At 46.1% G+C, this 128,648-nt stretch overlaps 2 protein-coding genes across 3 annotated transcripts; one reads left to right on the forward strand and one right to left on the reverse strand.

The window, feature by feature from the left end:
* The first annotated feature begins 541 nt into the window (after nt 1-541).
* On the forward strand, nt 542-82,278 carry ARHGAP31 (Rho GTPase activating protein 31). The gene is made up of 12 exons (XM_075905776.1): nt 542-1,091; nt 56,943-57,045; nt 57,508-57,652; nt 61,700-61,782; nt 62,484-62,591; nt 64,914-65,059; nt 67,527-67,725; nt 69,895-70,019; nt 71,919-71,978; nt 72,685-73,299; nt 73,734-74,026; nt 75,079-82,278. The coding sequence occupies exons 1-12, from the start codon at nt 992-994 to the stop codon at nt 77,602-77,604; spliced, it is 4,503 nt and encodes a 1,500-aa protein (XP_075761891.1). The 5' UTR covers nt 542-991; the 3' UTR covers nt 77,605-82,278.
* Nucleotides 82,279-95,496: 13,218 nt separating this feature from the next.
* On the reverse strand, nt 95,497-110,353 carry UPK1B (uroplakin 1B). Of its 2 annotated transcripts, none has more exons than XM_006112242.4 (8): nt 110,219-110,353; nt 103,072-103,159; nt 102,232-102,432; nt 100,388-100,462; nt 98,651-98,773; nt 98,097-98,276; nt 96,679-96,762; nt 95,497-95,636 (listed from the first exon to the last, which is right to left on the reverse strand). In XM_006112242.4, exons 2-8 carry the CDS (start codon nt 103,138-103,140, stop codon nt 95,586-95,588), a joined length of 783 nt encoding a protein of 260 aa, XP_006112304.1. In that variant the 5' UTR covers nt 103,141-103,159; nt 110,219-110,353; the 3' UTR covers nt 95,497-95,585. The 2 variants fall into 2 exon arrangements, with proteins under 2 accessions (XP_006112304.1, XP_014433270.1); XM_014577784.2 differs by having other exon boundaries at nt 103,072-103,160; nt 110,225-110,279.
* Nucleotides 110,354-128,648: the final 18,295 nt, after the last annotated feature.

Raw genomic sequence — 128,648 nt, forward strand, 5'->3', positions numbered from 1 at the left:
CCCACACCCCTACTAGTTCCAGCACCTACGCTCAACTTCTCCTGGCGACAGAGGCTGTGTCTATGTACCACGCAGCCCCGCTGGGGAGACCTGTTTCTTGCTTTTAACTCCCTTCGCTGGGAAGCCCCAAGGCAGCCGGTCCCGCCATGGGACTCCACTTAGGAGCCCACCAGCATCTGTTTCTGCCTTCTGGGAGGGGACTGGCTTTGGGTGGCTGCGGGATCCCTTCCCCCTGCTCCTTCCCCTTTGCGTTGGCGTCTCCGGGGCAGCAAAGCAGCCCGTGCGGCCGGGGAGAAGCGTGCCAGCGGGCAGAGGGCTGGGGCGTGCGGAATGAGTGGCCGGAGCCGGGCACGGATGGAAGCCATTTCTGCTCTCTCCTCCCCCGGGCCTCTCCTGGTGGTGGCCGCTCTCAGGCCCGGCCCGTTATCTGTCAGGACCCCCCCCCCTCCCCCTCAGCCTCTAGAGCCTCTCTCCCCGCCCCGCACCCCCCTCCCCGGCGCTGCCAAGCCCCTCTCCGCCCCCTCCCCGCCTCACTTCCTTCCCCGTCCAGCCTTTCCTGGGCTGGAGCGGCCCCGCAGCGGCGGCGCGGGGGGGAAGGAGGCAGCCGGAGCCAGGACAGGAAGCGGGCTCCTGACTCCGCCGAGGCTGGCAGGAGACGCGGGCTCGGCCTCTGCCCGGGGCGCGGTCGCTCTGCCCGGCTAGCGGGGCGCGGAGGGACCCGGCGGGTTTGAGTCGCACCGGGACCCCCCCCCCCCCCTGCACCCCGCGCGGCTGCCAGCTCCGCCGCGGGCACCGCTCCAGCAGCGAGCGCCCGGCTGATGCGCGCCCTGCCGGGGCCGGGCTATGCGCGCCGCGCCCGCCTGCCTGCTGCCGGGCAGCCCCTGAGCGGCCGCCGGCTGCGCGCCCCCATGTCCCGGCCCGGGAGCGGGGCCCGGGCGGCGGAGTGAGGGGGGCAGCGCGGGGCCGCGGCGGGCTCTGGCGGGGCTAACTCATGAAGAACAAGGGCGCCAAGCAGAAGCTGAAGAGGAAGGGAGCCGCCGGCGCCTTCGGCTGCGACCTGACGGAGCACCTGGAGAGCTCGGGCCAGGATGGTAATCGCCGCTTCAGGGGGCGCGGTGGGGTGGCACGTGGGATCCCGGGCAAGGGCGGCGGCTGCCGTACTCACTGGGGCAGGGTGGGGCGAGGCTGGGTGTGGCGCGGGGAGAAGGGCCGCGGGGCTGCGTCTCACTCCGAAGTGCCACTCAAGTCCATGGAGGGGGGTGAGGGGGGCGTCCTCTGCGCCAGACCCGAGCTCCGCCACTCTAGGCTTGGCGCTGTACAGCCCCGGGGCTTGCCCCTCCGCTCTGAACGCATGACAGTGGCTTGGGATCCGGTGCCTGGCTGCCTGAGCCCCGCACCCCTTTCCTTACAAATTCAACAGGCTGTAGAGGGCACGCCGCCCCCACAGGACGGGGGCCCTGTAAAGAGAAACCGGGAATGCCTCATCTGCCCCTCCCTATGTCCAATACGGTTCCCATCTCCTTCTTCTGAGGCTGTGCTGGGTAAGGGCAGAGGGGATGGGGGAGGGACGAGAGTAAGACTTTTGGGGGGCAGAGGGGACAGCTGAGATATTTCCATGTCCTCCTCTCTACTCTCTCTACCCTCCTCCCTACTCTCCTGCTTTCAGAGCATAATAGGATGGGTCAGACTGGGGGTGGCTGCAGTAAGGTCAGAGGGCGTTGGTTTTGAAATGACTAGTTTGGGATGAGGAAAAGAGCCAGTTTCTTGAAAGAGGGAGGGAATGAGGAGAGAAGCAGCTGAGACCTCAAAAGACAGAGCCTTTGCTTGCATAGTAGAGGAGGGAAAGAATAAATACATGTCCTACCCAGCTCCCCCATCTAAGTTAACATAATGTTCCAGTTACTGAGTTACTTTACCCAGATTTGGTCTACTCTAAGTGACAGAGCTCTTGCAGCAACATCCATGGAGGGTGGGGTGGGCAATTAGCTGTGTGATGATGAGTATGATTAATGATGCGCAGTAGGGAACAAGCCTGCCTTGGCAAAAAGATAGACTGGAGTATGTAGTAAGTCTTTTCCATCACACAGGAAAGAGAGAGAGAGAGAGAGTGTGTGTGTGTGTGTGTGTTACACATGTTCATCTCTCTAGTTACTGCAAAAGACAGTGTACAGTGCAAATCAACAGTAATATTAAGTACTTACAATATCTTCCATGTATATAGTTCCTTTATTTGCAATGATCCAAACACCAAACAAATGTCACGCATTTTAAACATAACACTTTGCCAACATAACACAGTGGTACATGAATTCCCTTTGCCGTTAATTCCACTCATTACCACAGCAGCCACCTCTGGTGAGGAGCTGTTTATAGCAGTTCATAGCAACACTGCACAACTGTTTAGGACAGGAAAGAACAAACATATCCAGTGGAAATTGCTGAGGCAATTTAGAGGAAAAGAACAGCATTTCCATTTGAAATTAGGTCAGGAAAGCAGGACTAAAAAGTAAGCATTTATAATATAGGGTTGTTTTTTTTTAGAACAGAGAGTGGTTAGGACTTTGTCTTTTGTGTCATTTGTAGGATGGTTCACAATTCAACCTTACATGGTCTGTATTAAGAAGCAATGTGGGATAATATGATATTCCTTTCTCTTATATAATGCTGTGTTATTTGCTGAATAGCATGTCACAATGCCCAGTGCTGTATGATCTAGAAATGAAAGACGCAATTGTTATATATTCATTTAGAAGGATATGAGTTAGATCATAGGGTAGAAGTTAAATTAGAGGGTTAAGGGAGGATGGAAGAGAAGTGGGAGCATTCATTCATTATAGGATCAATGCTCATGAAATAAAATCTGTCAGAGTGACTGTGAAGGCAGCGAGGGGCCAAATGTCACTGATGGGTTTATAAGCCTGCCGTTCTCCCATAATTGAAATTATGAGATGAAATTTGAAGGGCTGCTATAGTATGGAAGATAATTGTCAGTAAGACAGTTTAGCTATCCAAAAATGACCTGGCCGCAGGAACCAGCCAGTCTCTTTGCAGGCAGGAGCTTTGTGGGGGTAGCAGAAGATAACTTTCTGTCCTGTGCAGACAGGTTCCTAGAGGGTGTGAATAAGCTTTTTGGAGGAATGATATTGGCTATATTTGGTATCTATTCAGAAGCAATATGGGGCTGAAGTTCTGCTTCAGAGCAGCTGGTAGTCATGACACAGGAAGAGAGCACTTTGGTATCCAGAAAAGATTTTCTCCTGTGGAACTTTGGGAAAGCAGATTTTTAAATGCACTCAGAAGGATTAATTGGAACACCAAGAAAGGGTGTAAAAGGGACTGGGGCCAATTCAAACTGGTTCGCCTTCACACACAGAGTGGCTTTATCCCAACTTGCAAAGCTGCCTTGTGCAGAGATTCCACAAGCTCTCATAAACCAGTGAGTGTTAGACTAGCTCTGTGCTTGGGGGAGAGATCTCTAAGGAACATCTGGATGCTACTTGATGTAGATCTGGCAGTTCTTTATGGTTTTCTTCACTCAGGGTCAGTACATTGTCATTAACTCAGCGTGTTGTTCCGGGGTGTTGTACTCATGAGTTTAAGGCCAAACAGGACCATTGTGATCATGTGGTCTGATCTCCTGCACGTTGCAGGCCATGGAATCTTAATCACCCCATAATAGACCCATATCCTTTGGCTGAATTACTGAAGTCTTCAAATCATGGGGTGCTTCTTTTCACAGGAGATATAAAATGGAGCTCCTGAACGCTTGTAGTCAATTCATTTAAGAGCCAGTGGTGCTTTTTGTAGGGGCTTCAGTCCTGATGTCCTTGCCAAATTCCAGCAGAGAGAATTATATTCTGGTGAAGAATTTTCTCCTGTAGTTTTTTGTATCCTTAACTGTTAAATAGCTACAACATTCCACTCTAGAAATGACTGTATTTTACTAGTGGACAAAAAGATGCTTCTGTATTCTTTACCTACTGTACCTAAGACTTAATTAACAAATGTTTGTAAACTGCTTTATGATCTTAGGATGAAAGTTGGTGTAGAAGTACAAAGTGTTGTTATTAAATAGGGGCAGAGTCAAAACACATTAACATGTACAATGGATGAACCAGCGCATTGATAGTGGGATACAAAGCATTTCTCTCCTAGGATGAATCTTCTAGTTCAGCCTGGGTCAGCAGAGGCTGAAAATTGTTGCTTGTTATTGATGGCTGGTTAGTGACTTGTGTGAAATTTATTTGCTGGGTCTCAGTCTGGTTCCTGTCTTCACCACAGCTGATCCTCATAGATTTCCTAGAGTGTGGGGAGTTTGAACTTCCCTTTTACCCTTAGAGGGATTCCCTCTAGAGCAAAAATGAAGCATGTGGATTGACTGGAGGGTGGCAGAAGGGATTCTCTCTTTTGTGGGAGTGTAACACAGTGAGACTCACTGCCATGGTGCCTCCTACTGGCCACTTGGGAAGTAGCTCATTTCAGCCCTGGAGCACCCCCTTTCAGGCAGCATCTTACCTACTGTTACCTTTTTTCTTCTCCACCACTTGGCATAAGGATCCACGCCCCTCCCAGACCATGGGACCCTCCCCTCTGAGAATTGCCCTCCCACAGTGCCCTCACATTTTGGGGTCCTCCTCCTTAAGGAAACCCAACCCCCTACACCCACCTTGCTCACTAACCCTTCCGCCAGTCTTCATCTAGCCTCTACCTTGGGGCAAACTGCAGTCTGAAATGGCCACTGATCATTGGCAAGGGTGTGGACCTGCTGCTTTCTGCTGCCCTAGCTGTCTCCTTGCAGCCCTAGTAGCCTCATGCCTTATCTCAGGCTCTGCATCCTGGGAGCTTGCCTGGCCAGAGCTTCCCCAGCCCTCCCTTAAGTCAGGGAGCCTCTAGCTTCCCTAGCAGCTTCGTCTCTCCTGCTCCACAGCTAGAGCGAGAACTAGTTTATGCTTCTTCCCCTCCTCTAGCCCTTATTTATATTGCCCTCAGCTGGGCCCTAATTGGCTAATGTCTGCCACAGCTGCTTGCTCCACAGCCACAGCCTTCTCCCAGAGCTGTTTTAACCTAAAGGGCCAGTGTGGGGCAGATGCCCTGTCACAGGGGCTACGTCTACATTGGCAAGATTTTGCGCAAATACTTTTAACACAAGAATTTTTGCATTAAGGTATTTGCGCAAGAGAGCGTCTACACTGGCATGTTCTTTTGCGCAAGAGATGTGCTTTTGCGCAAAAGCATCCGTACCAGTGTAGATGTTCTCTTGCACAAGAAAGCTCCGATGGCCATTTTAGCCATTGGGCTTTCTTGCGCAAGAAATTAATGTTGCCTGTCTACACTGGCCTCTTGCGCAAGAACAGTTGCGCAAGAGGGCTTATTCCTGAGCGGGAGCATCATAGTTCTTGCGCAAGAAGCACTGATTTCATACATTAGAACGTCAGTGTTCTTGCTCAAGAACTTCCTGCCAGTGTAGACAGGCAACATGTTTTTGTGCAAAAGCGAGTGCTTTTGCACAAAATCATGCCAATGTAGACACAGCCAGGGAATAAACCAGTACTGCCAATCCCAGGCACTCAATAATCATGAGTCAGGCTCCCCAAAATCATGAGATTTGTTTAAAATGTCAAACTTTTTTTTCTTTGCCTTTTGGTTTTGAGCCTTTGCTCACATTGTCCCTCTTTTCTCAGCAACTGGGAGAACCAGAACACTCTCTCAACCCCCTACCCCCAAAAACCCCACCAGAAGAACTTTAGATAATCCTGAAAAACTTAAAAAACAATGAATAGTCTAGTAACACCTTAAAGGCTAACAAAACATGTAGGCTGTGTCTAGACTGCATCCCTTTTCCGTAAAAGGGATGCAAATTAGACCTATCGCAATTGCAAATGAAGCGGGGATTTAAATCCCCCCTGCTTCATTAGCATAAAAATGGCTGCCGCTTTTTTCCGGCTCGGAGCTTTGCCGGAAAAAAGCGCCAGTCTAGACGCGGATCTTTCGGAAAATAAAGCCTTTTCTGAAGGGATAAGGGATCTTTCAGAAAAGGCTTTATTTTCTAAAAGTTCTGCGTCTAGACTGGCGCTTTTTTCCGGCAAAGCTCCGAGCCGGAAAAAAGTGGCAGCCTTTTTTATGCTAATGAAGCAGGGGGGATTTAATTCCCTGTTTCATTTGCAATTGCGATAGGTCTAATTTGCATCCCTTTTACGGAAAAGGGATGCAGTCTAGACACAGCCGTAGAGGGTATCATGAGTATTTAGATAACCCTCTTGTTCCTAGACTGGAGGAGCAGCTTTGTGTCCCTGCATGTCCCATTTGCAGCAGAGTTAATTCTACTACTGCTGTACCCTTCTGTGGTCTGTGGCACATCTGTTTCCTGCATGATGCTGTCTGATTGGGATGCATTGACCTCAGATTTTTCCCTTACTGCTCCCCACTCACTCCCTGCAGAATCACTGATAGCACCCAGAGGTTTTAAAATGCCTTTGTTTGACTCTAGTTATTGGTTTTGTTCTATGGCTGAAAAAGTGTGTCTGATTCATTAATAGCCTTTGAAACAAATGACTCCTTTGTGCTCAGGAGCTGAGGCTCCTTTTTTCCATGAGCAGAGGGGCTCTGATGTGGCTGTGAAGTGGGGCCTACTAGCAGTACCCTCAGGAGAGGAAAAAGGGTTAGTGTTCTGTGACTGCTGCCAACGTAACATTCTGCTTACCCTCCTGCAAGCCCTTTGGAATAGTATTCTGGTGAGAACTGAACTGCAGGCAGACAACTGTGGAGTTTAATGGTGGATGTACTGGGTCTGGGTCAGGGTGGAGAGGGCCTGCGCCAGTCAGAGCAGGGTTGGAGGAGGGCAGTCCCTGTGCCCTAGGACACTATGACATGATGCTCTTTATATCTCAGCCACAAAGCTCCTCCACTTCACTGTGGCACAGCCCCCAAGTGGGACATGCTCACATTGTTACTCTCTTAGCTTTCTCTTAGGCCTGAGGGAGGGGGGTATTTAGTGGGTTCATCCAGCCATCTATACATACCAAGGCCAAATCCAGAAAGCCATACTCACATTGGCTAAGGCACAAATTTCCACAGAGTTCCCTGGGAATTTTGTCTGAGTGAGGACTTCTGGATTTGCTTGTTAATTAATAGAAAAACTTGGTAGTAAGTCTGAGGTCTAGGGTTGCCTGCTGTCTGGTATTGGCCTGGACAGTCAGGTATTTGCGGCCTCTGTCTGGAAACCCCTCCCCCCCCCCGAAAATACTGGACATGTAAAATCATGATTTTGGATCACAATGTTTTTTAAATAAAAAGGAGTTCAAAATAGTGTTCATGAAAGAGGTTAATGATTGGTAAAAAGAAGTAACAGGTTTGGTTCCCTCCCCCTTTTTTTCTCAACAACTTTGGTCCCCTGCCCCCCTTTTTTGTGTGAAAGTATCTGGCAACCCTACTAGGGTTCCAAGATTGTTTGCATTCAAACCTCACTGCTAATGTCTCATCAGGTAGACACAACCAGTCTTATGCCTCAGCCATGATGGTAAGATTCAACAACAGGGGCAGCTTGTCTAGAAACTAGAACATGTTAGTGCCTACCTGACCCCAGCAGATCAAAAGACAGTGCTCCTGTACTCCAGTGGAGCCCAGTGAATTTTGCATATGAGAAGAGAAACCAGGCACAATGCTCCGACTCTCGCTGGGCTGGATTAAGAAAGACATAGGCATTTTTATGTGCCTAGTGCCCAGCTGCCAGAGTCAGGTGACTATATCAGAGTCACAGATTCCATTTTATATCAAGTAAATCGCTAGCCATCATAGTTACATAGAAAAGCCTGCAAATGTGATCCAAGCGAGAGCACTGTGGCAATATCTTCCACTCTGAACCTGCAGACAGTCTCAAACACCCAGTAGCAGACCCATATGCAGCAATTTCTGTCGGGGGGGGGGGGGGGAAGGGGTGTATGTGTGTGCTTTTCTGTAAATATGGACCACAATATTTTTTAAATAAAAAGGAGTTCCAAATACTGTGCATGAGAGAGGTTAATGAAAAATTTGAGTGGAAACAGTGATTAGTAAAATGGTTTTGTTATAACATACTAAAAAGTTATATAGTAATAAAGGTTTTATATAAATTACCTTCTAGGATCTTGCTGTAATATCGTATGTGAAAAACAATATTCCAAAATATTCTAGTCTTCGTCTTCAGAGTTTTTCAGTTAAGACTATATACAGGCTAGTAGTAGTGAAATAGATTTTAGGTAACAGCAACCTTTTCTTGACAGTAAGTTCACAGCAGTGTCTAAGACATGTTCATAGTTAGTTTCCATCTTTAAGGAGAGTTTGAAGCTCCGGTCTTCTAGGTAATTTCCAGGCAAAGATATCCACCACTTCATCCAAGTCCACTTTGGCTGCATAGTGAGTGTGTGTGTGTATGGAATTATAATAATTTCAGAAGAATGGGGGAGGGAAGCTCAGGCAGTGCAATGCTCTAGCCTTCCCCTGGCCACTCATCCTTACTTGGGGGGAGCTGGGGGGGGGGGCAGTACATTTGCACCCTTTGCACCGCCTCCTGCGTATGAGCCTGAGAAGGGATTCAGAGAGCACACACAGCTATGGTTTTGTCTTAATGACCTTAAAACAACACTTGAGGACAGGACTCCTCATTCTATGGTGTGGGAAAGTTTGGCTGGAGCGAGAAGCAGAAAAAGACCTTAAATGTGTATGTATTGATGTCCTTACAGATAAAGCTCAAGATGTGATATGATTTGGTGTCTGCTGCAGGACCACTAAATCACACTAGAAAACAGGATGAATACTTACTTATTTATAATGTGTTGGGAGAAAAAACCCTGCATGATCATGAGGGACTTCAGTTTGAGTGATATCTGCTGGAGGCTACATGTTGCCGGGTCTGTGAAACACCCTTGGAATTTTTAAACTTTATAGATAACAATTTCCAAATTCAAAAAGTGTTACAACCTACATGGGAGAATATTATAGTAGATCTTGTCCTAACAGATAGAGGAGCTGATCACACAACTAAGACTTAATGGCCTTGATCGCATTATTAATGTGCAAGCAGAATAAAGTCCAGACCAATACTATATATACTTGGTGCTTTAATAGGGCCAGTTTCACAAAGCTTAAAAAAACAACACCACATCACATCAGTGGGGAGGAAGAATTTAAACAGAAAAGTATGAATGATAATTGAGAATCATTTAAGGGGACTTTACTAGATGCTCAAAAAGGCACAGTCCTATAATTGAGGAAGAAGGCTGTGCTGGTTAAAAAAACTGAATTGATTTAGAGGGGAAATGAAGGATATATAAAATATTTAAAAAATTATGTATCACAGATGGAAGAAAGAAAAAGTTACTAGTAATAAATATTCATCAGAAGTTAAGAACTGTACACAACTGATAAGGGCAGCAAAGGGATACAAGGAGAAATCTATGACCAACAGAGTTAATGACAATCAGAAGGAGTTTTGAAAAATAATAGGAACAAAAAGAATTCTTATAATATTTCTTCATTAGTTGATCGAAATGGTAGAATTATCACAGTACCACTTCCTACTTCCTCACCCTGCCAACACCCATTCTTCATATCCATCACTCTGCCCTTTCTAATACTCACTTCCTCAGTATGGATCTCCTTTCCAGTCTCCCAGTACACATCACCTGCTCTCCCAGTACCCTTTATTCCTATTCCTATTATTCATTCCTCATTGCTTTCCTCAGTCTCTGTTATACAATCCTAAAAATCTCTCCACAATGCCTATCATTAATTTACCAATATAAATCCCTCTCCGATAACAGTGTCTCCAGTACCCATCCTGCAGTATCCACCATACTTCCCTTCTCAGTCTCCATCATCTCCCATACCTTCTCTGCCAAAACTAATAAAACCCTTCTAACTTTCCTCCCTCAGCACCTATCTCTTCACACTCACCACTCCTAGGGTACGTCTACACTGCAGGGTTACTTTGGGTTACTACCTGTGTAGATGCGCCAGATTTCAAAATATTTTCAAAATAAGATATACAATTTGAATAGAGCAAATTGCATATCTTATTTCGCGTTTAGGGTGCTGTGTAGACACACCCTATAGAAGAAGCATTAGGATGACTGCATTAAGTGAGCATTGAAACAGGACTCATGTAGTGTTGGGGCTCTAATAAAAATACTGCCATTTTGGACCATAGCTCTTCCAAAGCATTGCAATAGCACTGCTGTGAATTTTAATGTTTCAAAGAATCATAGTAGGATACGTCAGGGTTTTTTTAAGGAGGCAAAGTAATAGCAATTAAATACTAAATACAACGTACAAAAGAATGAAAACACAGAGCCTTATCCAGTTACTGACTCCTGATGCTGGCACAGTTATCTTGTCACCAGATCAGCCATCATGACCATGTGCTACGGAAACTGAGTTTTGTGCGATTTATTTTACAGTCACACTATTGCCCTTGGTCTGATGAGCAGGGAGACCTACCTTGCAGGTAGCATGTGATTTTCTCTAAGGAGATGGCTCCAGTTGGAGCCAAGTTTGAAATCTGCTGTGCAGATGTGAAGCTGGTTTCTGGCCTTGCAGTCTCATGCTTAAGCATGCATACACATAAGCTTCCCAAGCATATGTTTATACATGTGTGTGTGCTGTGTTATCATGCATGGATATGTGTGTTTGCATGCATGCATTTGTGTATCCATACACCTGTGTATGTGTGGTATGAGTTCATGCATTGACTTATGTGTGCAAATGTATATGTATACTCCTGTGAGTGTTTCAGTACACGGGGGAGTGGGGTGGCGTGGTGGGGGAGGGGGGGGTCTGTGGGTGTGGGTATATACAGTAAACACACAGGTCTGTCTGTGCAAGCTAGTTTGTGTTTTGATATTCATAAAGATGTGTTTGTATGCATTTATCTTTTTTGTCTTTTTAAACATGTTTGTCTGCAAATGAGTATGTGCTTGCCTTAATGCATGCACTCACAGACCTATAATAGTGTGCAAGAATGTATGCACAAGTCCTCACTTTTATGAAAAGTGCCGAATAGTCATTAATGCCCATGCAGAAAATATAAGCAGGCACTTCTTAGAGTCTCATTGGAAAGACCCAATGCACATCTGCTGCAGAAGGATGAAAGACTTAGATTCACCCTGCTGTGATTTGAATGTGTAGTGTCAAGGATTTCAACCCTGAAGTTTTGACTTTTAAACTCTTTAGCTGGATACCAGCTGGAGAACATATTCAAATGCATGTCTTCAATATATTAAAGCAAAGAAATTCACTATATTATGTAGAACTTGTCGCAGGCTGTTAACTTGTGGTGTATATAGGTGTATGTGTGGTATCTCCTGAGAGCTGTATATCCATGGTCTTGTTGTGGGCAGAGATTACAGGCTGTGAGAAACCGGGTCAGTTGCAAGGCGCTTTGATTTGACTGTTCGAGGAATGAATTAGTAAATTAAACCCCTCCCTGTGAGTGTGAGTCCACCAAGGGCAAATCGGGGAACATTTTTTGAAAGACAATCACTGTACAGGGAATCAAAGGCTAAATGTATGAACTACAGGACGTGCTCATGTATGGAGGAAGAAGAGGGATGGGATTAATCATTAGAGCATGTGGGTCTGCATTGGTGAAGGGGGTGCTTCAGTGGAACCCTACATCGATGTGTGCAGCTGCACACACTATTCATTCTGAATTTGTAATAACCCCAAGATTGCTTTCTCTACACCTCCTTTAATTAGCAATGCATCCTATTGTGGGTCCCAGACATTAGCTTTTGAAGCAGCCCAGTGGAAGCAACAAGAAGGCAATTCTGAACTTTAGAGTTGGAAACAATGGAAGCAAGAAGCCATTAATTTGCTGTAGTTATTTTGCTTTCTTCCTTGTTTTGGATGTTGTTTACATTACTCCCTCAGTCGTTTGTTGGTTTCTGGGAGTTGGGTTTTCAGATCGCTGTAGCTTGGTGGAAAAGCAGTTGAATGTGTTGCAAGCACAGCTCTCCCTGCTTTATATCTACATTTCCCTGACTAACTCCTGAGTGAATCATATGTTCTGGGTCCAGGCTGCATCCTGTTTTACATTTACCTCATCAACCACTGCATGAGACACACATGTTGTTTGCATGCCTCGCTCTGCCTTGATTCTGCATTTCTCTTGCAAACAGCATGAATCACATGTTCTGGCTGCATAATCTGGCTGCATATATTTTACAGAAGACACATTCAGAATCAGAAAGCATTTTCTCTTTATTGGTAACTGCACATTTTATCTAGACTTGATTGCAAACTGCAGGGGGCTGTAGTATATAGGATTTCACAGCTCTAAAAGGTACAGGGAGATACAGGTTGTACCTCCCTTAACCGGGACTCTCTGGTCCAGCAACATTCGTGGTCCGGCAGGGACCACGGATGTTCCTGGACCACAGAGCCCAGGAAAAGGGAGGTCTGATGGTGGGGCAGGAGTGTGTTAGGGGGCACCGGCAACCCAGTGTGTGTGGGGGGGAGATGGGGGGGAAACTGGTGACAGAGTAGGGAATTCTGGTCCCAGCAGCGGCCAGGGAGCTCTGTTCCTTGCCATGGAGCTCTGGCCCTGACTTTCCTCCCCAGCCTGGCTGTGCATCTCCAGCCCCGGTTGTGGAGCTGTGGAGCTCTGGCCATGGCGCTGCGCCCCAGCTGCAGCGGGGTCGGCAACATCTAGAGAGCTGGGAATGGAGGGAATGGGGCAGCAGCGGGGGCAGGTTGGAGCCCTAACCTTGGGCCGGCACAGGCTAGGAGGGGAGGAACATTCCCTGGTCCAGCAAACCCCCTCATTTGGGACCAGTCAGGTCCAGAGGGTGCTGGACCAGCAAGACCCAACCTGTATCATTCTCACTGGGTGAGACGCTAGCATTATGTGAAGGCAACAGCTGAAGTAAAAATACTTCAGAGTTCTTACCCAGATTTGAGTTTTCCCAGGAGTATGTAGTTTTGGTTCAGGCCCAGCTTTATACTAGAGCTGTCATGATTCAGACACAATACCAGAAAGGTTAATCCGTAACTAGAGCTTAGTATATATTCTGCAGGTCTATAGCCACCATATTTGCTGCAGAGTAATGGATAACTTTTGGCTAATGAGTGGGCTTCATCGGTGGTCCTCCATTCCACTGGACCACAAGATTGTCATAACTAAGATTGGCTCCAGAATACAGTACTTTTGCTAACTGTGCTTATGTAACCACCACCAGGCAGATTTGAACCTGGGATCTCTGAAGTGGGGTATAGGAGCTTCTACCCTCTGAACTAAAAACCAGCTGGCTCCTAGGCCCTGCTGTAGCGGTCTCGTGGTCTTAACTGTTGCTGTGGTCTAGGTGCCACTTGCATTGCTCAGTAACCACACTAGGGCTATGTCTACACTGGGCCACTTATTCCGGAAAATCAGCCGCTTTTCCGGAATAAGCTGCGAGCAGTCTACACTGGCCCTTGAATTTCCGGAAAAGCAACGATGCTCTACTGTACAAAATCAGCCGCTATTCCGGAAAAACTATTCTGCTCCCGCTCGGGCATAAGTCCTTATTCCGGAACACTGTTCCGGAAAAGGGCCAGTGTAAACAGCCCAGTAGTCTTTTCCGGAAAAAAGCCCCGATCGCGAAAATGGCGATCGGGGCTCTTTTCCGGAAAAGCGCGTCTACATTGGCAACGGACGCTTTTCCGGAAAAGCAGCTTGCCAATGTAGACGCTCCTTTTCCGGAAAAACTTAAAACGGAATAGTATTCCATTGTAAGCAGTTCCAGAAATTCATGCCAGTGTAGACGTAGCCATGGGCTGTGTCTACACTGGGCCACTTTATTCCGGAAAATCAGCCGCTTTTCCGGAATAAGCTGCGAGCTGTCTACACTGGCCCTTGAATTTCCGGAAAAGCAACGACGCTCTACAAAATCAGCCGATATTCCGGAAAAACTATTCTGCTCCCGCTCGGGCATAAGTCCTTATTCCGGAACACTGTTCCAGAAAAGGGCCAGTGTAGACAGCCCAGTAGTCTTTTCCGGAAAAAAGCCCCGATTGCGAAAATGGCGATCGGGGCTCTTTTCCGGAAAAGCGCGTCTACATTGGCCACAGATGCTTTTCCGGAAAAAGGGCTTTTCCGGAAAAGCAGCCTGCCAATGTAAACGCTCCTTTTCCGGAAAAACTGAAAACGAATTGGATTCCGTTTTAAGCAGTTCCGGAAATTCATGCCAGTGTGTAGACAGCCCAGGTGTGCGGGTTAGACTTACGTACCTAGAATTTGCGGGGTAAGCCAATTTAAATTTGATTGGATTCAAAGAAAGTGCTTGGCTCTCAGTCAATGTTTTATGTAATCAGCACACACCTCACTTCAAATAGCCTTGTTTTAGGTGCGTGCCACTTCAGTAACACCTGTAGCAAAAAAATTATGTGGAAAGAAACCAGCAAAATCTGGCAGCCCTGCTCATGGGCAGTAGTAAAGACAATGTCTCGTGGATTGCAGGTTGCCCATCACTGGTATGCGTGGTGCCACAGATTTCTGCTTTGGTATTTCAGTTCTCATTAAAAAATATTTTTGTCCTCTTAATCTTAGGCTCGTAAAACTGGAAGAGACCTCGAGAGGTTGTCTAGTCTAGTGCCCTGCACTCATGGCAGAATTAAGTGATATCTAGACCATCCTTGATAGATGTCTATCCAAACTGCTCTTAAATATCTCCAGTGATAGAGATTCCACAACCTCCCTAGGCAATTTATGTAGGTGTTTAACCACCGTGAGTGAGAGGAAGTGTTTTCCTAGTGTCCAATCTAAACCTCCCTTGCTGAAATTTAAGCTCATTGCTTCTTACTCTATCCTCTGAAGTTAAGGAGAACAAATATTCTCCTGCCTCCTTGTAACAACCTTTTATTTACATGAAAATTGTTTTCATGTCCCCCGTCAGGCTTCTTTTCTCAGACTAATTATGAATTAACCCTTGAAATTGTGAACTGAGGGTCACTGATGCCGGGGTGTCTATCTGAGTCAGCAGCCATCTTGAAACAAAACCTTTAACAGTGTGCTTGATTCATCTTATTTGGGGGTGTTGACTCTGAAACCTAAAGATGATAACATACATATAAACATTGCTAATTGGTTGAATGCTGATCACTGGGGAGACACATCCAGCTGGCATGTTTATCCTACAATTCTAGACAGATTCCCAGGCCTTCCTAGTGGCAAAAGCGCCAGTCCTGCTGCCAAAACCTTCAGCCTCTTCCTTGACAACTTCACATTATCAACACAGAAATCTAGGTCAGCTAACTACTGATATGGACAGAGGACACTGTAGCATAAATTCAAAGTAGTGCAAAATAACACAAAGGTTACTGTACTGATTGCAGAAGAGAGTTGAGTACCCATGTCTCGATAATAGTAATTGTGATTGTGTGTGTGTAAAGCATATTTGGAGAAAATACCCTTGCTTTTAGTAAGAGTCCAATCTCTTTTTCTCTCCTTACCACTAACAGCTAATGTTGTGTGCCTCAGCATCATAGCACAATCTCCAAACAGTGCCCAAATTCAGGCACATGTATAGGCAGGGAAGAGACACTGACAGAAGCAGCTCAGTGTATTAGTATTACTAAGTGTACATGGGGTTCATTTACAACAGGAATTGTCTCATAAGTTTACTCAAGACTTTGAGTCTGTAACTATACAAAAAAGCAGAGGAATTTGGTCTTTGGTTAATGACAGCTTTAGAGTCCTATGTGTGCTGGCTTATAGAAGGGATGTAATAGTATAGTTGATAAACCGATTAACTGATAAACAAAAGCTTATCGGTTAATGCTTTAAATTGTATGCATTCCCTCCTCTCTTTGCCAGTACATTTTTTAGCAGGCTGGCCAGCAGCCCAGCTCCGTCCTGGCTTGCACTGGGTCCTGGACCTCCCCCAACTGTGGCTATGCATTTAAAGTGTATTAGGAGCCAGGCGGGCAGGCAGCCCGACTCAGTTCCGGCTTGTGCTGGGTCCGGGAGCTCAGACCCCTTCCCAGAATAGTCGACTAACCGATAACAATTCATGTGGTTAATCGACTATAAAGTTAAATGATATTTAACATCCCTAGCTCATAGTGAGTCCTGCAGTCCCACTGCTGCCAAGCACGAACAACAGACAGATGGGTGCTTCATTAACATACAGACATGTGACCTATTACAAAATCCGTGCAGAATCTTTATCTTAAATAAAAACATACTATTACATTCTAAGTAGCAATGTCTGGTGCCTCCCCCTGATGATTCTTGGTCTGCACCACGCCCTGCCGTAAAGTGATTCCATATGCACCAGCACCTGATATGAGGCTCATGCCTGGACTCTTTCACTGAGGCTTTGTTATATGCCCCTCTCTGGAGTGGGGGAACAGGCAGCAGGAGGATGGGGCATGCATGTCCTGCTGCCAGATTCTCAGCTGCCCGCTGCTGCTCTTGGAATTCTGCTTGAGCAGCTGAGCAGGGTTGCAGCCATTCTTCTTTTGCTCCTGTTACTTCCATGTTTAGAGCTTGACTGACTTCTCAGACACTGCTATCCCATGTGCTTCCAAGCCTAGAAGCAGCACAAAGGCTTATCATTTGGACCAGCAGGCTATGTTTGTTTCTACTAAACAGAAGAACTAAACAAAGAGAAAAGTTAAAACAACCCTAAATCTTAGGCCCTATTTTACATTCTCCCAATTATAGTTGTGTTGAGACATGGCTTGTGATACCTCTCACTGGTATTGTGTCCCGTGTCCCTGAAACTGGATAAAAAACCTGGATAGTCCCAAATGGACAGAGGACAGTCATATTGTAACTGGGTCCCTTGACATGTTTCTAAATTTAATAAAGGCAGGCTTTGAGACAAAAACGTCACTCAAACTCTCAGGGCATGTCTAGACTAAGTTTTGATTTCGAAAGAGGATTCCACGGGAATTTGTATATCTTCTTCCAATCGCATTTTCAAAAGAGGATCTTTAGAAAGTGAAAGTAGTCTGGACACATTTTTTTTGGGAAAAAAAAAAACTTTTTCGAAAAACTGCATAAATCTCCGTTTTTTTTAGGAGGAGCGGTTTTTTTGAAAAAGTTTTTTCTGAAAAAAACGCGTTCAGACTACTTTCACTTTGAAAAGATCCTCTTTCGAAAATGCGATCGGAAGAAGATATGCAAATTCCCACAGAATTTGCATATCCTCTTTCGAAAAATCTTTGTAGTTTAGACATAGCCTCAGATACAATCCTTTTTAAAAAATACCACAGCGATTACTTCAAACAATGCAGTATCTGTCTGTACTGTATATTGCTTGGAATTTATATGGTAGTACTTTTTTTTTAATAAGGTCATATTCAAATCCTAAGCTGAAATTCAGATCAGAATTGAGTAAATAGTCTTGTCTTTATACCATAGTAATAGAAATGTAGCCGTGTTAGTCTGGTGTAGCTGAAGCAAAATGCAGGACTATGTAGCACTTTAAAGACTAACAAGATGGTTTATTAGATGATGAGCTTTCGTGGGCCAGACCCACTTCCTCAGATCAAATAGTGGAAGAAAATAGTCACAGCCATATATACCAAAGGATACAATTAAAAAAAATGAACACATATGAAAAGGACAAATCACATTTCAGAACAGAAGGGGGATGCGGGGGGGGGGGGGGGAAAGGAAGGTAAGTGTCTGTGAGTTAATGATATTAGAGATATCAGCTCTAATATCATTAACTCACAGACACTTACCTTCTTCCCCCCCCCCCCCCCCCCCCACATCCCCCTTCTGTTCTGAAATGTGATTTGTCCTTTTCATATGTGTTCATTTTTTTTAATTGTATCCTTTGGTATATATGGCTGTGACTATTTTCTTCCACTATTTGATCTGAGGAAGTGGGTCTGGCCCACGAAAGCTCATCATCTAATAAACCATCTTGTTAGTCTTTAAAGTGCTACATAGACTTGTCTTTATACCATAATTAGAAGATATACCCGGTATTGCTCTGGTCCTTAACTCAATTTTTGTATTTTAGAAAATAAAAGGAAAATGTACATGCTTCATTTAAATCATTGCTCTGGGGTGGGGCTGAAGGTGAGGGTTCAGTATGTGGGGCTAGGATAGGTCCAGGTTGTCTGCCCCTTGTGTTCATCAGCCAAAGTGAGAAATGCAGCAAACTGTACTCTTTCCCCTCTCTCCCTGCCGAAGGGGAACAGCCAGTAATATTCCCGTATGAATCTGGGGGAAGAGGAGGAGCTTCCCCCCCAAAGGGGCCTGAGGGGTAGTAGACTCGGGGCTGGGGCAGTCCTGGATGTGGAAGGTGGCCCCAGTCAGCCCCTTTCACCTGCCTGATGATTCTATCTCCTTTCTGTATGGTTTTATGAGAAGCAATCCCATTCCAGGCGCATCCTGTTTTTCCTGGCACAACCAAGCCCTTACGTTGCTTTAAGTTATGATAAGAGGAAACTGAATACTAGGGATGTAAAATCCCATGTAAAATGTTAACTGGTTAAACGTTGCATTTAACCAGTTAATTGGGATGCTACAGGCGGGCCAGGCTGGAGTGACCCGCCATCTGTAGTGCAGCAGGTCTAGGGTTGCCAAGTGTCCGGTTTTAAACCAGAGAGTCCGGAATTTGAGCTTTCTGTCTGGGAAATAAATTGTGAAAATACCAGACACATAAATGTCCGGTATTTTCTAATTAAGTAAGTTTTGTTATTATGAGTATCACTACATAGTTGTGGACTATCTGGCTGGTAGATGCACTCGCACTGCATGTGCGTGTCTACCAGCCAGGCAGTATGCAACTGAGCAGTGGGGGGGGGGGGGGGCGGCACTGGGTCGGGCGGGATGGAATCCCTGAGGCCAGACTCACTCATGATTTGCCTGGATCATGCGCAGGACGGGCAGCACCCTGGGATCTTCATGGGCCCGGGCCAGCCCTGCTCCCCGCCGGCTGATTCTCTCCCCCCAACCCCCTCCCAGCCAGCCCCCTCCCCGCTGGCTGGTTCTCCCCCGGCCAGCCCCACTCCCCGCAGCCCCGTCTCGGCCAGCCCTGCGTCCTGCCGACTGATTCTCTCCCCCCTGATCTCCCCCGGCCAGCCCCACTACCCCTGACCCTCTCCCGGCCAGCCCTGCTTCCCACCGGCCGGTTCTCCCCCTCCACCCCCAATCTCCCCCGGCCATCCCTGCTCAGCTCCGAGTGCCTCCCAGCCAGCCCTGCTCCCCTCCCGGCCGGTCCCCCCTCAATCCTCCCCCCCCATCTGAGATCAAGTGTGTCCTGTATTTTATTTGAAGCCATCTGGTAACCCTAAGCAGGTCCCAGCCGGGCTGGATGTGATGCTTACTGTGTACTCGATTAACTGATTAACCCTTTGCATCCCTACTGTCTACTAGGAATGTAAAATCCCATTTAGTCAGTTCACTGGTTAACAGTTCTAAACACGGCACTGCAGGAGGGCCACTCTAGCCCAGCTAGGATGAAGTGACCCACCCAGCCTGGAGTGTCCTCTCTCTCTCCGCTGCTGCAGGCAGGCTCCATTGGGCTGGAGCAGCCTCCATGGCGGGTGGAGAACTGCTCTAGTGCCCGCTGGCTAATTGTACCTGGTTAGTTAGAATAATCCGGTAAGTTTACCAGTTAACTATTCACATCCCTATTGTATGCCAGAACTCTTAGGCTGCGTCTAGACTGGCAAGTTTTTCCGCAAAAGCACCTGCTTTTGCGGAAAAACTTGCCAGCTGTCTACATTGGCCGCTTGAATTTCCGCAAGAACACTGACGATCTCATGTAAGATTGTCAGTGTTCTTGCGGAAATGCTATGCTGCTCCCGTTCAGGCAAAAGCCCTCTTGTGCAAATGCTTTTGTGCAAGAGGGCCAATGTAGACGACACGGTATTGTTTTGCTCAAAAAAGCCCCGATTGCGAAAATGGCGATCGGGGCTTTCTTGCGCAAAACTGCGTCTAGATTGGCACGGACGCTTTTCCGCAAAAAGTGCTTTTGCGGAAAAGCGTCCGTGCCAATCTAGACGCTCTTTTCCGCAAATGCTTTTAACGGAAAACTTTTCCGTTAAAAGCATTTGCGGAAAATCATGCCAGTCTAGACGTAGCCTTAGTGTTTAGAGTTCTTGAACAAACAAACAAACACGCAAACAGACGGACAAACTGTGTCAAATATATAGTATATGGGCTAAATCAAAACCGCTGATTTGAGCACCCCTAAAGCCTACTCTGTGGATGTTTGGACATCTGGATCTGAATTTTGAAGTTTGAGTCTATCTGTATTCAGAACAATAATATTTCCCATGTGCTGTCTCTGGCAGTGTGTGCTGTTAAATATCTTCTTGTTGGCTTGCACGGAGAGAGGCTGGCAGAGCAAGTGTGTAAAACAAGATGCGGAGACTCACAGAGTCTCATGTGAGGCTTGTGTTAGATTCCTTTTTGAATGTCTTCATCATTGGGGTTGCTTATATTAATGATGGTTAAACCTCAGAAGCTTCAGAGGTTTAATCAGGGAGGATGATCCTTCGTTCTGGATGGTGATCCAAACCTCTTGGGTCTGCATTGTATTTGAATGAAATGAACAAGCAATCAGCAGGATCAAATTGGTTTATTTGGACAAGCCAAAACCCAAACAACAGCTTTGCACCATATTACTCTTTTTTCCTGCGGTCACTTTTCCAGCCTATTTTCCTCTAGAGTACTCTCAACTGGGTACTTACCATCTTACTCCTGTGTTCAGTTTTAGCTATACCTTTCTTCCTTCCTGTTCCGGCTAGAGAGCAAATTAAAACAGGCTCTTTTATGAGATTTCTTGTATCTTCTGTTTCTGACCAGCCCAAAAATATAGAGCAACACCCTCCTATAATTTAGTACTTTACCTTTCAATCCCAGCTAGAATCCAGAAATACAACAGGGCAGAGGAATGAAAGAAAGAAAACATAAACCAAATGATTTGGAATCCCAGGAAAAGTTTAGGGTTTGGTTTGTTGCAAAGGTTTGGGATTGTGGAAAAGGGACAAAGGGTTCTTATTTTATCTTCACTGGTTCACTCACCCATGTGTCTAGTTGCTTCTGTTTCCATTTCAATAACTTTATTGACACAACAGGGTTACACACATGTTGCCAAAGTCAATATGTTAAGTGTCTGTGCCTAGGGCAGGCTTAACTGTAGTAACGGGAAAGCTGTGTTTGAAATATGATGTCTGTTATTGTTCCTTTCTGACTTGGTGATGGCAGCCTGCCAGGTATTGTGACTTTGAGCTTTGCAGTGCATAGGCAAGAGAGGTCTGAGTGGGGATGAAGTTTAGCTGAGCGGGCTCCTAGTGATGTGGATGTGGGGTCATGGTTCAGACTTGCAGGGATAGAAGTGAGCAGGAAAGCTCTGATCCAGGAAACTTAGTAGAATTGTTGGGCTAACACTTCATACTGGAACAGCGAGGAAAGGTTTCCAGTGGAGACCCAATTCCTGGGGTTGTTAATTAACTGGCTTCAAAGGGAGAGAAGGAAGCATCTAATCAGCCCAGAAAAGGGTGAGGCATTCCAATTAGCCCTCAATTGTATCCTTGTTAAATACTCATCTGTCATTCTGCCTTAACAATGAAGATAATTAACTGGGTGTAGAAGTTTAAAAATGGCAGACATAATTTAAACGTAGAGCCTTAAACTGTGCTTGCAACACTTTCATATACAGGACCTGGGATTGGAGTCTTTCAAGGAAATCTGTTGCAGGAAGTTGTTGATTCAGTAGTAGAGTGATGACAGCCTTGCTTCTCAGTCAACATAGTGAATACACCAGCATGGTGTGAGAAGATGCTGCCCTTTTTAAATAAAGGGCCACCTGACTGCCTAAGCTCCATACAAAATGTTGGGTGTCCCTCCCAGAATAGACAAGTTTGTGGTAATTATCTGGTAAAGTCAGATTATCATTTGCATATGTACTTTCTGCATCCCTCAATTCCCTTTCTACAAACAATTTCAGTTACCTGTAGCTGTTGTGTTGCTGCTTTACCCTGTTAAATAGCTACCACATCCCAGCCTAGAAGTGAGTGGGGTGGGTCCTATTGAGGTAGTTTGTAAACCATTTTGGGATTGAAGGCATTCTCAAGCCCAAAATGTTTAAAAGACCAGTGTGGTCCTGAAACCTTGCTCCAGAGATCCCAGTACTTTGAAGCTCGTGGCCAGCTCTGCAAATGATAGTGATTCCCTGCCTCTGATTTTCATGTGTCTTTTATTATAGAGATTAAATCTCTGTAAAGTGGTGGAATAATCTAGCAGAAGAAAATATAGTGGCAGTTAGTAAGGTCTCTTCCGTAAAGGAAGAAAATGAAGTGAGCATCGATGGAGCAGTTTTCTCTTTTGCCTCTGTTTGAGATTCAGTGCGGAATGATAAGGTAATGCTTACCAGTTCCAGTTAATTGGTGAGGGTTGGAGCAGCTCCCTGTCCACCATGGAAACATTACATTAAACAGGTTAACCAATTAAACGGGATTTTACATCCCTAGCATCCAGCCTCCCCAAAGGCATCCTATCCCCATGTCCTTTCTGGGTTTTAACCCTTCTACTAAACACCTGCACCAGAGATGGGGAAAATTAAAGTTAACCCCTTGTTCTCAGGAGTTCTATCCTCATCCAGAGCTTCATTTTAGTACATAAAAGGGGATGTCATTTACTCACAACCCAGGGGTGACAAACAGTGCCCTGCATGGTGCTTTAAGAAAGTAACTTTTGCTGCTTTGTACCTCAGTTTCCCCATCTGTTAAATGAGTCTGTTGATAATACAGACCTTTTTTCCCCTGTAGAAAGGGGCTTATGGAGTTTGTGAAGCTTAATTTGTACCTGTTCATTAAGCACATTGAAACCCATGGGGGAGGATGCTGGAGAAGGCAAGTGTTTATTTATATCATACAGCAAACCCCAGAAATTAAGTGGTAAGTGCAGCAGCACGTACTGCTGGAGGATTCTAGGCTGCTTTGGGCCTTACTTGGTGTCATGATCATGAGGGTTAGCCATCAGCCGGGGGACTAAGAAGTTAACTATACCTAACTCAGGTAGAGTTAGCCAATGGGAATGTAGGTAGGAATTTCAGACTAGGACAAAGGAATTTTGGGGTTTCTCTCCTTTGTCTCTGGGCAGTTCCTCTCCAGCTACTGAAGGAGACAGACATGTCTCTCTCTCCAAGACACCATTCTTCACTTTCTGTAAGTAGGGTAAAGTTTAGATAAATCCGTTAGGTTTTATGGTTTGGGAAATGGGATCTGATGTCTGTGCACATTTAAAAAATGTTTTGGCTTTCCTTTGTAATTAAGTTCTAGGCCCATGGTGGAGTTTCTCCATGAGTATATTATTTTGTTACTTTTCCATCTAGTCTTGGTGCTTGCAACAGGAATATTAATAAAAGTTCTTTCTCTTTTATTTTTATTAACCTGGTATTGGTTAATTTTTGTGTGCTGTTTGTACTTTAGGGGTGAAATTTCCCGAGTGATCTCTCCCCTGATTTTTGTACCAATACTTGGGTGGTGGCAGTGGAGATTTTATCCCCAAAATCTAGGTGGTTAAGATTTGGGGGGAAGTTTTACACCAAAGCCTGGTAGATATGGTTTTGGGGTACTTTTGCTGGCCCCCACTCCTACATTTATCGCGCCAGAGTGGGGAAGGAGCCATGACACTTGGGAGCTCAGAACCATTGCTTTCACGTGGGAACAAGGCTGCAGAAGAATCCCTCATCCAAACCCTAGGAAGAAGGCTCTGTGTTATGTGTTGGGTTCACATATTAAACATTTAAGAATGGGGCTCCTTCTCTTCCCTTTCTTTCCCCCTGTTGTCATTAAGCATCCTGGTTACACATAAACCTTCCATTTATTATCTGGGAAGGGAAAGGGTCAGGGCTATCTTTGATTGACTGACTCCCTCCTTCATCTGACAGTTAGCATGTTAATTAACTCATCGGTACAAGACAAGCTTGCAGCCCTATAAAGCCCTACAGAGCTGTGATTCAGTAACCGAACAATGTCCAATTATCCCAGCTCTGGGAGTGAGAGGCAGGCTGCTGGCACGTGGATGTCAGAGCCCCAGCCAGATGGCTCCTTGAACTCACTTGGCTAGGGCCAGTAACATCGCTCCGGGAATTTGAGACGTGTCAGCAGTTTCAGCCGAGCACTTTTCTGAGCTACCAGAAACATAGTTGTCTGAAATATTAGGAATGACTTTGCTCCCACCACCAACCCATTGAGGAATGCACAGAATGGAAGAAGCAGCTGATGACTTGAATGCTCAGAGGCATAAAAAATCATATGTGAAACAAGTCTTCGGAGTCTCAAGTTTTTTTTTCTGTGTGTAGTTTAAAATCTTGGTGCAGACACAGTACAATAATAACACTTTAGCTTCCTGTAGGACCTTTTCATCAGAAAATGCTTCTTTGTTGGATCAATCTGTTGGTCAGAAGAAGTATAGTCCTATGAATAGGACATAGCACTAGGGTTCAGGATTCTACTCCAGAGTTGCTGTTGACTTACTGTGTGACTTTGAGCAAGTCACTTCTGTGCTCTGTGCTTCAGTCTCCCAGTTTAAAAATGGGCGTAATGATACTGACCCATCTTTGCAAAGATCTATGGGTGAAAATGCTCTGTACGTGCTCATTATTATTGTTACACAGTTTGAAGGATCTTGGATCCCTTGAATTACTTCACCCATAACTTGACTTTGACGTAAAGTCATGGACATTTAAAAGTTGTCTTCTGAGAGTGCATCAGCTTCCTTAACTCTGGAAGCATGCTGTATGGTGCAATGATCTGAAACTGGTCAGATTTCATAGTATTTTATAGAAAAAGGGATAATCGATTTGCCATGCAGCAGATCATCAAAATATAAGGAAGTTTGACTGAGTGTGGGCTAAACACCCTTTTCCTGCAGCAGTCCTCCGTATATCACAACTTGTGATTTCTCCTACATAATTAACATCTGAGAGACAATGGCACAACAATCTCTACTTGCAGAACAAGGCATTTGGGAATCTATTTAGATAAAAGACACATAAGTAAAGGAAACAGGGCCCAGAAAAACAAGGCTTTGGCTGGAATGTTGAGAACCTCAGTGTTCTAGGCTACTTGGAAATTTTCTTTTGTTCTTTGTGCTCTCTTCTTTCTTCTCCTCCCTCCTTTCTTGTTCCTTGGAGTGTTCCTCTTCATTCTCAGCAGCTATTCAATTTTTTTCCCTCCTAACCACTGGGCAGATAGGATCTTAATCAGGGAGAAATGTAGTAGCATCACTGGAGATGGTGTAACAATGGGGCTTTAATCAGGATGCTTGCAGCAGACACTATTAGCCAGGGAGATTTCAGAATTCAGAACACAGAACAGTTGCTTCTTTCACAGACTGCTGTGGAATGAGCACAGATCTGCTGCACCCGAGGCGTTTTCATGAAACAGCAGTCTCTCTGAAATAGAACTCTGCTGGGAACACATTGCCTGTAGTGACCTCAGGTACTAGCATGCCCATGTGAGAGCTTCTTTATTTGAGGCTTGTGCTGGGTTGCCCTCCTCATGCTGGCTGTGAATAGCCCTGTCCTGGAAAGTGTTTAGGAAAGTAGGCAACCCATTTCTTAAAGAAAAACTGCAGTGGGTAATAAAATAGTTTCCAATCCCCTGATCCAATGCAGCCGACTCACTACTGATTATCTCCTTTTATTTATCTCCTATAGTAAAAACTTTGTTTGTCTGTGTGTGTGTGTGTGTGTCCATTTGTTCAAGAACTCCTCCTAAACGGTAAGAGCTAGGACCACCACATTTGATATGCAGCTTCCCCTTATCATAACTTAAAGGAAGGTTGGGGTTTGGTTGTACCAGGAAAACTGGAGGTGCTTGGAATGGGATTGTTTCTCATAAAATGGAAAGGGGAGATCTGGTAGGAGGGACAGTTATACTGTAGAATGACCACAGGTGGCATCAAGGAGCAGAGATGGGGACCAGGACAGCTATAACCTTATTGGGCCAGCATTGGTCAGAGGTGGATAAAGGGACAGCTATTTATTATATATTTCAGAGTGTTTGTTTGTTTGTGTGTCTGTCTGTCGGTCCCCTGGTTGGGGGACATGCACCCCTCCCCTTGCTGTGCCACTGCAGCTTCTGTGGCCATGGAGAGGCACTTCTCATCTGGCTTTACAGTGTTGCGGTGAGAGAGGACTGGAGTTGCCCTCTCTCCCCAAGGCATCCTGCATACCAAACCCCTCATCCCCAGGCCCACCCCAGAATAATGATTTATAAATGACAAAACACAAAACTGCATTAAGCAACGCCAGGTAAATCTTCTACTTTTATATACAGTAAACCCTCGCCACATGTGGTGGATGTGTTCCTGGCTCCACCACAAATGGCAAAATCTGTTAATACTGGGGGTGGTGGCTCCCAAGCTCACTGCAGTGGCCGGGAACCATAGGGAACTCACTGCAGGGGCCGGGAGCCACAGGGAACTCACTGCAGTGAATTCCCCATGGCTCCTGGCCCCTGCAGTAAGTGTGGGAAGGGAGGGCTCTGACCACTGTTGCCATCTGGCAACAGGGCCCCTGACGCTGCATCTCCCTCCAGGTCAGAAAATGGGGTGTAATGGGGGGACGGGGACGGGAGAGACAATTCCACAAATTGCCAAGTTCTCCTGTATAAAAGCCATCTAACAATGACGTAACAAATCAGGAAGTAGTCGTGTGGTCAGCCTGATCACATGAATCATGCTGGGGAGATAAGAGCAAAGAAAGACAGACATTAGCAGGAGATTCCAAGACTGTCTTTTTGGTTGTTTTTTTCCTCCTTTGTTTAGTGTGCACATCCATATAGTGCTAATATTTCTTAACTACAAGGAACTGTGGGAATCTCCTGCTGTTCCCTGACTCTCTGAATGCAGCCCTAAACCTTCCTGTCTTGGTACATCCTATAAGTCTGTGTTTCCGGATGGATTTGGCAAACTCCCGGGAAGATACACATGCCCAATTCATCTCAAAGGAGACTGAAACATTTTCAAATATTTTTAAATACAGCTTTGTAATTTCCTTGTTTAACTTTCTGAGGGACTGCATTTTTCTGAAGTCTGTCCTCTAAGGCAATAATGAAAATCAGTGCTGCTTTCCTTCACAGAGATGACCAGATGTCTCGTTTTTATAGGAACAGCCTTGATATTTGGAACTTTGTCTTAAAAAGTTGCCTGTTACCCCCTAGCTTCATCCCGATTTTCCACATTTGCTGTCCAGTCACCCTGCCTTCACAGGATTTTGCTGTTTGTGTTTCTAAGTTTCAGCATAGGTGCAGAGAGATTTGTGGGTGACTTACTCAGAGTATTAAGGCCATAGTAGTACTGTTCCCTGAATTCTTGTTTTCCAAACCTCCATTTTAAAGCCACCTATATAAAGATTCCCATCAGGAGTGCCCATGGTATGGTGTGAAAGGTCGCATAAGCACTATCAGGGTAAATGAAACTTCCGTAATGAAGTCTGAAAGTAGGAGGAACCTGCCTGAACTTAGGTTTTGTTATGAACTAAAACTGGGGCTTTGTTTGCAAACCTTTTGGCCAAATCTAGAGCATTTTTGAGGGAAACTTTGGTGACATTTATGAGTGGTAACCAGGTGAAACTTGGGAATCTTTGCTGTGTTTTGCTGTCAGTTATTGGGTTTGTGAAGAAAAACTGGAAATGAAAAGTTCTTGCAAAGGAGGAAAAACTGGAAATAAAAGAACTTAAAAAACAACAGTGGTCCTGTAGCACCTTAGAGACTAATAAAAATATATAAATAGTATCCATGAGCTTTTGTCAACACAACCCATTTCTTCAGATGACTTGGAAATAAAAGGGTTCTGTAACTTAAAACCACTATGTCTCACCTAGTCATGGTTGCTGCCTGAAGGTATTTGTCTTGTGAAACAGTGTAATCATACTATCACAGCTTGTCATTGCATCGTGATACTGCAGCAACTGGATCACCACTTTATGACACCTCATCATACACTATATTGTAACATTTGGGTCCCTGTGGTATCATGCTGACATGGTGCATTGCAGCTGTTTCAGGATGTGAATATTTGACATCCTCTTCTTGCTGTATGATTTCTTGAAACTGGAAATAGATCCAGAACTGTTTAAATGTTCTGTAAGCCAGGCTCCGAGGGTACCGAGGTCAGACCAGTGATATTGGGGCTGGCGTGCTAAATGTCAGAAAAGCTGGTGAATCTGTGCACCCTCTCTCTTTAATATAAAAGATACGGGTCCAATAATAATCCGGAGGCAAACAAGAATGATGATCAAAGGGATGGAATGCAAGCCATATGAGCATAGGCTGAAGGAAATGGGTATGTTTAGCTTGGAAGAGAGGAGATTAAAGGGGGATGTGATAGTGGTCTTCAAATACTTGAAAGGCTGCCATAAAAAAAGATGGAGAAAAATTGTTCTCTTGCCACAGAGAGCAGGAACAAGAGGCAACGGGTTCAAACCACAGCATACCAGATTCAGATTAAATCTCAGGAAAAACTTCCTATCTGTAAAAACAGTAGGACAATGGAACAGACTGCGTTGGGAGGTTATAGAAGCTCCTTCACTGGAAGTTTTCAAAAGGAGGTTGGCTAGCCGTCTCTTTTAGATAGTTTTAGACATAACAAATCCTGCATCTTGGCAGGGGGTTAGACTAATGACCCTTGCGGTCCCTTCTAACCCTATGGCTCTATGAATTCAACGGTTCCCAACTTTTTCCAAATGGGGACCCATTTTGATAATTCAGGTGACCCAAGGCAATTCAAAACGAAATATAGACAGCTTCCCATCCTAGAAAACTGCTTGGGCTGAATCTCTCTGGGAACCCAGCACAGAACTCATTGCTGTTTACCAGACTAAGACGAGGAGTGAGTAAGGTTGCTCAGTGGGGCCTGTCTGATTCCAGGGTCTGTTCTTTTAAAATGGTTCTGAAGAGAATTGACCCAGAGAAGCAAATTCTGGATCTGAATATCTGCAATGCTCAGAGTGCCCCGGGCTAATGTTATCAACTGACTCTATCTCTTGTTCAGACCCCTGTGCTCTCTCTGCTGTTGGGGTGGTGGTGGTGGGAGCATTACCTGCCACAAGCGCAGGTTGTATACATGTAGCAGATGCAAACATTTACAGGCTTAAATGTCACCTGCTAAGGACATAATGGATGTTCTTTGGATTTTATGATTAGCTGTTGTGTACCACCAGACAGCGCTGGCTCACTGATGTGATTTATAAAGTAGATTCAGGTCACTGGCAGGCGAGAGAGATTCATAAATTCCTCAGATTTCCTCAGGAATTTTATGATCTTTTAAAGATTTCCCTTGATTCTGATTCCAGTTTTACCTGATATGGGATGTTTTTGCACTGGTTTCACCACTCTGACATAGTAACTGGCTGGGGCTTGCCAACACCTAGCCTGTGTGGCTGCTCTGGGCATCCTGATGCACTGTATCCCAATCTATCCTGAGCCTACAATGAATTACCCAGTCCCTCATCTCACTGACTTAGTGCCTGATCCTTCATTCCTTGCACACTCAAAACTTCTCCCAAAATCGATAGGACATTTGGTTGTGGACGGAATATAGGAACTGATATTTGCTTTCAAGCCCAGTCTGAAGTACCTGTTGGGAAAAGACCTCTTCAGTAGGTTACTGTACTGGGCTCTGCAAAGTTTTTGGCTGTCCTATCAGCACTACGTATCACAGTGATACCTGGCTCCTTTCCATAAAGGAGAGCATGCAATGGGAGTTAGAACTGGTCTTGCTGTCAGCATCTGAGTGTTCTCACAAGCTGCCTTTTATCACTGAGTTACTCCATATACATAGATTGCTCGACATAGGGTGTCATTCTTATTTCAGTTACACTGGCATAAGTCTGGGTTGCCTTCTCCGTTGTCCCATGTGGAATTACTCTGGATTGATACTGGCATGCTCTTTTTCATGTGCAAAAATCAACCTGAACTTAAAAGTTTCGGTGACTTTTCATGTAGTCTAAGTGAAACAACAAGAAAGACCAAAAATAGTCTCCAAGGCTGTGTCCAGACTCCATGCCTCCGTCGACGGAGGCATGTAGATTAGCCAGCTCGGAAGAGGGAAATGAAGCCGCGATTAAAATAATCGCGGCTTCATTTAAATTTAAATGGCTGCCCCGATCTGCCGATCAGCTGTTTGTCGGCAGATCGGGAGAGTCTGGACGCGATGCCCCGACAAAGAAGCCTTTCTTCATCGACACAGGTAAACCTGGTTTCACGAGGCTTACCTGTGTCGATGAAGAAAGGCTTCTTTGTCGGGGCATCGCGTCCAGACTCTCCCGATCTGCCGACAAACAGCTGATCGGCAGATCGGGGCAGCCATTTAAATTTAAATGAAGCCGCGATTATTTTAATCGCGGCTTCATTTCCCTCTTCCGAGCTGGCTAATCTACATGCCTCCGTCGACGGAGGCATGGAGTCTGGACACAGCCCAAGAGAGAGCAAAGTAACAGGCTGCTTCTGAACGGAATGCAGATTTTTTTCTCAGTTACTGTCATTGTGAGCCAGGAGTAACTCCAGTGAAGTCCATTGTGTAAGTGGGAGGATAATTAGATCTAACATGCATTTGTCACTGCCAGGCTATCATATCAGAACTATATCCAGAGTTAAAGGCAACACAAATTGCAGTTTGTGCAGAACTTGTGAGTCAGTGCACCTGCTTAGCCGAACAAACTGCTGAGAACACATCACACCTACCCTCTGCACCTTTCATTGCTGGATGCAACTTAGGACCCTGGTCTTAAACATCTTCAGCACCCTCCATGAGTTGGGATATGGTTCTGTCAAAGCTGGAGTTGACAAAGTCTGAGATGTGCATGTTGATGAATGCAAAGTAATGCAAACATTATCCCAGCTATACATATAAAATGATGGGGTCTAAGTTATCACCATGCAAGATAGAGTTCTTGGAATCTCTGTAGATAGTTCTTTTGAAAACATCCACTCATCTTGAGTACTGTGTGAAGATGTAGTTACCTCATCTCAAAAAAGATGTATTAGATTTGGAGAAGATTCATAAAAGGATAACAAAAATAATTCAGGATATGGAATGGTTTCCGTATGAGCAGAGATTAGTAAGGCTGGGACTTTTCACCTTGGAAGAGAGACAACTAAGGAAGGGATAAGATAGATGTCTATAAAATCATGACTGGTGTGAAAAAACGAAATAAGGAAAAGTTATTTGTTCCTTCCAATAACACAAGAATTAAGGATCACCAAATGAAATTAATAGACTGTAGGTTTAAAAGAAATAAAAGGAAGTATTTCTGCACACAACGTTATGCAAATGAAGCATGGGAAATTCAAATTCCGTCTTCATTTGCAATTTCGATATGTCTAATTTACCTCCTCTTTTGAAAGAGGGATATAGTTTAGACGTACTCCCACAGAGTACCTGGCCAGACTGAAACACGTTGGCTGCGTCTACATTGGCAGCTTCTTGCGCAAGAACTGTTTTGCGGAAGAGTTCTTCCGCAAAAACTCTTCCACAAGAGTGCGTCTACACTGGCATGTGCTTTTGTGCAAGAGATGTGCTTTTGTGCAAGAGTGTCTGTGGCAGTGTGGACGCTCTCTTGTGCAAGAAAGCTCTGATGGCCATTTTAGCCATAGGGGTTTCTTGTGCAAGAAATTCATGTTGCCTGTCTACACTGGCCTCTTGCGCAAGAGCTCTTGCACGAGAGAGCTTATTCCTCATGGGGAGAGGAATAACTCTTCCGGAAGAAGCCCTGTTTTCCGACCCTAGACTGTAAATTTACTCGCGCAAGAATGCGCGTGCAGTGTAGACACCCGGCAAGTTTTTGCGCAAGAACAGCCGTTCTTGTGCAAGACGCCGCCAGTGTAGACCTAGCCCTTGGGTTTAAAATCCCAAGTCACTGCTCAGGGAGCACATTTTCCATTCCTAATCAAACACACATTTTCTGAACACCAACACCTTTGAGGGCCAGAATCAGAGCCTTGTGGGCTCCAAGTAGCTCTGGGCCACAGGTTGGACCCCTCCTCCTTGCACTACCAGACAGATTAAAACTGTTAAACAAGCACCCGGGCAAGGTGGTGGTAGAGCAGCAGAGAGAAGCTCAGGCTGCCCCATGGCTGTGCACCAGCCTAAGGGTGGGCTGAAACAGCGATGAATGATGCAAGGAAACAAGTGGTCTGTTCTCTTTTCTCTCCACAGAAGCATGCTAGGTAGAGAGGGGGGCAAGGGTTAAGAAAACGGGCAGTCTAGCCACCCATCCCAGTGTTCTAGAAGAGTCTGAATTCCGGTGTGGTTTCCTGTGCTCCAAGCAGCACAATCAGCTGGTGGTTCAAAACAAACAGTATGTGTGTCCTTTTCTACCCAGGGCAGCTGGAAGCGGTTGTGTCTGTGTAGATTTCATGGCACTGTTGTTGCTTCTCGCCGCTGCCTTGGTGAGAGGAACAACCCTGTGCTAAAGCAACTATCCCCATGGTTTGCTGAACACCAGCCCCGACACAGCATGCAGTGTGGGAGATATTCAGACCACCCAGATGATGGCATCAGCAAAACCATCATGTTTGCTGACATTTCAAGGGAACAGAGAACTGAACAAAGGCTAGGTTGTCGTCAACCCAATTTTGAGTTCCAGTCAAAAAAGGTGGGTCTGAACCAAGCCCCCACTTCTGACCACCCTTAATTTTTGGGGTGTTTTAAATGTGGATTCAGGCAAAACAAATTGAAGCTTGGGGACTATCTCTATAGTTCAGCTTTGCCAAGGTAAGATGTAGGGGGGCGGGCAGGCGGGAGGGAGGGGGGGAAGAAACCAAGTGTCCTGAGAAAAGAAGAGGAAATGGAAAAGAAAAAGTGGTGGAAGAGATCAGATGTGAGAGAGAAATGGGCATGGCATTCTTGGTGAATGCCTGGGAACCAACATGACTGGCATTTTAAGCAGACAGAAAGTTTTTTCTCTTCCAGTGAGAACATAGCTCCCACCTTCTTTAGCCTTTCCTGAGAAAATGAGAAATGTAGCTTCTCCCTTTGTTTAATTTCTTGTCTTTATGTAGTATTTAGTCATGGCGGAACCAGTCTGGAAAAAATAAGGACTAGCGGAGGGAATAAGCAATACAGTTTTTGAATCCCATTCTGAGGGGGGCGTTCCGGCCTGGGGTTTTGGTTCCAGTCCATCTCTCATAAGAACCAGCCTAGAACTTTTCCCCCAAGCTTGAACCTGCTCACCCTGGCCAAAACCTTTCAGGAGGTTCCAGTGTATTTATTAATTTAAATGTCAGATGGTGCCTAAATTTCAGACGGCAATGGAAATCTGGGATGAGAAAGGTATTTTCACCTTGGAACTACAGGATATTTCACAGAATAGCCTGTCCTGTGGGATTTCCAGTCTGATATCTAGACCTAGTATTTCTAGTAAGTTTATGTAAATGGCTGGGTACTTCACCTACCCCTCTGCTCATTGTTACCGGGCTCACATGGAAGATGGCTGAGCTTGTGGTAGAGTCAGGGAGTGAAAGCTACAAGATTTAGGTTCTAGTCCCAGCAGCTCTGTCTCTGCCTCGCTGTGACCTTGGACAAAGTCCCTTTCCCTTTCTATGGCTACATCTACACAGCTTCCCTCTTCTGCAAAAGGCTGTGCAAAAGAAGCGCAGATTAGCATATTGCTGTGCTTCATTTGCATAATTAATTAGGAGCTGTTTTTGCACAGGAGGTTTTTCTTCCTCATTTTTTCAGGAAGAACGGCTCTTGCTCAAGAGGGGGCTTTTGCGCAAAAAGGCGCTGTGTAGATGGTGCCTTTTTGCGCAAAAACCTCTAGTGCAAAAACGGCTCCTAATTAATTATGCAAACGAAGCACGGCAATATGCTAAACCGTGCTTCATTTGCATAGGCTTTTGCGGAAGAGGGAAGCTGTGTAGACATAGCCAAAGAGATGAAGATGATAATTTCCCTCCCTACAGAGGCTTTGTGAGACTTAATTCATTGCTGTTGTCAAGAGGTTTGAGTCCTCAGGTGGAAGTGAAATATCCCTGCATCAATCTCACTCCATAAGGGTATGTCTACACTACAGCACTAATTCGAACTAACTTAATTCAAATTAGTTAATTCGAACTAAGCTAATTCGAACTAGTGCATCTAGACCTAAAAACTAGTTCGAATTAGCATTTTGCTAATTCGAACTAGCATGTCCACATTGAATGGACCCTGAACTGAGGTTAAGGCTGGCCGGAAGCACTGCCGGCAGAGCATCAGATTAGGACTTAGAGCGTGGAGCTGCTGTCTCAGGCTAGCCGAGGGCTGTGCTTAAAGGGACCTGACTCCCACCCCGGACAGACAGTTCTCAGGGGTTCCCCGCTCGCTTGTCTAACTCGATGGAGGACAGCAAAGCAGTCCTGGCTTGGAGTGCCCTGAGTGCTCACACTTGGCACATCACAGCACTCGGCCATCAGCCTGGCTGCACTTGCCGCAGGCTGCCATTCGGGGGGGGGGAGGCCAATCGGGGGGCTGCAGGAGAGTTTTCACCCCGAGGAGCCCACAGAGCCACCCCAGTCCTCCCCACTGGGGGCTCGTACCCCATTCCTCTCTCACCTCCTTCCACTTACCCCTCCCTAGCCCCCCTTCCTGATGTACAAAATAAAGGACATTAGTGTTCAAAAATAGAAACTCTCCTTATTTAACAAAACGGGGGGAAAGGGGAGGCTAACCTCTGGGGAGACTGGGAAAAGGAGGTGGGAGAGGGGAAGAGAGAGGGTGGGAGAGGGGAGCGCAACTAAAATGATCAGGGGTTTGGAACAGGTCCCATATGAAGAGAGGCTAAAGAGACTGGGACTTTTCAGCTTAGAAAAGAGGAGACTGAGGGGGGATATGATAGAGATCTATAAAAGCATGAGTGGTGTAGAGAGGGTGCATAAAGAAAAGTTCTTCATTAGTTCTCATAATAGAAGGACTAGAGGACACCAAAGGAAATGAATGGGTAGCAGGCTTCAACTAATAAAAGAAAGTTCTTCTTCACAAAGCAAATAGTCAACCTGTGGAACTCCTTGCTGCAGGAGGCTGTGAAGGCTAGAACTAGAACAGAGTTTGAAGAGAATTTAGATACATTCATGGAGACTGGGTCCATGGAGTGGTAATAGCCAGGGGGTAGAAATGGTGTCCCTGGCCTCTGTTTGTGGAAGGCTGGAGATGGATGGCACGAGACTGATGGCTTGGTCATTGTTTCGGTCCATACCCTCCAGGGTCCCTAGTCTTGGCCGCTGTCGGCAGACAGGCTACTGGGCTAGATGGACCTTTGGTCTGACCCAGTATGGCCATTCTAAGCTCAGGGCTCAGGGTCGGGGGTCTCACTGGACCACCCTGATTTTCATACAAACCTGCTCCTGGGTGGCCAGGCTGGCAGCTATCCTGCCCTAGATGGCCACTTTCCTGTGCCTAGTGCGGAGGTCGTGGATGAGGTCCACGATGTCCGCACTAGACCAGGTGGACGCCAGCCTCTTGCGGACCTGGGCAGGCTCCCGGGAGCCGCCAGCCTGGTCCCAGGAAGAGGCGGAGGGCTGGGTGGCAGCGGGTGGCTGGCTCGAGCCGTGCCAGGTGCAGGGTCTGCTGGCTGGGTGCTGGCAGGCTTGCACCTGGCATGGGCACCGTAGCCAGCCCGTGCCCCTTTAAGGGCTCCGGGGCCGGGAGGGAGGCAGAAGAGTTTCCCTGGTGGTGCCCAGAGTGGCCACCAGGGCAAGCTGGGAAGGGCTAGCCTCCCACTAGTTCGAATTAAGTGGCTACACAGCCCTTAATTCGAACTACTTAATTCGAACTAGGCGTTAGTCCTCGTAGAATGAGGTTTACCTAGTTCGAATTAAGCGCACCGCTAGTTCGAATTAAGTTCGAACTAGCGGTTTGCCTGTGTAGCGCCTATCAAAGTTAATTCAAACTAACGGCTGTTAGTTTGAATTAACTTTGTAGTGTAGACATACCCTAAGAGTCTACAGGTTGAACCTCTCTCGTCTGGGACTCCCTCCTCCGGCAACATCCGTGGTCTGGCAGGACCACAGATGTGGCTAGACCAGAGAGCCCTGCCCACAGAGGCTGAAAGCAGCTAGGAGTGGAGCTGGTTTGGTTGGCGGCAGCCTGCAGGGACAGTGACCTGTGGGTAGAGAGCCCCGGGAGCAGCTGCTGCTCCATGCGGGGTTGGGGTCAGGGAGCAGAGCACTGCGAGCGGGCCAGGGTCAGCAGACCTAGGCAGGTGGGCTGGAGGAGGTCAGGTTTCTGGGTTCTTCTGGAGCAGCTGCCAAGAGGGGAGCCCCATGAGAGCCCAGATACCTCACCTCCCTGGGCCGGCAAATTCTCTTGTTCGGGACCACTCCGGTCCTGAGGGTGTCAGACAAGGGAGGTTTCAAACTGTACACTAAAATGCAGCTCCCACCGATATAACTCGCCCACTAGACCGACTTAATAACCTGCATGACAGGGCATAGGACTTAAGTTGATGTAGTTAGGTTGACACAGTTTCAGTGTAGACACTGCATTGTTTATGTCAGCTGTTGTTGCTTTTCAAAAGCCATCCCACTGTGCAACACACTTGCAGTTAAATTGGTGCAAGTGTTCCCACTGAGGATGTGCTCTGCTGATACAGCGAGTAAAACCAATTCCATTATTGCGGTGGCTGTATGTTAATATCATTTAAGTTCAGTTTAATTTTGTAGTGTAGATTTGCTCTGAGTGAATTTTAGTTGTCTAGACTCCCACCCATGCAGAACATTGCTGCCTCTCTTCTCTCATGTGCAAAGAGAAGTACATTATCCCCACACTGTGTCACCTCCACACTAACTTCCTACTTAGAGATGGTTGAAACTCAGAATTTCATCCCTAATTGAACCAAAAAGTGGAAATAGCATATTAATTTTTTCTGAAATTTCATTTTGTAGGACATTTATTGTTTTGATTTTTATAATAAATGAAGTTCTTTAGCATTTTCAAAATGTTTCAATATTTTTTTATTCAATATTTCAACAAAACTCATACCTTCCCATGAAGCATCCTAATTTAGTTGAATCAGCATTTCTCTCTCTCTCTAATTTTTTCTGAGGGAGGACAGAATGATGTCATCACATCACTCTGTCTGCCGCCTCCTTTGCCATCAGCCTCCTGTCTGCCCTCTGCCCTCCCTGCCTCCTCCCTTCCTCCTCTCCTCTCCAATCCTCCCCCCCCCCCAGTGCTGCAGGTTGGGAACTGCATGCTCTCCCACCTCTCAGGGGGACTGGGAGCTGGGCACCCTCTTCCCTTCCCCCCTCCCTGGGGGACAGGGTGTCACAAGGCCACCCCCCTCGGGGGGAGGCAGGAGCCACGTGCTCTTCCCTCCTTGCAAGGGGGGGGGCCGAAAGCTGCGCATCCTTCCTTCACCCACCCTGGGGGGCTGGGAGCTACGCAACGTCCCCCCTCATGGGGGGGCCTGGGAGCCATGTGCTCTCTCTCCTCCTCCCACCCTGTGGGCAGCGGGAGCCATGTGCCCTCCCCGGGCTGGGAGCTGCACAGTCTTCCCCCTCACTGGGTGGAGCTGGGAGCCACGCAGAGCGGCATGGACTCCCTCCCTCCCCAGTGCACTGGGGGGTGAGAGCTGTGAGCCCTCCCTCCTCCCCGCACCCCCAGCCCCTCACTCACCACCCTGCTGAGACCCTGTACTCCCAGCCCCCTCACTCACCCCTTCCACCGAGACCCTGCACCTCCAGCCTGCTTCTGACCCTTCCTCCCGGCCAGACAGCTACCCCCAGAGAGGCGGGTTGGCGAACATAACTAGCAGGGGAATTTTATAAGTCTTAATAAAATTGCTTTCAGAAAATTTTCAATTAACTCTGCATCCCGTGTAGTTCAGGATCCAGTTCAAAATCAAGATGAGTTTGGCTGTAGTGGAGTACTTGCTCTGTATGTGTTCATTTATTATCATTTCATAACAATTTCTCCAGATGGACGTGCCAGATCTTTTGTCTGAAAACTTCATCTGGTAATAGATATTAGAAACAGAAAAGACCCAAAGGATTATTTTGTCTGTCTCCCAGAGGCTAGTATTGGGCTGTTTCCTACAGTATTCTTCAACCAGATTTTAAATGTGTCAAGTGAGGGCATTCCTGCCACTTTCCTGAAGTGGACTGTTCCACAGCATAACACTCAGTCTTACTGTTAGGACGTTTTCCCAATTGTTCAGCCTAAAATTCCCACTAATAATTTCATCTGATATCTGCTGGTTACACCCCCTTGATGAGCCTAAACAATCCCTCTTTGTTCTTGTTCTTTGTTCTTGGTGTTGTTCTTGTCCAGATGTTCATCATATGGCAGTTTCCCATTTATCATAATTTGGTCCAGCTATGCCCATTTACGATCCGTGTTTTATACTTCCTTCATAAGCCAGTTGCTGTAGATCATTTGAGTTTGTGTTCTCTCTCCCTCTATGTGGTATCCTGTTTGCTTTTTACTTGCAACTACAGTCAAACACGAAGCTGAAGGATTCAAGGATTTTTCCATTAATAATCCCCACACCCTTTTCCTGGTCAGTGCAAACTTTAAGAGGGACTAAAGTAATTCATTCACAGACAGTTCCTGAAAGAGAGAGAGGGTGCAAAAGGAAAATTCTGTGATTTCTGTAGAGCAGAGAGTTCATTATTTAAAGGGTGACTTGGATTGTGCAGGATTGGGCCTTGTGATATCGGATCTATTTGTCTGGCAAATGAGTTTCTACTTGTCAGTGCTGCAAACTTCACTTGGGCCCTGTACCCTATTCCTGATGCAAGACTGCAGCTGGGCTTTTTCTACCCCTGATGCCCTCGACAGTGATAAAGATTTTGCAGTTGTACATTGGCTGGTAATTCTGATGATGATGCATGAATTGGAATAGAATCCAATTAGTTCACATGCGACTGTTTTGGCTCTGCGGGGTAGACAGGGATGAAACTTGGGGGAGCCAAATCTACTCTCATTTATATTTGTGTAAATCTGGAATAATTTGGACTCCTTAGATCAGTTTGCTAAAAGTGCACTGTGGGGCTCTTACTGCATTGTAGTAGTGTCCCACATGGTGCGTAACTGGATAACTGGCTGGTGTGCTGTAGCCACACCCTGGCTTGCCATCCACTTACTTACTGTATATTGTAGCTATTGCCATCGCTTCAGTGGGAAATCTGGGAGTCTAATCAGTCTTTGATGTTCTCCATCATAAATTATTTCTCTGATAAATACTGGCATCACTGAGATATAATTGTATTCTTTCTCTCCCTTCCCCCCAATCTCTTGTTACTGATAAGGGCGCTAGATAAATCTGAACAAAACGCATAAATGCAAGAAAAAAACACTTTCGGCAGCCTCCTCATTATTTGTATCCCCCCCCCCCTTTTTTTTAGCTCCTCTCTAGGAAAATGGCTCCTACCAGCTCTTATGGAAAAGGTTACATATGCTAACAGGAAGTCCATTTGCTTTAGGAGGAAGCGGGGCCTGACATCAACAGGAAGCCCTGTACAGCATAGCTACTGCTGCTTCCAAGTGTGAGAGGCCTCAAAAACAATGTCGGCCTGTAGTTTAGGACTAGCCAGCAGGAAATGAATGCACTCTGCTGTGTGTGGTAGAGAGGAAATGATAAGCGCTACCTGCTTTTACTTGGAGCAGAGATAGAGAATCCAGTAGGAAAAAAATTTTTTTTTTTCACTTTAGTTTTGAGCTTGTCATTTGTCAAATGGAAAACAAAATAAAGAACAAAATATGGAATATGCTAGATATCCATTGGGGAATATGGAAGTCAGGGACTACAATTGAGATGGGGCTATATTTATTACTGCAATAACAGTTGGGTGCTGGCTTCTTCCCAGTGCTAGCATTAAAGATACCCATCCACTTGACCTCACATTCATATTCATTGAGAGACTGAAGGAGTAGAAGAACTTCATTTTCCCAGTGTTGTGAAAAAAGGGTCAGTAGGGAGGTGGGGTAAAAGGAAGAGGTACAGAGAAAGCCCCTCCCCATATGGAGCAGAGGGAACCATGGGATAGAAAGAGGACTGAGAGATCTAGATACCACTGCTGTACAGTCCCCCCCACCCCTGCAAACGAGGAAAAGAAACTCTGGCTCGTAAGAGAAATACTGATTGGAATGCCTCCTGTACAGGTTTCTTTTAGCAGATGAGGAAATAGGCTTATTCTGCAGTGTTTTACTCACCTCTCTTCCAGTTCAGAGGGGCTGCCCCTTTACGGCTGACTGAGGGGGTGACCTCACTTGAGCCTCTTTATATTTTTGCCCCTTCTCCCAACTTCAGCTTCCTGCTCTGATAGCAATTTTGCTCTTCCACCCAACAGTAGCAGATGTCCAGGACCTTAGGTCAGCTTTCCGGTGGAGGAGAAATCAGTGATATGGAGTATGGGTATATTTTAAGTGTACATTGCTTTATCCATACATGTACACTAGGGATGTAAAATCCCATTTAATTAGTTAACCGGCTAAACGTTAAGTTTAACCAGTTAACTGATTAAATGGGGGCAAGCAGGATGGAGCAGCAGACTTGCAGGAGGAGTGGAGGGAGAGCGGAAATAACGGGAGGTGTCTGCCAGCTCCCAGACCACGAGCCAGTGCGGGCTGGGAGCCGGCAGCCTCCCCTGGCTGCTGCAGACAGAGGGCTGCTCCCGAGTAATGGTTAACTGTTACCTGGTAAGCATCACCCATTAAGGGGTGATGCTTACTGGGTAACCAATCACCCGTTCACATCTCTAATATACACCAGTCTTGGAACAGAGGTGGTCACAAACAGCACACAGGCAATCTGTTCTTCCAGGAAGTTCAGCTCAACACCAATGCCTGGTTCCCAGGTAGCAGCTCTGCTCTAAGAATTGATGCTAATAGCAGTCCAAGAGAGGATGCAAACTCTCCTGTTCCTTCCCTACTTTCAGAACATTGCATAACAAAAGCACTGACACTAGAGAGTATGTTTCCCCAAGATAGAATATTTGCTCATACATTAATTGAAAGACCTTGAAATACTATGTGTTACAACAACACTTAGGATACTTCTAGACTACAGGCTTTTGTCGACAGAGCGCGTCTAGACTACAGCCAGTTCTATCGACAAAGCAAGCTGCTTGTTGATATGACAGTATAAACACAAAGCACAGGGTAGATGCAATACCTCCTTCTGTCGACAGAACTCTGTCGAAAAAAGGCGTTAGTCCTTGTAGAATGAGGTTTACCGCCATTGACAAAACTGCCAAGTTTTGTCGACATTATGTCAACAGAACTCAGCAGCAGTGTAGATGCAGGTATAGTTTTGTTGACAAAAGTCCACTTCTGTCGACAAAACCCTGTAGTCTAGACACACCGTTAGTGTTACCTGCCATAATAATATGTTTCTATACTTTTAAAAACGGATCCATGTTTTGCCTGGTCTGATCTCTCTTTTACACTGATGTAATTTAATGTTCCAGCCTGAGAGTCCTCTGGTTGCTTGCTTGAGCCAGCTAGGAACATGGTGCACAGTGAGGCTCATGTATTCTCCCCTTACAAAAGGAGGCAATGAACATGCTTGGAGGTTCTGCTGCAGCAGAGACTGCCGGCAGCATTTCTGCACAGTGCTAACTGCAAAGGCAGTCGTGCCTTCCTGTCTGTCACCTCTGACCCTTGCAGAGTGCTGTGGAAAATAACTGTCTATTTGAGCATGTGCCCAATATTGATCTGACAAGGATACGCGATGCAACACAATAGTATTTGCTGCTGACTTTGAAAGAGACATTGGGTGCACAGCATGCATCCATGTATTGGAGCTACAACAATTAGGAGTCTTATGAAACACACCAGTCTCCCACTTCTGTCCTTATTAAATGGAGAAGAAAATGAAAGGGACCCCTGAGATCAGAGATGGCGCACTTGAGGAGACTGCAGCCCTGTTTAAAAAATAAGTCTGAGGGCTAGTCTACATTACTGTGTTGCATGGGTACAGTGGTGCCACAGTAGCACTTTCTCATCATCGGTATAATTGCTTCACCTCCGCGAGATGCAGCAGCGGTGTCAGCAGGAGAGTATCTCGCGTCAACATAGCGAAGTGTGGACAGCACATTACGTTGATGTAACTTGCGTTGCTCAGGGAGATGGCTTTTTCACGCCCTTGAGTGACATAAAAGCGGTAGTTGAGTCAAGCCCCGACATCATCATGTGTCCATGAGCTAAAGACTGTGTTTGTAGACTAGCTCACTGAGTGACGCTTGAGGTCAGTTATGAAATTATCTGAAGATATTTGTTCTGCCTTCATTGGCAGTGTTTTCTTCATGCTTCCTAGAGACAAAAACCATGTCCTCACGTGTGCAGATTCCTGCTCAAGATTAAACACCCTGAAAATAGAAACAACTGTGCATGGTTTAGACTGATGTCCTTCTGTGCAGGTGATCTGAATGCTTGTGACTGGTCCCATCTTTCAACCCTTACAGCTATGCAGCTCCCATTGGGTGTGTCTACCCTTGGAAAATGATGTGTTGTTCACCATATGTGACAGCCACATACCCCTGTGCTCTTGTTCCCTATCTACTGAGCTTGAAAATACTGTGGTTGCTAAATTACTTGTTCCACTTGCACTTCCACAGTGTAGAGTTCCTGGCTCTACAAGGGCTTCCACCACTGATCTGGCTGGCATCTGCTTTCATAGGTTTTCTCCCAGAGATCAAGCAAACGTTGTTTCACTAACAATAGAAGTCTATAACACTGTGATATAACATTAGTGGGTATAATCAAGGCTTACTCTAGCCCCTCATTCTACCAGGGAAGCATGGGCTTTCTGGTTCAAATGGCTTCGCTCTCATACATCAGTAGGTAAATTGTTTTCAGCCTCATTTAAGTGGAGCTGGAGCTGGAAGGAACTTGTGGCCGACCCCCATTGTCAGCAGTAACTCTGACTCCCCTCTCTCCCTCGCACTTTGGGTTGTCAGTGAGAAAACGAGTGTAAATTCTTTCCTCAGTTAAATTTGATGGCGTTGTACACTCACCTTGGACAGTTATGAATGACAAAGTGTGAGGGAGCAGAGAGTTGGCACCAGTGGGTTGTTTTCTTAGTGTACAAAGGGCTGCTGAAGTCAGCGGTAATTGTGCACGTGTGGGGTCTCCTGGGCCAAGCCTGACATGAACAATTCTTGCAAGGGTCATTCTTAAACCTAAATATATGCCTTGGTGAGTAAGCAACGATGGAACTGATTTTAACATGTTTTAAGTTTCATTATTTATTATTTCTAAGTTGATTGCACATATTTTGTTTTACCAGTTTGACATCTTGAACCTTTATTTCCCTTTTTCCCAGGCTGCTTGCTGTTTGCATTCACTTTTCAGTTCTCATTTGCAGCCCTGTCAGGAGGCTAAGTTTGAGCTCTTCAGTACAGTCTTTCCATGATGCATAATGCTTCTTAACAATTTCTGTAGCTGTTTGCCCTAAATCCTGGACTATCTTTAAACTAGTCTGTTTGGCGTAACATCTGGAAATTGCTGTGCCCACTCTTTATCACTGGCCCAGGGAAAAGCCTGCATGAAAGTGTCAGTCTGCATCATCCCTTCTGCATCAGCCCATCAGTGTGACCAAGGGCAACAAATGCATTAAACAGATACCCTGACCTTCAGCCCAATGGGTGCAGGCAAACAGGTCCCTTGCCCAGATGGAAGCAGGGATGCCAGGTCTGATTCTCCACCATCTTGCACCATGCTGTGATTTACATCTGTATTAAGTGGGTGTAAAATTCTTCCAAATGTTCCCATGCCCACTTAGTGCAGATACAAATAATGATGCAAGGTGCCAGGTGGTGGGGAATCAGGCCTGCCACTTCCACGATTCAGCTTTCTGATTTCCAGGCTACACATTTGTTGGACTACAGTACTAGGAAAAAAATTGTAGGCAATAGATTTCCTTGCTGGCGCAAGGGAGTAGCTGCCTTCTTGAGAGATCAAATGATTTTTCATTGGAGATGGGCCTAAGCTGAAAAGTTCAGATCTAAATCCAGTTCTAACCTGTTGTTACGTACCTGGAGGGGATCCAGCATGCTCCCTCCAAGATGCTGGGCCAATTTTAGTCCGGGCTTGTTATATCATCATTATTCAGATCTAAGGTTTCAGGTTAGGTTCATCCCTATCTTTCCACCCCTTCACAGTGTTGCTCAATCAGTTAGGGCTGTGTTTCTCTGTGGGTCCCAACCCCTTGGGGGATTGCAGCAACTTAGAGGGGTGTCGCAGTATCACAAAGTTTGAGAACCCCTGGGTTAGGGACATTGTGCAGGCTTTTCACTGCTCACTGAAGCACCAATCATTGGCCACTACAAGAATCAGCATACTTACTAAATGTATTTGATTGTTAGTTAGATCTAGTCTAGCAAATCCTGTTTTTCAATAGCATCTTATTTTCAGGCCTCATGTTAACTCCCTTAGGAGTGTACTGAACACGAGATGGGTACCGCAGCAAGGAGCAAAATCCTGGTCTTTTGGAAGTTCAATGAGTTTTGCCTTTGCCTTCGATGGAACACAAGTTCAGCCCATTGTATTCAATGGGAGTTTGGCGCATTGTATTCAGTGCTAGCTTGGAGTCAAAGGGCTAGCACCACCCTCCTCTGCAGGAGCAGAGAGTACTCAGTGATTTACAAGATGAGTCTTTTTCTGCATATGTATTTGCAAGGCAAAATGATAACACAGGGCTGCACAATAGGCCCTAGGGTAGACTGCAGCAACAGTTCCCACAAAGGAAAAAAATAAAATGCATTGGTTGTTCAATGATTTAGTTACTCTGGCTCCTGCCTAGACAGGATCAGAGCAATGCCAGCGATTCATCTTTTTAACTGACTTGATGGCAGCCAAGGGGGAAGAGGGAAGGAGGGCTCCAATGAGATGATTCATTTTAAAACCTATTTGATGCTGTTTAGTTGTCTCTTACTATTTAAACACAGGTGCGTGGGGGTTCCGGCAGCACAGCCGTCACAGCCAAAATCAACAGTGGACTCTGATGGCAAGGCAGTTTATTTTTTTTCTTTTTCTGTACAGTGAATCTACTGCTGGGGGAAAGGTGCTGCAATGACAGCTTTGGAGACTGAAGCTCTGTTCACTCCTATAGCTGTCTGCAGGGCACACTTTCCCCCATGCTGCTCCCCACCAGTGTGCCTTACCCCTGAGCAGAAGGGATTTCTCTGAGGGTTAGAGGAAAGTTCAGGCTCCTGGTCCATTCAGTCTGAGGCGTCCAGCAAGGGAGCCATTCAGTGGCAGTATAATGAGATTTGGGAGGGGAAGGAAGAGAAATTCAGGTTGTTTGGAACAGCCACAAATTGCAATTAAGAAGCTGGCTGCAAGTTGGAACATTAACAGCTGAGTTTAATCAGAGGGGAAAGCTTCCATGGAATCCATATTTCAGAACTTCAGGTGGAAAACAGAGAGGGTCAGTGGGACATTGTCATTGCAGACTCATTGACACCCTAGTGCAACGTGAATGCACAATGCTACCAGGCTGACATGGTAGTCTGCAGAGGTGTAAATGACCACTCTCGAGGCAGGGCACTGGAGGATCAGTCTTGTCTACCCTACAGAACAGTGGTCAGTATAACTGTGCCAGCAGAGCCCCCTAGTGTAGATGCCGAATAAGCCAACAGTAAGAATCCTGTTGGCATAACTACACCAGCTCTCTGAACGTTAGCAATGCTGACAAACACTCTCTTCTGTCAGCATAGCAGTGTCAGTGCTGAAGGTTTTGCTGGCATAGCTGTGTTGATGAGGGGATGTTGACACAAAAAACTTGTAACACTTTAGCTGTACACTTAGTTCATGTGGTACAACCCCCCTCATGTGAATGATGTTATACTAGTATAAACGTGCTCAGGCTGGTATCACTGTCGGTGCAGGGCAAGGGGAAGATGCTTAGCTGGTGTCTCACATCCACAGAAGGTCTTTGAATGGTACAAAGGGAGTGAAGAATCAGACTACTTCCAGAAATAGTTCTACTAGTACAAAAGCTGTCTGTAGAAAAAGCCTTGGATTCTGTTCTCTGCTGAGCCACCTGTTGGCTGGGTGAGCCTTAGAGGGTCACTTGTACTCTGGATCTCAGATTCCCTAACCATGAATCAGGGATAATGAATGATCCCACCATTGCCACAGGCTTTGAAATCCTGAGGTGAAAGCACTTCTATAAATTCAAAGCATCGACTGTATTTATGCATTGATATTGCACATAGAATATTTCAATGTGCCAGCAGGACCATGAATGTCGCTTGCTCAGAGAGCCCCAGCCTCAGAGAGGTTGCCAGCAGCTTACAGCTCAGCTGCCAGCTGGGGACACGGAGCCCCTGCCAGCTGGGGCCAGAGAAGCCCTTGTGGCTGGGGACATGGAGCCCGTGCCGGCTGGGAGCGCAGAGCTGCTTCTGGCTGGGGCAGGGAGACCTACTGGTCAGGGGTAAGGTAGCCCCACAGGCTGGAGAGGGTGGCAGCTGGGAACGGAGCCCCACCAGTGGCCGGGGGCAGCACACTGGTCAGGCTAGTGGCCAGGAGGGGAGCCCAGGAGAGCCCAAGGCCTAACTTCCCTTGGTCCAGCAAACTCCCTCCTTTGGGACCATCCAGGTCCCGAGAGCACCAGACGAGGGGGACCAACCTGTGTGCTAATGCAGTATTAAGATTGGAGTGTTAAAGGCACAAAAGTAAGGAAATGCAAAAATAAATATTCCAGCAGTCACATTACCTCACTTGTATTGCTGTATGTAATAATGGCTGTACTTTTCTGTGATATGTGGGCTGAGTAATATGTTACCGTTTAAGTGGTAAAATGTGTCCCTGAGCTGTGAAATGTATAAAATAATGAGTGGAATGGAGGTGAATCAGGTGCTCTTTACCCTCTCTTCTGATCTAAGAACAAACAGGTATAAAATTAAATTGAGAAACAAGCAAAACCTGACAAAGGGAATAATTAATTTTCATGTTGAGTATATAGCATGTGGAACTCTCTGTCATAAGAGATCAATGAAGCCAAGAGCTTAGAAGAATTAGACACGAATAATATGAGCAGCTATAGTTACGTTATCTAGGATTAAACAATTTAGAAGGGATATGGAGCCTTTTTAAAATAAAATAATTGGTCAAAATCAAAATATAACATTTTGAATAACCTAAACTGATTTTTTTTTCCAGATTTTTAGTTGACAAAATTTGAAATCTCATTTTTTGTGTTTGTTTTTGGATGGGGATATTCTATATCTAGAAATATTCATGGGATGGGAAAACCATTTCTCTCCCTACTTTAGTCAGGAGCCTAATGGGAGTTGGGAAACTGCAACCATGCATGGCCTTCATCAGAGGAATATTGATCAGGATGAAAGGAGATGTGACTGCTGTCTGATCAGTGCAACTTGGATGGGAATGGGACATAACACATGTTCATGGAATGAGGCTATGATAAAAGTCACATGGTTCCATACCATAGGGCCCCATCGTTGGCATTCAGCAAGAATGGTGTTAATCACTGCGACTGGCATTTTGTTTTATTTTTGTCTATGGGGAAGAGAAGCATCATTTTCTCTGTGTGTTATGTTTATAACTCAATTTCTCTTCTGACTGATGCCTGGTTCCACACTCTTCTTCTCCATCTGGTTTCTATTGTAGTTTCAGTTGAGGACAGTTTGACTGTCTGGCAGAACAAGCGGGGGTTTGTGTGACACCAGCTGCCTCTTCCAACTTCCAAGCCTCCAGCATCTTTTTAATTATAGAAACTCATGAGAATTGGGACATCTACCCCTCTCCTCTCTGTCTGTCTCTCTGTCATGCACACATGACAAACACACGTATTACCACAAAGTTCCGCTCCAAATCGGAACTTCATCAGAACTCCAGAATGTTCAGATTTCAAGATTTCTGGTTGGCCCATTATAGAATCCTGTTGTAAAGTTCACATTTGAACTTACCCCCAAGTTCTGGGATGATTAGACCCATAGTTTGGGTTCTTCTGACTCATCTCTGAAAAAAAAACCCAAACAGCCAAACCAGAATTAAATGATCCCAGAGTGGTACAGAATGGGGGCCAGTTGCCCAAGACCATTCTCCCTTCCCCTCCTTCTAATGCCCTAGTAAATCAGCTCTATAGATCAGTGTTTCTCAAGCTTTTTTTGGTTATAAAGTACCCCTTTTTCAAAAAAAAATTATAAGTACCCCCAATACCTACAGTTTTCAGACACACACATTTTTTTCTACCATTGCAACACATTTGTTTAAACAACTTAATCGTAGCCGGGCGGGCGATGAAATTTTTGGGTATAAAAAGTACAAAAATAATAAAGCGCTGGAAAACTTAAAACAAAAATTCAGTTTTCTCCAAATTTCAGTTGTGTTGACGTACCTCACAGACTTCTCTCGAGTACCCCTAAGGGTACTCCTACCACTGGTTGAGAAACACTGCTATAGATCAGCCCTGCTGAGGGATTTCAATGCTGCAGGTTCTCCTTAAACAGAACATTTATTGTGCTCCACTTTCACACAAGTGCTGCATTTAGGGGTTTGCTTTGCAGGAAATTGATGCAGTCCTTTCACCCCCTGGAACCTGAGGTCAAGTCTAATTTCTGGCTGCAAGTGAAATGAGTCCCATGTGGAATTTTTTGACATCACAAAACCACCACACAATTTGGCACAACTGGGTGTTTCTATTCAAAAGAATCCAAGGATTGGAAGAAAATCGTGGTGCATGATGTTTGAGGGGCACTGGTAGAGCTGTGTGGGGAGCCCAGTACTGGAATAGCAGCGGCTCTGTTTGTATGTTACACTATGTTAGGTTATTTTTATCAACCCCTCAGTTTCTTGAATGTTACATTCACACAAATGTCTAAGCTAAAAAAAAGTATAGAAAAGGTTTGCTGCTGACCTTTATTCCCTTAGGTCCCTCTTGTTGCTTGCCTGTGGATCGGGCTCATCTCCCTCAGTAGGTGTGTAAGAGCTTCTCTCCTCTGCCTGAAGCCTCTTGCCCCAATTTATTCCATACAAATCCCATGCCCAGCAGATGGAAAGAGCTTTTTTTAACAAGTTATTTTTTTCCCTTGGGGTCAAATTAGTCATCTGAAAATGACTCTTGAATGTATGTAATTTTTTTCTAATATCTGTTTATCCTTCACATTGTCTGTCTAAGGTGCTTGAAGGCATAGACCATATTACTGAGCTGCCTAGATGCTAGTATAGGTTGGACCTCCCTGGTCCAGCACCCTAGGGACCAATCGGTTCCAGATGAGGAAATTTGCTGAATCAGGGGAGGTCCGACCCCACTGCCACTGGGCTCCAGCCCTACTGCTGCAGGGTTTGGGGTAAGACTCCGGCCTTGCTATACCAGCTGACGAGAGAGCCAGCTACTGCTGGCCCCATTTCCACCCTGCCTGGCCAGGGTTCTCTGGGGATGGGGTTTGCCGGCTGCCTGCTGCAGTGCCACTTGACCGGGGCTCCCGAGGGATGGGGCATGTCGGTCCTGCTGCTGCTTTGCCCTGTCAGGGCTCCTCGCCACTGGACTCCCGGTCAGCTGGCACTCCTGGACCACTGATGCTGCTGGACCAGAGAGTCCTGGATTTCGGAAGTTCAACCTGTAACTGGATTCTTGTGAGGGTTTTTAATATTCTTTACAGTTTACTCAATTAATTTGTGTCTCATTAGTTTTTCCTTTTCCTTCTGGCAAACACTAGTTCTGGACTAGTTTTTGGATTTCCAAAAAGCATTTGATAGTGTTGACTGAGAGTCACTGTGACAGACAGTATAAATGTATTGAGTCCCCCCAAAATAATTCATATTATTTGTATCAGAATACTCATTATGCAATAAAGATAAACTAGGACCCCACAGACTAATTTAATGTTAACATTGGTGTCAGTCCCTGATGATTTTACGTGACAGACTTGTCAGCGTGGAAATTGGCATTGCATGGATAGATGGCGAGCTTTGAGACTTTGACTTTGCAGATTACATCTGTCCTATAAATAATTTAGTTCAAGATGTGCAGTGAAAGACAGATGGTATTGCAAATTTTGCCAAGCAAATAGATCTTATTATCAGTAAATCAAAGAGAGAAATTATGAAAACTGATTTACTTTCTGATGATATTCTCTACTTGGAAGGTAAAAACTTGAAAAGCTTCAGTGAATGTACTTATCTGGATAGCATCATACCGATGATTGCATGTTTGATATGAAGTCCAGAATCGGTAAAGCAGGTGCTATATCTGAAAATCTTAACTACATGGAACTCTAATGGCACATTTCAAAAATGTAGCTTTATGGAATTCTGATGCGATTAGCAAAAACACCAGACTCAGGATCTTTTAAAGCAATGTCCTAAGTGTCTTTCTGTATGGAGGAGAGTGCTAGAAAAATAGTCCATCTGCCCAATGCAAACGAAACCTCTGTCAGTGTAGGTGCCTGCACAGAATGCTCAAAGTAAAATGGATGGATAAAATAGGTAAAGAGGAGGTCCTAGAATGGGCACAACTACCTACTACAATACAAAAAAAAAAAAAAAAGATGGACATATTCAGGACATCTTTTAAGAATGTCTGATAATTGAAATAAACATTTTTGGGCAACCGCATAGCAAGACATGAAGAGGCAAGTACAAAGACAATTTCCATAATGCAATAATGGATGAAGTGGCATTATTACACCCGAATATAAGAGATCTCAAAAAATAAGCCCAAGATAGGTGCTCCCTTATGCACCTTACTGGTATGGGTAGAGCCCTGCATTGATACAAAATTTTGTATCTGCATCCACAAAAAGAAGCCAAGTATATCCACATTCATGTCCACGGATGCGGATAACTGTGGATATAAAGTGGCTATCTGCAGATTTGCAGGGTTCTAGATACAGAATTTGTATCCACAGCTACTTCTGTGTTTGCAAAAATGAGCTGCAGATGCGGATACCCGCAGATATCTGCAAATTTGCAGGGCACTAGGTATAGGAAGGAGGAGGAGGATGAAATAGTGATTCACCCATCCTCCCACCAAAATAAACTTGAAATTAACATGGATCTGCCTATCTTTTAGTATTATTTCTGTTTTATATGAGAGTTGCTCCTCAAGGCCTCAACCAAGATTGAAGCCTCTTTAAACTAGTTCTTCAGGATGGAGTTTTGCGGCCAAGGGGCTGGTGCTGAGACTTCTGTTTCTTGCTGCCATGCATCTTGCCTATTTTGTAGATAGTTTCAAGGTTTCTAAGGAACACAACTATTTATGGCAGGTGAAGGCCATGGAGACACAGGCTCTTGAGGTTCTTAAAAATTAGCACAAGGTCCTTGAGTTTGATCAAGTATTGAAAAGTGAGCCAACACGGGATACATTCTTCTCTCTGTTACCCTGGTGTGCAATTCCTTTGAATCCCTAGAGAGGAGAATTACTCGGTTTGGATCATGGGATTTTCAGAATAATTGCTGGCAGATGTATGAGATCTATGCATTACTGGGGTTCTTTGCATCAGTGTGGAAGCAAGCAGAGAGTAATGGGGATGTGCAAGGAGGGCCTTCCTAAGCAAAGGCATGGGAGACTAAGGGTGCATCTACACTGCACCCTAAACTCGAAATAAGATATGCAATTTGCACTATGCAAATTGCGTATCTTATTTAGATTTTATTTTGAAATTTGGCGCGTCTACATGGCACCAAATTTTGAAATAAAGCGCTATTTCGAGCCATGTCTTAACCCTCATGCAACAAGGTTTACAGGGATGACGACATAGCGTGTCCGTTATTTCAAAAAATATTTTGAAATAACAGGCACATTTGTTAGATATGGGTAAATATTTTGGGATACCGCCGAAATTCCCCAAGTAGCTGCACAATGTAGATGTACCCTAAATGACAGGAATTTCCAAAATGACTACAGTGGATGCCACGACGAGTCACCATTAGGGCATCATCAATGTAATTACCCAGGGTAATTCTATAGGGAGGTCCTCCCAGCTAGGTGCTACCGTGGCAATTCTGACACAGCCTAAACCTCCTGATTCGCAGGCTATGCTGCAAAACCTTTTTGTACTGTGGCTTTTGAGAAGGGGGTAGCTTAGAGAGACAGTAACTAGGCCAAGGAGAGATGGGATTTGTGAAACGTGACAGAGGATGGAGAGATGAACGGTCACACTGTCTTATTAGTTTAATTTGCACAAATTATTCATTTGCTACTGAAATGATGGGTGCTATTTTTAAACTGCCAAATGAACACTTATGAAAGGAGATACCCATGAGCCCTCAGTACATGTACAGCTTGGGATGCTTCTATTCCAGCATGCTCACAACCTTCCATAACACGCAACATTTGGGTTGAAACGTTTCATGCCTGGTGCCTTCCTCAAAGGTGAATTAGATTATGAGGAGGAGAAGTAGGGTATGTCTACACTATAGAGTTTAATCGAAAGAACAGAGGGGTTTTTCCAACATTGGTAATCCTCATTCTATGAGGAAGAAACCTTTTTCCAAAAGAGCTCTTTCAGAAAAAGGCGTGTGAGGATGGGGAAGAGGAAGATCTTTCGAAAGAAGCTTAAAGAGGGAAAAGCACAATTGCCCTGGAGGCAACTCTGTCCATAGTATTCACAGCTGAAATGTGAGATAGCGTCCATTCAGTGTGGATATTATCTTTTGAAAAAGCAGATCTGCTTTTTCGATGTGCTTTGGCAGTGTGAACGCTCTCTTTTGGAAGAAATTTTTTCGGAAGATCTCTTCCGGAAAAGCTTCTTCTGAAAGAAGCCTGAAGTCTAGACATAGTCGTAGAGTTTCAGGGAAATTCTTTTCTTCCCCCATTTTTGAGTTAGGAAAAATTGAATAAAATTAATCATTCCCCATTACAAAATGGTCAAACAAGAAATCTAATCACATTAGGCCAGATCCCAAGGACAGGCTCTCTTGTGCCTAGTGCAGTCCAGAGATGTCGGTAGCCACCGGGGTTGCTGCTAGTCACCTTAGGGACTGTCTGATCCTCAGACCGCTGGTCACGAAGAACAACTTAGAACAGCCTTAAGGGGCCATTCCTGCAGCTGGGGATTGCTGGAGTGCCATAGTGTCTGGCCACACTTCCTTTCTGTTGGCCCCAGCTTTTACAATAACAGAGGTGGGGTCAATAACAGAGGTGGAATAAAGATGGCTTGATACCATTCAAAGATTCTTTTCTGCTGAGTCAAACCTCAAAGAGCCATTTAGCCAGGAGTATAGAATCATAGACACATAGGAGCTAGAAGGGACCTCCAGAGGCCATCAAGTCCAGCCCCTTGCGCTGAGGCAAGACCAAATAAACCTAGACCATCCTTGACAGATGTTTGTGCAATCTGTTCTTAGAAACCTCTGATGACAGGGATTCTTCAGCTTCTTTTGGAAGCCTGTAACAGTGGTTAAATATCCTTACAGTTAGACGCTTTTCCTAATGCTTAACCTAAATCTCCCTTGCTGCTGATTAAGCCTATTGCTTCTCGTCCTACCATCAGTGGTCATGGAGAAGAATTGCTCACTGCCCTCCGTATAACAGCCCTTTAAACTCTTACTGGGCCCTCCCTCATCTTCCTTTTCTCAAGAGTAAGTTTAAAAAAACAAGCAAACACCTTTTCCTCAGATATATCACGTTTTCTAAACCTTGTATAATTTTTGTTGCTTTCCTTTGGATTTACTCCGATTTGGGCACATCTTTCCTAAAGTGTAGCGCCCAGAATTTGAGCCAGTACCCCAGGTTGATGCCTTGCCAATGCCAAGTAGAAAGGGGACAATTACCTCCTTTGTCTTATGTAATAAACTCCTGTTAGTGCACCCCAGAATTATATTCACTATTTTAGCAACTGCCTGCCTCACATTGTTGACTCATATTCAATTTGTGATCCTCTATAACCTCCCCAGTCCGTTTCAGCAGTACTACTGCCTGAGCAGTTATTTCCTGTTTTGTAGCTGTGCATTTGATTTTTTTCCCTTCCTCAGTGTAGTAATTTGCATTTGTCTTTATTGACTTTCATCTTGTTGATTTCAGACCAGTTCTCCATTTTGTCATGATGGTTTTGAATTCTAATCCTTCCCTCCAAAGTGCTTGTAATTCTGCTTAGTGTGGTGAACACAGTGAATGTTATAAGCATACTTTCCAATCCATTATGCAAGTCATAATGAAACTATTGAATAGTTTTGGATCTAGGATAGACATCTGCAGCACTTCAGTAGATATTGTCTCCTCAATTTGACAGTGAACCATTGATAGCTATTCTTTAAGTATGGTCTTTTAAACAGTTTTGCATCCACTACAGTTCACATTTTCCTAGTTTACTTATGGAAATGTCATTTGGGACTGTATCAAAAGCCTTATTCAAATCAAGATATTTCACACCACTGCTTCCACCCATCTAGTAGGATAATCCTGTTAAAGAAGGAAGTTAGGTTGGTTTGCCATTGATTTGTTCTTGACAAATCCTTGTTGACTATTACTTATAACACAATTGTCCTCTAGAGTTTAATAATTTCTTGTAATATATGGATTCTGCTCACAGGTCCATAATTCCCCGGGTCTTCTTTTTTCCTCTTTTTAAATACAGGTACTATTTATTTACTACTTTTTAAATACAGGCCCTTCTCTAATCTTGTGGTACCATACCTGTTCTTCATGAGTTCTCAGAGATAATTGCTAATGATTGTGAGATTTTTCAGCTGGTTTCTTAAGTACCTTGTGATGCATTTTATCAGGCCTTGCTGACTTGAATTACATCTACATTATTTAAATATTCTTTAACCTATTCTTTTCCTATTTTGGTTGCATTCCTTCCTGCTTGATGTTAATATTAAATGTGTTGACTATCCGCTCATCATTAACCTTTTTAGTCAAAACTGAAGTAAAAGAAACTTTCTATACCTCAGCTTCCTGAGATCATAATTTATTAACTCTTATTACCCATTAAATAGAGGACCTACATTTTCCTTCATCTTTTTCTTGCTCCTAATATACTTAAAGAATCACTTCTCATTGTCTTTTATATCCCTTGTTATGCATAACTTTCATTTTGTGCCTTAGCTTTTCTTAGGTTCTCACTACATGCTTGAGCTAGTCTTTTGCATTTGTCCATATTTCCATTTCCTGTAGGATTCAGTTTTGATTTTCAGATCATTAAAGAGCTTGTGAGGGAGCCCCACTGGATTCCTGCTATTTTTCCTATCTTTCCTTTGCATAGGGATAGTTTGCTGTTGACTTTAATACTGACTCTTTGAGAAACTATCAGCTGTCCTTGAACTCTGTTTTCCCTCATATTTTTCCCACCTGGTACATTACTACCAGTTCCCTGAATCTGTTAAGCCTCCTTTTCTGAAGTCCATTCTCCTTATTCTCCCTCCTTCCATTCCTTACAATCATGGGAGGTTGGTATAGGTAGGGCTGGGGGAATCTATCATTGAATCTATCATTTCATAGTCACTGTCACCAAAATTGCTTTCCATTGTCTGTTATTTCAAAATAACAGAATGGCTGTATAGACGCTCGCATTTTTATTTCAAAATAACGCTAGTTATCTCGAAATAACGGTGCAATGTAGATGCACCCTTAGTGAAGTGCAAAGATGTCCACTCCTCTTGTGGCCTCTCAACACATTCTCCTTGCCTGACCTGAGGGGGATCCTACTGCTGCTGCCGCTGGGAGAGTGGGCACGAGGGGACATGTAAGAGTCATGTTACATTAAGTAGCAAAATTGTCCAGGGGAAATAAACCCCCCCAAACCTCTCCCTTAATGTCTAGGATAAGAAAAAGGTGCAGGTAGGTTGGGGTAGGAAGTGGATCCACGAACTCCTTCACATCCCTCTGCAACGGCCTTTGTGGTGCTGTGCTCCTTGGCACGAAAGAGGTGCAGACTCCTGGGAAGGCTCTTGCATGCCTTTTGCACTGGGCAGGGGAACTGCACCAGTTGTGTTATAGTCAGATCCTCCTTGGGCTGCTGGACCCAAATGTTAAAATCTATGCTGGTGTGACCTTACTGCTGCATATTATAACCACTGAACCCAGGAAAGGCTCAGCCAGCTGCCTCGCCTCACGGCATGGGTGTCTGGTTAAATGTATAGCTTCACCTATGGTGGTTTGTCCTACAAACAAAGTGTACAGGCTGCACAAGATGGCTGAGTGAATGCCTCTTTGAGGAACCTTAACGTCTGCATTTCCTGTCTTGTGATTATAACTGATGCAGTATTAAGGCTGCACAATGTAGTGATTTGCATTTAAATAGGAAAGGACTCTGCCTGCTGAGTGCACTGGGGACTGCAGGGATGGATCTGAACGGAAGGATGACTGGCTCCTACGACTTATGTAAAGGGAGGAAGCAGAACCCCTCAGATTCAACACACACTTGAACTCTAGATCTGGATATGACCTGTGTAGGAACTTTTATAAGAGCCACATCCTTAGCTGGTATAAACTGGTGGGGTTCTTTTGAAGCTCATATTTCCATCTAATCTCATCTCTCAGGGTATTTATAAGATGTAGTCACTGGGCACTAGGCTGGCTCACACACAAGAGTAGATGCTTCTCTGATTTTTATCCAAACTAATCAGACCAGCCAGCACAACACAGCTAGGCTGGAGATCTCATGAGAACGGCCTGCTAGGGGGATTCCTGGTATTTTATGTTCTCAGTTGGGAAGGAATCACTTTCCCTTCTGCAAAAAGCCTTTTTTTTTTTTTTGCATTTCAAGCTATGGTTAGAGCAGCTTTTGTGGTTATAAACTTAAAAAACAAGAAATGGTCTGGTAGCACTCTATGGACTAATGAAACATGTAGATGGTATCATGAGCTTTCGTGAGCACAAGCCACTTCTTGTCATAGCAGATCCTGGCTGCTGTACAACCATTGCATGACCTGCTGTCTAGCTCTGTATATCAATTTGTGGTCACTTCAAGGATCTTATTTTGCTGTTCTTCATCTCCCCCTTTCCTGGTCCCTGCGGAGAGGCAGTGCCACCACTTAATGGGACCATCTCCCATTGTGAAAGATCATTACTCTGCCTTGACACTGCTGACCTCATCTTCCTTTCCTTTATTAGTCCCTTACGTGCTGAGGAGCTGTGCTGAGTTCATTGAGACTCATGGCATTGTGGATGGAATCTACCGGCTTTCTGGAGTGACATCCAACATACAGAAGTTGAGGTAAGAGCACGGCAAAGTGAGATCTAGGGCATTGCTCAGAACCATTGTGTGGGACTAGTTCGGGAAGCTCATGTTGAATCTAGTCTTTCAGTGGTGTTGTGAGGGCAGCAGGGCCCAGCTTCGGTGCAAAGGAGACCAGTTTTAGGGACAACCGTAGTTCCTGAGGCTGGTAAAGACCAAAGACTAACTTGTATCCCCCAAAAAAGCATTAATGGAGTACTTTGGGGCAGCCCAGGGGTATCCAACCTCAGTTGCTGTATGTCATTTGTAGGATCTGTGAGTGGTTCTGTGTGTAGCCTCAGGAGACAATCTGGGCCAGGACTCAGACAAAGGAGGCAGATCTCTGCTTTACAGCCCATCACATATTTCTCTTTCCACTCTACCTGTGACAGACATCTAGGCATGGACTGTTTCCAGCTCTGGTTCTTCTAGGCCGCCACATCTCTTTCTGTGTTGTTTCAGGCAGGAGTTTGGCTCCGATCAATGCCCAGACCTGACAAGGGAAGTTTACCTCCAGGACATTCACTGTGTGGGGTCACTCTGCAAGCTGTACTTCAGGGAGCTGCCAAACCCCCTCCTCACTTATGAGCTCTACAAGAAATTCACGGTGAGTCTTTTGTTCACAGCCAGGCATGTGGATGTCTTTTGATAAAGATGTTTGGTTATGTTTTAGTCTCACTTTAATGTCTGGGGTTTGTGTGTGTGGGTTTGGAGACAGATCATCCTTCAGTGCTCGCATACAGTCCACTCTGTTTTATTTTGTCTGTTGCTGTCTTGCTTTTTTCACTTTGTTTCTTTCTATCCCTTCCCTGTTTCCCTCAGTCTCTTTCGACACATCTAAAGTTGAAATAAGCTACGCAACTTCAGTTACGTCTATTGCGCTGCCTAAGTGTAAATAGCTTAATTCGGCTTTTGGCGCTGCCTTTACAGCAGGAAGTCCGAGGTAGAGCACTCTTCTTCCGACTTCCCTTACTTCTTGTAAAATGAGGGTTACAGAAGTCAGAGTAAGACATCCTCCAGCTCGCCATTATTTCAACATTATGTCAAAATAACTGCTTGTAGTGGAGATGCGGACTGCTATTAGGTTGAATGTAGGGTGAGTGCAGTTGTGCCTAGACAGCAGGGTGCAGGTGTGGGGTAAGGATGCTTGCTAATCCCCTCTCCCTGTTTGCTTCACTCAGCATTGTGTCTAAGAAGGGATAGGCAGAGCTTTGAGTGACCACAGTGATTCAGACATTAGTTTCTCAAGATAGGCAAATTCTTCATGACCAGAGAGGATTAGCTTCTTACTCTCAGTGGTATCAAGTTTATATGCTCAGTGACCCAGCCATAGCATTGCTAAATGTTTAGCTTTGTAGTATGGCACTCCCTTCTCTTCTAGCCTTCAGCATTTTATAAACAAGTGGTGGATGATTGTTCTGAGTTGGTGACTTTGGTTGACTCTTTTTAACACTAATGTAAATGGAATGATTGCTCCATCAAACTAATTCAGCAACAGAAGGCCATACACCTTCTTCCACCCCCAGATTTACTCCACTTGCTAGACAGAGAGTAGGACGAATTGGGTACCAGCTGAGCATGCTCACTGTAGTCAGTGTCCTTGATTATGAAACTCCCTGTTTCCTTCCAAAATGTCTCCTCCCATTCACCAGGTGATAAGTGAAACAATCAGCAATTAATGCTACATTTGAAAACAATACATTAAGTAAAAGTAATTGGTGTTTCCTGGTATTCTGTATCCTCTGTTGCTTGACATTCTGAGTCTGTAATTCCACACTTTGAAGACAGTCCCTGGTTTTGTAAGCTATGCAGTGGTTTTCTAGCTCAGTTGGCTCAGAAGTATGGCTTTTGGGTCTGAGTCAGTCATAACTTCTTATGAGTCATCTTTTTCTTGCTTAGTGTTTCAGCTTCGTTTCCTAAAATCTAGAAATGTATGAGCCAAAATCTGCACTGGTTTACAGACATGCAATCCTGTTGAAGCCTAATGTTTCAGATTTACACCCAAATATTTAGCTACTTCTCCTGATCCATCTTTGATCAGAACAAAAATCCTGGAAACCTCTCACCAAAAGTGTAGGATTTATTGTACTTCTTGTCTATGAAATGATGGAGACAGGCAGTACTTCTACTGGTGGGCTGAAACGAAAAATAATCAGCAGAGATAGGATTAAATTGTAAGATTCAGGTCAGGAGCGGAACTTGCAAGCATTTTTAGCTCAGTCCATAGCAGAGAAGGGGTTAGGCACGAAGCTCAGATGTGGGTTTCCTTAGTACCTCTCTAGTCCAGCACTCTCTGACAACATCCATGGTCCAGCATACTTTAAGTTTGTTTCTAGCCACCAATCCTGGCTCTCAGTGTTCTATGGTGTTATTTAGCTCGGTTTTACCCCTAAATGTCTTCTAAGAGTCCAGTAAGCAGTGGAAGTGTTGGTAATGCTTCAAGACAATATTGACCTCTTGTGATCTGGCAAATTCTCTGGTTTGGCACCGGTCAGGTCCTGCGGGTGCTAGACTAAAGAGTTTCAACCTGTACTGAGAAATATCAGAGCTGGTTTTTTTACCTGGGATTATCTCTTGAGCTGAGGCTTGTGGACATAAAAGATAAGTGGGGGGAATGCTAACTTCTTTGAACCGTAGGAAAGGCTCAGTGTCTGTTTTGAATTAAGGTTAAGGTCAGCTCGTATTTAATCCAAATAAGACGTCCGTCACTCTCTCCATCAGATGTTTTGATGTTGGAAGGAGGCTGGTGGTAAATGGAGACCTGGCTTCTATCTATGTTCATTATTGCTACAAAGCCCTCTCCTCGATCATTGCCTGATTAATGGTATTTCAGTTGGACAGCCCATATGTATCAAGTCAGTGATGTTGAAGGACTGGTATTGCTGATCCTGGTTACCGTCTCAGTGGTGAGAGCATTGGTAACAATGGCAAAGTTATTGACAGATGACGTCAAAACGTTTTGCTGATGATTCTGTTGCCTGGTGTGGTAATTGAGATGTTGGTGGTGTATATGCACTTGTGGTCGTGGGCTGACAACAAGGATCAAGACACAGAATTCAAAGTTCAGTTCCCAAAGTTGGGGGCTGCTGGAGTCCTGGCATGCAGTTCATGCCCATTTCTGGCAGGAAAATTGATAACAGTAATGTACATATGGTTCTGTACAAAGGATGGCTTGTAATGAAAAGAATAGTGACAAGAATAGTGGCAGCAGAATAAATAATGGGAATGCAGTGGTAACAGTGAAAGTGTTTCTGCGGCTGTGATTGGTGGTTTCAGATTATTAATATTTAAGCCATGGATAGGTTAGGAATGGATTCATCTCAGTTGTAGCTTTGCTGTCATTCTTGTGTAGGCAAAGTTCCAATTGGCAGGAGTGGTGACCGGGTGGGGTCTTTGAATTCCTGTCATCCTCCAGCAGTAGGAGTGTGGGCAGGTGGATCCTTGAAGGCTTCATGTTATTCGCAAGTTCCTGGTGGCCTGTCCTTTCCTGTTGCAATGCTGAAAGGGAGTTGCTGACAGAAGAGATGAACTCCCAGGGATGCAGATAGAAGGCTCCTGTATCCCTCTGAGCTCCTATGCTGCAGAGAACCGCCAGGCTAGTGGTGGCAGGGAGGTGCAAAGCCTTACGTTTTTCTCTACTCCACTCTAATAGCTAAGGTAGATGTTTGTTACTCAGCTGGTGTAATTGTATTATAGGGATTTATCATCTTTGTAGCTAATCTAAAACCCCACATCACCATAGGAGCTGCTGTATTTATATACAGCAGATAACGATGCTTGTTTTTATTTATAAATTCCTTTCCCTTTCATCTCCATAAATCCCAAGTTGTTTTAATTTCACAGAGTTTAAAAAGAGCCCATTTATTTATTTTTCTTGGCCTTTTTAAAATAAGTTTAAATATTTTTCATTTATTATTTATAATTTCCCCTTCTTTTCCTTTCATTTCTTTCATTCCCCTCCCCGCTTCTTTCTCCACCGTATTCAATATTTTTTCTTTCTATTTTTCTCAAAATCATTGTTGGGGGAAATCAGTTTTCAAAAATGAGTGGGGGAGGGGGAGGAAAAAGAAGAAAAGGAAATAAATCTCTCAATTGATGATCTTAAAGTGTTTAATGAAGTAAGACCCAGACTTTTAGCCCTGAATGCAAGGAGACTAGGTGAGATGGGTAAGTATGGCTGTCTCGAGGTGAAGTGACTTGCCTAAGGTCTCACAGAAAGTCAGTGGCGGAACTTCCTACTCCTAGCTCTGTAATATAATGAGACTGTGCTCCTTCTGACACCTGCCAGGCCTCTGTGCATGTCGGTCTCTCTCTCTCCCTCCCTCTAAATCAGTGGTCCCCAACCTTTTGGGGCTGCTGGGGGGGCGGGGCTGCTCAACCTCTGCGTGTCTGGGGGCGGGGCCGCTCACACGCCGTGCACCCAGGGCCGGCTCTACGCATGTGCCGCGCGCCCAGGGCAGGGGCCACCCATGCACCGTGTGCCGGGGCGAGGCCGGCACCCCGCTTGTTCCGCGTGCTGGGGCGGGGCCGGCCCAGATCATGCGGCGGGCGCACATAAACTCCCCGGCGGGCGCCATGGTGCCCACGGGCACCATGTTGGGGACCACTGCTCTAAATCCATCACCAAAATGGATTATTTTTTCTCTTTCCACAGGAGGCAGTATCTCGCTGCCCGGAAGAGGAGCAATTGTCCCAAATTCAAAATGTCATCCAGGAGCTTCCGCCATCACATTACAGGTAAGAATGCAACCTTTGAGGCTGTGGGGTTGCATGTGGGGGTGGCTTTAAGCTGCAAGAAATAGTCCCTGAAATAGTTTCAGCTTTGGGGAGAGGCTGAGAGGTGGGTTATTCATTGCCACCAAATTCAAGAGGCTCAATTCATCTGCCCTTTAAATAGAACGTAACACATCCTGGCTTTACATGTCGGAGAGATCAACCAGCCCTTTCCAGCTTCGTTCAACCTGGCTGTCCCTCACCACCACCATATGATGCTTAGCCCGTTGTGCAGTGCTGTCCAAGTGGTGGGGAGAAGGCAATTAAGCACATGCACTTAAGCATACAGTGTGATTCACAGCCATCATATGCATAGCAGCCCCCTGCTTCCTACTGTCCATTCTCCTCAAATTCCCACGAAGCCACCCCCAATAACAACGTCCATAGTGTTCTGCACTGCTGCTCATAAACCTTGACATCCCAAATTGCTGCTCTGGCTTTCAAGCGTGGTGTCCATCTTGCCAGTCTCATATATACAGATGATATAGACTGAAAGAGAGACTGAAACCAGCACCAAAAACCTCTTGAGCTAAAGGAGAATTCCATTAGCAGGTCTTACATGGTGGCAGACTGATGTAATCTCTTGGGGCTAGCAGCTAATGGGAGACTTGATCATGTGTACAGGAGCTGAAGGCTGTTTCTTTATCCAAACCAAATGTTTGCAGGACACTGGAATACCTGATCAGGCATCTGACTCACCTGGCCTCCTTCAGCAACATGACCAACATGCACACAAGGAACCTGGCCCTAGTGTGGGCACCCAATCTCCTCAGGTACATAAGGACATCTTTTCACATTATTCTTAGGGCAGCAGTGCTGAGCTGCTGCTGGAGCACTGATAGTCCTGAGGGAATGCTGTGCCGCTATGTAATGCAGAATTTTGCAGAAATTAATGTGTGTGCAGAATTTCCTTTCTCCCGCCGAAATGGTCTGCAGTGCTACTGTCCACTGCTACAGGCAGAGGATGAGGGAGGGAGAGGGTTCCTGGCAGCTGCAGAATGCCCTGATGGAAGGGGAGGGCAGCATGCAGGAAATATCATGCAAGCCGAGGACCAAGCATCCCTGGGCTCTGGGAAGGGTGGGCTAGGGGAGCCCCACAGCTGGGCTCTGAAAGGGTGGGGTTCAGGTGTATTGAATGGGGGAAACAGCTGGGCTCTGGGGGAAGAGTTGTGGATGTCTGGTCTCCCTGGATGAGTTTGGGGGTGGGAGAAGAGGCAGAGAAACAGGAACTGGTTTGCCATAGGGTTTTTTTAAACTTTCTAATCCTGGGGGGATATGTATGTGTGTTTGTATTGTTATAGACCTATTTGTTGACAGGTATTTTGAAATAGAATTATTTTGGAAATTTAACTGGCATGATTATGTAGTGCTCTTTTGACAAAAAAAAATTGCAGAATTTTAAACTGTTGTATGCAGAATATTTAATTTTTTTTTGTCACAGAATGCCCTCAACATTAATGTGAGTGTGAAACTGGCCAAACAATAAACAGAGACTGGCCAGGCATAGACTAATCCCTCTGGGAAAAATGTAAAGAAATAAATAGCATATATGATAGTGCAAAGTAAATATGATTTTAAAATTCTCCAACTTGAATAACCTGAGATTTTACTAATAATATTCAGGGAAGGAAATCTATGGATTTCTAAAAAAGGGGGGGGGGGCTTTTTAACAGTGTCCCTTTAAAAATGCGGAGTTTCCTCATCATTATGGGATTGAAGCAACTGTTTTCAAAATATTAGTAGTTAAGTTTGATGGGACTGAGCAATGAGTGACTAGGAGAGATGGTGGTGCATGTTCTAGATCACCGGTTCTCAAACTTTTTGGGCTCTGGAGCCCTTTATATGCATAAAAATTTATGCGGAGCCCCAGCGGTCCACTGATTGTATGTGTTGTACCTATCAATGTCTCCAGATTGTCAGCCTTGCAGGAGCCCCTGGAGATGTCTCGCGGAGCCCTGAGGCTCCGCGGAGCACAGTTTGAGAAACACTGGTCTAGAGCTAGAAAACTTGAGTCCAAACCAAATCTGTTTTGGATCTGAAGGTCTTGCTAGTGGACATTAGCTAGTCTCACAAGATATTTGTAATTTACTGTGCCTGAAGATCTCTGCTGAGAGCCAGTCCTGTTATTGGATCAAACATTGAAACTATTGAACACTGCAAAGTGGACATTTACAGCTCAGACTTTTCCATTCCAGATTCCATCCTTCTTGTCAAATTACCTGAAGTCTCTTTCCTTTGTAATGCAAGCCCTAGGGGGAGGACAAGAAAGAAGCAGGAGGTGCAATCTGCAGTCTCCATACATTATTATCCCTTTGGCAACGCCCCAAACTGTTATCTAACAAACTACTTGTTAACTTTACAAAGGATCCATTGCCCAGAGATAATTTCTTCAGTAACACTTTGGCATGTCAAGATAAGGAAAGTTTCTCTGCTGAGAGACTGAGAATGCAAGAGTGCTGGGGGGAGTGAAGGCAGGGTCCTGGACATAGAGGCAGACATAAAAAATAGCAGGAAAAAGAAAACACCGGAGACATGAAATTCGGATCTGCTCTTGGTTTAGATGGGGTTCAGTTCTCATGGTTGGGCCTTAGATCCATCTTACAGGGATAAGTTCAAACCACAAAGATTGTAGCTCAATCCAGAGTCTGAGAAGATGCTGGTCCCAGTGTTCTGATATAGTGTCTAAAAGGAATAGAGAGAGAGGACAGACAGAGGGCAAGAAACGGACAATAGAAGGCAGGCAGAATGGTGGAAATAGAAGAAAAGATTTTGAGAAATAAAACTAGTGAAAATAAAAAGGAGAGTGAGGAAATGGAGAAAGCAATTCTGAAGGAAAAAGGAGAGGTGGGAGAGGACATGGGGAAAGAACAAAGAATTGAAAGGTAAAGAGAAATAAAAGATAGGAAGAGGGAAAAGAGCAAGATTCGGAACAACAGTGGGTAAAAAATTCCTGTTCCAGGGCATTCTTGCTGTACTAGGGAAAGGTTCCATCCATGGCTCACTGGAGAATGTCAAAGCAATTGTCTCCCACACATGCTGTATCTTGGGATACAGGCTTTTATTGTATTTATGGCTGCTCCCCCGCTGTGGTACAGGTCCAAGGAAATCGAGGCAGTCGGCTGCAATGGAGATGCAGCTTTCCTAGAGGTGCGAGTCCAGCAGTTGGTAATTGAGTTTATCTTGAACCATGTGGATCAGATCTTCAACAACAACATCTCGACCAGTTCCATGGAGAATGATGGTAATTGCCTCCCCTCCGCGCATGCTAACCCTAGCCACATCTCCTCCCACCAACACTTCAACCCTTCCTTTCTCATGGACACCCTCACATCTTCTCACAAGGACTTCAACCACACCTAACACTTCTTACCAACACCTCAAATCCTTCTCCTCCACATCCCCGATCTTTCCCTCCAAAACATAAACCCACCTTCATTCTTCTCACCAGTGCCCCTCCCTACACTAATCCCGACACCTCTCATCAACACCCTTCTCACCAGCATGACATTTCTCCCAGTCTCAATGCTGACCTTTCCCATAGCTACCCTCAGTATCCCTCCAACTTAACTCTTCTCTCCAGTGCCTAGGACCCTAAACCTTCCCCTTCTCATTGCAATGTCAGCAGTGGCGTAGTGAGGGTGTTACGTGCCTGGGGGCGGGGCAAAGGGAAAACTGCACCGAACTACATAGTGGGGGCAGCAGCGGCTCCTGAGCCAGAGGCAGTGGGCTCCTGGGCAGGCCTTTGAAGTGCCCGCTCCTGCCGCCTGGCCCTGCCTCATCAGCTTGTCTGCAGGGAGCAAGTGGCCTGGAAGCTAAATTGGTGCCCCCCTCGCTATGCCACTGAATGTCAGGCCTTCTTCAATTATAGCTCTTTGCACCCTTGTCCCCATCTCTATCACCAGCCTTCTCCTCCCTCTCCTTGTTATGTCTAATCCTAGCTTTTCCTGTCATCCAAAGTCATGGCCAAAACTACCGTTTGTGCTTGGCATGACATTCAGATCACACATCTCCAAGGGTTTGTTGCTTATAGGCAATGGCATTATTTCATAAACTGAGAATTTGTCCTGGACTTCAGCAGAGAGAGAAAGTACTGCCCTTGTTACCCAGAGGGGGGCTTGTAGAAAAAATGCTTTTAATGCGGGATCTTGATTCTGATTAGTCTAATGTAACCTCAAAAATAGGCAGCCTTATATTTTTCTAATTCCTTTTTCTTTTTAGTTGCACTTTAGTGGAATTTTAGCCCTTAAGAAAGGGAGGAGGGAACTTGCCATGTTGCGTAAGACACAGCGTGGGCAGTGGCTGTACAACCTCCTCATGCCCAGCTCTGCTGTCCCCTACCAACCCTGACTTGTAATGTCCCCTGTAAGTCTGCTGCTGAAAACCACCTGCTCAGAGTTGCAGGTCAGGGCTGCAGACACCCTGCTCTTCCAGTGCTAACACAATGCCTGTGGCCTTCTCTTCTCCCACGGAAGAGATTCGGAGCCGGCAGAGTGAAGAATCCTGCCCTAGGATTATTTCACGGTGGCACAAATGTTGGAGCAGCGACTTGCCACCATAAAAAGTTTGGTGCTGTGTTGCAGAGCCTTTGCTCTCCAGGTCACCCATTCAGATCTGGCATGTTTTGTTAGTGACTGAACATTGTTGACTTCTAACAGCTGTGTGGAGTCCTGTGAGGGATATATCCATTGTCTTAGTCCAATTCTTAGTGGGGAAGTTCCCATTTCACTCAACTACCAGCGCTGGCACTGGTCAATCAATCTTGTTTAGGCCACAAATTCACTAGACTGCAGAGGCTGAGCACCCCTCCCACTCCGAGAGGAGGTTGGCCCATGGGCGAGGCAGTGTGTGGGAAGCTGGTCTTGCTACTGCTTGGCTACGTCTACACTGGCCCCTTCTTCGGAAAGGGCGTGCTAATTTTGAAAGTGGGAATAGGGAAATCCGCGGGGGATTTAAATATCCCCCGTGGGATTTAAATAAACATGGCCGCCACTTTTTTTCCGGCTTGGGGAAAAGCCGGAAAAAAGCGTCTAGACTGGCCCGATCCTCCGGAATAAAGCCCTATTCCGGAGGATCTCTTATTTCTATGTGAAAGTAGGAATCTAGACGCTTTTTTCCGGCTTTTCCCCAAGCCGGAAAAAAAGCGGCGGCCATGTTTATTTAAATCCCGCGGGGGATATTTAAATCCCCCGCGGATTTCCCTATTCCCACTTTCAAAATTAGCACGCCCCTTCCGAAGAAGGGGCCAGTGTAGACGTAGCCCTTGTGTAAACTGAGTCCTTCACACTCCATGGCTGTCCTTCTGCCCTCACTAGAATTCATTTGGAAGGAAAAAATAATGTCACTGTTCAATCTCCCCCTCCTTCCAAGCAATCAGGGAGAAAGACTACAGAGTAGAGGGGAGGACCAGCTGCAGATTTGGCATCTGGGTTTGAACTTCCCCAAAGTTCAGAGGAATTGGGAATCAGGTGTTTTGAAGGAACACATCTTTCATACTGAGAGGCTTCAGCAACAGCCAGCGCAACCCAGAGTGTGGCTAGCGAGCAGGGCCTTGCTGAGAGGCACTGCAGTCTGATGGAGAGGACCCACTGGACAAGTGCATCCCTGTGCAAGTGCTTTTCCCCCTGCAGGAAGTGACCCTGTGGAGAAAATACACAAGAACTTTTCTTAGGTGCCCCCTTCAGGGCTGGAATTTTTTTTTTCCTTTTCAGAGACAGTGCCCATTGTGAAGAGTCTGACCCTGCCCTCTACCTCTCTGCCTATGAAACTGGTGAGCCTGGAAGAAGCTCAGGCACGGAGTCTGTCAGCCTGCCATCCTGCCCGTAAGGAGAGACGAGAGAACAGCCTGCCTGAAATTGTCCCAGTCACTGGATCCTTCTTCCACACTGTCGTCGACCTACCCGACAGCAAGTATGTGCCCAGGGAAAGTTGAAATACAAACCGAGGAAAACCTGTTTCTCCACAATCATGGGTTGGGTGGATCTGTCCCACTTTGACCCCCCCTCCCCAAGCCTCCTGTCCTGATGGAAGGAGAACATGTCGTGCCTTTAGTGATGCCCAATGGCTGTGTGCAGCATTGGCTGAGGCAAAGCTAGGGAGAGCAGTGCCTTCGGCTGCTCCATGGCATGCTCAGTCCCCTTGGGCCTGCATCGTGGCTGCAGGAGAGCACAGGGGGGATGGGGAGTGATGATGCTTCCCGGTGAGCGGTGTGGGAAGGCGGGGGATGAGTGCGGAACATAATCTGTGGGTGGAGCACTGGGACCTGCCCCTGCAGCTGGAGTGGCTTCACAGGTGTTGGCAGTGACCAGCTGTGTCCCACTGTAGTCGTTTGAAATGTTCTGTGACCGACAGACAGAATGTTCCCCCTTGGCCTCCCCCACTCCCCTCACAGCGGGAGCCTCTTCGCCACCTATCGATGAACGTACCACCACCATCAGGGTTACTGTACTGCCCTCTCCAAGGAGAAGGGAGCAGTCTTTCCTTGCAAGCATCGAAAGTGTGACCATACAAATTCCCTCACGCTCCAGGTTCTCATGAAGAACTTCCTGTCTGTCAGGGTGGTGAAACACTGAAATAAATGGCCTAGGGAGGTCGTTGGATCTCCATCACTGGAGATATTTCAGAGCAGCTGTTAGCGATGGTCTAAATGGAGCTCAGTCCTGCTGTGAAGGCAGGAGACTGGACTCGATGACCTCTTGAAGTTCCTTCCAGCCCTAGTCTTCTATGATTCTATGCTTCCACCCTTCCTCTACCCTGAGTCACACGGGCCCACGCTGGAAGGCAGCTGTCTTGGCTTCTATCCGCCCAACCTGGTTGAAAAACATCTGTTGTATGAGCTCCACCTACTGGTGGCTTGCCTGAACAGCAGCGTGGCCATCTGACTAGTCCAGCATAATTGACTATGTTCTTTCGTGCAAAGAGCCGAGCTGCTAGGGCAAATAAGACTCCTGTTGTATTAATAAGAGTACATCGACACGGCATGCTACTTATTGCGGTGTGTAGAGTACACATCCTGCATGTCTCGTGAGCATGGGCATAACTAGCAGTGTAGATGCTGAGAAAAGGAATCACTCCAAAGGGGGGAGAGATAGCAGGGGAGTGCTGGAGCCTTTCTCCATGATCTCTTCCCTGACAGAGCCTTTCATAGACATGTAGCTACACACCACAGTGTGGACACAGCCTGCCTTTCACTGCATCGTGTATCTGCATGTACCCTTTGCTCCAATCCTGCCAGTAGTGTAGGAGTACCCTAAAAGATGTGTATAAGTGGGTACAGGTTTTGAGAGGAAGTGTGAAATCAGCTGACCTTGCTATAATTGGCAGGTAGATATAGATAGAGAGCATTATTAATCTAATCTAAGTAGAATATGAACATTGGAGATTTGCTAATCTAGTGACCCATAAGGAACCTTAGCAGTTCATATAGTCACAGCAGAGGACTACCCGCCACAGAGAAGAGGTACAGAGGCAGCCCACTCCCCAAATAGGATACCTCACACATACCCCTAGTGTGACCCCTATCCTCGCCTTATCAAGGGAATGGACCACAACAGAGGGGGCTCTGTTCCTCTAACATCCTCTTCCCGGTAGCATACTGATAGTCAAGAAGGGTTGTTGAGGGTGAGATGCAGGGAGCCTGTGTCCAGCAACAGGAGGTGCAAAGAAGTTTCTTGCACCCAAGGAGGTGGGAGTGTTGGAAGGAGAAGACCAGGCTGATGCTTTATAAACAGAGTGAGTAAGGCAAGGAGACGAAGACAAAGATCCACACGATAACACATACAAAGGAGAATATGCATGAGATATGGTGCTTCTGACATTTTACACTGAGCTTTTCAAAGGGGCCAAGGGAATGAGTGCCCAGCTTCCATTGAAAGTCACAGATTTGTGGGCCTAACTCCCCAGGGACCCTTTAAAAACCTCTGCCATAAGGTTTTTATAATGTTTGCCTTGCAAAACCCAAAATTAAAAAGAGAGCAGAAGCCGAGGGGAGTGGGGAAGACAAGGGTTTCTGTGACACACCAGGACTAGTGTTCAGCCCTGGGTACTTGGCACTAATCTCATCTGCATTTTCTCTTCCAGGAGAAAATTGTCCAGCAAATCCAAGAAATGGAAGTCAATATTTAACCTGGGCCGGTCTGGATCAGATTCAAAGTCAAAACTGAGTCGAAATGGGAGTGTGTTTGTGAGAGGGCAGAAACTCTCTGGTAAGAGCCAGCTTGTCAGTTAATTTCCTCTCTCCACCAGTAATCGCTCCTATCCGATGTGGCAGCGATACAATATATAACCTGGTGATGTCCGTGCTGCAAGAATTCAGATTTGGGGTGCAAGTCAGATAAGGCGTCTAGAGTCAAATAGGTGGCCAGATTATAGTTAGTCACATCATAGGCCTTTCATTTGAGTATGGCAATGCCAGGCAATGAGAGCCAGGGACCATCAACCCAGAACATTCCGTTGTGATGCTGGGGTGAATACACCTCGTTGCCTAGCACCCTAATCTGGGTCTAGGAGGTACTTGGTACAAAGTCCCAGTTCTACAAAGCTTTTTAGTCTCAGGAGCCTAAATACCATGGAAGATTTGGGCCTTAAGTGTTGTATTGGATGGCTTGGATCCATGTAACACCCTGGAGTGGATTTAGGGGGGAGCTGCACTCCTGAAAGTATTATCCCTCATAACTTGGCCATGTGCCATTAGCTAACACGCTCCATGTGATACTGAGATAAAGGCTGTTCTGTGTCTACAGGGCATTAAAGAACCAAAGTGTCTTTGTAGAAACTGGTATCATGAGTTCCCATGTTTGTTGTCTCTTGGTATTTTGATAAGATCACATTTGCAGAGTTTACAGGAAAAAAGATGTTTTTCTTAATGACCAGCATTAGGAAACTCTAGATTCTCCTGCACTGAAATGTAATCATTATTGTGCTTCCTAGGAACATAGCCAGTATTGCCAAGCCCAGGGGTTAAGCCCCATCCCTCCGCTCCCCTCCCCCCCACTCCTGCACCAAAATAAGGAACTTGGTTTAAAAATAAGGACATTAAAACATTTGAGGTTCTTTTTATTAGCTGACCATTGTTGGAGCCTTAAGGGTTCATTTGTTCAAGCTTTCTGTGCTATCATCATGGCGAGAAACATGTTTTTTCTTTCTTTCTTTTTTAAGACGGGATTGAGTCTCACATAATATCATGAATCTAGGAGGTGGGGCATTACGAAAAAATCTTAGTAACAAAAGTGTCAATAAACTTACTCGAGTTGCCAACATTGCATACCATTTCTATGGCTGGCACTGTATAAGAATTAGAAATTTAGATCAAAATTCTGAAACCAAACCCCCTTGAAGTTTGGGAGAGTTCGGATTCTGTTCCAAACTTCAAGGCTGTGGCTCATCTCTGACAACATACTTGCACTCCTGCAGTCACACCCATCCTGAGTGATTTGCATATGCAGTCCCAGGTCAAATAGGAAGCCTATGACAACTCTTAGAATAGCTCACTATTTCAAGCACAAGACCATCCAACCTTTCTGATAAGGAATACTTTCAACATGCTACCATCCCAAACCAGTCAAGGACCTGATCTGCAATGTTCATTTCAAGGCCTGGCCTCTCCCAAAATATAAGGGTGTTGTTGGAGCCTGGGGCTCTTTCTAGGCCCAGCTTTATGCTAAACAGTGCACTGAGATCAGGCTGCTTCCTGTTAAAAAGGAGACACTAGGGGTGCATTAACATTGCACCATAGCTTGAAATAAGATATGCAGTTTGAGCTACACAAATTGCGTATCTTATTTCGATGTCATTTCGAAATAGCTTATTTCAAAATTTGGCACTGTCTACACAGCACTTATTTTGAAATAAAGCGTATTCTGACACGTCCCTTACATCTCGTGGAATGAGGTTTACAGGGATATCGGAATAGTGAGCCCGTTATATTTCGAAATAACGGGTGCGCTCAAAAGATGCGGAATAGACGTAGCCTAAATGTCTTTTCACTGCCTTAACCCACCCTCTGGTCATTCTGTTGGCTTTAATTATGCTGTGTTCTCCAGTTAGGTTGTAAATTGACAAGTCCCAGGAGCTGACGTAGGTTTCTAAACTTAATTTTTCCACAGAAAAAGCAACTATTCGACCTGCTAAAAGCATGGACTCACTGTGCTCCGTGCCTGTAGAAGGTGAGACCCCGACAGCCTATACCTAGGGCTGCCAAGCTATGGGACAGGCCTGTGAAGTCTTAGCTCTCACATGTGTGTGCATATGTGCTGCCAGGCTCTTTTGTTTCTATGCATGCTCACTCACCTATGTGTGTGTTTACTTTTCTCTGAGTATTGCATGCTCTTGTGTGCTTCCATTGGATGTTTCGACATGGCCATGCATTACCATAACTGTGTGCATGCTCTCTGCCCCATCTCTGTGCCTCTATGTTGGCATATACCTCTGGGCGTACTTGTATGAACAATCTGTTACCAGTACAATGGGCTTCATTCAGTTCTGCATTATTCCAGTGGGAATGAGGTCCCTATTTGTGCCTGGAAAGAGGATGAGGCGGTGCCTGGCACCTGCAATCACTTAGCAAGGCCCAGATGTGGCTGATTGACAAAGGCACACTGGGATGCTTGGGACCAGTGAGAATCCTGGACAGTTCCCAATGGAGGGGATTCTGTCTAGCTCTAGCTACCTGTGAGAGCTGCCCTCTATGGGTAAAGTGGAGTCCCTGTGGGAGAGGTCTGAGGGGTGTTCCGTAGGCCCTGTCCCTGGCTTGTATTGGAGATACTGATGGTCTGGGGGTGTTCAGTGGGGCCCACCCTGTCTCCACACATGGAGGAAGGCTCTCTGATGTCATTGCTCCCTTTGTTAATTCTGTTTGTCCCCTCTCCGCAGGGGAGGATGAGACAGGCCGGTTCAAACGCACTGTCGCCGCTGGCGGGTTTTTCATCCCAGTGATGAAAACGCAGACGGGAGGCGCAAGCAGCTCTGGCGACCTCAGCAAGAAGAGTGATTGGGAGTGTGAGGGGCTCCCAGCGGGGGCGGAGGGCGGCTCCGAGCTCAGTGGGGACAAAGCTGCCCCCAGGGCCGCCCAAGCGAGACCGCCCCCTGAACAATTGAAGGTGTTTCGGGCCACGGAGGACCCCGAGAGCGAGCAGACCTCCCCAAAGACATGCCGCATGTTCTACACCTCCGACACTGCTGCCAAATCAGGCTTCCCCAGCAGCCTCTTCCCTTTAGAAGCCTCTCCTCGGCACCAGCGCAAAGCCCTGAACATCTCGGAGCCCTTCGCCGTCTCCGTGCCCCTTCGGGTGTCTGCAGTCATCAGCACCAACAGCACCCCGTGCCGCATGCCTGCCAAGGACAAGCCTGCCCTCTCCAGCCTGGAGGAATCATCCGCTCTGGGGCCGGACAGCACCACTCCCATAGCACTGGAAGGGGATGGCCAGCCCAGGCCTGAACAGACCACAGACTGGGAGGAGAAGCAGCCTAGGGCCGAGGCTGCAGCAGGTAAAACTAGTAGAGGTGGGCAGTGCCTAATCCCAGCAATGAGCTTGCAGGGCTGTGGGGTGGCCCCTGGTAGCGGCCCAGGTCCAGGGTGGCCATTTCATCCAGTGCAGTCAGCAAAGCCATGGGGAGATGATGGGCTCCCAGTGGACCACGTGGGACAAGGAGACGCTCAGTGGCCTCCAGTGCGTGGGCATTCAGGGGACAAGTGCGGGGTGGATTGTTCCACAGGGGTAGGGGAATGGGGGACTCAAGTTGTAGGAACTTCCTGACAGCAGTGCCCAGTCCATGCTGGCGGGGACTCTAAGCAGTGTACTGAAGAAACCTGGTTTTTATCCATTAGAATGGGTTGAACCTAACCTGGGTCTTTTATCTCCGTGCGCTGCATCCCCTGTCTTGCGAGAGGGTTATGTTGCTGATCGAAGTTTCTAATCCAGGTTCTACTACTGAAGAACTGATGGCAGCTAAGAAGCCTGAAGTCTTGGAAACTCCAAAGGCAGCAATGGAAAACCAGGAAGTATTAGGCGTTGGCAGCAGCACCAGTGGCAGGCATGCCCCGGCGCAGAACCCTGACTTAAAACAGACACCGGTATGCCCGGCAGGCCTGCATTCAGCAGGGAAGATCAAGCAAGGCCAGCTCATGATGCAGGAAAACCCCACAGAGGGAGACAGCCAGCAGCAGGAGACACCAAGGGTTAAAGGAGAGGAGGCCTTGTTTCTGAGAGAGCTGGTAAGGAGGAGGTTTGAGGGAAGGAATAGCTATTGCCTCAAAGGTTCCAAGGGAGATGGAAGTATCCTCCTCTTGCTAGGGACTGCTATTGGGGCCTGGGAAGCGCTGCATGTGAGTCAACATTTGAGCAATCTCATGCTGTGAACTTCATATGTAATATTGGCTAAGAAGAGCTTGGGTTGGCCAGGTGTTGATTGACCTTCTCTATTCTGTATGCAGCTGTCATGTCCTCTCTTACCCGCTGCTTAACTATACCCTCCTGTTGATACTTTCTCACTCCATCTGGAAGCCTCTCCATATGACTAATCCTTTTGCCCCTCCTCCCCCTACTTCTGCCATATCCTATATCAGACCTGTGATTTTCCCAGTCTGATTTTTTTTATTCCATTCCTGCTTATCTGAACACTTGTGGGGTCACTGCTGCACACCGAGTGGAGTTTTCCACTGAGTCACTCAGTGATCCCAGATCTTTCATCAGAGTGGTTACAGATGAGCGGCACTCGGCAACATGCATGAGTAGTTCCAATTATTCCTTCCAGTGTGCATCTGGCATTTCTTTATCTCACGGGGCAGGGTGGGAGGCAGTCTGAGGAATTGTAGATGTTGTTTCTCAGCTAGTTCACTTTTGGGCCCTTGCCACCAGACCTGAGTCCCAGCCCTCTCCCCGCCCTCCCCATGAGCTCCTCTGTAAACCTATTTGCATAGAAGCATAAGCAAGGGAGCCAGTGTGGCCTCGTGGACAGAGAGCACTGGACTGGAACTCAGGAATTTAGAGTCTCTGTCAATGATCTTCATTGCCCGGTGCCTCACGTTTTTCCTACTCCCCATTTACAGATCCACTCTGAGATCCACTGATGAAAATGCTGTATAGGAGCAAGGTGTTGTTTTATTTAACCAGATTTCTGGTGGCACAGGTATGTGTGCCAGCGTTCCAGCTAGCCTGATACTATTCCCAGAGGGCACTTGCAGGCAGCATTGTGGGCAGAATGCAGATGGGCACATGGAGACTGGAATGCTTGCTGTCAGGTTATGACATTTCTGGTGTTTTTCAGGCTGAAGATGATGCTGCCAGTGCCCTGCTGGAACCGCTGTGGCCGGAGATTCAACAGGAGCTCAGAATTATCGAATCTGAAGAGGAACTTTCATTCCTGCCTGCAGAAGTCCCCAAGACAAGCCCTTCTCAGCAAAGAGTGCACTCAGCCCTCACTCCTGAATCCTTTGCTTCATCCCAAACAGACGGCATCTCTTCTGGTGATGTGCTTGCCATGACAGTGGCCAAACAGGAAACTCCAGCCAGAACCCCCCAGGTCACATCTCAGTTGCCTTTATTTGATGCCACTTCCAAAGAAATAGCAAAGGAGCCAGGTGGTCTCCAGGGTCATAAACCTGAAGTGGCAGCACAGTGTGGCTGTGCTCCTCACACACCCGAACTGGATACTGCCCTGCCTGGGACAGCTTCTCCAAAGAACCATCTCGTGGCGCAGGATATCAGCAGTGATCTTCTGCCTCCTCACCAAGACCAGAAGCTTTCTGATGAGCAGAAGCTCATTGAGAATCCTTTAAAAGAAAATGTCTCAGATACCAGAGAACACAAGGAAGAAGGCAACACTGCCCTATTTCCCAGGGAAAAGGATGGCGTTGCTGGAGGCCAGGATGGAGTCCGGATCCAGCAGGGGAAGCCTGACGGAATGACTGCAGGAGATGGCCAGATCTCATCCCACAGGGCAAGTGGAGCTGGAGCTCAGCAGCCCAAGGAGGGCAGCAGGGCTAAGAGAGCCCAGGACTCTTTCGACCATGAAGAGGAGGAGGCAGGGGCAGATAACGTCCAGGGCTTTGAGCTGGTCGAGCCCTGGGAGGATCACCAGTGGATCACCAGTCCGCTCCATTCCCCCACCTTCAAGAGCCTCCAGGAAAAGGCAATGCAGGACTTTCAGTCACCGAGCTACAGCGTGGAGAGGGGCTTTTCCGCTAGGCCACGGTTCAGTCGCAGCTTTTCTCTGGATAGCAAAGACTTGATGCTGAGTGTGTGGAGTATCCAACCGCCTTTCACGAGCGCAGCTGAAGAGCGCCCATGTAGTGGCCCCAGCTCGGGGACCAGGGAGCTTTTAGAAACGCAGCCAATCTCACCACTCAGGCCAAGCCACCTTGAGCAAGTGGAGACCGGTCTGAGTCCTCGAGAGGCGTCTTTAGAGCTAGAGGCCTCAAGTGATGCCCTCAGCAGCAAGACAGAGCCTGCAGCAGGGAGGCTGCTAGCCAGCTGTGAGGAACTGTGCACTGCCCCTCTTTCAGAGCCAGGGGAGAAGGAGGTGGGTGGCAGCAAAAAAAACCCTCAGGACTTGATGCCTGAGCTGCCTTTTCCACACTGTAATACCCCAGATGGATTCTTGCAGGCAAAGAAACTAGATGAAGATCCATCCAGGCCTCAGGGCGCTCCCCCCACAGGAGCTGCCCTCACCCAAGGGCTGCATTCTGCCAACGAGTCGCAGCTGAGTAACAACAAAAACGAAGACGTGCCCTGGAAAGTGAGAACTAGGCCATCATCTCTCAACTTGGAGTCGCTCCTGCCCACCCCTGATTTCTTCATGTTTGAGACCCTGGGTGTGCCCACCTCGCCTGGAAACCCCCTGTGTGTGCAGAAAGAAGTGAAGAGCAGCGATTCTGTCCCGTCACTGCCTTCTGCCTACCCTGACAGGAACAAAGGCAACCCCTGGGGTTCGCACTTCGATCCCCGGGAGCTAGACCTGGATTACATGGCAGTGGCCCATGCTGCCACTGGGCGTCGTAACTCTGCCCCTGTGAGTGTGTCGGCAGTGAGGACCTCTTTCATGGTTAAGTTGTGCCAAGCCAGAGCTGTGCCAGTGATACCTCCCAAGATTCAGTACACACAGGTCCCACAGCCGCTACAGACTCAGAACACGGATCGTGACATCCCTGCATTGCTGGGGAAGAAGGAAACAGAAGCCCACTCAGCCAGCAGGCAGCCCCACCGAGCAGCTTGGGAACAGCTGGAACCCCCAAAGAGCCCTCAGGTAGAGAAAAAAGCCAAGGAGGAGAAAGAAAACAGTGACCCAGCGCAAATGGGTGCAACATCTTCTAGGCAGGGCAACCTTACCCCCCTGCCAGATCTCTCCCTCTCCAGTTGTAATTCCACCCAGGAGGCACCTGTGCTGCGCCGAAAGCGCACTTCAGAGGGTGAGACCGCAGGAGACAGCCCCCAGTCCTCAAAAATGGAGAGGCCATCAGGGATTTCCAAGCCTTCCTACAGATCCAGACCAGGAAGGCCTCAGAGCCTTATCCTCTTCAGCCCACCCTTCCCCATCATGGACCATCCATCTTCCTCAACAGACTCCAGGGTGCTGTTATCACCCATAAGAAGCCCCTCTCAGATCAACTCTCCAAACACCATTTGTGGCGAGCTGTCAGGGAACCTGCAGATAACGCCTGAGGGGGTCACTCTGCGGAACAAAATGACCATCCCCAAAAATGGCCAGAGACTGGAGACCTCCACCAGCTGCTTTTACCAGCCCCAGAGGAGGTCAGTGATTCTGGATGGGAGAAGTGGGAGGCAGATAGAATAACCCCTGCAAGCTCATCTCACCCCTCTTCCCTGGTGGATGAGACAGCAGTGCGTGCCTTCCTTGAGACCAACTGTGCTATTGTTGTTGTTATGATTATAAATATTCTATGCAAGAAGGACACACATCCTTTATTTCTTCCTCCAGAGCATTTTGTTACTGATGTTCTTACTCTCTTTGTCTCCCTTTCTCCTTTTCTTGCAACCCCATGTTCTTGTTTGGAAAAAATCCCAAATAAGTTTGTTTTCTGCCGCCTTGTTTTCTAACGTGAAAGACTCACCCTTTAACTGAAAAAACAGTGATGGTCCTGGGTATGGTGAACGGGAAGGAGGTAAGATCAAATAGGTACATTTTTCACCCACCCTCAGGTGATGATGCAGGACTAACTGTCCAGCCATCCTGCTTTACTGCTTTGGGTAGCATCAGCAAACTGCAGAGGTGAGTGGTGATAGCTGAACATGGGAAGGTAAAGCTCACCTGTAAAGATCACACAGTTTGTTATCCTAAAGAGATTCCAATGGCAAACACTGCCTACACTGCCTACAGCTGTTCTCTTGTAACACAGACCTGCTGCCCCTGAATGTGCAATGGCTGGAATGAAGGTGCCCGAATAAGATAGGTCCAGTTTTCCTTTCAGCTTCGTGATTCCCATTTGCCGGGCTGTTCTGCATCAGACCCCCCTCCTTTATTTGATGGGCAACATTTGGTTGGGGGTTGGCTTGCACCTGCCACACTGGTTGCAGTGTGGTAGAGGCCATCCAGGCTTATTTGAGTGAAAGGGAGGTTCTGGCCAAACAAAGGACGAGATTATCAGTCTTCACCATCACCGAGGGCTTACTTACCTGTTCACAGCATTCCTCAGTCATTCTCCTCACCCGCAATTGCACAATAGGATCCCAGCAGCTAGACAAGTTCACTAGAACCCTCTGATCAGCCCACCTTTGGTCAATGCCCCCTCTCCTCCTGATTTTCGTGTTCCCAGCCAATGGCTCCTTGCTACTTTTTCACTTCGTGTTCCTGAAATTTCACTAAAAGCCTGTCTGACTTTCACCTCCCCAGCCGTTGGAGCCTTTCAAACTGATTAGTGGGAATGTGGTAGAGAGGATGATTTGTTGTTGCACAGAATGAAGGAGCAATATACATGATATCCCAGGAGGGAATTCAGTTGAAATTAACCTGTCTTGAGAGGTTGTTGTCACTACTGTCCATAGGTAGTCACACAGGGGCAGCTGCCAGAGGAACTGGATTATGGCTTCTGCTACAAAGTCTTTGACTTAAGGTTAATTGCAGGCTCATCTGTCAGCTGCTGCTGTGCAACCAGAGGCATGTGCATGACAATGTACTATTCTCGGTGTCTCAGCACTTAGAATATCACTAGTGACCTTGCTCTAGAAAGGGATACCAATATTGATACAGTCCTAGTAATGATGTCTGTGAGGGCTATTCTTACCAGTCCTAGAACTCATACTCCCTCTGCTAGCTAGCATGGGCTAGGAAGAGTAACTGAGCAGATGGAAGGGCAGAGCTGTGGCTCCCATGGCCCTGACTATCAGGAGATGCTCCCATCCGGAGCTGTGAATTCACTCACATGTGTTAGTTGTCTGTATTTAGATCTTTGTTTGAAGGCACCTTTATTTTCAGTGCCTCAGGTGAAGTGGCCACTGGTCTACAAATCCAGCCAATAGAGCTGTTCGGTCTGGGTGGAGAGTAAACGTCCGTGTCGTTGGCCTGGTTGTGACAAGAGATGTGGAGGCATCAAGAACTTAGGGATGATTCCCCATCCCCTGGCATCCAATGTTGTTATTTACTCTTGTGCAAAGCGAAGACAAATGACCAAATCAGAATGCTCTGCCCTTTGACATCATCTTACCTTTTGGCTCTGGCTTTGCCCGGACATAAAAGCCCCCACAGGGAGCAAGGGGGTGGAGAATCAAATCCATAAAGTCCAATGGGATAGTAGTCTGGAAAGAGCTTAGAATCCTCACCCAGTTTCAGGCTTTCCCATGGACTTCATCGGTGGTTTTACTTGAGTAAGCTCTGCAGGAGCTGGGCCTAAACATGCAGCCCCACAGCAGCGATCACTTCCTGCTCCCTGCCTGTGCAAAACCCTCCACAGTCCCCCACTAAACTAAGGGCATAGCTAGTTCTCCAGCTTTTGTTTAATGCCATGCAGTATGGGGCTGCTTTTATATATATGCAAGTATCCTTGGGTAGCTCCTCTTGGGTGGAGGCTTTAACCATTGCTGCAGAGTTAAATGGTGGAAATGATGCACCCAGGTTTGCACCTGCCTTATGCCAGGTATGCTCCCTCTAGGTAATATTCCCCTGGTTTGTTATGAGAAAGTCATGTGAGACGATATCAAAAGCTTTACTAATGTCTACCACATCACCCTTAACCACAAGCCTTTTTACGCTGTCAAATAAAGCTATGAGGTTGATTTGACACAATCTCTTCTTGACGAATCTACCTATCACCTTACCTGGCCCCTACCTATCACCTTATTATCTTGTAGGTGTTTGCAAATTGATTGCTTAGTTATGTGCTTCAGAGAGCACTCGGAGATAGTCCTGTGTCACAAAGTTTGGATCAAGAAGTTCTGCAGAGTTGGGAGGATTTAGATTAAATGATCCATGTCATCTGATTGTAGAACTGAGCCCAAGTCGCCAAGTTCAGCTCTGGAGACAACCTTCCCCCAGAGTTCATGAAGCTTGGAACTGGAATCAGTTCAGATGTGTTGCTTCTAGACTAGAGAAAAGGTCCAAGCTATGCTGTAGGGTTGGTAGTACTGTGCAGTTGGTAGTACTGTGTCTAGACTAGGGAACTGCACTGTTGCAGCTTACCCTGGTGCAGCTGAATCATGGTAGGTTGTAACAGTGCAGCACATTTGTACTAATTGTCCTTTTTTTGGGTGCATTTCTGCTCCATGTCCATGTGCAGCATATCCTGCACCCTTGGAACAGCATTCGCGGGAGAGACATCCATCCCACAATTTAGGGTCTTCCTAAGTGTGAAGAAGGTGCCTATTGCCTGGTTTTATTAGCATGAAAATGCTTTTCCTAATTAAAGCATAAGGCTGCAGTTGCAACCATCCTGGGAAGAGTGTGAGGGCCTCTCTTTTAGCATTCGCAGGTGGCTTCTGATGCGCAATCCTGATATTTCTGTTGGCTCAAGAGATCGAGAAGAGGGGACAAGGAATACCCAGAGGAGGCACCTCCCATTCCATAGAGTGCAAGGAGGGGACACATGCAGCTCCCATTAATTGCAGGGTGTTGGTGGATATGGAAGTCACCTGGCTGAGTGGGAGTGGCGTTGGATGAAGAGGAGCTGGGTTTGGGAGGTCACCTATAGGTTGTGTGTTGTGGAGGTCAGCTGGCTGAAGGAGAGCGATGCTGAATGTTGAGACCACTTGGCTGAAAAGGAGGGATATTGGTGTGTGTGTGGGGGGGGGGTCATCTGGTTCCATGGTAGGGGTGCTGATAAGCATAGGACTAACTGGTGCGGTCATGTTCTTGGAGACAAACAGAAGCTAGGACTATACATTGTATGGTAAACTATATTAACTTAGACTGTCCATCCCATTCACTCCTTTTGCAAAGGGTGAAGCACTTTGATGGGGTCTTGCAGCACGTTAGGGCTCTTGGAGGAGGTAAGGTCTGCAACAGACACCTACAACACAGCCTGCCGTGCCAGAGTCCAAAGTGCAATCGAAACCTTTTCTTTCTTTAGATTGTAAAATGCCTGTACTGATAAATACTGTGTTAAATTTATATATATATATATATATAAAAGAACATTATATATAAATATATTAAGTGTAATTAAAAATGAAGGAAATGTCTAAACAGATCCATCACATCTGTGAAACTTGGGCTGATGTACAGATAATGTTTTCCATTAAAATTTCTTTACTGCTGAGAAATGTGAGCTGGAACAAGTTATAACCAGCACAGGAACAAGTTATAACCAGCACAGGAAGGTCAAGCTAGATAAGTTTTATTGTCAATCATGGATTAACGGTAGATCCTACTGCCATTGAAGTCAATGGTAAAACTCTCACTGAAGCCAGTGGGAACAGAACTGGGTCCTAGAAGAGGACAGGATAAATCAGCAAGCCTCAAAACAACATGACTCTTAAGTAGCTGATGGAGTTTTTCTAACATCACGTTTTCGCTGGGGCTCCCTGATTTTTATGTCTCTGCCATCTTCCCCCTCAGAAATAAACATACGTGGGTTGGTAAGATCCTGTAGTTGATCCAAACCCTGTTTAGTCTTAACCTGATTCTGATTAACATAATGCTCAGTAATAACTGAGCCTACTTCAGCTACGGATGTAGTGCATGTAAAGCTTGCTATTGACTTCAGTGGGAGCTGGATTGAGCCTGGAAGAAGGAAACCGTAGCCAAGTCCTGTTTCGGGACCAGTGGTAAGTGCAGACACCAAAAAAGCTTGCATCTCGCTCCTGCATCTCTGGGTCAGGGGAAAGGTTGGAAATTTGATGCTATGTGAAGAGGACTGGCTTACGGATTATTGATTATTGCTTTTAGTCCTGATGGATTGTATTTTTGTTAAGCATTATTGTCCCAGTGGATTGCCTGCTTTTGTGCCTTTTATTGCTTTAAGAAACTAAGTTTTGCCAGGTCTCAGCCATGAGATTAAACTGGAGTTTTTATAAAACAGACCTGTGCCCTTGTGGTGTTTTGAGACTTTATCCCCTGTATGATCTTGGTGAATGTGATGAATGAATGCTTGTGTCTCCCTGTTTTGCTATCCAAGGGTACGTCTAGACTACATGCCTCTGTCGCCAGAGGCGTGTAGATTAGGCTACCAGACATAGTAAAATGAAGTGGTGATTTAAATAATCGCCGCTTCATTTAAATTTACATGGCTGCTGCGCTGAGCCGACAAACAGCCGATCAGCTGTTTGTCGGCTCAGCGCGATAGTCTGGACGCGCAGGTGGCGACATCAAAGGTATTTGTCGACCACCCAGGTAAACCTCATCCCAGGAGGCTTACCTGGGTGGTCGACAAATACCTTTGATGTCGACACCTGCACGTCCAGACTATCGCGCTGAGCCGACAAACAGCTGATCGGCTGTTTGTCGGCTCAGAGTGGCAGCCATGTAAATTTAAATGAAGCGGCGATTATTTAAATCGCCGCTTCATTTTACTATGTCTGGTAGCCTAATCTACATGCCTCTGTCGACAGAGGCATGTAGTCTAGATGTACCCTAAAAGCACTACATAATTTTTTTCCCCATTAAGGAAACAAAAATATGTTAGTGGCATGATTTTTAGAGGCGCTGAACACTCACAATTCCTCCTGAGGTCAATGGGAGCTGTGGATCTTGCTCAGCAACTTTGAAAGTCAGGCCACAGGTTTTCGGCTCTCACAAAATCAACCTTATTTTAAGTGTTTAAAATTTCCAGATCTGAGGCCATATTCCTGGCAGCCCCTTACAATATATTGATGATGTTTCCATGATGTTAGTGTATGTTCCCTCAGTAGTACATTGCATGCTGAAGTCTGCTTTTTTGAAAAATAACAGGAGAGAAATAAAAAGATAGCTAGTCACTACATTTCTAACAGTAAAGAAAAAATTAAACCAGGCTAGAAAAAAACACACACAAGAAACAATTATGAGAAACAGCATTTCATTTTAGTTTGATGTTTTTTACATATACATATGAATGATAAAGAAATACAATGAACCCAACTAAAATCATAAATTGGCTTTCTTGGGTGTACCATTCTTAGTACCAATGCATCTGAGTGCATTGTGATATTACTTTTTGTTCACATCCATCCTCTTCCTTGAAAAAAAAAATGGAACTGCTAACCCTTTGTAAACTCTGCAGTCTGACCTGCTGTTCACTTACTGAAATAATTACTTCAGGCCAAAGAAAACATACTTTGTCCACACCACCAGATGAGCTGGGGCTTAGAAAGGGTTGTGAAATTTTCATTGGGAAATGCCAGTTCTTGAGACTTGACACTATTAATGGGGAAGGGATAGTTTCAACTGATTTGTAATTAAAAAAAATGAGAAAAATGTTGAGTGCCCTATTGTGGCATTTTCAGAACAAAATATTTCCACATGTTCTGAAACATCTTTTTGTTTCAAAATTTAATGTATAGCAAATAGTGTCTGAAAAATTGGACTATCAATTATCCAAATGATTATTATTACTAGGATTATTATTATATTCAATTATTTGTTTGGAATTATCCAAACATATTTTCGCTTGACTGAAAGCTAATTTTGTTTTGTTCAGAAAAATTTGAGATTTGCCTTTTTGACCCAATTTTGGATGGGAAAATTCATCAAAATCTCAAAATTCTTCAGGAATGGGAAATGATTTCCTGTCTAGCTCTCCATGAGGCTTTATTTCCACTTTAATCAAAGCCCCCATTCTGGCGTTCTTACTTGACTTTGCTTTCCCTTAGGAAAAGTTAAGAGAATAAGCTTCCTGTAAATTTCTGTGGCAACTTGCATATAACCAGCACACCAGTCACATGGACACTAAATATCATACACTCTTGTCTTGACTGTGATCAAAGTTAGCCAATGAGCAATATTGCTCATGGGTTTTCTCTTTATACTCTTCTTACTCTTTGCTTGCCATCAAGATCATCTTATAAACTTGCCCATAACATCCAGTTCACCTCGCAACTGACTATCAAGCTTTCCATGAATAAAGAAATCAAGTAAATAATACCGAAAGCCATGTAGATACTATCCCAGCCACCATCTTGTTGAAACACATGAGAATGCTTCCGAATTTTCCAACAAGTCATTTTTACCTGATTGCAAATGGCTGGGTTTGAAAGCTGGCTCTATACAAATTACGGCAAATCCTGAACCGACTGTGTGCTGGAAGAACTTGTTACAGCATGACCGAGTCCTGCCTCTCTCTCACAACAAAGACGACTGCACACCTAAGCATGTTTCCATTGTGGCTGCTTTCCCCAGCTGCCCAGACAACAGGTTGTTAAACCTAGTACCTAGGGAAGCCTCTGTAGAAACTTGCCCGGCTGTCTGAGAACTCAGTCCACCTAGTCATGTCAACAAGACACACCTCGCGGCTGCCTTTCTTGACCTGCCTTCTGGCATAAAAGTGGAGGCAAACTGGTAGCAAAGGAGAGACAGGCAGGGCAGGAAAGGGCATTCGCCCCGAAGAGGGGAGTCATTGGCATGTGAAAAGAAGAAACAATGACAACTCATATTGGCTGAAAATAGCCAGAAAGGGGCTGTTAGATCTTCGAGTGCCTTCTCTGTCAGGGCAGGAGCTGGGCCTTACACAAAGGCCACATTCGGCTCTTAGCTGAAGTTCTCTGAGGGTTAAGCATGAGACATTTCAGGACATTGTGGATTATGGATACACTAGAGCAGCAAAATTAAGCTGTGGGGCAGACTTTCAGGCTCCCAGAAATGAGCTAGAGCATGTGTGTTGAGATAAGGGCTTTTGGTTGGACCCATTAGTTTAAAAAAAAAAAAAAAGCGAGAGAAAGCTAGCTGACTGTGTTATATGCAAAATGTGGCTCAAAAGACAAGTTTGGATTTCAAGCTCTTACAAAACCCACGCAGGTTCAGGTTCAGGTTCAGGCTGTTAACCCAGGCTTAGCTTTACAAGTGAGCTGCTTTTTTTTTGATCACAGAACATCTCTGGGAATGCATACATATCTAGTATGTAAATCCTTCATCTTAAAAGACCTGGAAATATTTAAAAATGTAAGAAGCAGAAGAACATTCAGCTGCTGCCGAAGAATGAGCCACAAGGATTCGGCACGGGTATGTAGCCAGAGTTGGATGGGGATGGGGGAATAAAATATCTGAGGAAGGAAGGAAGGCAAGACCTCAAGCAAAGATAAAAACCAACCCAACAACCTAAAGATGCTGGATGCCTCCTGAAATACACTAAACCCCTTGCAAAAGCAGGGGGAAACAGTTCTTGGCCTCAGCAAACATTCATGCTCAGCTACCAGGATTGTTCATTTTAGTACCATGAAGCAGTTTACTGTGCGACTTAACTGCCTGGGAGAGTGCAGCTGTTGCTGGGAGCAGAACTGGGATGTGAGAGGCCTGTTTGAGTCATTGTGTCTCCGAAAGTGACAGAGACTCTGGAGCTGCTTCTACCACCTCTGCATTCCAGCCGCGCCACCCTAGAAAATGTTCAGCCACACTAGGACAAAAGCTGGGCTAGCTATCCTGGTATCATCCTAGTGAGGACAAGGCAGCTTAGTCTCTCAGGGCACGTCTACACTGCATGCTTATTTTGAAATATGCTATTTTAGAATAAAAACTCCGAAATAGCTTATTTCGAAATAGTATGTCCACACTGCAAATGCCCATTGAAATAGCGCTGAGCTACTTTGAAATAGAGCGTCCACACTGATTGGAGCCTCAATCACATTTAAGGCCCCCCGGAAGCATTTCGGACAGGACATCAGAACAGTACTCACTTCCTGGAGCTGCTGCCTGAGGCTATCTGAGGCTCGTGCTTAAAGGGACTCCCCTGTATAGCCGTGTCTCAGGCTCTTCACCATTGCCTACCTTCTCAAGGGACAGCAAAACTTCTTCTCACTGCCTGCTCTAGTTGCCCTTGCGGACACCACAGCACTCTAGCCATGGAGCCGGACCTGCTGGAAAGCAGCTGCCAGCACTTAGACCTGCTGCTGCACCTCCTGGTGCAGTTATTACAGGCTGCCCCTGTGCCACTGCAGGAACAGGACCCGCCACTCCCTGCGGGACACCTCTCCTCTTTTCATGTGCTGCTCATGCATCACAACCCTCCCACCCTGCCCTGCACACTGTGCACCACCATGTCTGGTGACTGGATGCTAGTACCGACTAGTGGAACCGGCTCATCATGGAGCTGCGGGATGACCGGCAATGGCTCCAGAATTTCCGCATGCCACCCACTATTGCTGGGGTCAGACCTGCAGCCATATACGCCCTTGTGTGGCGGGCGGCAGCAAGTCCGGTGACCCCAGCTGGGGCCAAAGCCGGAGCTGCATGTTAGCAACAAGTACCTCAGCCCTGGGGACCAGCCACTGGTCAGCAGCAGAGCCCCCACTGCCACAGGGAGCAGCTGCCTACCATGCCACATGGCCCCTGCTGCTTCAAGCCAGCTATGGGGAGCAGGCAGTGGACAGCCTGTGCAGCCCCTCCTGCCCTGGGCTGGTCCTGGACCCCAGCAGTGCTAGGTAAGTCTTCTAGTTAGTCAATATATGTATACAGGAATTTATGCTAATTGAGATGACAGCCCTTTTTCCCTTGGGATAATCCCTGATTAACTCCCACAGTGCAAATCCCAATTTGCAACACTTAGGCATAAGCACTGATGCAACTACTGTACAACTTAACTCTTCCTCAGTGTTACCTCAGGGAGCTGAGAGTTTGGGTAGCCACTGTGACAAATTCAAATGTCACCCAGCTAATTAGCATAGCACCCATAGACAGCAGCATGTGTTTCTAATGGTGATGCACATCTACACATGCTTCAGTGCACATAACATTTATTCTGCACACGGATGGAAAAAGTTAGCTGTAACATTGCCTGCGCCATTTATAGCTAGTGTTGTATAGCAGCGCAGCACGGGTCTTTAAGAAAAACAGCGTATTGTTCAAACTTTGCAGGTATCGGAGGGGTGGGGGGGGGGGAGAGAAGGGGTGTGTGAGATGTACTTTTAACTTATCTGTAACTGATGGCATGGTACAATACATTAGCACTTTGGGTCAGCCATAATAAGGATGCTTGTTGCTCTGTCTAGACTACAGGCTTATGGAAGAAGCTTTTCTGGAAGAGTGCTTCCAGAAAAAACTTCCTTCAGAAGAGAGTGTCCACACAGCAAAAAAGCGCAATGAAAAAGCGATCTGCTTTTTTGAAAGATAGTATCCAATCAATGTGGATGCTATCGCACATTTAAGTTGTGATTTCTGTGGATGGAGTGGCCACCAGAGCACCTGTACTTTTTGCTGGAGGCCTCTTTGGAAAATGGTTTCTTCCTCGTAGAATGAGGCCTACTGCCGTTGGAAAATCCCCTCCATTCTTTCAACTTTCTATCGAAAGAACACAATAACAGCATGGGCGTAAGTATAATTTTTCCAGAAAAACTCTGCAGTGTAAACATACCCTGAGTGAAAGTTCTGATTTAACAGCTCCTTTTATTTTTTGTGACTGGGAAAGGGCTGTTTTAGTATTATGATGTCCATAATATTTAATATATCAATGCGATATTGGTTAGTAACTGGTGGGTGCAACGGTAGCACACATCCAAATAAGCAAATTACCTCAATATTGGTGAGAAGACAACTCGCTGTGCTCATGGCTGGAAAATTTTAGAGGGAACACTCCTCACTACCCCCATATCTGGGGACAAGGCAGCATGGGAAGGTGCCGGCCAGACTGGGAGCCTTCAGGCAGGAGGGGGTGATAGGAGAGCTTGGCTTCTCTCCATGCCACACGCACGCTGGCTGTGTCTAGACTGGCAAGTTTTTCCGCAAAATCATCTGCTTTGGCGGAAAAACTTGCCAGCTGTCTACACTGGCCGCTTGAATTTTCGGAAAAGCACTGACGATCTCATGTAAGATCATCAGTGCTTTTCTGGAAATACTATGCTGCTCCCGTTCGGGCAAAAGTCTTTTTCCGAAAGACTTGTGCAAAAGGGCCAGTGTAGACAGCATAGTACTGTTTTCCGCAAAAAAGCCCCGATCACGAAAATGGCGATTGGGGCTTTTTTGCGGAAAACCGTGTCTAGATTGGCCACAGACGCTTTTCCGCAAAAAGTGTTTTTGTGGAAAAGCATCCTGCCAATCTAGATGTGCTTTTCCGAAAATGCTTTTAATGGAAAACTTTTCTGTTAAAAGCATTTTCGGAAAATCATGCCAGTGTAGACATAGCCACCGGGTCTGACAGTGGTGGTGTCCCCCAGGAAGAGGGATTGTATCTGGAGGAGGGAGGGGAGAGTGTGAGCGGTCTATGCTGCTTGCTGGGGAGGGTGCTAGTAGTGTCCTCTCTACTTCCTCTCCCTCCTGGCAAGCTCTCTTGGCAGGGGCTTGGTGTCCAGGGGCAGATGACCATTTTGTGGGGCCCAGGGCAGCACAATTTCGCGGGGCCCCCCTTTGCCACATGCATGGGGCTTCTTGAAGCGCGGGGTCTGGGGCAGCAGCCCCGCTCACCCTGCTCTATATCCGCCCCTGTTGGTGTCCTCCACCTCGCTGTGCTGGCCCAGGAGCAGATGCTGCCTCGAGAGCGTGAGCATGCAGGACTGTGTCCATGATCCCATCCTCCTTAGTGGTGGCTTGTGATGGGAGGGTGTCTCACCACCGGCTCAGGAGTAAGACAGGCCTGTGCAGGAGCCCTGTGAGCAGGAGCGCGAGGTTCCTGTGTGGCAGCCTCTTTGCAGCTGTGTGCTCCAGCCTGGCACTCCGTGTGCACCCACGAGCACAGGCTGCTGTGCCATCACCAGCAGGAGAAAGCTGCGTGAAGATCATGCAGCCCCTCGCTGCTTGCCACTTCCCCACTGTGTGTGTCTAGGGAAAGCGATGGAACTCACCTGATGGGCCTTCCCTGGCCTCATCCGACCATTGGGTGACATCCTAGGAGGGGGGGTACTGGCTCTAGAGAGGATGAACTCTCAGCAGGTGGGTATGGTGTCAGTGCTGGCCTCCTCTTCCTCCTCCTCCTCCTCCAAAGCCACACCCGCCAGGAGGCTGACAATGGGTGTTTCCAGCCCAGAGTCCACAACAAAGGAGGGGAAAGGGACTGATCCTCCTCTCAAGATACAGCGGTGCTGGTCGTAACCGAGGCATGTGTGGGATGCCACACCTGAAGAGAAGCTGCACTCCCTGGCCTTGCTGTAGGCCTTCCTCAGCTCCTTCAGCTTGATGTGCACCTGCTCCTGGGTGCAACTGGGGCCCTTCTGGCCCAGGCTGTTGGTCATCCAGCCGTAAATGTCCACATTCCTGCATCTGGTGCAGAAATCCTGGAGGTTTGCCTCCTCTCCCCGGTGGACCTCAATGAGATCCAGGATCTCTGCACCAGACCAGGAAGGGGCTCTCTTCTTCTGCCTCTGGAGCTGGCTGCCGGCTCCCTTGGAGCTGTGGAGGGCTCAGTAGGAGCATGAGAGCGCTCATGACAGCAGCAAAAGCAGTGAAGGCTGCTGCTGCATGGCACAGAGCCAGCAGGGCTTTCCTTGTGCCACAAGCCCCTTTGCCTGTGGCTGCAGCTTTAAGAGCTGATGGGGAACTATGGAGTTCTGATGAGTGTGGACAGAGTGGCCACCAGGGCACCTGTGAGAATCCCTGGAGGCCACTTATTTCAAAATAAGCACAGCTGTGCTGTCTACACCCACCCTATTTCAAAACAGGCGTTATTCCTCCTCAAATGAGAGTTACAGATTTTGTAATAAGAAGCCCGTTATTTTGAAATAAAGGCCTTGCTATTTCAAAATAATGTGAGTTATTTCAAAATAAACCTGCAGTGTAGACATGCCACTGGACTACTAACTTCTAAGGCAGCTTATAGCTCATCCCTTGGTTGTCCCCTAGGCTATGTCTACACTGGTGCGATCGAGTGCTAGAGCTATGCAAATGAGGCTAAGCGTGGAATATCGCCGGGCCTCGTTTGCATATCTAAGTCGCCATTTTTGCGGAAGAGGCTCGTGCGCCAGAAGGAGTTGTCTACACTGCCCCTTTTTGCGCAAGAAAAACCCTCTTGCGCAATGCGGTTACACTGATTATTTTCAGGAATAACGGCATTGCGCGAGAGGGTTTTTCTTGCGCAACAAGGGGCAGTGTGGACAGCTCCTTCTGGCACAAGAGCCTCTTCTGCAAAAATGGCGGCTCATTAGATATGCAAATGAGGCTCAGCAATATTCCACGCTTAGCCTCATTTGCATATCTCGGGTGCAAGATCGCACCAGTGTAGACATAGCCCTAGGCTGCGTCTAGACTGGCAAGTTTTTCCACAAAAGCAGCCATTTTTGCACAAAAACTTGCCAGCTGTCTACACTGGCCGCTTGATTTTGCACAAAAGCACTGACGTTCTACTGTCCGAAATCAGTGCTTCTTGTGCAAATGCTTTGACGTTCCCATTCGGGCAAAAGCCCTTTTCCAGAAATGTTTTTGCGCAAGAGGGCTAGTGTAGACAGCTAAAAACTGTTTTGTACAAAAAAGCCCTGATGGCGAAAATGGCGATCGGGGCTTGCGCAAAACCTCATCTAGATTGGCATGGGCACTTTTCTGCAAAAAGTGCTTTTGTGGAAAAGGGTCCGTGCCAATTTAGACACTCTTTTCCGCAAATGCTTTTAACGGGGAAAAAAAAGCTTTTAACGGAAAAACTTTTCCGTTAAAAGCATTTGCGGAAAATCATGCCAGTCTAGACGTAGCCCCTAGTGTTTACCTCACTTAGCTAACCTGTGAGAACTGCAGACTGCGTCTGCCATATCAAGAGCTCACCTCAGCTGGTAGTTAACAAAATCTCCTAGTAAAAAACTAGGACTCAGCACCTTTAATCAGCAAAGTCTCTTCCCTAACTGGAGGAGATGTAGCTTCCTGCTGGGGGAAGTTTGCTTTGGAGGCTGCCCACTTCCCTGAGAGACATACCATGCATTTCTGAACTTTTCTTAATCACTGCTGTGGGTGAGAGGAATTCCGTTACAAGCTGGCTGGCAAATGTCAGCTCACACTTTCACTTGACAGACCTGCTGTGGTGCAGGGTAGCTCAGGACCCTACCAGAATGCAAGGAGTGTGGGGGACAGGCTTTCTGTGCAAGTATAGGACATTAGGGGTGTGTCTATACAGCAGCGTTATTTAGGAATAACTGACATCTACATTGCAAGCCATTACTTTGAAATGAGCTGGATGACTTCTTACTCCAACTCCTGTTACCCTGATTTTACAAGGCGTAAGGGAAGTCGAAGGAAAGTGTTCTTCCTTTGACTTCCTGCTGTGTAGTCAGCACCAAAAGCCAAGTTTAAGCTATTTTGACTTCAGCTGCACAATTAACGTAGCTCAAATTGCATAGCTTAATTCGAGTTTTGCCCTGTGGTGAAGAGGTGCCCTAGGTGCACAGGCACAATGTGGTGGTTAGGCAGAAGGAACTAGTCACCACAGTGATATATGGTATCTGGTCATTTTAAACTATTGTGTCATGTTGTCCAACGTGTCAGAAGCTATTGACCTACACTATCTGGCAATAACAGGCAGAGGCTACGTCTAGACTGCTGCTTTTTAATCAGAAAAAGATACACAAACTGTGCTCCGCAATTTGTGTTCCTTTTTCCAATAGTTTTGTCAGAAGAGGCTTTTCTGAAATTTGGCCCGTCTACACTGGGCCAAATTTTGGAATAACCTCCTCTTTCAGAAGAGCCCTTCTTCCTCATGGCTTAAGGAAAACAGAGCTTCCGAAAGAGCGCATCTGCTCTTCCACAAAAAATGTCGGAAGAGCAGATGCGTTCCCTGCACGCAGTGGAATTTTTCCTGGGATACCTCCAGTATCCCAGAAAAACTCCGTAGTCTAGATATAGCCTGAGGAGGAGAGGGAATGAAGGCCTGGGTGCAAGCATCTGTGCAAGACGACAAGAGCATGCGTAAGAATGAAGGTACTTGTCTCAGTGAAAAAGCTGGAAAATGACAGGATGAGTGAGGGGACAGGTGCATCAGAATGAGAGAACAAATAAAACATACCAGACAGAGGAAGGCAGAATTAAACTGTAAATGTGATTGAGAGAAATGACAGGTTTTGCTAACATCAAAAATAAATAAGATTTTATAAAATAACTCACCCTCAGTGCAGGGTATATTTGGCTTTTGATGTTAAGTCTTGAGGGCACTCCACACAGTCACTACTTCTATTAGCTCCAGTTCCTGGAGCGATCTCTCTCGAGCTTTATAAGTGACACCACAAAAGGAGCTGGTCCACCTAGTCTGATCATAGCTGGACATGAAAGTTACAAATGCACATTTTTGTGTATGAATGGTTATGAAAATTTGTGTTTCAGAGCTCTTCATCTAGGGAGATTACATAGAGAGCTACAAAGCACGTGCAGGGAGAGGAAGATACACATCTGCGCTTTCAAGAATTTTAGTGTCCTCTTATCTCAGTTGTGCATTACTTATTCACATAGCCAAATTCCATGGCCATTTCAAAGATAAAAATGTAGACCTACACCCAGCTGTGGTTCAGAACATGAATAGGTAAATAGGGAAAACTAGGAGGGTCCTTAGACAGCTATTAAATTAACACATGAACCTGTTTGCTGCCATTCCTTCTCTCTTATGCTGCCTTGCCTCTCCTCTTAGCTTCCCCATCCACTATTGGAATCTAACAGCGCTAGTGGGGCTCTGCAGAGATTGGAATGAGGACCCTCAGAGTGGCGAAACCAGAAAGAGCTGCGCAGGATTCTTCAGAGCCTGCTTGACAGCATTCTACCGTGACTCCATTCTGCTCTTGTCCCCTCAGTGGAGATGCTCAAAAGTGCCCTTCCAGACAACAGCGCTGCCAACACTCATGGTCAGGGGGATTTTTCCCTGACCCAGGCACTATGGAGTTACCCCATTTGGAAAGAATGAAAGGAAGTTTCTGCTCCTCATGCTTGTAGAGAACATTGCTAATCATGGCTTTCAAGTAACCAGACCAGTCTCATTCTCCATTTACATATATATATATATATATATATATATAGCACCTGCTTTCTATTCTACTAGCCAAATTGGTTTCTGGGCATTTTATTCTGCCCTCGTAGTAGCCCCATCTCACCAATAGCTATTAAAGCAGCAGGTTCCAGGAGGACATTCAGCCCAGTACTCCAACCCTGTGGTTTTGAGGATTTCATTTTTGAAAGCCACTTCTTGAGAGAAGCCAGTGCAGAGGATGCTTCATCAGTTCCCTGGAAGACCCGGGCAGATCACCATTCCGGCACTGTGGGTCTGTAGCACTCCTAGGGGTAGCTTAAGACGAAGCAAGAGCACAAGATTTCATGCTGAAATGCGTCTATAGGGGTAGGGAAACAAGGGATTAATTCCAGAGGGTGGGGACTGGCTGTTCCACCAGAAGTGTGTTTGGAGAGTAAATTGCATGTATGTGCATGCTCACCATAAAAAGGATACTGTTTTCTATTATTCTATGCCCCAGGAGCTTTTTGCCTCTAAGGTTACAGAAGCTGCAACTCTGTTATTGCTACCCTGACTTATGAGCACTGGCTCCTATGTGTTTTAAAGCTACAAGTTTTGTTTTAGGTACTACAAAGAATCAACTCATCTGCTCAAGTCAATCCTGTGAGTGTATTTGGGACTAAAATGCTGCTTGTAGTGATGATTTAGAGGCCTTAATCTTGAAGGAGGCAGCTACCACACCACCATTGTAGTCTGCTCTCATTTTTGGGGGAAGGGGGAGGGTGAGGCGGGGGGGAGGGGGAAGAATCCATCTCTTCCCCCACCCCTCCCAACCCTCACAGATACCAGCATGTATCAGTGACTCCTATCCCACAGTCCTTTGTGATTAGATTGGCAAGCCTGTTCAGCTCCAGATATTTCCACAACTCAGTATTCTAGAGATGCACAGACTGTGGCAACTCAGTACCTGTGGTAGATTTGAAGTCACCAAGTTTATGGAACCCAGATTTGCACTGCTTGACATTCAGGGGGGCTGAAGGCAGTTGGTGCATCTTCCATTCACTCAAGATCCTTGATGGTAAGAATTTTTAACTCAGCTTTTTTATTAAAGATTTGCAGAATATACAGAAACATTGTAACAATCAGGGCAACGGATAGGTTCTTAGGAGCTGCTCACCTACACTTACAGAAATTTCAGATAAAACATTCTGTACAAGGAGCATGTGTCACAATGCATGTAACTTGTAAAACATTCATTAGGAGTTACACGAGATCAGAATGGACCAGTTTAAGCAGACAGTTACTACTGACCTAAATGGGATTTTTAAACTGGTTCTGATAGGACAGAACTGGAGTTCAGGGAGGTGGTAGAAGAACAAGGAGTAGTAGTTGATCGAATAGGGTAACAAGGGGACTCAATCATATGCATTGAATTAGACAGGGGTGGAAAGTGGGGTAAGCTAATGGGGATGAGAAAGGAGGAATATTTTGTCCTATTAACACATCTGAGTAGAAGATTGCCTTTTTTCCATATCTCCAAGGAGCCATGGAAACTTGAGTCTCAGCATCTGGAGGCAAAGCATTGTATGCATTGGCATCATTTCAGAGAGATACATATACTATAGCTTATCAGTGATAAAACACAGAGGTAGGCTTGAACATAGGAAGCATGTTATGATATAGTGAACTGGCCTTTGATTTGTGTTGACTCGTAACCTGCTTTTATCTTTTAAGACTGAAAAGTTAGGTATGACAGAAGGTAGAAAACTGTCTGCCTCCTTAGAAGACATATCTTTAAGAGAAGCCAGAACTAAAAACAAATTGTAAATAAATGTGGCAATTCTCGCAGCTGCATGTCTAAATTTCCTCTTCCTCACAGGGAAAAATGCCAGCAGCAGCTCTTCAGTGCTGTGACAGCATCTCACATACACTAAATACAAAAAGCCTTGTGCATCAGGTTTGTTCTGAGATCATTTTCATTAGCCCTAGTTTAAATACATTGTTTTCTGGAGCAAGTACATTTATGAGCCATTTCCTTTTTCAATGCCATCTCCAGAATGATCAGAGCATCTCTCGTACTCAAGTAGTCTTCAGAACAGTGAAGTATTGGGGTCAGTTAAATAGGCATAAAAAAAAAAAAAAAGTCAGCAGAACTCCAGCCAGGCTATGGGAGAATGACATTCTTTTCTGGAGGGGTCAGCTCAGTATACTAGTCTGTCCGGTTTTCAGAGTAACTGAATGGGACCGTAACGAGGGAACTGGAAGAGCCTCAAGTCCTCCATAGCACAAGAGGAATAGTACAGATGGATGAATGCTGTTTCATGCACCAAGATTTCAGAGGGGTTGGTGGGAAGCCACTGGATCTTCAGTATTCAATTCTGCTCCAGTAGAACATGGTGCAGATAAGAACCCAGAACTATTAAAAGAGATTAAAAAAAAAAAGCTGTTAGTGAAGAAAGAGGATTTAAAAAACAACAAGACAGTCCCATAGTCAGACATTTCAGCAGGTCAAGTCAGGGATTTCCATCAAGGAATCCATTCCCAGTAGGCATAGGAGATTGCATACAGGAACCAACTGTTCAATACAAGAGTTGTGCTGCAGCAGGGCAAGCTATTTGTAGCCAACAATTCACAAAAGGGACTAAACTCAGATTGTTTATTTGCCATTAGGCTGTGGAACAGAATGCATCAAGTGAAGTGCTTATGAAGAGCTTTCAGTCTAGCAGGGACCCTCCAACTTTTCTCCGTGACTATTTCCTAGGTGAACAGTTGCTCATCATGAGTAGCAAATACTCAAAGTCACGGTGTATTTTCCACTCTGCTCTCATGACTCAAGTCCAAAGAACTTCGGAGTGGCCCCAGGAACCCTTCCAGTCAGAGTCTGTTAGCAAAAGTAATTGAGCAAGACTGGAGCTGCCCAAATGTTTGTGAAAAGCAAATAAAAGTGGAATGGTGAATATCCTAAACATCTGTTTGCATTAAGAACAACAAACTTTTTGGCAACATTTACCACCTCTGTCTAGGCGAAGGGCAGGAGTTTATATTTATTGGCACACTTAACTAGGTTGACTTTGTGGGCAATGGGATCAATCCACAGACAGAATTTTGGTTTACAGCGTGAAAAGAAAGCAAGTTAATTCTTCAGTAGATATTCTATTTAGATCAGCAGCAACAGGGTGCCCTCTCTCAGCATGAGATCAGATTAGTACTGGTGATCTTCAGAACACAGCCTTAGCTCTGTTCCATTTAGTAAAGCATCATAACCTGAAGAGAGTCCTTCACGACAGCCCACGTCCCTTATCCTGCCCACCCCTTCTTCGAACTGTGTTCCCATCTCAGAATGGCCCTACTGTTGTATGTGGAGCAACTAGTTCTGTAAGGATCAGTCCTTTCACCAGTGCCAATCCCCCCCGCACATGGAGTACAGAGGGAAGCAAAAGCAGGAATTAAGTACTCACAGTCCAGCAGAGAATGGCAAAGCCAAACCAGGCAACACCCCAAGCATGTCTGTTCATTGGACCAGAGATAATGTCATAGCAACCCTGTGGGAACAGAGCCAATAAGAAGCAAGTCAAGACCAGAGTTTGAGTTTTACCAACTGTGTCACAAGCTCAGATCTTTCGGAGAGCAATTTGAGAAGGGGGTGGGTCTCATTCTTCAGGAATCAAACACACTGAACTAGTTAGCTTGCATAACAAGTAGTAAGCTAGAACATACTTTGGTTGCACTGTTACAATCACTGTCCAAATGTACAAGTTGGCATCCCTCTATCTTCTAACACTGACTGTAAACTATGGCTCTGTCAACTCCCAGCTAGAAGAGGAAGAAATAGATCCCGAACATGTCTTTGTATTCCCTCTAGACCTCAAGCATTTGAGAAGGCTCTGTCAAGCCACTGTATCGACAATTATGCCTTTCACCTGGAATCACCAGGAGATCAAGGCTTTTCTGTTTTGCCGGTGGGATTATAGCTGGAGACAACAGTCCTTTGCTAAGTTGCCAGAAGCAATGGTCACCTGAACCACCCCCCAACCTCCACCTCCAAATACACGTGTTAGCTGCTGTCAGTCTGACCCTGTGAACAAGCTACTCCACTGAATATAGTCTGCTATTCTGGCTTCCTCCTATCCCCAAAACCCAAGCAAGGTACAGTTTGCCATGAACTGCATCACGGCGAGTTACTAGCACATGAGAAAGGTGCCAAAAGTCCCTTTTAAGCTACTGAAATCCTTGAAAGCTTCCCAAAAGGTACCCAGTCAGCATGGCTTTGACCCTTTCCACCTCTAGAACTGGGCCCATTGGGTACAGGAAGATAGTTTAAGTCACAATTTACATATCAGTCAAATGCCTGGTGCTCAGCCAACACTAGCAACTATGAAAAGCTTGGTCATGAAGCCAGCCACCCTCACAATGCAATTCCTTTTTGGTCTATTGTCCTGGGCTGGCGTTGTGTACCAGTTCCATGGGGACAGCATCCCTCTGTCTCCAAGGTCCCAAACAGCAGGAATGCTCCTGCGCTATTCTGTCCCGGACCAGTGATGTAGATGGAAAACTACAGACATTTCTCCTTCTCAGAAAGCCTTTGGGAGCCAGCAGACAATCCCAGTCTCCTTATAGGCTTCCAATCTCCATTGTGCTCCAGCTGGTATTCTCTCCCTCCTCCCCCAAAAAAATCAATCCCCATGAAGCAACCCAGTGCTTAACTTGTGTGCCAACACTGAGCCCCGGTACCTCTAGGCTCAGCAGTTCATAGCCCTGGTTCCTCTGGGCTTGCTGCATCAGTTATGCATGTAAAACCATTGCTTTAGCCCCAGCAAATTAAGCACAGAGGTAATCCCACTTACACATGACAGAGAAAGTGGAGAGAGATTCTTACCTTGTTATTATAGTAGCCTGCAACACCCAATTTGCAGCCATCCAAATTGATTGGAATGCCTTGAACATCCATGACGCAGCACTGGCGTGGCCAAGGGAACTCTGAATCACTGTTCCCTTTCCGGAAGACAGACATGTAGTTCTGCCAGTCAGATGGGCCATTCACCCCACAGCACTGATTCTGGATTGGGGTGGGGTAGGGTGGGGAGGGAAGAGAGAGGAGTATTGATCCACCTGCACCACAGGGCTACAAGCATTATGCAGAAATTGACACCCAATCTTGAAGTCTTTTCCCTCCTCATACTTCTCCCCCGCTTGGCACAGGGATGCGCTTGCATTATACTAGATACCAACAGGGGAAAAAACAACATGTTGACCCTGAAGTGTCATTCCATGCCCCCGCAGGATTGGGGGCTGGAGGTGAGGCAAGGGCTGCTCTGAAGATTCCAAGCCGGATTCTAGCCAGCTTTTATCACTGGAAGATTCAGGGGTGGGAAATGTTGCAGAGCTGTATAATGTTTAGATCCAGTCTTTGGTTATAGGAGCACTGGTCACCTGTAGCATGAGGCGGTCCCATGTCCTGGTGACGCCTTCACTCATCCACTTATCATCGTTGCTAGCTGGCTCTGGGTTCTGATACTTCTCCAGCATTTGCCTCAGGAAGAGGTTGGGTGTAAACTACAGGACAAAGGAGATCGAGAGAGCACCCATGATGTTAGTAGAGAGTCATAGATTCCAAGGCTATGATCACTGAGATCATCTAGTCTGACCTCTTGTGTAACACAGGCCACAGAACTGCCCTAAAATAACCCCTACAGCAGATCTGTTAGGAAAACACATCCTGTATGGATTTAGAAGTAGTCATTAGTGATGGAGAACCCACCACATCTCCATGCTAAATTGTTCCAAACATATACCTCATTTCCAGTCTGAAGTGGTCTAGCTACCTGTCTCTGCTAGACTGAAGTGCCTGTTAAATATTGTATAGATACTCATAGAATGTAACGAAGTCACCCTTCAAATCTTCTCTTTGTTAAGCTAAGTAGACTGAACTTGAATATCTCACTATAAATGCAGGTTTCCTAATCCTTTGATCATTCTCCTGGCTCTTCTCTGAGTTCTCCAATTTATCAAGACCCTTCTTGAATTGTGGGCATCAGAACTGCACACAGTTTCAGTGGTCACACTAGTGCCAAATAGAGGGGAAAATAACCTATTCCTACTGGTCATTCCCCTGTTTATGCATCCAAGGATCATGTTAGCCTGTTTAGCCACAAAGTCATCCTTGGAGCTCATGTCCAGCTAATTTTCACCATTACCTACTCCTTGGGTTAGAGTTCTTCATCCTATAAGTGTGGCACATATTCTTTGTTCCTAGATACAGTTAGTCATTTTAAAATGCATATTGATTGTTTATGCCCAGTTTATCAGGTTATTAGAGGCGTTCTGAATGGAGTATGTTTTCTGTTTGAATGCTAGTAGAGACCCAGCAAACACAGCTTTGGGCAAACACGTTAGGAAGTCCGGCATCTCAGGTTGGAAAAGAGAGGAGTTAGAGAACAGGACTCTGGGAGCATCAGAAAACCCATAGATTTCAGAGTCCGACAGCTGAACATGTACTTGGAACTGTTTACCTAGGAGAAGGCAAGGAAAGAAGCTATTTGTTACTGTTTGGAGCAGAGTTTCCTGTAAGCTGTATACTTGGGTGGCTACCCGGGAGAGATTTAGTAAAATGCCTATAGCCATCAGCATGTGTTTCTAATAGCGATGCACATCCACACATTGTTTGGTGTGCATAAGAAATTTTATTCCTCACAAAGATGGAAAAAGTTAGAGGGGAACATTGGTCTGGAGGGTTGTTTGGAGCAAACCACTGCACAGACAGCTTTTTCCAACAGCTCTATGCACCTACATGAGTCTCTTCCCTAGACCAGAAATGCTTCAATAGCAAGAGCAGACATTTTCCATCATTAACACCGACAATATTGTCACTCTGTACCTGAGAAAAATGTCAAGGCCCAGTAGCCTCAGTTAATGAGCCGATTCAGCTTGCATAAGAAATTCTTCTTTCCTTGGCCCTAAGTTATGGAATTACCTATGCCTTTAGGACAATTGATCCTCCGTTCAGTGGTTCAGCAGTATCCATAGCTGTCCATTCTCTAGCCAGCCTTCTCCAGGTTTCCGCTCTGCCCTGGCTGCATTGTGTATATGTCCACAAAATGGCAAAGCTCTATATTCAAACACCCCACCTCCACCTTACTGAGAGAACATGGAGCAGAAACCACTACTCACAAAATCTCGATGAGTTGCTGCTGTGATGCAAGAGGCCACTTCAAATCCATAGGTGATCAACATTAGAATGATGTACTGGGGGAAGGAATCAGAACAGAACGTACCGTTAGCTCTCAGACCCAGGTCTATTCTCACAACGCGCTGCCTCAGAGTGTGGTGCTACAAAAGATCCAAGGTATTTTGGAGCCGGATTCCTTCCCAACCCAACCCTGTGAGTCCTAACCTCCACATGTATCTGAACAACCATGTGACTCAGAATTAAGTTCCTCCCCACTCCAACTTGGGAGTCCACTCATTCAAATTCTACCCTGTCATTAACAGATAGATTCCTTAATCTGGATTGAAGAGAAGCCCTATCATTACTTACTGATTACCTTATTCCCTGAACCATAAGGGTTCAGAGTCTCATTTTATTTATATTTTGCCTAACAGAACTCAGACCGCTGTCCATCATCAATATGGGGGTCTTGTTCTTCTTAGGAAGCAGCTACATGCTTTGTCCCAGTGATATCTTGAGTGCAGGCTTGAGGTGCATTATGGGGCACAGAAAGTTAGTTGTGTTCTCAGTCTTAAAATTTGTTTCACGGGATTTCTGGATTACTCTGTGTGGAAGGCACAGACCAGACTTCACTCTGCCTCTTATCTGCTTCTCAAGGAGCTCTGCTGAAGCTGCACAATGGTCAGTTGATGACACATCTGAGCACCATTTTAGCATTGTCTGCAGCTTGTCCAACAACTCTAAGACACCTCCCAGTCAGATAGAGATTATGTAAGGCCAAGTTTCCTCACAGCAATGATTCAGCCACATTTTAGAGGGGTCAATATTTTATACAACCCAGCAGCAAACAACGAGAGGACAAGCTTGAGTGGCCAATAGGAATTTACATTGTATGACTACATCAAATAAGGTATTTGTACCATGCCTGTAACCATACACTGCCATATTAAGGCATCCCAAAAAAATGATACGAGATTATATTGTCAAAAACCCCAGCCAACTTTTATACAGCTACAGCCCTTGCATTACAGGCCAGACGATAAGCACCGTAGCCCACTATGAGACCACCATTTTGATTCCTAGTCCCTCAGCCTCTCTCTCTCAAACCAACCCAGCTAATGGGGGATGGGAAGTGGGTTGTGATATGAACCCCCTCCTGGGCCCAGATCAGTAAATAAGGAGACTCTTGCCGTCCCTATTGGTAGACAGTTTTATTGAAGGAAAGTAAAGTTGAAGTAGCAAGTGCCAACTTGTTCTGGAGGGGACAAGATTCAGTCCTCCATAGGCCCTGACTCCATGGGTGCTGTGAGGCTGGAGCATCTATGGAAAAAACTTAGCACTGAGCACCCACTGGCACCAAGTTCCTCCCTCTGCCCTCCCAACACCTTTCACACACCAGCAGCCCCACCCTTGCCAACTCCTCCCCAGCACTTCAGAGTGCTTTGACTAGTTTATTTGCCACATTCACGCTCAGGGGGTGGGAAGAGGAAGGAGTGGGGACAGGTTGCACTCAGTGGAGGCAGCAGGAAGGAGGTGGGAGAGGGCCTGGAGCAGAGGTGGGATGGGCAGGAGAAATCTCATCTTTTTAGAGGATGCTTAAGTTGGTGTCTATGGTTACCACAGAAATAATCTCCCATGCTCATGTCCCTCTTCTGGCTACAGATTCCCTCTCTTCCTGAGTGTCAAGGAGAAAAGGGGAGGCCTTCATGCCATTTAAGGCCTGGACCATTATAGCCCAAATCTGGATGTTATCTGTGTGTGCAACTGATGGTGAGCACAGGGAGCAGAGTACTGCGATGACATGATCTACATCAGTTAATCTGTGGACGAATCTCACTCCACTTACCGCCAACAGCATCGTCCTGTTTGACTTAATGACGCCAACAATGCCCAGGACAGAGAGGTTAAAGAGAGCAAAGCCGACAAAGATTCCAATCCAGGCTGCACCATAGATGTCATCATTGTTAGTGGCTTCCAGCAGAGGGTACAGGGTCTGCTGATCTGACACGAAGAAGATGCACTCGGCCGTCAGCGCAATGCCACACATCTGAGAATCACAAGTCAGACTCACATCAGAGCAACCCAAAACAGCACCACAGCTACATCTAAGGAGAGCTTCTATTCGTCACATTCCTCCAGCTGCCCAACACACAAGGCATGAACTTCCCAGAAAGACCACTCCCTCCCCACAGGCCTACAATCCATAACGTTCTGTCCTCTCCAAGGAACTGGGAGCATAAAACCCACTGAGCATGGACGCCCCTCCCCCCAGGCCAGCATAGCACTTACCTGGCTGGTCTTAAAACAAGATTTGGAGCATTCCTTTAAGAATGGCATTAACATAACCCTTCCTGTTGCTGTGGGAAGGAGCTTAGCTGGAAGGAGGGCTGTTCTTGCCAGAACCTTATTCAAGGCACAACAGCTTGTTCTTCTAGATATGCTGCTGCTGTCCCTACTTCCCACCATGTCATGTGTCCTCACCCATCTGTCCCTTACTGAATTCATTTGCTTACACAAGTTAGCAGGGACCTTGACCTCTCACCTAGCACTGTATTTATTTTATCTTACCATGTCAGTGGCCTCATGACTGGGATAGCCTTTCATAAGAGTACATCTGAGAGGGAGCGAAGAGTCCCCGAAGCAGCCAGCCTTCCATCCCTGCCCCTCACGGCCTCAGATCACTTACCCCAATAATCACATTGCCAAGAATTAGTAGGGCTTGGAAAAAGCGCACTCCGTTGTCCCCTTTCGCCATCTTCAGCTCCTCATGCAACCTGGGGGGGGTGGAGTGGGAGAAGAGTGTTCAGGCCACATGAGTCCTACCGGTTTCATCTAGAAATGGATGTGATTCTTGAAGAAAGCCAAACAGAACTCCACGTGCCCCCACATACACCCTTTTCCCTTTGAAAGCATGCAGAAAATTCAGTGCTGGTGGACAGTTATCCGATTAATAACCCGAGTTCCCCTAGTCTTCCAAGTGGCAGGGAGATCAGCGATATTTGTATGGGCTGCTGGAGGTGTTTGGGCCTTGCCCTCATGAGGCTTTTTAGCTACCAGCCAAGCAGCACCACAGTGGGAGCTTCTAGCATGTACACTGTTTAAACTGAAGCAGCTATACCTTGGCTACAGTTCCTATGTATGCTGAGAAAGGCAAGGCACAGACATAGCTGTGAAAGACAAGACCTAGACAGAGAAAGAACTGAATGGATGTACCCTACACATTTCTTTACTGAAGGCATCTGCTCCATCTTCTCTGCCACTCACTGCACTACATGAACCACAATTTTATGGTGGCCACTTCTGCTCGGTCATAAACACCGACCATAGTAATTGTCCCTATAAAGCTTCATGTTCAGTCAGAGGACTGTGTCCCATTTGCCTAGCAGTAAATGACAGCAGTCTAGTCTAGGGCTTTGGTCTATAGCTAGCACATACATTCTAGTGACTTTTCTTCCCAACTCATACCTAGCAGGGAGACCACAGGTTCCTTCTCCAACTGTGTACCTCAGGCTATGAGTTTGGTCTCTGAAGCAGTCACTTCTTCCTTTGCATTCCACCAGAGAAAACTGGCAGCAAATCTGACTCCGTGTCTTTCTTGTGAGACACACCCAGGTACCCTAAAGCACTCACTCCAGGGGGAGCATGAAGAAGGAAGTTGATCCACTAGCAGATAGAACATGGGATACTAGCGAAGTAGCATTCCAGCTACATTCTTGACAACTCTGCCGTACATTCTAGTCCCACACTCCACATGGAATTCAGTCTCCTCCAGTGAGCTGCATGGAAACATCTATAGGATCAAGAGCCCAGGAAAAAGGCAAGTCCAGATTCTTGAGCTAATGGGAAGGTGGTGGAAACCCCTTCAAGTGTGTGTGTGGGGGGGGGGGGAGAGGGGGCTGAGTGGAAAAGGAAAAAAAAAAGACCTCATGATTGTGAGGAGCTGCACGTGACTCAAGCTGTCAACAGAAGCCTAAATTAGGCCTAATCTGTAGCAGTTTCTATATCAAGGGGACATGGGGAAGATTAAGAGCTGATAAGGGAACCCAAGCTCCCTAGACCAGTGTTTCTCAACCTTTTCTTATCAAGTAACGCCTTTTCAAAAAAAAAAAATCTAAGTAACCCCTTTAAAAAAAAAAAAGTACCCCCAGTACCTACAGTTTTCAGATATATTTTTACTACCATCGCAACACATTTGTTTAAACAACTGAATCATAGCCGGGCGGGCCAAATTTTGTGTGTAAAAAGTACAAAAATAAAGCGCTGCAAAACTTAAACAAATTCAGTTTTCTCCAAATTTCAGTTGTGCTGACATACCCCCCCCCCAGATGTCTCTCAAATACCCCTGAGGGTACATGTACCACTGGTTGAGAAACACTACCCTTGAGAATAGATGGAATTACAGAAGAGAGGCATCTAAGAAAGGATCCTCAAAAGCAACAGGGCAGACAAGAGAACTAGCCAACGGGAAATGCTGAGGAGAGGGGTTGTGGCTGAAACCTTACCCCAGTGGTCCTCAACGCGGTGCCCATGGGCGCCATGGAACCCGCTGGGGCATTTATGTGCACCTGTTGAATCATCTGGGCTGGCCCCGCCCCCGGCACGCAGCACATGTGCGGTGCCGGCCCCAGGCTCAGGGCACATGAGTGGCCCCGCCCCCAGGCACCGGGCATCCCCAAAAGGTTGGGGACCACTGCTTTACCCCTTCAGGGAGTGAGGCAGTGAGCTTGGGGCTGGAGGAAGCACCTCTTGACTAAGGATTCCCAGATGTGGAGTCAGGTGCCTAAGCTGCTCTTTGAAAGAAACCGGACAGGGCAGAGGAAGTTTGTGGTAGCTGCCCTCTTAAAAGCTTTAGTGCAGTGTTAGAGCATTCACCCAGGATGTAGGAAACATACATGTGTAAGCCCGCTCCCCTCCCATTCAAACTGGTGTCTCCCACCTCTCCGGGGAAGAGCTCTAAGCAGCGAGCTCTGCTATAGTCACCTGTCCGGGCTCCCTCGGTATCTCCTGTTGAAGCGGTTCCACTGGGTGAGACAGAAGAAGTGGGCAAGAGAGGGAGTCGGAATAACGCAACAGGGCACTTGCCCTCAGAAGCAGGAAACCTAGGCGCAATTCCCTGCTCCACATTAGTGTGGGAGGGGAGTGCTCTAACCACTGGGTTATCAGTTATCAGAGACGCCACCTCCCCTCCACCAGCCATGGTGAGAGTTTAAGGGTGCTCTGAGCACACCCACTGGATCAGGCCTGCAGAGGAATGCCCCTAATCAAACATCCTGCTGTGGCTTAGATTTGAGAGGCACCGCGATCGAGGTGTCTGCATGCAGATTCTCTAGCAGAGACACTTAAAACTGTGAACATTGAGGCACATGGGTTCCCAAAGCCCCAATGCGATTAGGCAGCAGCTGAGCAAGGAGACTGAAGATTTCAGTAAGGTGGGTTTTAAAAGCACAAGTCCTCTTGTGGAACCAGCCCCAGGTTATTGCAGACCAGTTATTTAAGGAATCTTGCTTTGGATGTGACCTCCCAGACACACCCTCACCCGCTCTGAGCTAAATTCCTTCTGCAAACTTTAGATATGCTGCATGTTGTCAGAACCTCCTCTATTGGCCAGCTTCCACCTTCCCTAAGCTTGCTACTATTGTGCGCACAAATGCCCTAGAGAAAAAAGGTCCAGGCCTTCCAAAGAAAGGAAGGGTCTGCTTTCAAAATGCCTGCGTTTGGTAGGAGGGACTAGGCAGATGGATACATCCATCTAATACATCACCACCCATGGGCCAGCAGCCAAGTGATATACTCCAAGGTGCATGGCAGAGCAGCCAGCCCTTTACTAGGGGACATGAAATTAAGAGGAGGGTAAAAGAGGAAGGGAGGGAACCTTAACAAGGTGACATAACAGTAACATGTGGCAACATTATGGAGCACATACAGCACCAATAAGAGTCAAAACATCCTTGAGTTATATGCCCAGTTCCACCACCATCTCCTGGAATGACCAAGAGCATTACTGCCTCAGTTTCTCCCAGGCTACAGATGGGAAATAGTACTCCCTGCCTTTGAAGAATGCGTAGGAGAGACTGAAAACTAAGCCAGTGCCAGAGCAATGGCTGACTCCCCTTGGCAAGGAGAGCAACTTGCCTCCCAAACAGATGAGCTATGAATGCCCTGGGTCTTTACATGTCCCAAATCAGCCCATTGCAAACACCTCAGAGCGGGGATAGATTGTGAGCGAGAGCAACAAGCACAGCACTTGCAATAATAATGCACCTGCAGAAGCACGAGAAGAAAACCTGCACACTTGCATCTGTTGAATTGCACACAAGTGGAGGGAAGACCTCAAGTCTACCTGGAGGGACTTCTCCACCCAGAGACGGGTGCCAGCAACTCCTGTGTGTGATCTTTTCTCAAGGGTGCCCAGAGGAGGTGTTAGGTCTTTCATACAAGGGGAGTTGGACTGGTGGTCACTTTAGTTGTTGTACTGCTTTCCAATCCAACCCAGGACAGGGAAAAATGTGGTTCATATAAGACCAGCTACCAGAGTGCTCCCCAAGTGCTTCATATAGTAGGTCTGTATGAAACAGAAGGTGAGCCAGGGGATGGGTTTCCACCCCCTCAGGGGAAATCTAAACCTTCATCTTGAATGGAATCACGATTGTCAGTTAAGTCAAATGATAAATGCCTGCTAGATTTCAGGATAACATTAAGGGTGTTACAGGTCTAGATACCACTGTTAAGTACAGCGACCAATGGAAATCATGCAGGGAATACCCATGGAAACCCTTTGCTGTTTCCCTCCCACTAGGTTTTCCCTCAGCAGTTCCACCATCCACCCTTTCCCACCTCCTGCCCCAGTTCTGACGGGGAGAGAGGACCAGGGTCATGCTCAAGCTTGCCTAAGGGTGTTGTGGAATGTTCATCATTGGAAATTTGTTAAGAGCTGGTTAGACAAACACCTGTCAAAGATGGTCTAGATGGTGCTTGGTCATGCCATGAGGGCAGGGGACTGGACTTGATGACCTCTCGAGGTCCCTTCCAATTTTAGGGTGCTAGGATTGTGTGTGGGACTTGAGAAATTAGTCAGACTTCAGGAGCTGCAGCATCACTGCTCTTCAGCAATCTATGGGCAGGTCTGTGCTTTCTGTGCCCCATCAGCTGCACCAGGAACAGGCTTGGCCTATACTTGTTGTCTTGTGTGTTAGAGCTGTCAGGCCAGTGAGGAAAGTGGAAAATGCAAACTAAGCCCATTTGGTAGGCACCCAAAACACAAGGCACATTTTTAGAGCCAAGCAGCCTCATCTCATGCAGCAGCAGCTCCAGCAAGTCCAGCTCAAGGTAGTTTTTAGGTCTTCATTAAACAGAATGCCCACGTTGGACACAGACAACCTGAGGTTTCCCCATTGCTGTGCACGCCGAGAGTCTAGGATTTCCCCTGAGGGAGAGGAAACCCAGCCCTCGGCTTTCCTTCTGTTTCGTACAGACCTAACGTATAAAGCTGATTTGCTCCTCTCCGATTTGTGGGTCAGCAGTTCTCCACCCCCACACCAGGGACTGGCTGAGCACCAATGTTAACAGAGATAGAAAAAAGAGGGTGTCTAGCCTGGCCTTCTGCAAGAGAGAGGTTTTTCATCTTGCAGCAAGCACTGCCACTCGAGTGTGGGGGCAGGAGAGAGGTGCATAGATTTTCTCTCCTCCACTCTGTGGTAACCCACATGCCTTCTGGGTGTGGTGTGCTGCCCCATCTAGTGGCACTGAGATCACTTACTGAGGGAATAATGAGTCTGTCCTAAAGCTTTAGCTAACTTCCTTCTGGTTGTTGGCTCGTGCAGTGTAGACGCTCCTGCCCTAAGTTTCAGAAGTTCCAGGTTTGATTCTGCTGGCAAATGCCTGGAGTCTGTCAGGATTATACCTATGCTCCCACTTAGCCAATCAACATTAGTGCTCCGCACAGAGATGCCACTAGGCTAACCTACTCCCAGATTTATCTCCTCCCAGTTTTATGGAGCTGTTTGTGCACCACATTTTGAAATGCATGCAGTAAGAGGCTAGAGACAACAGATCCAGTCGTCTTATTGAACAGGCTCACATAGGGTTTGCCCATCATTCAATCCAAGGTGTTTCCAAATGCGTCAGCTGTTGCATTCAGAGTCATTCGTGCACAACTGAACAAACCAAATCTTGCAGCAACAGAAAGGTTAGGTTCATCCACCCAGCACTAACTTGCCTTTAACCAGATACATCTGAAAAGTTCAAGGACCACACCTTCTATTTCTCTAACTAACAAAGCCCAGATTACTGAACATTTCCCTTCCAGCCTTAGAAAAAAAAATGTTTTCACTCATGCAGGAATAATAAACGACATCAGCCAAATATCAAGGTGTGTCTCAAAGATTTCTCACATGGAAGGAGACAGGAGTGTTTGGTTGGGGTAAGTCCCTTAACCGTGGAGGGTTTACTGCATTCTGCCTTCCTCACACATTCAAAATAAGACTTTCATTCTTGAATGCAGTGGTGTTGTAGCTGTGTGAGGCCAAGGATATTAGAGACCAGGTGGGTGAGGAAGTCTCTTTTATTAGACCAATTTTTGGTTTGTGAGAGATATATACTTACACAGAGCTCTTCTTCAGAGCAAGAAAAGCTCTCTGTAAGGTCAAGGCTGGTCTCTCTCACCAACAGCAGTTGATCTAATAAAAGATATTACCCCACCTACCTGGTCTCTCTACAATCTCATTCTGATCAGCTGCTAAAGAGAAATTGAGGACTGACAGTAGAGGAGACAGATTTGCATTAGACAAAATGACATTTTCTAATTTAGTAGAAAATTCAAGCCTCGAGGAACTTGATAACATTGTATCTTTAGCTTCAGGGGCTAGCTGAGTCAGTCTGTACAGGATAAACTTTAAAAAACAACAAATAGTCTGGTATCACTTTAAAGACTAACAAAACATGTAAATGGTATCATGCGCTTTCGCAGGCACAACCCACTTCTTCAGATGACCAGATGATCTTTAGTTAGCTTCAAAAAAATTAAGACAAGGGGAGACTATATGAACTTATGGTCATTTTAGACACCATATCGAATTCTTTAAGCATTGTGGATGAAAGACTACATAGGAGCAAAGCATTTCACAAGTGTTCATTTGCAGCTCTGCTTTCTTTGCCCTTCAACAAGCTCCTCTGGTAACTTCACCCACCACTGAAATGCTGCCATCTCGGAAATGGAACAGCTTGTTTAACAGCACTCAAACACCCCAGGTTTAAGAAAAAAGACTACAATACCCAGCCAGTTATTTCAGACCACAGGAATAAAATAGACCCCCCAAAACAAGTGCCTTACTAATTAAGTCTTTTTTAGAGAGAAATTGTTATCTATGAAAGGATGCTTATGAGAACCCTAGAGTGCCTGTTCAATTATCAGGTATAATAACCTAAGAAATAGGGAACAGTTGTTTTCTTCCCTCCCTTACTAGCTTTATTGAACCAAACCAGAAAAGGACACCCCCTTCCTTCTTTCAGAAGAGAAGTAAGTATAGAGATCACACTTTATCTGTAACCTTTATTCCTGCACTCAGAGATATATTGGCAATATGTAACAACTTTTTTCTAAATGTTCATGTCTCTAAGAAGTAAAATAAAGGAACAGTACAGAACAGGCAGCCTGCAGGCAGAAAAGAAAGATACTTAATAAGCTCTTATAGTTAATCCCATCAAATTACTAAACACCCACTCACTTATATTGCAGATACTAAAATAAGCCATTAACTACAAAAGCCTCCTTATTTTTCATGTAACACAGCAGTAGCTTGACTATCCAGAGAAAAGGAATACAGCAATTTACTCACCTGCTGTGCTGTGCTGTGCTGCTATCCTACAGAAACTCAACCACACCTGTAAAGCTAAGCAAGCCCCCCTGCAGCTCTGCCTGTCTTTAAAGGTCCCCGAGTGCTTAGGAAAAGTGGTTTTGATTGGTGGGGTGTGCAACATATGAGAGGAACCTGTTTCTAGCCAAACCTGTTCCTGGGTTGGGATGGGAGCAGAAGGTGCCTCTTTGATTGTACTGGAATGTGGTTGTACTGAAAATACACACACCAAAATGTATTATTATAATCTATTGGGATGGACAAGTGACTCACTCCTAGGAGATCTCTGAACTTTAAAAAGGATAGGTGAATCAGAAGTACATACGTGTGTGTATTACTGCTGGATGGACTGTTATTTTAATGACTCCATTTTGGTATCCCCAAAGAGAATACTCTGAGTGGAAAAGTCAGAAAGGGTTTTTAAGAAATGCCTTCATTGTCCTGAAAAAGGGGGCTGAGGGGCAAAAGTGAAAACCCACCAAATTGGGTTTGCACTCTGATCTGTGTCTGCATGTTTCATAAAGAAGGCATGAAAGATAGGTGCATTTGGGTGGAGTTATTAGGTTTCTTTACCTTCAGTGGGTTTTCTAAATGAGAAATTCAGGTTTTACCCACCCTAGAAGACTATGAATGACCAGAGAATGAGTAGGATTATGACATCACACTTGGGCTTAATTTTGCACAGGAGGAGTATAAAGTACCCACAGTTAAATGTGTGTGGAAGTCTTTGTAGCATTACTGATTAGGGAGTGAAAGCTTGTTCACTGAAGAAAAGCGGGCAGGGGAACACTCGAGACAAAGGATATCTTTAAGATTCATCAGCCCCTGCTTCCATCCCACTCAGTGAAGGGCTATGAAAACTCATGATCTCCATTTCTGGGATCCCCAGGTAAAGTTGACTATACTTCTTCATAATTGAGGTTAAAAAACAAACAGAGGGAAAAAACTTGGGGATGGGGTCCCAGTCTTTCAGGAGCTCTGTATACATCAAAAAGTGCATACATGGGCACCAGTTCAATTACCAAAAGAAAAAAAATCCCCAGTAACCCACCTGTAAAGTGCCTTAAGGAGTGAGAATTCTGAAAGTTCTTAACATTGTGGGGGCCTCCCCTCCAGGCATGTCCCTAGGATTACTACACAACCAAAAAAAAAAAAAAGCCCCACTCCTAGAGAATGTAGGGCAGGTTTTTCACAGAACCCCATGTATACTGGACTTGGGTAGTTTAACCTCTGTGGATACCCACTTACTGCTGCCAGGAAAACCACATTATGTTGTCATAAGGACAAGTGAAGAAGGAACTAGCTGTTCTATATAATCACTGTTCTTGTGACACATGGGGTAGATAGACACACCTGCTTGCCTGTGTCCCATTGCTTGTCTTATTAGGGCAGTGAACCTGTGAGGTGGGAGTGTTTGCTTGGGATAACAGTCCCCTAGAGGAATGAGGCAAAGGCTGCACTTCATCAAAGAAAGTGTCCCTGATTAAAGAGCACTTTCAGTGGCAGTGAGGTTTATGCTGTTATGCCTAACACTTCAGAACAAAATATAAAACATTTTCCAGAGGTGAAAATACATGGGTGAGCTCTGGTGCGCAGCTCTGGCAAGAGCTGGCTGAGCTATGGCAAAAGCCAGCAGGGAGCTGTTTAAAGAGCTGTGAGGGACCCGGTTTGTAATAAGACAGTGCCTGTAAGAAATGTTAAGTTACTTTCACTGCTGGCATTTACACTCCCTAGAAGCACAGGTTGCAAGCCCCGCTGGGCTGATGCAACCCTCTCATTCTTCTGCAGTACTGGAGAGAAAAAGACTGGCTTTCAATGTATTGGTCTGCTCTGCTCTACTGGACATAAAGGATCCCTGCATTACTGGCATGGATTGTGGCTTCACAGAGCCCCCTGCCAGCTATAGCTACAGCAGCAGCTAAATGATCTTTTGGCTGCAATGATGATACTGTTTGCTACAGCCCAAAGGAGAATGAAAGGCAAATAGAAGCTCCATCTCTTTCAAGAATGAGGCAAGGTGTGCAGAAAGTCTGGTTTGGGAGAGGAGGTGAGGAAAGCGCCTGCCTAGGAAGCAAGGAGAAGGGGTCAGCAGCATTGTGAAGAGCTGGGGCCAGTCAGTCACAAGCCTGAAGAGAAGTTTTCCAGAAAGTGCTGTCGAGTGTCTGTTGCTTGACCTAATCCCCAGTCGAGTGCTTGTGGACAGGCCTTGCCGTTCGCCCTATCTTGAGTTGGAAGTGGGGGGAGAGATGGAATGCGAGTCGTTGCTGTCACTGCTGTTTGTCTAGTGACAGCTTTCTGTCCAACTGGCTTAGCAGGCTCTCAAGGAGATGGTGGGATCAGATCAAGAAAGAATTTTGGTGTCTGAAGGAGGAGCAACACGCTGCTCTTTTGAAAGCAAAGCTCAGTTTGTGTCCTCACACATACACAGGCCTGGACACACAGGGTGTGAGTTTGTTGTGCCAGCAAGGTAGCAATGGCTCTTCAGCTCAAGCTGCAGCTGCTTGTGTTTTTTAACATGGGAGATTCCGAATTCAATCCCTGCCGTGCTGGCCAGAAAGGCAGCAGCCAAACATGCGATGCACACACTGGTGTATTCAGACACACACAAACATATTGACCTTGAAACAGAGCAATCTGCAACTGGCTGAGCCCCAGATGTCTCACTGTCCCAGCTCAGTCCCTTGGGGCCACTTTGCAGTGTAGCCAATTATTTTAAATTATTGTTCATTTATTGGATGGCGAATTAACACGCTATGTCATATGCAATCACTCTATGCTCACTAGATTGAAATGATGGATGTATAAGACTGATCAATAGTTAGAAGGGATAATGATCTGTTAGGTATGTAAATAAGCTGGGCTGAAACACAAGGACTACAGGCTGAATGAGGCCTGTAAGATTTTAGCTGAGCCATACTAGGCCATAGCCTTGAATTATTTGACATAGTGACTAAAGAACTTGACACAAGTAAGTGACCAAGGAATGATGCTATGCCACAAGATTACAGGAAAAGTTGTGCCAGTGGGTGATATTATGAAACATTAACAGCAAGAGTTAATTTTTTGTTTCATAGCATGGGCAGTGGGTACAAGAGGCTTGGGAGGCTAAATCTCCCCAAATGGGGCAAGAAATGCTGGCTGTGGCGCAGTTCTCTTTGGAAGGGTGCAGCTAGTCATCTTTGGAGCACCACTGTGGGAAGATCTCGAGAACTGGGGGAGTGGAGGGGAGACAAAATTGTGGTCCTGCACTCCTACTCTGCCTTGAGACCCCACTCTCCACCATCCACTCTACTCCGCTGTGTCCCCCAATGGCCCCATTGCCCAATGACCACAGCAATATTAGCGTATGTATACAGGATAGGTGCAGGGTGTGTTGCTTGTGGGGGAAGCATGAGGTTGGAATGAACAGTGCTTGTTGAAAAAGGGGGGAAAAAAGTGAAATATTTTGAAATTGTTTTCCTTTTGTGAGGTTTGAAATAGACCAATTTTTCTTTTCCTCTTTTTTCCATTATTTCCCCATTTTTGAAAATTGTAACAAAATAGGCATTCAAACTTTTCTGAAGAAAAAGGTTAAAAGAAAAAATGAAAAAATAAAAATAAAAGAAGGAAAAAGAAAAAAAACAAGAAAAGAGGAAAAAAGGGGGAAATGAAAAACTAAAACCTTAAAAAAAAGAAAATTAAAAAAAAGAATTAGCAGTCTAAGTATTTCTGATTTTCATCTAAAAAATCAAAAGATTAAAAAAAATCTAACATTTTGCCAAAAAATCATTTACAAAGCCTTGTATCAAACAATAACAACAAAACCAAGCAGAAAACCACAGCAAATCTTTTTGTAAGAAAAATTTCAACCAGCTCTGTTACCTAAGGGCGTGTGTATGGGACATGAACATGCTTCATGCGCAGCGAGTTTCTTCATTAGGTGGAAGCAGAAGGAAGCTCCTTATGAAAGTGAAGTCTGTCATTGATGGTGGAAACTTGCTGTGTGGGCAAGAGGATGCTGCTAAGAGGTGCCCCATAACTTGGGATTTCCTTGCTCTTTAAAATATGCTTGGGGAAGCGGGGCGATCAGAGGATGTCTTAAACTGAATATCCAGCCAGACTCAGAAGCTCAGGAGAGCAGGGAATGCTGTAGCACTCTCAGGTTTCTCCACATCCAGCGGCCAGCCCCAGTGTTCCCTGGAAGCTGTGAGCTTGTGCAACCACTCAGGAGAGATTCCAGTGCTGCCCAGCTGACTAGCAGAACACCCAAAGCACCCACAGTCATCAGCATGTGTTTCTACTGTTGGTGCACATCCGCATGTGCCTTGGGGCACATAAAAATTTTATTCTGCTTAAGATTAGAGAGAATATTGGCTGACCCACCAGCCACTCCGCTGGCCTCCAGAGGATCCCTTCAGTTTCCCACCAGCACCACTGGCTTTGCCACCCATCGGGGTCTCACCACCCACAGGATCTGCAGCCCAATGTCCCTGCTTCCACTCAGGTCCCACCACTGGCCCGTGACTCTGCAGCCACTTCTAGTTGTGACTAGGTGGCCAACTCTCCCGAACCAGGCAGACCAAGCCAGGTGTCACTTGATCTGCAAGGAGGCTGTGCCCCTTAGGGATTTGTCATGACAATGATGATAGCCTGCAGCAGAATGAAGATTACAAATAAATCCTCGTGGACTTCCTGGGCCATATCCGTGAGTCTGCCTTGCTATCAAGCTAGGGAGAGATAGAACCATAGAGCACTAGGACTGGAAGGGACCGCAAGAGGTCATGGAGTCCAGTCCCCTGCCCTCATGGCAGGGCCAAGCAGATGGACCCTCTTTATCCTCCTGCATGCAGCTTAAAGTTCAGAGTAACCTTACAGCAGGAGAATGGAGGCCACTGGACAAAGAAACAAGACCTCATAAGTCTGCCTCACTTCCATGTTGAGAAGATGAACCCCCTTAGTGTTGATTACATTTGCAACTTGGCCTGGGAAGATAATAAGGATACTCAGATCACATGCTTACAGCATCAGGATCAGTGTGCCCTATAAGCTGAGCTGGAGCGGCCGCCCGGAAGACATTCAGGTGCTGCCCAGCTGATTAGCAGAGTGCCCACAACTGCCCACAGCTGGCACCATGTTTCTATTGGTGGTGCACACCTGCATATTACCCTAGTGCACCTAACAAAATTTATTCTGCTCATGGATGGAAAAAATTAGAGGGAACATTGATCAGGACTTCCTTTGCCTCAACCCCATGCACAACTGGCTAGATACATTAGGGCTACGTCTAGACTGGCATGATTTTCTGCAAATACTTTTAACGGAAAAGTTTTCTGTTAAAAGCATTTGCGGAAAAGAGCGTCTAGATTGGCACGGACACTTTTCCGCAAAAGCACTTTTTGCAGAAAAGCGTCCGTGGCCAATCTAGATGCTTTTTTGCGGAAAACAAATCTGAGCTGTCTACACTGGCCCTTTTGCACTAAAGCTTTGCGCAAAAGGGACTTTTGCCTAAACGGGAGCAGCATAGTATTTCCACAAGAAGCACTGATTTCAGACAGTAGGAAGTCAGTGTTCTTGCGGAAATTCAAGCGGCCAGTGTAGACAGCTGGCAAGTTTTTCTGCAAAAGCAGCTGCTTTTGTGGAAAAACTTGCCAGTCTAGACGCAGCCTAGAGGTTTTTCTCTAATTGCTGAAACATTGGCTGATTCAGAGGCAGGCTAATATACTCTATGGACAAAGGTTTGGTACGGTACAGGAAATCCTGTGTTCCTAGGTGTGTAATTGCAGTGATTATTGGTCACTTACACAGGTTAAATTGGACACTATCGTTTGCCTGGGATTGGCAGGAGGTGCTTTTTTGTTCTCCTTTGTGGGCTTTGAACAGAAATCATGTTAGGAACACCTGATGTGCCAACTAAAATCCACTGGGGAAGGCTATGAATTGAGTGGTGTTCTCTTGATAGAGTCCTTTCATCCTCTTAGACTAAGTTTTCCCTACTGTGCTCTAGCAGGGCAAAGGACTTCAGCATACCCTGGGAATAAAGCCAGTTGTCTGGATCTCCATGTCACCTAATCACGTTCTGAAAAAATCTGAGAGCTCCAGACCTGGGAGTGCCTAGGACTAGCTTGGGACAGTAGAGGCCACACAGCCCACCCACCGGCTACTCCCCAGGGCTGGGCTGGAGCTTCAGGGGCCATGTGGCATGGTGGGCTACTGCTCTCAGAGACAGTCTGGGGCAACAGGGACCATGCTGCCAGACAGCGGCTGCTCCCCAGGGATGGGGTGCGTGCTGCCCCTCTGTGCTCATTCATGAATATAACTGTCCCTGCTATCACAGACCACCCTTTCTGATTGATGCAAAACAATCACATTCTAGGCCCATCCCCTTGTCCTGGCACGATCAAACCCCGACCTTGCTTTAAGTTATAATAAGAGGAAGCTGCCTACCGAATTTGGTGGTCCTAGCCCTTACTATTTGTTCTTGAACAAACGGACTCACAGATGGATGTAAGGACACGCAGACAGACAGACAGACAGATGCACAAACTCTCTCACATATATAGTAGATTTCAATCACCCTCTCCCAAAGGTGGCATTACAAGGGATGCCCAGTCTCAAATTTCTTCTTTACAAATGGCTCTGGCTTGCCACTCACATTCCCAGGAGCACTGGGGACAGGTGTGTTCAGCCCAGTGCTCACCCTTTCACCTCTAACCCAATTTCATCACATTGAAAAGTGGACTCTCGTGTCACCTCTGCTTCTGGCTGTCAAGGAGCAAAGGGAGTTCCTAACCATGTCAATCATCACAACCAGTGCTCTTTATGTTAGGGGTGGTCTACATGGGAGGAAAGCCTGCTGTCACTGTTGTGCATTAGGTAGTGCACGCTAGCTCTTCCACATTAACGCTCAGTGTGGAAACTTGCTATGCACTAAGACTGATTTAGTGCGCATTGGCTTAATGCACTTTGAAAGTGTTTTAACCTAAACACCTGAGGGCACTTTTAGTGCACAGTGAGGTTGGCCATGAGGAGTGAGTGCAGGTAGCAGAGCTGACAGCCAATGCGGGTCCCAGGGCAAGGTGTGTGTTGGGGGCTCTGCCTCTGCACCCCCAAAAGGGACGAGGCCTCGGGCAGAAGGGGTGGGTCCAAGTGCCGTCAGCCTTTAGCACCACCCAAATCATGGCATGCCCTGCCCCCAGCCCTCAGAGCAACGATCCGGCCGCCATTCAAAGGGGCCCAGGGCTCTGGCCACAACTGCTGCTGCAGTATTGGTGAGAGTCTGGGCCCCTTTGAATCTCTGAGCCCTGGGGCAATTGTTCCCTTTATTCCCCCCTCCCCCCATCAGCGGGCCTGAGTGCAGAGTAGCAAGTGTGCTTTAAATTCACACCCCAGCTTACTGTGCACTGACTTGCCAAGCTGTGCAGCTACATGACTGAAGGCTATTTGAGGATATCTAGTTCGCTCAGGGTGTGTCTACACAGCACCCTTGTTTGAAGTAAGCTACGCAATTTGCACCAAGCAAATTGCGTAGCTTATTTCGAATGTGTTTCAAAATAGCTTATTTCCTAGTTTGGCGCTGTCTACCCAATGCCAAATTTCAAAATAACTCACTATGCCGAAATGCCCCTTAACCCTCATGGAATAAAGGTTACCAGGACGTCAGAATAAGCTGCCTGTTATTTCGAAATCTATTTCAAAATAATAGGCTGCTTCAATAGATGTGGAATAGCTATTTCAGGATACTTCCAGTATCCCAAAATAGCTCCATAGTGTAGATGTACCCTCAGACCCTTCTGGTTTGCCTCCCTTAGCATTAACTCCTTCTCTTCTAAAAGATGTTCAAGAATGGAAGGGGAGCCTTGCTAGCTACATGTGGTTGCCTGTCACCATCCAATTTCAGATGCACATATTGGAAGCCAAATGAAATGAGCATCTGTCTAATTTATCTCAGGGCCCATAACATGCTCTTACCCACAAGGTCTGAGAAGTTGCAGCAATAATAAGAATAAGCAGGCAGTTGCAGAATGAGTCCTAAGGGAATGAATGAGGCCTGTGTTGACTTGAGCAGAAAGTGGAGCATTGTGATAAACTGTAAGCTGAAGAATGGCTCCAAATGAGGCAAATCTATAATGTTCCCTCTCTGACTCCTTCCACGCTGGTGAAGGGGTGGTTGAAATCTTGTCCCTTCACTGTCATTAGCCAGAGTTTTGGGGGCTGTCCAAAACACTTTTCGTGACACTCCAGAGCGGGTGAAAGTGCCTCATTTTAGGAGTTTGATAACCAATCTGAAATGCCAGCCAGGTTCGTGGAGTTCGTAAACCTTGGGGTAAACCTAGAGCCAGGTTTTGGGTGAGTGGAGGGTATTGTTCTGGTTCCAGGGAGGTGACACTTGGAACTGCCATTTGGCTTGCAAGGCCTTGAACAGACTCACTGCATTCCTGTTCATAGTCACACCGCTGTGCAATTGGATTCGGAGCCAGGCTCCCTGCTCACTTTCACAGGCTGAAGAAAATCTCCATCAATGTGTACTGGCCCCTAGTGGGCATATATGGAAAAAGCTACAGTTCCACCTGTTGTCCTTTGTGGATGGTTTTTTAAAACACCTGTGATACGGTGTGTCCCTCTGTAAAGAAACTGTTCAGCCTTCACCATCACAACCTTCTCGTGTCTGGTGGTAAATTCACACCAGCAATATGCTGTCAGTAGAGTGCAGGGATTCTCAAACTTCACTGCACCGCAACCTCCTTCTGACAACAAAAATTCCAACACGACACTGGGATGGGGGAGGGGGTGACCTAAACCTGAGTTCCACTGATTCAGGTGGTGATAGGGGCAAAGCTGAAGCTCAAGGGCTTCAGCCCCAGGCAGGGGGCCTGTAACCTGAGCCCCCTCCCCCAGTGATGCTCCCATGGAGTTGGAACATGCCCCCCTCCGGAGCCAAAAATGCTGGTGGGACAGACAGTGGGTGTGAGTTCACACCATCTTCCCCGGACGTGGTGGGGCTAAAGCATCTCACTTAAGCCTTACGGGGGCAGGCAGCAGGCTCCAGTCACAGGGCTTCGGGCTCTGGGCTTTGGCTGCTTTATGTAGCAGTGGTCTCCATTCAGGAGGCTTACTGGCAGGACTGTCCCTAGACGTTCTGGTGCCCTATGCAGCCGCAGGCGTGTGGGGGCAGCGTGCCCTCTGTGGGAGGGTGGCTTTGCTCAGGACTGTAGGGTCAGGAGCTGTGGAGGCAGAACCAGAGCTGTGGAGGGGCAGGATGAGGGCAGGGAGGCAGTAGGGGCCAAACCAACCCCCGCACTTACCTGTGGCAGTGGGAAGTGGAGTGACCGGATGCCAGCCTGTGCTGCTCCCCTGGCTCCCAGCCACATCGCTCAAGGAGAGGGCTTGGGAAAGGGGCAGTACAGGAATGGAGGAGCAGAATGAGTAGTGTCCTGGGCCTGCACCCACTTACGCACAGCCCTGCTGGATGCAGCCTGTGGGGGGCTGGCTGGGGCTGGCAGCTAGAGTTGGCACAGCACCATACACAGCATGCAGCATGGTCAGTGTCTTTAGTGCACTGCATTTCTTGGTGCCTATGCAGCTGCGTATTTTGTGTATTGGTAGGGATAGCCTCGCCTAGGGGGCACCGTCCACCAGCTGCAGGCCTCTGTCCCCGGACTTGCCACTTCCCTCACGGCTCCCACTGCCTGCTGCCTCCCCCAGGTTCACCACACTCCTCATTGCCCCTGCTGCCTCCGTGCCCGCCTCCCCATCCAAGGCTCAAGCTGTCCTGGGTGTGTCAAGCTGAGGAAGTCTGTTGTGTGAGCCCCTCCTCAGTGACTCACATTGTGGGGCGATTGGTGTCCCCCTCTGGATCATCTCGCAGAATACTGAGCAGGGAGGGCCATGCCCACAAGTGTCCCTGGAACTGTAGAATAGGTCAAATAGGCTGCACGTTCCTATTGCAGACCCCAGTTGTCCTACCCAGGCAGCGTGTTTGGGACGCCTTTTGTACTGAAACCCCCGTCTGCTCTTCAGTCCCTTTTTGAAAACCTATGGCTGCCATGCTGCCTACAGGGAATGCCGCTGGTGTGTATTTAAAAAAATCCCTTTGTATTATTCCTCCACCTTTGCCTCTGTCTACCTGCTTCCCTGTCCTGAGACAGTGAGCTTCTCAGGGCAGGAACTCTCTTGGGAAGTCTGGAGACATCTAGCGCTATGTGAACGCTGTTACCTGCAACAAAAACCCCTCCAATGCTAGTAATTCCTATGTGCTCCCCTATCTGTCTGTACCCCCCGGAGCGCTGATTTATATTTAGATCATAAACCCTCCAAGGCAGCTGGCGGTTGTTGTTTTTTTGGTTTTGTTTTGCTTTTGCTCTTGGTGCAGCATCTAACATAGTGAGGCTCTGATCCCTAACCAGGCCCCCTCGGGCTGACTGCAATACAATTAACAACTTTTGTGATCATTTGGGGTGTCACAACCACACTCTTTAACTGCCCAGAAGAACTGCTGCAGAGAAGGCTAAGTCTACGCTGCGCTCCTCACAGCTGCACAGCTGTGCCACTGTAGCTGTGCTGACGGAAGATAAGCAGTGCAGCCACTCTGTGTTGCTGAGAGAGAGCTCTCCGAGTGACAGAATTAAAATCACCCCCAATGAGGGGCAGTAACTTCAGAGCACTGAAGTGGTTTTTGCTGTTAAAACTTTTGTCATTTGGGGATGTGTGGGTGTGTTTTTCACACCTCTGCGTAACAAAAACTTTAATGGCAAAAGTGCAGTGGAGACAATCATAGAACACTAGAACTGGAAGGGACCTTGAGAGGTCGTCAAGTCCAGTCCCCAGTGCTCGTGGCAAGCCCAAGCACTGTTTAGATCATCCCTGACAGGTGTCTGTCCAACCTGCTCTTAAATATTTCCAGTGATGCAGATTCCACAACCTCCCTAGGCAATTTATTCCAGTGTTTAGCCACCTTGACAGTAAGAGTGTGTCTAGACTACAGGGTTTTGTCGACAAAACTAAACCTGCGTCTATACTACTGCTGAGTTCTGTCGACATAATGTCGACAGAACTCGGCAGTTTTGTCGACGGTGGTAAACCTCATTCCACGAGGAATAACGCCTTTTGTCGACAGATTTCTGGGTTTGGGTTTGTTTAGTTTAGAAAAGAGAAGACTGAGAGGGGACATGATAGCAGTTTTCAAGTATTTAAAAAGGTGTTACAAGGAGGAGGGAGAAAAATTGTTTTCCTTGGCCTCTTATGATTGGACCATAAGTGGCTTGCTTTGTCGACAGAACTGGATGTAGTCTAGACACTCTTTGTCGACAGAAGCTTTGTCGTTGACAAAGCCTCTGTCGACAAAAGCCTGTAGTCTAGACATACCCTAAGGCAGTTTTTCCTAATGATCAATCTAAACCTCCCTTGCTGCTTCTGGTCCAATCGTCAGAGGCCAAGGAGAACAATTTTTCTCCCTCCTCCTTGTAACACCCTTTTAAATACTTGAAAACTGCTATCTTGTCCCCTCTCAGGCTTCTCTTTTCTAAACTAAACAAACCCAATTCTTTCAGTCTCCCCTTCATAGGTCATGTATTCTAGACCTTTAATCATTTTTTCATTAAGACAAAGCCTTAATGTGCTGGCTGTATGTCTCTCATCCCCTGCTACCTTGAGGAATGAGTGACTAGAATCAGGAAATTAATTTAGGTTTTGCCAGAGGTAGTGAAGGGCAAAAAGCAACCACAAAATGTTGTTTGACTCTTTCCTAGTATAATTCCACTGCTGTTAAGGAAATTACTTTCCCTTTTTATGTTCTGGATTTCCAAGTTATAGCTCACCTCAGGCTCTCTTGGATTCTGGCTAGAAATGCCATTGAGGTGGCCTTCCTAGCTTCTGAGGGGAAGTAACTGCCTTACATTAGTCACTGGTCATCCCTCCAGCTAGAGAAGTAAGGGTACATCTACACAGCAAGGCTAAAGTTGGAATAAGTTAAGCAATTTCAGGCATGTCAATTGTGTAGCTGAAGTCAAAATAGCTTATTTTGGCTTTTGGTGCTGTTTACACAGCAGCATGACAAAGGAAGAACAAAACTCTTCCTTCCACTTCCCTGACTCCTCACAAAATGAGGGTTACAGGAGTTGGAATAAGAAGTTCTCCAGCTCGGTATTATTTCGAAATAAAGGCTTGTAGTGTAGATGTGCACTAGGTTATTATGGATTAACATCAATTATTCCATAATAACATTGCTGTGTAGACATATCCTAAAGGTATAGGTACCCTGAACATAATCACAGCCAGTTCTTAGTGGGCTGGATAAGAGCAGCTGTCTGTCCATTTATTTGTCTAAAATATTTCTGATGCACCCCTCAGTATACAGGCTGCAATCAGTTTCAGATTAAAAATGAAGACTACATTGAAATAGTTCATAAAAGTCTCCCCTTTCTTATTCGTCCTACTCTGTCTTCAGGTTATTCTTTAGCTTTTGTTATTGAGAGAGTGAGTGTGGGATATGGCAATTTTCTACACAATCTTGGGGAAAATCTTATTGAAATAAGTTTAAGACTTTTAGAGTCCATTGTATTAAATGCAAAAGTACTATGGGCTTCGATAGTGTATTGGATGATGTGGCTCATAAAGAATCAACTTCTGGGATAAAACACTTGAAGTGTATTTCCTGTGGCTGTATGCAAATTACCCCCCCCCCAAGTATTCAAAAACCCAGCCTTTGAAGCTATGCCCTGAGGAGAGAGTGATTGTTGGCTGATAACTTGTTCTAGAGTCCCAAGATTTCAACCATGGGATAAATACAGGTGCAGTTGCCTTAAATTGTTACAGAAGGCTTCTGAGTAAAGTTGAGTCTTGCAGCTTGCTGTGGAAATGGTCCATAGAGGGCTCATTCTTGCCTTGCACCCAGATTAAAATGAAAGGGTAAAAGGAAGAACACTTTTCATAAAGGAGCTCAGCAGCATTAAAGATGGGACATGGGCCGGCTGATGTGCTGTATTTTCATTGTAAGCCATCATGCAACTCCCAGTAGAGAACAGACACCAAACTTTCCCCCCTCTACTTGGATTTGACCGTTAACTTTCATAGCAAGGTACCACAGAACTCAGCTTAAGCATTCTCTGGCTGTTACCAGACTTTTTCCATGCAAGACTTCTCTGTCTCTGCTATTAGTTGCTTCTCTGTCAAATACATTCCTACTCCAGAGGTGGCACAAATGGGACTCCATTGATCTGATAACAGAATAAGGCCATATCTACACTTTCATTTTGTCAGTATCACATATGTTGCTCAGGGGTGTGAAAAACCCCCCGCTGAGGGACATAAGTACCCCAGCTCTGCATGACATAGTAGTCTCTCACAAAAGCGGCTTGCTCTACCTGTCTGCCTATGGTTTTGTGATACCCTCTGACTATGTCTACACTATGAGTTTTCTTGGCAGAAAATATGCTATTGAGGGACTCATTTGCATGAGTTGTGATCTCATTTGCATGTTTTCTGCCAATCCGTTTTTGTGCTGGAGTTTTTGCACAAAAACAAGCAGTGTGGACGTTTTCTTTTTGCGCAAAAACATCCTTTACTGGGGCATAAGGATCTTGGGATCCAATTGAGATTGGTCCTGTGGGGCTGGAGTTGATGGCCTTCTGAGGTCCCTTCCAGCTCTATGGTTCTATGATTCTATGAAATGAGATTGTGACTCATGCAAATGAGTCCCTCGTTAGCATATTTTTTGTCCAGAAAACTCGTAGTATAGATGTAGCCTCTGAGTCCTCTGGGAGTGGTGTCCTGAGCAGCTCTGTGAGCTCTCTGTGCTGTGGAATTTCTGTCTGTTCCCACCCCATCCCTGCAGCAGCAATCTGCCTTCCCCTGTGTTCCTAGGCTAGGGCAGATCAGGAACATTCCACATCAATGATTAGCTAGCACGCTCAGCTGTCAGATACTTCGTGGAGCTTTGACAGGGCAGGGGCGCATGACTGCAGGGCAGCACAGATGACAAAACACTGAGCGGAACAGTCACTGTGGCCATGGTGAGATACCTGTGGGAGCCTGCTCTGTTGACAAAATAAACAGCAGCATCTACGCTGATGCTTTGTTGCTTTAACTTTGCCACAAAAATGTCTTATGACTCTTGTCAGCAAAGCAGCAGAGTTTTGCCGCCAAAAGTAGCTGTAGTGTGGACACCTCCCCTGTTTTGTGGGCAAAAGGTAGTGTAGACAAGGCCCTAGGCTCTGTGGAGGGGGCCAATGAGAAGGAAGTGCACCTGTGAGGGAATGGGTAAGGCTTCTATAAAGACAACAGGCTAGCATAAGTGTGGGGAGCAGCATAGAGAAAGCATGTGGCCCCTCTCCCTGCAGAGGAGAAGGACAGGAAGGATGGTAGGAAGGAGTCTGGAAGTGAGAGCAATAAGGCTGTGTAGATGCAGACCTTAACTGTTCATTGCAGAAACCTGGAGTGTTCCCTAAAAAGCAGAGGGTGGGCCTGGGTTCCTCTGCCAACCACTGTGAAGAGGTATCACTACAGGGCAGTGACTAAGGAGACTGCTGTGGTTACTGCAGGAGTGACACAGCCAGGTTAGTGCCTATGAGGCCTGCTTATGGAGAGAGACTCTGAAAAACACCCTGGAAGGGGAAACTAAGTAGAGACCTGGTGTGACGGCGCGTTGGGGGTTCCCCGTCTCCTGCACCCCAAAATGGCACAAACAGACTTCACCAGCCAGTGGAATAGAGGAAGTTTATTGCCTCTCCAGGATACAGCACAGCACAGATGTAGTCTGGTCACAGAGCTGGGCTAGGATGCCTCAGGCCCCCTTGAGATGGGGGAGACTGGGCCCCTAAACTCCAGCCCCTTCTCCTAGGCTCTCCTCCATGCTCTCCCACAGTAACTAACTAAATTCCCTTGCAGCCCTGCCCCCCAGCCAGGGCAGCATCCACCTTCCTTTGTTCCTCTCCATGGGGGTGTCTGGCCACTGGTTCAACAAGTTTGGCATTACCTCTGCCTAGCGAGGTTTTCCCTGCTGGGTCTTGCTCCAGACAGCAGGGGTCACCACAGCCCAGCAAGTACCCCCACTACGTCACACCTGGATGGAAGGCTGAGCCACAAAAAGGAAACTGCAGTTCCTGGAGAGACAGAAGGGCTACAGGTGAGAGAGACTGTGAAAGGGTGCAACTATTAGGAAGGGGTGTTAGCCTGGCAGAGCTAATCCCCACAGCTGCCAGGAGGAGATGGTAACAAGCAGCGAATAGAGTGCTCTGTCACAAGCCCCTAAGAGTACTAGTCATGTGTATATGGGTTCTAGACAGGGCTCTAACTTTGGCCCCAAAAGACTAGAGACCTGACTCACCACTGACTAATCAAAGTTCTATACCCATGTAACACCTCTGACATCAACAGAGATACACCTGCTTTACAAAGTGTCACACAGTGATTATTCCATACCAATGTGTTTTACCAACCAGTAATGCACCACGCCATAGAAGTCGGCCATTGAAGAGACAGTCCAGTTACACATTCTGTCTGATCTTTGCAAAAGAACTTTAATCAACAGAGATATGCCATTTCCATGCACATGATCAGGGGCGGCACTCAGGTAACTCTTTCATATTGTTAGGGAGCCTGACTCATCCTGAGTTCCATGCAGAGATGTTGCAAAAAATTCTGTTCTTGGCCTCAGATCTAACCAGTCAGTTTGGAGGCGGATAAGGTTTCTTTGTGGGTAGTCCTGACAAGTTCTGCCCACGGGGTCATCTTTCAGCCAAGGGTTCACTCTTATGACCATGAGTCCCACCAGCTCAATCTCATGTCGGTGTTGAGTGTCCTGTGTGTATATATCATACAATGGGCCTTTCTGCCACAGAGATAAAGCCTATCTATGCAGATGACAGAGCTTTCTCGGCTGCTGGCCCTAGACAGTGGCATGAACTGCCTTAGGAGCTAAGGACCACTGCAAACCTTACCACCTTCGTTTCCAAGCGCAGAGCAGTGTATGCATCGATCAAACAAAGCCCCCCAAATCCCACTTCATCAAGACACTCCTCCTATTGCACACATTCTCTCACTCTCCCAGCAGGGGAGAGGAGAACATTTAACAAATGTTAGTAACAAAGTATAATACGTCACTGGAAAGTGCTCAGAGGCTACGTTGATGAGGACAGTTTAAGAACCTATATAGAGGGGACAGATGTGTATATGAGAGGTGTGGGGAACCTTTTTTGGGTCAGGGCCACCAACCCACAGAAAAATCAGTTGGGGGCTGCACACAAGAGAGAAACAATCAACCACCCCCACTCCTCAACAGCATGGGCTCCCCAATGCTGGGGGTAGTGCTGAGCCTTGGACTGGCTCCAGGCAAGCTGGGGCTGCATCTGGCACCCAGGCCTTAGGTTTCCCACCCCTGGTATATGAAATAGTCTGGGAGAAGGGACTATGTCCCACAGTAAACTGGGAGTTCCTTCAGAGCATTGAAGACAAACAGAAGTGTGCTGGTTGCTATTAGAGACAGTTGTGCCACTTTGTATCCTGTTTGTATGCACTTATCAACAGGAATCCATTGGGGGAAACATTACAGAACAGGGACAGCCATTCCAAAGGCAAGGCTGCAACTGAGTTTCCATTTTAAATGCAGTTTTGTCTCCTCACTTCCTTGATAAAATCCACACTCCCCCCACACTCTGCCCCATGAGGCATATCACCTTCGAAATTATCTGTTATATCTGTGGATGAGGTAGATTTTTAGTTTTTTTCTAACTCTGATGCAAATATGACAAGGGGGTTCTGATTTACGACATCCTAACTAGAGCTGTCCATCGTTCCACATCATTCTGAAAGAAAGGGCAGTGCTAACATTTACTTTACTGAATTCCCTTAGCTGAGATACCCAAGTCCAAAAGGTAGTTTTTAAAATCTGATTTTAAGAGTTATTTAAATTTCATTCTGTAACGTTGCCAGGAAAGTTAGCTCTGACAATCTGCAAATAGGACATCACATGATTGCTGGACTATAGTTTTCATTAAAAAAAAAAGTAAGTGTCCAGCCCTTTTCTTTGCAGAGATCAAGCTAAAAGTGTAATGTAGTCAAGTAGGAAGGCTCGTCAAAGGGGGGAAAAGATTTTTCCATTAGAAGGTTCACAAGTGGGTCTCCCTATTTCTATGAGTCACAGGAGGTTCTGAGGAAGGGGATCAGGAATGCCCCATCAAAGCCCTGTTCTCAGGGAGTTATGCCTCGTAGAAGGAGGTTTACCTACACCGGCAAAAGCCCTCTGTTCTGCCATTTTACTGCCAATTTACTTGTGCAAAAGCACATTTGAGGTGTGGATGCTCTGCAGGTTTTTGCACAAAATGGCCATTTTTTGCGCAAAAACGTTGCAGGATAGACATAGCCCTACTATCCCCATTCCAACTTTCTTGCCAGCCATAAGCTGCCTGGCCAGCTCCAATCCTTCAAACATCACACAGTTGAAAGGAACGGAACTGAATTTCTGTACATCTTCTGGTGCCTCCTGGAGAGGAGCAGTGTTCCTATGAATGTACAGACATTTTCAGGAGTTCAGCTCCCTTTGGAAGGACTGTGAAGACTCCTCTCAATAAAGGACAGAAATGTTAGCAGTAGGAGATGATGTGATCAGCAGACTAAATTGGTATTCCTTACCCATGGCCTCCTAAGAATGGCCAGTTTGCACCAGCCCTCTTGCAAAGGTCATAGGATGTGTGAGAATGGGACTTGTCTCCAGCCTACCTGAGGACCACTTACAAGGAACTGAGGTAATTCCCCCCAGAAAAAAACTGCAGTAATGTGGAATTAAGGCTGAAGATACATCAGTGGTTTGAATGCATATGACCCTTCAGGAATGTAAGAAATTAAAAATACAAACAACAGTGCTTAAACGTTAGAAACCCAGTACATTCAGAGCTAAAGTTGCATTTTTAAGCAGGGCAACTCTGTTTCACAGCAATGTCCTGAACCCCCCCACCCCCGAAACACACACTAACTTATCCAACTCAAATAAAATGTCCTTGGATAGATGGTCATAAAAAGCTAGAAAACCTCTGTTTAATCATACAGTAATTCTGCTACTTTCTAGCTTTGCTAACAGCCATATATAGTGCACATCAAAGGGTTTTCCAGAGTCTTGATTAGACAAATACTAGGCTGAAAACAATCACTTTCCTCATTTCATTAAGGGTCCGATTCTTTTAGGTGCTGAGGGCACGCAGGGCCAGCTATACACCGAATGGGAATTTCAAAAGCGCCTGGGTGATTCAATAGGAGTTAAGTACCTAACCTGCTCAAGGCATTTTTAAAAACCACTGGGTGCTTGTAAGCATCTTCAGATACCCAAAGACCTATACAAATCTGACCTTCCATGCCTTGCAGGATCATGCTCTACTTGTAAAAGAGATGGTACTCACCTGCCTCTAAAACAGAATATAGTAATTAACTAATATTTATTAATGCATAA

This window comes from Pelodiscus sinensis, chromosome 1 (assembly GCF_049634645.1).
Source record: "Pelodiscus sinensis isolate JC-2024 chromosome 1, ASM4963464v1, whole genome shotgun sequence".
NCBI lineage: Eukaryota > Metazoa > Chordata > Testudines > Trionychidae > Pelodiscus > Pelodiscus sinensis.

Excerpts from the sequence above, each read along its gene's own strand:
- ARHGAP31 (XM_075905776.1), top strand. The coding sequence starts at position 992 with ATGAAGAACAAGGGCGCCAAGCAGAAGCTGAAGAGGAAGGGAGCCGCC. Across the intron at positions 61,783-62,483 it reads CTTCCGCCATCACATTACAG|GACACTGGAATACCTGATCA; the intron begins GTAAGAATGCAA and ends AAATGTTTGCAG. Across the intron at positions 62,592-64,913 it reads TGGGCACCCAATCTCCTCAG|GTCCAAGGAAATCGAGGCAG; the intron begins GTACATAAGGAC and ends GCTGTGGTACAG.
- UPK1B (XM_006112242.4), bottom strand. The coding sequence starts at position 103,140 with ATGGCGAAAGGGGACAACGGAGTGCGCTTTTTCCAAGCCCTACTAATT. Across the intron at positions 96,763-98,096 it reads CAGGCTACTATAATAACAAG|GGTTGCTATGACATTATCTC; the intron begins GTAAGAATCTCT and ends CTGTTCCCACAG. Across the intron at positions 95,637-96,678 it reads TTGCCATTCTCTGCTGGACT|TTCTGGGTTCTTATCTGCAC; the intron begins GTGAGTACTTAA and ends CTCTTTTAATAG.